This window comes from Armigeres subalbatus, unplaced genomic scaffold, assembly GCF_024139115.2.
Source record: "Armigeres subalbatus isolate Guangzhou_Male unplaced genomic scaffold, GZ_Asu_2 Contig1141, whole genome shotgun sequence".
Taxonomy (NCBI): Eukaryota; Metazoa; Arthropoda; class Insecta; order Diptera; family Culicidae; genus Armigeres; species Armigeres subalbatus.
In genome coordinates this window covers 86,061-204,416 of record NW_026941893.1, presented here as the reverse complement: position 1 = coordinate 204,416, position 118,356 = coordinate 86,061, and the positions used below count along the sequence as shown (strand labels likewise).

At 40.1% G+C, this 118,356-nt stretch overlaps 8 protein-coding genes, 1 long non-coding RNA gene and 1 pseudogene across 9 annotated transcripts; 3 read left to right on the top strand and 7 right to left on the bottom strand.

Annotated features, from left to right (window-relative positions):
• Window positions 1-14,710: 14,710 nt before the first annotated feature.
• On the bottom strand, window positions 14,711-15,799 carry LOC134202305 (pancreatic triacylglycerol lipase-like). The gene has a single exon (XM_062677334.1). The coding sequence runs from the start codon at window positions 15,797-15,799 to the stop codon at window positions 14,711-14,713; it is 1,089 nt and encodes a 362-aa protein (XP_062533318.1).
• A 9,201-nt stretch (window positions 15,800-25,000) lies between these two features.
• Window positions 25,001-26,172, top strand: LOC134202310 (pancreatic triacylglycerol lipase-like). Its single transcript, XM_062677339.1, has 2 exons — window positions 25,001-25,042; window positions 25,105-26,172. The coding sequence occupies exon 2, from the start codon at window positions 25,158-25,160 to the stop codon at window positions 26,058-26,060; it is 903 nt and encodes a 300-aa protein (XP_062533323.1). The 5' UTR covers window positions 25,001-25,042; window positions 25,105-25,157; the 3' UTR covers window positions 26,061-26,172.
• Window positions 26,173-47,192: 21,020 nt separating this feature from the next.
• On the top strand, window positions 47,193-48,290 carry LOC134202300 (uncharacterized). The gene is made up of 2 exons (XM_062677329.1): window positions 47,193-47,407; window positions 47,486-48,290. Exons 1-2 carry the CDS (start codon window positions 47,193-47,195, stop codon window positions 48,288-48,290), a joined length of 1,020 nt encoding a protein of 339 aa, XP_062533313.1.
• On the bottom strand, window positions 48,246-50,070 carry LOC134202299 (uncharacterized). The gene is made up of 2 exons (XM_062677327.1): window positions 49,551-50,070; window positions 48,246-49,481 (listed from the first exon to the last, which is right to left on the bottom strand). Exon 2 carries the CDS (start codon window positions 49,471-49,473, stop codon window positions 48,385-48,387), a length of 1,089 nt encoding a protein of 362 aa, XP_062533311.1. The 5' UTR covers window positions 49,474-49,481; window positions 49,551-50,070; the 3' UTR covers window positions 48,246-48,384.
• Window positions 50,071-53,483: 3,413 nt separating this feature from the next.
• LOC134202304 (pancreatic triacylglycerol lipase-like) lies at window positions 53,484-55,656 on the bottom strand. Its single transcript, XM_062677333.1, has 3 exons — window positions 55,587-55,656; window positions 54,692-54,844; window positions 53,484-54,624 (listed from the first exon to the last, which is right to left on the bottom strand). The coding sequence occupies exons 1-3, from the start codon at window positions 55,654-55,656 to the stop codon at window positions 53,663-53,665; spliced, it is 1,185 nt and encodes a 394-aa protein (XP_062533317.1). The 3' UTR covers window positions 53,484-53,662.
• A 13,502-nt stretch (window positions 55,657-69,158) lies between these two features.
• LOC134202298 (pancreatic triacylglycerol lipase-like) lies at window positions 69,159-70,315 on the top strand (annotated as a pseudogene).
• Window positions 70,316-81,217: 10,902 nt separating this feature from the next.
• Window positions 81,218-82,678, bottom strand: LOC134202303 (pancreatic triacylglycerol lipase-like). The gene is made up of 2 exons (XM_062677332.1): window positions 82,630-82,678; window positions 81,218-82,573 (listed from the first exon to the last, which is right to left on the bottom strand). The coding sequence occupies exons 1-2, from the start codon at window positions 82,676-82,678 to the stop codon at window positions 81,594-81,596; spliced, it is 1,029 nt and encodes a 342-aa protein (XP_062533316.1). The 3' UTR covers window positions 81,218-81,593.
• Window positions 82,679-82,839: 161 nt separating this feature from the next.
• Window positions 82,840-104,311, bottom strand: LOC134202302 (uncharacterized). Its single transcript, XM_062677331.1, has 4 exons — window positions 104,285-104,311; window positions 95,876-96,125; window positions 95,327-95,598; window positions 82,840-82,845 (listed from the first exon to the last, which is right to left on the bottom strand). Exons 1-4 carry the CDS (start codon window positions 104,309-104,311, stop codon window positions 82,840-82,842), a joined length of 555 nt encoding a protein of 184 aa, XP_062533315.1.
• Window positions 104,312-105,222: 911 nt separating this feature from the next.
• Window positions 105,223-108,818, bottom strand: LOC134202308 (uncharacterized). Its single transcript, XR_009977201.1, has 3 exons — window positions 108,647-108,818; window positions 108,432-108,566; window positions 105,223-107,633 (listed from the first exon to the last, which is right to left on the bottom strand). It is a non-coding gene; the product is annotated as an uncharacterized LOC134202308 (long non-coding RNA).
• A 1,549-nt stretch (window positions 108,819-110,367) lies between these two features.
• LOC134202301 (phospholipase A1 VesT1.02-like) lies at window positions 110,368-111,613 on the bottom strand. The gene is made up of 3 exons (XM_062677330.1): window positions 111,577-111,613; window positions 111,343-111,515; window positions 110,368-111,312 (listed from the first exon to the last, which is right to left on the bottom strand). Exons 1-3 carry the CDS (start codon window positions 111,611-111,613, stop codon window positions 110,368-110,370), a joined length of 1,155 nt encoding a protein of 384 aa, XP_062533314.1.
• Between the last annotated feature and the right edge of the window lie 6,743 nt (window positions 111,614-118,356).

The window sequence follows — 118,356 nt, the reverse complement described above, 5'->3', positions numbered from 1 at the left end:
CTTATGGTTCACAAGTTATGAGCTTTTTAATAAATACGTTAGGGCAGTCCCTTAAAATCGGTATTCTTCACATAACTTTTTATACATTCATTTCTCGCATAAACTTTGTTCCGAGCACTTTTAGGACTTTTGAAGACGCACATTTTTGTTAAAGAACCATGGATCTATCTCTTATAACAAAAAAGTTATTCGAGTTTTTGTATGAAAAACATGTTTTTTTTATATGCGTATATTTCCAAATGGAGCAAACCGATTTTCAATCTATTGGTTCTATTCGAAAGCTCGCACTTTTCTGCGTTTATGGTGGGAAAACTGAGAGAGCGTTTTTTGTTTAAAGCGTTTTATTTCATTTTGAAAAAAATATGTTTTTAATCAAAAAACGGCTATAACTTGATAAATAAACGAGATAGGTCTATGGGTCTCCAACAAAAAGATGTGCCTTTAGAAGTTCTAAATGTGGTCCATACAAAGTATCCCTCAAAAATCAATACATAAAAATATATTTATAAAAAACGGTTTTCGTAAGGAAATAAACGTTAGTTGGATCAAAGTAGGCTGGTCGACAGAGCGTATGATTTTTTTTTTGACGTTATTGTGCCTTGCAACAAAAATTACAACTTTCGTGATAATTTTCCAAAGCCCTCATAGATGTGAAAAATTTCTCCGAAGTTCAAGTAGCACGTGCTATCCAAGCATTCACCGCTAGGATGCACCACGTGGCGGCCAAATGTGAAGATTTGATTTTAACGTAATAGTAATAACAACATTTTAGTAGCTAACCACTGGTCATCTCCGCTTTCTCCCACTGGCGATATCGAAAAAAATCAAGAATAGGCTTGTAACAAAGGCTATACTTCAAAAGTGACGTACTTTTAACGCTACATATCCAACAGAAAACCAAGCTACTACCATTAATATGCATAGTATCCTGATTTTCTGATTGATGTTTAGCATGGCACACAAAAGACATGGCAGTTTTAATGCGTATGTAAACATTCAGTATGAATGAACCGATGAATCGAGAAAATGCGCTGTCTAGTTCAGCCTACTTTGATCCAAGTAACGTTTATTTCCTTACGAAAACCGTTTTTCATAAATATATTTTTATGTATTGATTTTTGAGGGATACTTTGTATGGACCACATTTAGAACTTCTAAAGGCACATCTTTTTGTTGGAGACCCATGGACCTATCTCGTTTATTTATCAAGTTATAGCCGTTTTTTGATTAAAAACATATTTTTTCAAAATGAAATAAAACGCTTTGAACAAAAAACGCTCTCTCAGTTTTCCCATTATAAACGCAGAAAAGTGCGAGCTTTCGAATAGAATCAATAGATTGAAAATCGGTTTGCTCCATTTGGAAATATACGCATATAAAAAAACATGTTTTTCATACAAAAACTCGAATAACTTTTTTGTTATAAGAGATAGATCCATGGTTCTTTAACAAAAATGTGCGTCTTCAAAAGTCCTAAAAGTGCTCGGAACAAAGTTTATGCGAGAAATGAATGTATAAAAAGTTATGTGAAGAATACCGATTTTAAGGGACCGCCCTAACGTATTTATTAAAAAGCTCATAACTTGTGAACCATAAGTGATAGAAAAATGGTTTCTTCGGCAAAGTTGCTCAAAATTAATTGCTCTACAAGTTTGTGGAACATTGCACAAGTCTTTACCAAAAAATTAAAAAGTTGATATTATGAACTTCTGAAATATAGGTACCACCCTAATCTCACTACATGGAAAAAAATCGTCAAAAAATATGAATTTTTTTCCCAAAGACACTATTTATCTAAAACCAATAGTTTTGGCGCAAACATTTTTGTCTTGCTAGATTCGACTCTGGGACCATTGTGCATTGAGTTGAACTTTTGAGTTGAACGCGCACTTTGCTATACATGTGAGTAAATATATCCGGTGGTATACGAATATAAATTCGGAAAACTTCTGGGGTGTAGCACCAGCAGAATTTAATGCTATCGCTTCTACTGTTGCTACTTTTCTGGAAACTAATTATCTAAAATTCTAAACTGATTTCTCTTCTAGATTTATAAGAATTTTCAGTTGGAATTGGAGTAAAAGAAACAGATGTGGTTCCAAAAAAATTTAATGTTTGTACCTGAACTTAATTTTTGAGAATTTTATGGAACAAGGTAATAGCACAGACAAACAGACATAACGCCAGGTATGGGAAAAATCGGTTCATTTAGCGCTAATCTTTCACTCACATCTACACACAATCGCAAATTAGGCAACTGTACACGAGCCCTTCCAAAATTTTCAAATTCGATTGTCTTCAGTTAGTAATGAATCATGCCAAAAAACAAACAGACAAAATTCATCACCGACTCTTTCCCACAGATAGTGGATATACTCCTGTATATACACGTTTGTGATGCATCGCCTGTGGTAAATGTGCACTTATTAACTGCATTGATTGTGTTCCTTTTCAGAATTCTCAATAAGATTCCGTTGGAATATCACAAATGGTGGTAATTGTTTGTGGAAAGGGAAAGAAAAGTGCAATGGGTACTGGCCAAGTTCCCCCTGGCGGTGCTAAAATGATAAGCAATAACACTGCCTAATTCCATTTAAATCTTTTAGTACCATTAGTGATTGGCACACGTTTTTTATTTTATGTGGGGCGCACGAATGGAACACATTTTTCAATGCGGGTGTCAGACGGCTGACCCATGTTCGACCAAGACAGGAAAATTTAGTTTAAATATTTCAATTTTGTTTTATTCAGTTCAATCAAAGGTAATTGCCTATTTCCGGGGATTAAACCACCCGACTTGGACGTTAATTTACAATGTTATGAAAACTCATATGTGAATATTAGAGTGGGGCGTCATGGTCATTTTTTCAAATCAATGGTTTTTTGAAGCCATTCTGGGTCCTGAACAACTGTGCAGAATTTGGGACCGATTGGTTGCTTCCCCGCTTTCCGCATCGCGTTTGAAGTTTGTATGGAAATTAGTATGGGAGAACGCATATTTTTGCATTTCTTCTACTAGAGGTTTCAGTTCATCGCAAACCAAGTGGCACATTACGTTAAAGTATAACCCAAAGGATGCCGAAAAACTTTGCTGAAGAAGGCACGTTGCTGGAACGTCCACGAAAAAAGTTATAACGCTTCGAAGATTGAGTGTTCAAACCATATGCAAAAAATCATTTATTCTGCCAGCACTGCCGAACTACATGGAGCAATAATTTAACTGTGTGTTATTTCAAAATTATTGATTTTATAGGACTTTGGAGCTAATGGGAGATATTAAGAATGATTTCACAAAGTAAAAATTCCGACTAGAAGGAAAATGGGGTTTGCCCTCTGACAATTACAGGGTGTCCGGTAGTGCTGGCAGAAACATTGATTTCTTGCATATGGTTTAAACAATTCTATGATGTCTCGACTGTTAAATATAAGTGATGGGATTCGGCTTTACAGTCTCAAAATTGTTCAAACAGTAATGTTTTAACTGCCCGACGTTTCGGCTGTGTTTGGCAGCCTTCTTCTGGGGGAAATTAGTTTTACTGTTTTTTACGTTGTTTTGTTAAACTAATTTCCCCCAGAAGAAGGCTGCCAAACACAGCCGAAACGTCGGGCAGTTAAAACATTACTGTTTGAACAATTTTGAGACTGTAAAGGTTTAAACAATCAATTTTCGAAACGTAATAACATTTTTTGTAGGCCTTCCAGCTGCGTACCTTCTTCGGCAAAGTCTTTCGGCATTTTCCAGGCTACATGCTAACGTATTGAGGATAAATTGAAGCCGCTAAGAGCAAAAATGTAAAAAAGTACGTTTTCCCATACTAATTTCCATGTAAAATTAAAACGCGATGCAGCATGCGAGGCTGCAACCAATCGAAGTTTGCGTTTTTCATTCAACTGCGCCCCACTCTAGTGAATATGTACGTTATGTGGAAGATATTGATTTGGAAAATGTATTGGAGGTAACCATTTTCCCTTCGATGGGACTCGAACCCATGACCCTACAGTACGCTAGACTGGTGCTTTAACCAACTAAGCTACGAAGGACCTCCGTCGGGCTTCGCAAATTAGAGGCTACTGAACGAGCTCGAGATTCCCATATTGGACGCATAGTCAAATCATTCGCAATACATTTCTCAAGCCAATACTTTCACATGTGTATAGTACACGTCCACATTAGAGGAGCGTGAGTATTTAGAATGTCTGGCGGCTATACACTTCTTCATCAGCAGAGTTGCGTGCTCTTGCCTACGCAATGCGGTCGGGTCTGAGCTTGACGACCGACTGGCAAATAGCTTACACAACCTCACTTGATCAGTACAGATTTCTAACGCATTTCAAAAATGTTTTAAAAATAGACCTGGGGCAAAACGCCCGAACGGTGGTCTAAAATGGCTCAATTGCATGTAAAATGATGGTGAACGCATGATTGTTTGTATTTTCTTAATGGATTGAACTACAATCTTACGAATGTGGTTGAAGAATAGCAAATCGGTAAATTTGAGTGAATATGAAGGGATTTTGCTAGATTTTTCCAATGGAGCTCAATGATGGATAACTAATTATGAATTGTAATGGTAATATTCGTTCATAAATGTACTACAACAGATTATATGAGTGATTTTATGAGGGAGGCCATGTTGTCCCAGGGGCGCATTTTGGACCGTTCTCCCCTATAGTGAATATGTAGTGCATAAAAAGTGATATACATACACGCGCATGTTTGTGCAAGCATAGGATGATGGATTGTAAGCAAGGGCAATGCAACTTGATTATGCGATAATCGCAATGTAAATGAACAAACATGTTCGGTTCAAGGATAACTTATGCAAATGATAAGCCATTTTATGATAAACTGCAAATTATTAATTATATTTTTATTATAAATTTCGCGCCAGAATCAAAAGGATTCAATCTTGATTCAGGAAGTGTGAATGCACTTCAAATATTCTTGTGATATGTATCAATCATGCGAGGCTTATTGTAGGAGCAAACATGGGACAAATATGCGTATGACGGCAGTACAGCTTCGGAACGCATACGTTCTCGAAACGGGCTATAGGAGTTACAACCCAAGTAATAATTCCCAAGCTTGTTGCATTGATTTCATACTTTTAGCGGATTTATGATAGCAATCGCAATAGCTAGTTGCTCAGTTTTATTGGCACTCTTATTACTATCAATAAACCTCTCATGTTACTATACTACCCTATTCCACGCGCCGACAAAATAATGTTGTGCAGTGCAATAAATTGAAATCAATTATAATATCAACAGCAATTATCCACTTAATCTATAGATTTTTCACCCTGATATATTTCCAATTCTAATAATTTACCAGAAGAAGTGTTCTACGCGATGAAAATATTATCTAATTATGGATTTCAGCGATAAATTTCTCCGACTTGAAAATGCTTCTTCTTTTCCAACATGAATTTCGATCAGAAAAATGTTGCTCTTATTTTACACCTTTATAAACACTTTGCAATGCGTATATCCTTATTACGACCAAAAATTGTGGCTTTTATTGAGCTTTGAAAATATGACTTATTGCGCTCTTCATCACAACCGCAGAGCATAAAAAAATAAACGGCATTTGTCGTTTGAAGCTTCTTCAGTAAATTTAGGTTTATTGATAGTAATAAGAGTGACAATAAAACTGAGCAACTATCCATGGCGATTGCTATCATAAATCCGCTATAAGAATTTAATCAATCCAACAAGCTTGGGAATTGTTACTTGGGTTAACCACACTAAGTCGAATCCAACAGTCGGAATCGCGAAAAGCATCATTTTCACATGAGTTTTTAAAGTGAAAATTTGAAGTTATCGTACCGTCGTCGGGGGAGACAATGGGTCAATTGGGGAGAGAAAGGGGTCACTGTTTCAACTACATATATTGCTTTTAGAATAGATTTAATGTATGTGAGGACAAGAAAACTTAATTATAAGAGACCTTTTTGAACGATTTTGTTATCCGATCTCAAGACTGTCGGTGAGGGTGCTGACCCATTGTCACCTTCAGACCCATTGTCACCCCTGACGACGGTATTCAAAAGAATATATTTTAAGTTACGTAAAATTTGTTCTAAGCCAGTGACATAAATAATCGAATGAATTATCTTAAAATATTCATACATGATGATCACTGCGTTCCTCAATGTACAAAACTGGTTTACGTAGTTTTCGTCGAGCGGATGTGTCTTGTACACAACCTCTGATTTTTTTTGCATTCGTATAACACGAGATTAACACGTTGAAACTTTTATACGTAAAAAAGTCGATTTTTTTTCGATAAATTTCCTAGACCGGGCCAGAAGTTGAAACAGCCTCCTTCAGCATAGTCTTGCTTGGCAGCCACGCATCTTCTCGCACGGCTAAGGCCTCCCAGAATATGTAGAAGTAGTTTTCGAAATTTCAATTGTCCCTTACAAATCCCCTTACAATATAATTAAGAGATTATTTCCTCTCTTTACTTTGTTACTTTGTTACCTTTGATTACCTTATAGCGAGAAAACGTATTCATTTAAATATGGTATTATATCCTCCCTTCGACTTCGAGTCGAGTCAAGTACAAGACACTGAAGACGACTACACAGTTGTGGTCGAAATACGTATCTGCAAAGATATCGAAAATAATTGGTGGAATTAAATGGAGAGTACTTAATTCGTCTTAGACGGTTGACAAATGTATTGATAACATTTATAACGCCTTCGTACGTTACTTCAAATTCATTATTACAAAGAATATTACTTCGCATGGCAGTTGCAGCTTGAAGAATTTTGGTATGAAGTAGGGATCCTATAATAAGAGATATGTAAATACTTTTCCAGACGATTTAGCAACGCTGTTACACCCGATTCTTTTTTTACACGGATTTTTTTTACACGGCCGTGTAAAAAAAATCCCGTACAAATTTTTTGAAAAGTTGCTCCATTTTGCATGATTCGTCGACAAATCATAAAACTTTTTTTACACGGATTTTCGAATTCTGAACTGAAAACTGTTTTTTACACGGAACGCATCCCCCGTGTAAAAAAAGAATCGGGTGTACTTTTGTTAGCAAACGCTTCCAGCACTTGCCGCAGCGCAAAATGTTGAGGCTTGTACACTGAAGTTTTTTTTTACGCGGTTTTTTTTTGCGCGGTTTTTTTTTACGCGGATATTTTTACGCGATACCGACGTAAAAAAAAACCGCGTTATTTAAAACAAAAGACGTAAAAAAAAAACCGCGCTATTTAAAAAAAACGACGTAAAAAAAAACCTATTGGGGGACTTAGAAAATTTTATATGTTGGTGCCTACTGGGGACTTAGAAGATTTTTTTATGCCGGTGCCTACTGGGGACTTAGAAAATTTTAAATTGGGACTTATAATGGACGGGGCTTCTTCCTATTTGTTTGCTAGGTGTTGTTTGTAGATCATAGTACGCTAGCATGGATCGTGATATGGTACATGGTTTTTGTGATATAAAACCAGGAATGTCTTCCAATCTATGCTCAAACTCTTTCAAGAATCTCCTGAAATAAGGCCTTGAGATCTATTAAATAAGGCCTTGAGATCTATAAAGATCTGTCCTCTTGTTTCAAATATGGTGCATGCTCTGTGTGGTTCATAGAATAGATTGTGTTCAAAGAATAAGTTATTGGTCATCCAAAAAAATTCCGGAGTAAGGCCTTTAGATCTATACGCGTAACCAAAGATCTATCAGCCTGTTTCAAATATGGTGCATGCTCTGTGTGGTTCATAGAATAGATTGTGTTCAAAGCCTAAGTTATTGGTCATCCAAAAAAATCCCGAAGCAAAGCCTTTAGATCTACACGCGTAACCAAAGATCTGTCCGCCTGTTTCAAATATGTTACATGCTCTGCGTGACTCATAGAATAGATTGTGTTCAAAGCATAAGTTATTGATCATCCAAAAAAATCCCAAAGCAAGGCCTTTAGATCTACACGCGTAATCAAAGATCTGTCCGCATGCTTCAAATATGGTACATGCTCTGCGTGACTCATAGAATAGATTGTGTTCAAAGCATAAGTTATTGGTCATCCAAAAAAATTCCGAAGTAAGGCCTATAGATCTATACGCGTAACCAAAGATCTATCCGCCAGTTTCAAATATGGTGCATGCTCTGTGTGGTTCATATAATAGATTGAGTTCAAAGCATAAGTTCTTGGTCATCCAGAAAACTTCCGAAGTAAGGCCTTGAGATCTACACGCGTAACCAAAGATCTATTAGCTTGCTTCAAATATGGTGCATGCTCTGTGTGGTTCATAGAATAGATTGTGTTCAAAGCATAAGTTATTGGTCATCCAAAAAAATTCCGGAGTAAGGCCTTTAGATCTATACGCGTAACCAAAGATCTATCAGCCTGTTTCAAATATGGTGCATGCTCTGTGTGGTTCATAGAATAGATTGTGTTCAAAGCCTAAGTTATTGGTCATCCAAAAAAATCCCGAAGCAAGGCCTTTAGATCTACACGCGTAACCAAAGATCTGTCCGCCTGTTTCAAATATGGTACATGCTCTGCGTGACTCATAGAATAGATTGTGTTCAAAGCATAAGTTATTGATCATCCAAAAAAATCCCAAAGCAAGGCCTTTAGATCTACACGCGTAACCAAAGATCTGTCCGCATGCTTCAAATATGGTACATGCTCTGTGTGACTCATAGAATAGATTGTTTTCAAAGCATAAGTTCTTGGTCATCCAAAAAAGTTCCAAAGTAAGCCCTTTACATCTACACGAGTAACCAAAGATCTATCGGCTTTTTTCAAATATGGTACATGCTCTGTGTGGTTCATATAATAGACTGTGTACCTCGCCTTCTTGTCCCCATAGTGATGGGCGATATACAAAGGTGCGATCTGGTGGTGACCGATTCATGAGAGAATGTGCAGGTTGAGGATCAAAGACCGGTTCTTCAGCTTAAGCATAATCACCGTTTCGCCTACACAATGGAATTCTGCCCATACCCTGAGGGAAGTTAAGGATGCCATCAGACAGCTAAAGACCAATAAAGCAGCTGGTAAGGATGGTGTCGCAGCTGAGCTCATCAAAATGGGTTCCAGAATCCAGAGATCCAAAGGTCTTACTTCGGAAAATTTTGGATGACCAAGAACTTATGCTTTGAACTCAATCTATTCTATGAGTCACGCAGAGCATGTACCATATTTGAAACAGACTGATAGATCTTTGGTTACGCGTATAGATCTAAATGCCCTACTTCGGAATTTTTTTGGATGACCCAGAACTTATGCTCTGAACACAATCTATTCTATGAGTCACACAGAGCATGTACCATATTTGAAACAGGCGGAAAAATCTTTGGTTACGAGTGTAGATCTAAAGGCCTTGCTTCGGGATTTATTTGGATGACCAAGAACTTAGGCTTTGAACACAATCTTTTCTATGAGTCACTCAGAGCATGTACCATATTTGAAACAGGCTGATAGATCTTTGGTTACGCGTATAGATCTAAAGGCCTTACTTCGGATTTTTTTTTGGATGACCCAGAACTTATGCTCTGAACACAATCTATTCTATGAGTCATGTAGAGCAAGTACCATATTTGAAACATGCGAATAGATCTTTGGTTACGCGTGTAGATCTAAAGGCCTTGCTTCGGGATTTATTTGGATGACCAAGAACTTAGGCTTTGAACACAATCTTTTCTATGAGTCACTCAGAGCATGCACCATATTTGAAACAGGCTGATAGATCTTTGGTTACGCGTATAGATCTAAAGGCCTTACTTCGGATTTTTTTTTTGGATGACCCAGAACTTATGCTCTGAACACAATCTATTCTATGAGTCACACAGAGCATGTACCATATTTGAAACAGGCGGACAAATGTTTGGTTACGAGTGTAGATCTAAAGGCCTTGCTTCGGGATTTATTTGGATGACCAAGAACTTAGGCTTTGAACACAATCTTTTCTATGAGTCACTCAGAGCATGTACCATATTTGAAACAGGCTGATAGATCTTTGGTTACGCGTATAGATCTAAAGGCCTTACTTCGGATTTTTTTTTGGATGACCCAGAACTTATGCTCTGAACACAATCTATTCTATGAGTCATGTAGAGCAAGTACCATATTTGAAACATGCCGATAGATCTTTGGTTACGCGTGTAGATCTAAAGGCCTTGCTTCGGGATTTATTTGGATGACCAAGAACTTAGGCTTTGAACACAATCTTTTCTATGAGTCACTCAGAGCATGCACCATATTTGAAACAGGCTGATAGATCTTTGGTTACGCGTATAGATCTAAAGGCCTTACTTCGGATTTTTTTTTTGATGACCCAGAACTTATGCTCTGAACACAATCTATTCTATGAGTCATGTAGAGCAAGTACCATATTTGAAACAGGCGAACAGATCTTTGGTTACGCGTATAGAGCTAAAGGCCTTGCTTCGGGATTTATTTGGATGACCAATAACTTAGGCTTTGAACACAATCTGTTCTATGAGTCACACAGAGCATGTACCATATTTGCAACCGGCGGACGGATCTTTGGTTACGCGTATAGATCCAAAGGCCTTACTTCGGAATTTTTTTGGATGACCATGAACTTATGCTTTGAACACAATCTATTCTATGAGTCACGTAGAGCATGTACCATATTTGAAACAGGCGGACAGATCTTTGGTTACGCGTGTAGATCTAAAGGCCTTGTTTCGGATTTTTTTTGGATGACCAAGAACTTAGGCTTTGAACCCAATCTTTTCTATGAGTCACTCAGCGCATGTACCATATTTGAAAAAGGCTGATGGATCTTTGGTTACGCGTATAGATCTAAAGGCCTTACTTCGGAATTTTTTTGGATGACCCAAACTTATGCTCTGAACACAATCTATTCTATGAGTCACACAGAGCATGCACCATATTTGAAACAGGCGGACAGATCTTTGGTTACGCGTGTAGATCTAAAGGCCTTGCTTTGGGATTTTTTGGATGACCAATAACTTAGGCTTTGAACACAATCTGTTCTATGAGTCACACAGAGCATGTACCATATTTGAAACAAGAGGACAGATCTTTATAGATCTCAAGGCCTTATTTCATAGATCTCAAGGCCTTATTTCAGGAGATTCTTGGATGAGCTTGAGCATAGATCGGAACACATTCTTGGTTTCATATCACAAAAACCATGTACCATATCACGTGTATTATGACCTACAAACAACACCTAGCATACAAATAGGAAGAAGCCCCGTCCATTACAAGTCCCAATTTAAAATTTTCTAAGTCCCCAGTAGGCACCGGCATAAAAAAATCTTCTAAGTCCCCAGTAGGCACCAACATATAAAATTTTCTAAGTCCCCCAATAGGTTTTTTTTTACGTCGTTTTTTTAAAATAGCGCGGTTTTTTTTTACGTCGTTTTTTTTAAATAACGCGGTTTTTTTTTACGCGGTTTTTTTTTACGCGGTACATGGAGCGACGTAAAAAAAAACCTTAGTGTATATGACTTTGCATTTGATAACAATTTGGAATATTTTTGTCTGTCCACTAAGGCCGTTACACATATTTATTTAACTTTTTGTCCTACTGGTCTCCGAAAGGTCAAGGGGGGATAATAAAAAATAAATATTCAAATGAACAAAATCAAAAAACTCCTCGGATTTGTTAAATAATGTTTTTGCAATTCCTGATCATAATACCTGGTTTACAGTTCGTCTTTGAGTGATAAAACGGCCTACTTTTAAATACCAATGAAATGGATGCTTTAATGAGCATTATGCACTCATTTGGGTGCTATAATGAAAAACCAACACCAGAACAGTCGTTACGTGACTACATTTTGCTAAATTAGCTTGGGTAAGTGCTCAAATAGTGTATTCTATGCGCCCCGTAATATATTTAATACAGGCCTGCCCAACCTTTTCAAGCCACGGGCCAATTTTCAGAATGGCCACTTGCTGGCGGGCCAAAAAATATTCAAAAAAATATACATATTTTCCACACATTTTCAAAATACTCAAAGCAAAATATGGCATCTAGTTTTACAGAATGACTTAAATTGTTTGAAAAAGACTAAACATTACGATTTAATTACGTTTGAATAATCTTTTTTCAATCGAATTTTGCAAGCAGATAATGAAAATCAAAAATTACTTTTTACTGCTTTCATTATTGATGAGAGTTGTCCACACAGATATGAATTTCTGAGAAGAGAAAATATCTTACGAAACATGAGTCTATCTGCAATTTAGATTTGAGCACGTTGCTGCATTGGAGGTCAATTATCTCCATTTGAAACATTCCAAATATATTACTCACATTAATAAACGGTGTTGAGGAACTATGCCCTCAAAAAATAGCGAATAGGTTTAAATATTTCTGTTGAAAGGCTTCGGCAACAACTTCTTTTCTACAGGACTACAGGATTGATTGTCAATTGTGGAAATTGTTTCAATTTTTTTTCAATAGTTTATACCTATGTTGGATAATGAAAGTTCGTCGTTGACGATTGAGATGTTTCGTGACGTCTAATACGCCAATCAACTAACCCATTCAGGATAATATAGCTGGTGCATTAACATTCTGCTTCCATTTTCGTCAACATAATTTGGAATTAGTGGTGGTTGAGTTTATTATCTGAATAACGAGCATTGCTTAACACGAATATTGATCGTTTTTGTACATAGACCTTTTTTTGTGATAAATGCAATGTGCAGAGAAATAACACAAATTAACTTTTGTAGCTGATTAACAATCGAGTAGGGTAAAAGACCCAATAGTGGAGGAACTAAGCACGTTCCAACACTAATTTCTCGATTACTTCTAATTTATATTTCATTTCCCTTACCTTGAGAGTGCATCGGAAAGCTCATTACTTAAATTTTATCCAGAGCGGGCCATAATTCCATCAAAATCCCTTTTTGTTACCTGAAAACAATCCTCCAATTATTGGTGCAGTGTTCCAAAAGTTGCGGTATTTTTTTATTCGTGTTCCTATAGTTGCGAATCCCATAGGTTTTATCTGGGATTCGCAACTATTGGTACACTACCGCAACTATTGGTGCAAGGGAGAGAAAAAAATAAAGTATTTTAAAGATACTTTACCAGTTAAAATGGAATTCCAACGTTGTTTTTGTCTCTATCGTGTTATGACAGGTCAACTTATTGACTGATAATGTGGGTTACTGCGTTTAATTTGTTGATTCCCTGCAAACCGCACTACCGCAACTATAGGAACACCCACGACTATCGGAACTTTTACCCTAGCAGATGAACAAAATTGCCTTGATTTTCAAGTGTCACAACGCCCATGTTCTTTCCCATCATTGCCGGAGCTCCATCAGTTGTTAGGCCTTAAGTTCTCAAATAGGAGTTCTTTCATACAGGTCCCAACAGTTTTCCTGAGGTCTATACCTGTGGTAGTCGTTTTCTTCATTTAGATCAAAGCTGCTAATTCCTCTGTAATTTGAAGATGATCATCAATTTCCCTTATTAAGAGAGCTACCTGTACCTTGTTTTTTACGTTCAGTGTTTTCATCGATTGTGACCAGGCAGATTCAGAAGCAGGTGGCTTTTTCACGTAACGTAGTTTTCAAATCTTCTGTGAAAACTCTAATTCTTCGCCGTGCTTTATGACAAACTAATATTACTGAAGGAGGCTTTTTTAGAGCACACCATATCAACAACAGTCGATATGCATTCCATAACGAGTTATCCGTTCAACTTCGTTTAATTCAATTTTTTTTAATTAATAATAACATACATTATTTATTAACCTTTCGGGACTCGCGCCATTGTAAAAAGTACAACACCTTCGAAAAAAGCTCGCTTGTCGTTCACAACAGGGGCGAGACCGAGTGAGCGATCAAGAACCATGCGAGTCCCGGAAAGTTAATAAATAATAAAAAGGAGCTTCTCGAGCCAGATAGAAAAACTTTCGGGCCGGTTATGAAGTATTCTTTCTAACACACCGCGGGCCACATAAGATGGAGCCAAGGGCCGCATCCGGCCCGCGGGCCGTACGTTGGGCAGCCCTGATTTAATAGTTTGGCGGTCATGACATCCAAAATTTCCAAAGGCAAGTACATCTATCGCTTCACGGCTCATTGAACTTTGCAATGTGGCACGGTAACATGGAATCTGATTCTTCTTCGCAGCAACATAATTTATTGGCAAGAATGATCATGTGAAGAAAATTAGACTACAATTTTGGAACAGATTTATCAAATTGGACTTTATTTCGTCATTGCAAAAAATAGCGTGTGCAACTCGTTGCAAAACTCGATTTTTTCGGCACTCGTAGTATATAAACGTACAACTCATGCTGAAAATCATCTTTTTGCAACTTGTTGCACAAACTACTATTTGAATATCCTCAAAATTGTCCGATTTTTTTTTTGTTGTCCCCTCAAAATATTTTTTGGGCAAAAAAAATCCGAGGACAAAATAGATATTCAATTTTTGTATCGGTCTAATACTGCCGCTAACCGCAAGTCGAGCACATCTGTATATGGAGGCCCATATACAGATGTGCTCGATTTGCGGTTAGCGGCAGAATAGTATTTAAATAAACATTATGGAAAGATATCGAGAGCGGGATGTTCGAGAGTGAAATTGTATGCAGTCTTGGAATAAGGAATACCATCGACTTAGGGTCAGACATCTAAACATAGAACACCGACATGGATAGTCGAATATTTTAATCATTTCATAAATTGCCAACATTTCTCAATATGGTAATGCATTTTCATCCCATCGCAAACGGCGACTGTGCGTTGGTTATCAGATGATAGAAGCCGGTTACTCCTTTCCCATAATTGGACGGCTCACCACCCATTAGCGCATTAGGCCCACTTTCCGTACACGTTCCGGCTGTTATTTCTTCGTGTGATGCGCAACGTTGCCCAACAAACCCCAACGGTGATCCGATAGATTCCGCATAGTATTGATGAGCTCGCGTGTGTGCACAGTTTCCAGTGATATCGATACCACAACCAGGCTGCGAACGTCCTCCGTTTGGATAGAAATTTGCATCTCCAAGCGGAAGATTAAATCCTAACACGCCCGCATTGGTGTAGATAGCTTCCACGTACCGACCGTCACTTTGGTGCATTATATCCGGCTGGCCAACCGAGAACAGCGGCCCTGCTGGGTCCATTCCAATGATGGTGTTGATACGTCCCTGTTGAAATTTTCCTGCATTTCCAGCGCAGTGGGCTCCCAAACTGCTTCCAGTTACGGAAATGTCGTCCACCGATGCTCCACCTGTTGCCACTATCATGTCAATGAAGCGCGACACCATTTCACCCACTGGACCAACGCGATTCCTCGCTTGAACGTAGTTGATAGTTTGGGCACCAGCTCCCCAATCAACGTTGATCACATTGAAATCTCCGAGTGCAAGAAGGTTTTCTCGAATCAGTCCGTGTAAGTTGGCCTCTTCTCCGCTGACCCAGCCGTGGATAGTAAAACGAGTTGGATGCGCCGGGTTAAAGTTGGAGCTGAGCAGAGAGTCTGGGTTGTCCCATTGGATGATTTGTGCCGATTCCGGATTAGAGCGGGTAAACAAACGGAAGATCACATCCGTTTCGGGGTCAAACAACGGCTCGAAGTGATCCGGGTTTTGCGGCACAGCATCATGGCTAATATCAATCATGTGCAGGTTTCCGGCATCATCCGGAGCCAAATTCCAGCGGGCTTGGGATGGACTACATCTGGAGATGGTAGCTTCGATTAGTGTAATTTTTTTTTGCTCGAAGAGTAGACACGGTCGAGCGAGCAACTTACCGTTGAGCAACAACAAAGAAATGAAAACAGCAAGTCTTAGCGTAGCCATAACTGAATTGGGAATGTATTTCTATTGAAACATGGGATAGGGGCCATTGGTGGTAACCTTATCTAAATGAGCTTTTGTATAAGATTTGTTGTTGTGACATATTCGAAACTAGCTAAATCATTCCACACGTGGGGATTTTTTTGCCTTTCTCGTACACTACGTACGAGTAAAAGCTATATATTCGCTCCAAAAAAACAAACTTTTTATAAGATGCCTGGAGATTCGTAGTGTTATATACCAATCGAATAAATTGATGTGATGTCTGTGTTTGTGTGCGCGCGTGAATGTGGGCGGGCGTGTATGTGCGCAAAAAGTCTCACTAATTTTTCAGGCAGATAACCTCAACCTATTTGCTCCCAACAAGTTGAATTCGACGGGGACTCCTGTCCCATTGTTTCCTATTGAAAATTAACTTGACCAGAATATGGGATCAGAAGACATTGCATAATCACTAGTTTTAAGCAGGCATTGCAAATCATCACTTCATTCGATCTTTTGAGCAAAGATACTAATATCGATCTTAGTTATCCATCCGCACAGTACATAGTGCAATCATAGATATAATTATCAAGATTTGGGTTGCCTCCATACGCATATTTGTCCCATGTTTGCTAGGATTCCTATGTAAATGGAACAGTTATGCGTATAACGGCAGTTGGGGTCAGAACAAATTAGTACACAATTGGTGGTTCCAATGTTCTACAAAACCGGTACCCATAAGAATTTTGAAATCGACTTGCCCCCCGTATGTAAAAACAACATCTTTTTTCCATCCAATGTCCCCTTGATTCATCTTTGGTACTAAAATAATCAAAACACAACTAAAATGTCAAAACGTTCGTTTCCTTTGTCGTTTCCCGGCTGTTCAAAAATATATAAATCTAGATGAATACAGGTGAGTTGAATTTATTTGTCTGGTACTGGTAGATGTAGAATTCGGATGGTTGTTTCCAAGTACCAAATAGTGTCATTTGTTTGTAGACTAGGATGTACATGCAGAGTCCGGATAGGCTATGCACCGTGGTCAATGAACGCCCATGCGCTTCATTCACCGTATCCTCGAAGGACTTTTTGGATTTGAAGCACCAACTGGAGATCGAGTGGCGAAAGATTCTGGTCGGAAGCGCAAGAGAAATCTGTTCCAAAAACCCAGAAGAGTTCTTTTCGAAACCAAAAAGAGTGTCGTTTCTAAGACGCTATCTTCACACATGCTTGACCGAGACGATGCTCTACGGTCGCAGCATGCTTACTTTTGTACTCCAACATGTGGCGATAAAATATGCGTCATATTTGAAGTGTCATTTTTCTTACAAGCCTACCTTGTTTTCTGTATACCGTGGCCTGTACCTATGTAGACATGGGAGGCGATATGCTTCAGTAAAGGTGTGGGCCAAAGTCCTCTAAGTCTGTAGTAGTCGGAAAAATAATGTAAACAATGCCACCCACGGGCGGGCGGACCGAAACGTCACGTCTGTTTAAAAAATTGTACTGAGTATGCCAGACGTGACGTCACATTCGGTCGCCTTCGGCCATTTTCGGCAACCCAGCTGAGAGTTTCTCTCTCAAAAGAGCGAATTTTCGTTGAACAAATACTACTTCAGGGTTTGGGCCACACCTGTAGCAAAGCACATCGCATGGGAGGGCTTAATAATTAAATTTAAAAGAATACTATAGTACAGTTTTGTAATGAAAGTTTTTGAAGTCAGTTTATTGAACCTGTGCAAACCTCCACTATCGTAGCGGGGCCGTCATGTCATGTCTGTTTAGAGTCCCAGTAGACACCAGGACTTGGGCTAGTGTGAGCGGCACACGGTCACTTTGGTGAGGCCTACATGCGGATACATGCAGCTCCTCTGTAAGTTCAACAGAGTGTGAAACCTCATCACATCTTAGGAAAGTTTCACAACTCACAGTGGTCAGGTAGGGGAGATGTCGACAAGCCCTTGTACATAGTTTCAACTTCTATTTCCCATCCCTTGAAATTTAGTGGCCAGTTGAGCCACTCAAGTTGTGAGATCTCGAAATTGTATTGAAAAAACAATATAGCATTGAGCATTCCCGGAAAATTCCCAAAGAAAACTTCTAATTACTTTTACTAAGATTTCTAATTTATCAAGTTATTAATTTGTTGCTTATTTGCCACCTCAAATTCTTCAAAATTCTCCCACTGATCCGGTTTCTTTTTCAGACGACTTATTTAAATAGAAATGTCATTATAAATAATACAAATTTAGCATTAGCTTCCTTTGATCTCTAGCCAGGAAAATATTTATTGGAGGCACTTTGAATTTTCCATAATTCCAATTTTTTCTTGCAATGCATAATAAGGTGTTCGGGTCAATATTACCCGAATCGCACTTTTGAACTGTAATAACTTTTTAACGCAACGACGTAAAGGCACAGAGAACAGACATGGATGCTCGAACAAAATTTCATTCAAAACGTGTGTAAAGATTTGAATCGCACCTCAGCGCCGCCAACGCAGGCTGCCCGACATAAAAACTCAATCTCACTAAGCGATGGCGTTAGTATACACTACATAAACAATGTAGTGCTGCCATCTAGGAGCGAGCCTAGTTGCAATCCGGAATAAACACTAGCGCTAAAAAGCAAAACACGGCAATTTTCAACTAATTCATCAGCACACTAGCACCGCGTCACGGAGGCATAACGACATACTTTAAAATTATCAGTACAAACTTTTACACAACTACGCGAATGAAGATGAACGTCTGTTCTCTGTGGTAAAGGTCTAAAACTTCTAGACTTTTCCTATTTCGAGTCAAAAACTATGTTGTTGAACACAAAAACTCATACTTAAGGGGTTCGGGTCATCATCACCCGAATTTGGCTCAACAATATCTCAGGCATATCTCTGCCAAACTCACAAGTTTGAACTCCAAATTCCAAATTCAAAGGTACTTTGAGAATGATGAATGGATCCCAGTTCGAAACCCTTTTGGAAATTAACGCAAAATTTTAAAAATAACCTCAAAAGCCAGAGGAAAAAAAATTTTAAAGAGGGAAATAAAATTTTATTAACAAATGGCGAAACAGCTCAAAAACTTGCTCAGCAGTTCGAGAGTGCTCATAATTTTAGTATAGATCTCACTAGTCCAATTGAGGATCAGGTTACACGGAGGTTACAATCGAAGACATTCTCAATACAGAGAATGTTTTTGACCCTTCGTTGGGAACTAATTTGGATGAAGTGAGATCTATAACTAGAAAATTAAAAAATATGAAAGCCCCGGGTGATGATGGTATTTTCTACATACTTAGCAAAAAACTTCCTGAGAGCTCTTTATCCTTTTTGGTTAATTTATTAAACAAATGTTTTCAATTGGCATACTTCCCAGATAAATGGAAAACGCCAAGGTTCTTCCAATTTTGAAGCCGGACAAAAATCCAGCTGAGGCTTCTAGTTTGAAAAGATTATTTTAAATAGAATGATGGTTCATATTAATGACAATTCTGATGAGCAAATATGTTTTTGCCATGTGCATTCAATCACTCATCAGTTATTACGAGTTACGAATTTAATTCGGTTCAACAAATCTGAAGGATTTTCGACTGGAGTTGCTCTTCTTGATATAGAGAAAGCATTTGACAGTGTTTGGCATGAAGGTTTGATTGTAAAATTGATGAATTTTAATTTTTCTCTGTACATTATTAAACTGATCCAAAATTATTTATCAGATCGCTCACTGCAGGCAAACTATCAGAATTCTAAATCTGATAGATTACCTGTAAGGGCTGGTTTTCCCCAAGGCAGCATACTGGGGCCCATATTGTATAACATTTTTACTTCTGACTTACCTGATTTACCACCAATTACCAAAATCTTTGTTTGCAGATGACATGGGCCTCTCAGCCAAAAGGCGAAGCCTTCGTGTCATTTACTTCTAAAACTCAGCTTATAATTTTCCCACATAAGCCGGAGAACTTCTTATTTGAAACCTTCTAGCAGATATATTGTCACTGTGAATGGGGTTGCAATTAATTGGTTTAGCGAAGCCAAATATTTAGGACTTCTGCTGGACCAAAAACTAATTTTTAAAAATCATATTGAAGGCTTCTATTGCAACGATTAGCTCCTTGTACCCTTAGTATAAATTAAGTTTTAAGGTTATTAAGGTTAAGTTTAGTTTAAGTTGGAAACATTGTAATTCCTACATGGTTCAATTCAACCAGAGGAAAATCCTATCTGCCAGAGGCTGTTGAAATGTATTAATAATAACAAAAAATGTAACATAGCAAATAAGGATGATAGTGTTAAGAAAACACGGAACACCTAGTCTAAGAGATGAATGCATGTATTTTACTACTTCATTACTACTCTTAATATTGTTTTATTAACTACTTCTAGAGTGGTCCATTTAGCCGGAAGGCTATCTTAGACCACGTTCAGACTGGTGATATAGCTACTTGACGCCATATGCATTATTTACAGTGAAAATTAGATTTGTGTACTTTGATGTCAAGCTACTCTATATCAAGTGATATAGCTCGTAGTCTGGATGGCACATTAAAGATGTTATGAAGAGGTTTTGATCTTAGTTTTATTAGCATCTGGTCATAGAAACCTCTTATAGAGCATAATAAATCTTAAAATATCACTTGTGTAGTAGAGAAATTTCCAAAGTTTTTTTATTTCAAGAAATACACGAGATATTTTCTAGGTATTTCTTGAGAAATTCATCAGAATTTTTTTTCCAGGAATTCCATAGGAAACTCATTCGGAAATTCACACAGAAGTTTCTCCAGGAAATCCCACAAGAATTTCTTTTTCTCAAAATCTTGCTATCAAAAGTACAAACTGAAGGGACGGACTCACTTTGTGTTTTAGTTTGTGACGAAGATTCAAAATCAATTACTGTTAAAACATTAAAGCCTCTTTGTTGGCTTTTCTCACAAGTTTTGGTTGGATCTGATACATTTTCCGCGTCGAATTTGGTTGGTTTGGTTTGTTCTTCTTCAAAGGTACTGGTCGAGATAGTTTCTGTAAGGTACGATTCATTCGTGTCTCCAGGATTCTCATCTGCCTCCTCAAAGTCACTGTATGAAATAGTATCTGTGGGCCCAATAGAGGTAATAAACTATAGAGGAACATTGTTGCTGTCGTCACTGGCGAAACATCTTTTGCTGGCGAGGATAATGTCAACGAAGGAAAAATCAGTACGTTTTGACAGATAGGTACCCAATATGTTTGGGGACGATAACAAAGGGAACCGCAGGGATAATCGTCCTCTATAGTTTATTGCCTCTATTGTGGGCCCACGTGTATTCGTTTCTTGATCGTTGGTCCGCTGTCATCCCGCATAATCATGGACCATAAAGGCATTATTAATTGCTTACAATAATTTATATCTACAATTTGATAACCTAACTACTATATACACAAAATATTTACAATACTAATTTGATAACCTAGTTGGAAAACGAATCCCGGATCGCCTGTTATTCGGACGTCAAGCAACGAGCACTGAGTCGATCTTTGCCCTCACCAAAGCGCTCTTGTAATGTTTTGACCCCGGTCAGACGGTGAACCTCAGAAGTTCGTGTCCTGGTAGGAGAGTTAAGGATCATCCTCGGGAACTTGTTTTAAACTCGTTGGAGTTTCAGATGATGAGTTTTAGCGCAGCTTTCCCAGACCGGCATGCAGTATTCGATCCAGGGGGAGGATGATTTGCTTGTAGACAGCAAGCTTATTCTTCAGAGACAATGACGACCGACGGTTGATCAAAGGGTACAGTAGCTTCAACAAAACGTTACACTTTGTCACCGTTGTCGTTACACTTGTTGCCGGAAAATAAGCTTGCTGTCGAGGGTCAAGCCAAGGTAGTCGGCCTCATCAACTCATTCCACAGTCGTGCCATTGAGGAAGATTTTACAGTCTCCAGGCGGAACATGTTTAGGGGATTTAGAGTGGGGGAAAATGATGACCTGGGTCTTCGCCGCGTTGATACAGATCTTCCAGCTGGTGAGATACTCTGTCAGGCCATCCAGGCCTCGTTGGAGTTTTGCCACTAGCGCTCTGATCACTCTACCGTTGTAGTCGATGGAGGTGTCATCTGCGAACAGAGACAGAATGCTGCCTTCTAGAGGTTCTGGCATGTCGGAGGTGAACAGATTGAAAAGCAGGGGCCCGAGGATACTGCCCTGGGGGACGCCTGCGACGATGTTGTGCGCATTAGAACCCCCTCCGCTGATTGAGATCCGGATTGTCCTTGCCGACAGGTAATCGTTTATGATTTTCATCAGATAAGATTGTAGCATTGATGATAAGATTGTAGCATTGTAGTTTGTGCACCAGGCAATCATGCTATACATTATCGAATGCCTTCTCAACATCGAGTAAGGCCATGGCGAATGTTTTAGAGACAGCTTTTTTTTCCGTCTGTGAAGTTTGGTAACTCGGGTTAGTTGGTGCACCGTTGCTCAACCGTGTTGAAAACCAAACTGTTCGTCGAGCAAGATGTTGTGGTGTTCAGCAGACTCAAGTAAACGGTGATGAATACTAAATTAATGATTTCGTGTGTGTTACTTCTACGTGAAGTTAAACGATTTACAATGATATGGAAATGCTAATATCATCTTCCAAACTTGGACGTACATGTTCATGATAGCATTAGAGGCGAAAGTATAGATCGACTTCTCGATTCGTAAAATCGACTTCTATAAAAACATTCTTCATTTCCATATCATTGTAAATCGTTTAACTTCACGTAGAAGTAACACACACGAAATCATTAATTTAGTGTACTACCCTTGGTGGGGGCATCCATCAATTCAGCTGTTATTGGTCGACGGTACAGCAGCAGTGCCTTTCTCTGCTTTGTTCTCTCCGAGGCAGCCAAGTTGGTTGCGACGAGACGGACGCAATGAGAAAACAGAACTGTGCAATAAAAATCCTATTCGACTAAATGCTGATGTCATATTAGAAATTCGGAGACAGTACTCGTCGATAGCAAATCCTTCCGCACGCGATGGCATATGAGCAAGTCAAATCACCTTCCTTTTGCCAGTGGAGATATATCAGCTTCCACACTGATATTCTTCCCTCCCCCTTCATACGGGAGCTTGGCAGAAGGAAGGTCGTGTGATATGTGCCATCACAAATATTGCCCTCCGCTCGCTTTCAAATCGACTTCTATAAAAACATTCTTCATGCCTGCCGTATCCTAACGGAACTATCAATTCTATACTTTCGCCTCTAATGCTATCATGAACATGTACGTCCAAGTTTGGAAGATGATATTAGCATTTCCATATCATGGTGATGAATAGTTTTTTTCGAATAGCTTGGATAACCCTGAGAGAAGGCTGATGGGACGATAATGGAGGAGGAAGGATCCTTCCCAGGCTTACGGATGGGGATGACTTTCGCTGACTTCCAGTACGATGGGAAGTAGCTGAGCCGGAGACACAGATCAGCCAAAGGTGCTAGAAGAATCGAGCACTCATATGTTTGAGTTCGAGATTCACGATGCTGTCGAAACCTGGGGCCTTCTTATTTATCGATGATTTTATATAGGACGTCAATTCGCCAGCTGAGATCTTCAACTCCTCCGAGAAGTCATTGGGAATAAAATGGATGTTGTTAGCATGCTCATTAACGGCTGCTTCGTGGGTACTGATGATGTTCTGTCCAAGATTGTGCGAGCTGACAAAGTGACGACCTATTTCGGCAACCTTTTCTACAAGAGTTATCAAGCGATCCTTAGAGCCATTACTGTCTAATGGGATCAAAGGTGAAATGAGTTGAGGCTTGGATTTCAGAATTTTAGTCAATCTCCAGAACGGCTTGGCATAGTCTGGGGGAGCGCGGATCTTATTGGAAAAATCACTTTTTCTGAGGTCACGTCAAAGCGTATTTTGCAACGCGTAGTCGTGGGTTAAAATCGGAACTAGCTGTTCCGATGTGTAGAGCGGTGAGTCACCCATCCAGGGGTAGGAAGTGGGGGCCATTCGCTGGTGGATGGAGCGTGTGGTGTTGGAGCTTGAATCGATACTGCAGCGGTCGCCAGCCGTTTGTGAGGTTACAAAGGTGGAAGTATTGGTATCGTTCGTCGGGGAGCCGGGATGGCCGGAAAGTTCGTCTCGTTGAGAGCAGGAACACGGTTCTTCTTCGTTGGAGACCTTCTTCCGGATTTCCCAAAACGTCGCCCGCTTTGGACAGTCCTTGGTTGTAGCCTAATGTTTGTCGCTGCAGTTACCACATTTGGTATCAGCCACCTCCCTCTTGCCGCACTTTTTGGCCGGATGGGGTCCGCCACACTTGTTGAGGCGCGGCTTCATGCGGCAGTTCCTGGTGCCTTGCCCGAAATTGAAGCGGTTGATGCACTGCGTGACGTCGCGGTGCACTGGCCGATATTGCTCCCAGTCAACGACGGTGTAAATTATAACGCCGACCAAGCTTCAGCTCCTTCTACGTGGTAGAGCCGTGCTCCAGGTGGACCAGGTAAAGCTGGTCGCGATATCTCCTCGTCTTGTTGTGACGAGCAATCTTGTACACGGTCACTGGCTTCAGGCCGCAGCTCTTGAGTTTCGCCTTAGATCTTCTTCCTTCATGTCGTGGAGCCCTCGCAGCAAAGCCTTGAGCGGCTTCGTGCCGGGGTGGTCATGAGTGTAGTACTGCATAAGCTGCTTGGAGGGGTAACCCGCGCCTCCAAGAGCTGTGCGCTTAGGCACTTTTCCCGCGGCCGAATCACTGTATATAGCGCGCAAATGTTGCAAATGGTCTTGTCTTTGCTTAGTTCACAATAATATTATAATACATAAAACGAAAACATGAACCTTTAATTCAAAATTTAAAAAAAAATATTCGATCGGGATCGAATGGTACATTTCATGAAAATAGATTTGCTAATAATTTCTGCAACATCATTTCAAGAGTAATGATTATGCATGGGACCTCCGGGGTACGGGTGAATGAATCAGGGCTTATTTTTGGTCAAGACGCAGGTAGTCTGTTTGACGTAGACACACCCCATTGCCGCCATCTGGTATACAGTTTTATTACAAGTTAATCCGTTATTTACAATTCTTATCAATGCTTTACTAATTCGTGTAGGTCTGATTAGGAGGTCGATAGTAAGTTGAAAATCACTTCTTTCCTGCGATAACAATACCAAAATTATATAAAAGGATAACAAACGTGCCAATTGCTGCTAGTCACACTAAATCTAAAGATGAAGGTCACATTTGCGCTTGCATTGGTTGTCTGCTACTTGGCAGTTGGTAAGAAAGCTAAAATATTTGCCTTGTACTCAGTATGTTAATTCATATTTAAACGTCTTCAGCTTACGGTCGGTCTGTCGAACCATGGGCACTGATTCCGGATGGCGCAGGTAACATGCACATGGTGAACATCGATCCCGTCAATATTCCTGAAGGAGAAAATGAAGTTGAACCACATTTCAACCCGGAAGCCGACGTGGTCTTCCGAATGTTCACTAGACGTAATCCAGTTCACGCACAGACTATCAGTTGGGATGACCCATCCTCAATTTCCAACTCCAACTTCAACCCGGATCATCCCACTCGGTTTTTGATCCATGGTTGGGTTGAAGGCCAAGATGCCACCCTGCATTGGGTTATCAAGGACCACTTCATGCGCGTCGGTGACTTCAACGTCATCAATGTGGACTGGGGTGCAGGTGCGCAAACTATCAACTACATTGCCGCCCGTAACCGTGTCGGAGGAGTTGGAATGATTGTGTCCCGAGTTATTGACGTGATTCGTGCTACTACTGGGCAGTCGCTGGATTTGATCAACGTCATTGGATTCAGTCTGGGAGGACATGCCGCTGGTAACGCTGGAAAGGGTCAGAATGGTCAGTTGAACTCGGTCATCGCTCTAGATCCTGCTGGTCCGTTGTTCTCAGCTGGACAGGCCGACATATTGGCTGCCAGTGACGCAGTGTACACAGAAGCCATCTACACCAATGCTGGCAACCTTGCTTTCGATGCTCCATTAGCCCAGGCAAACTTTTACCCGAATGGTGGACGTTCGCAGGCAGGATGCCTCACTTCGATTTGTGATCACAATCGAGTCAACGAGCTGTTTGCAGAGTCAGTTTCCACTGATAATCACTTCATTGCCATGCAATGTGCTAATTACCAGGAAATTTTGAACGGTGTGTGCACTGTCGGGTCGTACGCCAAGATGGGTGGTGAACCTTCGAATCGAGGACGTGGAGTTAGCGGAGTGTTCTATCTGCGCACGAACTCAGCATCGCCATTCGCTAGAGGCTAAAATGCAATATGAAATGCATGCAATACAGAGCAATGCAATATGAAATATTTTATAATATTTATGAGATTTTTATGTGATATTTACTAATTATAATATTAAATATGAACTGAAATCCATTGTTTTTGCACTATTGTTCGTCCCCTATGTCATGTTATGAGTGGAGTACTAAGATTTGAGTACATACTTAACTTAACCCTTATGTTAACCCTTAATTTAGTTACTTTTCGCACTTGGTAGAACTCATGGTACTCAACATGGTAGAACTTTTAGCAGTAAAGAGAAATGTATTGATTCACACTCGAGAGCGTTTACACACACGTGTAAATCAAGCCAGGACCGATAGAGAAAGTTTTGATGTTATGTTTTAAAACGGTTCAAGTATAGGCCCTCGAAACGTTTAGTAACGCAGAAGATTTAGGACACAGCCCAAATGTTTGCTTCATTGTAAACACCAAATACCATTTTCTGTGCTCTTTGCACTTGCGGATTTGTGTGACGAAGAGTGGGTATGGAGTACGCTCTTCCGTACAAAGAGGAAGTGTATTTTTGCACAATTCCCTCGGAAAACGGATCGAGAAAGAGGAGTTTGTGCACTTTCTCTTGAGCTTTCGTCCGAGCAAGCCAACCCTGGTCACAAGTATTAATCCACCTATGTCTACGTTTAATAATTCGAGCCTGGTGACCTTACAACTGGGCCTCGAATGCTGAGCTCTATCGATGATGCCATCAAAATCCGAATTCAACAGTAATTCGAGAGCGTAAATGGAGGTGACTCGGCCACACATGAACATGGTCGTACAATTTGTGGTTGCTACTCCATGATTGACTAGAACCTGCGAAATTTTACAGAGAAGAGAACCATGTTAAAGGAGCTTGTGATTGATGTTTCGAAAGTTCACGCTTTTTGGGTAAATAATGGCGCCGGCCATAAAATGAAGGGTGGCTTGTTAGTTCGACTCTCGTTGGTATTAGAGACCAACCCAATCAACACAAAATCATATATGATGCAACATAAAATTCTAATGTGGAGGCCATATACGTACATATTGTATGGGAAAGTATCTGTATGGCCTCCACTTTAGCATCATATGTGACATCATATACGATCTTGGGTTGACTGGGAAGAATACCTCTACATCTCCACGATTGTCTTGGAGATGGTGTAGTATGAGTTTTAATGAATATATCCATGGATTCACTTTGGTAAATCAATGCACGATGGGTCACACCGGGAAGTTAGAAGGAAAAACATATTTTCACTTATGACATGATATTTTAGCAACAAAGTGTCTTCATCAAAGTCAAAGCTTATTGTTGAGGCTTTATTTTGATGTTTGTTGCAATAGGGTGGTCCCACTACATTGTGAGATAATTTTTTTTAATTCTATAATTCTTATTTTAGCATTTTACGATGTTTATGAAAGTTATTCCTGATTCAAATTTGAGGCACTTTGCTGAAAAAAATCATCGTCTGAATTATTTGTTATGATAATTTAAAAAAATAGCTTGACTTTAAAAGTCAATGTTCTGATTGTAGCTTTTTAGATTTAGTTTCCATAAAAGCTATGTCTTCCACAAAATTTTAGAGCATAAAAAACGCATGTTTTGGTTACCGAACCGAGTGAATAAATTGGTGGGTTGTAGAGATATCACTGCGTAATGGTCCGATTCAGCATTTTAGCAGGAAAAACTCATTTCTCCGTTCTCAAATATTTAAGACACTCTTTGTCTTCAGAGTAGACCTGTGCACCACCGCGCCACGCCGCTGCCGGTAGTTTTACTTACGCCGCCGTGCTGACGATCATATTTTTTCCACATCGATAACTAATCGCAATAAAAAAAATCAATTAATTTGAGTCGAGTCGAGTAAAGTACGAGATACTGAAGATGGCCTTACAGTTGAGAACGAAAGTGGTTGATTAGTTTATGAGTTTGAATGAGACTTATCCAGTAGGATAATACATAAAATGTTTAACTGATCCTTGGAATTCGTCTAAGCTAAAGCCTCATTCAGTCGGGCACTTAACCTCTAGGTGACTCTCAAATTATGTTTGTTATGGTACATAAGCTTTTGTGAAGGCTTGAATACATGAATACATGCGTCCCCATTTTTATAGGATCTGGCATTGGTAAAGGCAAATCATTGATAATATTTGTTTTCATGTTTATGAAAATCAATCACGCCACTTGTTTAATTTTTTTTTGTTTTTTGATTTGTGCTACTAGGACAGTTGATTTATTTGGCAAGCCAATTTAGCAAAATAATTAAATCCCTTCTGTGAATGCTTTTTCAGTTTTTTGTCCAGTATAACTAATTTCTATTTTGAAATCAATTTTTGAATATGACGGACAAAACCGCTTGGTATATTTCCTCGTAAATTCCTCAAGATATTCCTCCAAAAAGTTTCTTTTAAAAAAACTTAGAAAATTCCTTGTTCCTTTCCTCCGCTCAAAGCGCAGAAGCCCAAGTCCTGGCGTTAGGTGGGACGCTAAACAGCTCTGACACGACTGGGAACCGGCTTCATAGTGCTGGGAAAGATGCGCCAACGCGTGATTGGGTGGCAGCCAATCAACGCAAGGATGTGCAAGCTGAGGATAAAATGCCGTTTCTTCAACTATAGCATCATCAACGTGCACTGCTCACACGAAGGGAGACCCGACGACGAGAAAGAAGCGTTCTATGCACAGCTAGAGCAGACGTACGATGGATGCCCACTGCGGGACGTCAAAATCGTCATCGGTGATATGAACGCTCAGGTAAGAAGTGAGGAAATGTATAGACCGGTCATCGGACCGGATAGTCTGCATATCGTATCGAACGACAACGGCCAACGATGCATAATCTTTGCAGCCTCTCGCGGAATGGTAGTCCGAAGCACTTTCTTTCCCCGCAAGAATATCCACAAGGCCACATGGAAATCACCTAATCAGGTAACGGAAAACCAAATCGACCACGTTCTAATCGACGGTGAATTTTTTGTCCGACATCACGAACGTACGCACTTACCGCAGTGCGAATATTAAATCCGACCACTACCTCGTTGCAGTATGTCTGCGCTCAAAACTCTCGACGGTGTACGATACGCGTCGGAGTCGTCCGCCGCGGCTTAACATTGGGCGGGTACAAGCTGGTAGACTAGCCAAACACTACGCGCAGCAGCTGGAAGTAGCACTTCCAACGGAAGAGCAGCTGGCCGCACCGTCTCTTGAAGATTTCTGGATAGATATTCGATCCGCCATAGGAAGCACCGCAACTGCTGCACTAGGCACGGAGGCTCCGGATCAGAGAAACGACTGGTATGACGGCGAATGTGAGCAGTTAGTTGAGGAGAAGAATGCAGCATGGGCGAGATTGCTGCAACACCGCACGAGGGCGAGCGAGCGCGGAACAGACAAAACTCAATATTTCGGAGGAAAAAGCGCCAGCAGGAAGATCGAGACCGTGAAGAGACGGAGGAACTATACCGTGCTAATAACGCTCGAAAGTTCTATGAGAAGTTGAACCGTTCACGCGAGGGCCACATGCCACAGCCCGATATGTGTAAGGACATAAACGAGAACCTTCTTACAAACGAGTGTGAGGTGATCCAAAGGTGGCGACAGCACTACGAAGAGCACCTGAATGGCGATATGGCAGACAACGGTGGCGGTATGGTAATGCACCTAGCAGCACGCGCGCAGGACATGCGACTTCCGGCTCCGAATCTCCAGGAAATCCAGGAGGAGATCGGCCGTCTGAAAAACAACAAAGTCCCTGGACTTGACCAACTACCAGGAGAGCTGTTTAAACACGGTGGTGAGGCACTGGCTAGAGCGCTGCACTGGGTGATTACCAAGGTTTGAGAGGATGAGGTTCTGCCGCAGGAGTGGATGGGAAGTGTCGTGTGTCCCATCTACAAAAAGGGCGATAAGCTGGATTGTAGCAACTACCGCGCAATAGCATTGCTAAACGCCGCCTACGAGGTACTCTCCCAAATTGTATGCCGCCGACTAACACCAATTGCAAAAGAGTTCGTGGGGCAGTACCAGGCGGGATTTATGGGTGAACGCTCTACCACAGACCAGGTGTTCGCCATACTTCAGGTATTGCAGAAATGCCACGAATACAACGTGCCCACACATCATCTATTTATCGATTTCAAAGCAACATATGATACAATCGATCGGGACCAGCTATGGCAGCTAATGCACGAAAACGGATTTCTGGACAAACTGATACGGTTGACCAAGGCGACGATAGATCGGGTGATGTGCGTAGTTCGAGTTGCAGGGACATTTTCGATTCCCTTCAAAACGCGTAGCAAGGTGATGGTCTTTCGTGTCTGCTATTCAACATCGCTTTGGAGGGAGTAAAACGAAGGGCAGGGAGTACGATTTGCGGACCCTCCGCAGACTGCGTGGTTGGCGAAGTGCAGCCATGGACCGAGCTGAATGGAAAAGACTTTTATGTGCAGCACAGGCCACTTTGGCCTTAGTCTGGTAATAAATAAAATCCAGAAATGTCTTAAGGAAATCCTCATGAAATCCCACAAGGAGTTTTTTCGAAAATTGTTTAGCTACTCTTCAAATTAAAAAAATTGCAATGCATTCGGAAATGTCTTTGAGAATTTCTTCGGAAATTTCTCCTTATGTAATTATTCCATGAATTCCTTAAATAAATTCTTCCTTCTTCTTGCATGAGGGATTTCTTTGACATATCCCCAAAGAATTTATTCAGAACTTCTTCCAGCAATTCCTTTGAAACTTTCTCCGAGAATTCTTCCAGAGCTTCCTGCAGGAATTCTTTCAAAAATGCCTTCATGAGTCCTTTCTGAAATTCTTTCAATAATACTATCGGAGTTTTTTGATGTTTGTTGTTTATTTTTTGTGTTATTCTTTCTTCTTAAATCAATTAGTAGCTCCATCGGAAGTTATTTCGTTCTCTATAATAAATTTTCAAAGGAGTTCCTGGAAGAAAATCCGAAAGAATTTCTGAAGAGATCTACGAAGGAATCTTGGAGGCTTTTCGAAGAAACTTACAACGAAACCCCTGAGAAACATCCGAAAGAATTTTTGGCGTATTTTTTATTTTAAAGACTGTACTTGAAAAACACATTTTAGAAAAACAATGCGTCAAGATGAAAAAAAAAAGTTAAGTGCGCCCAAGTATAGTTTTTTGAAAAGAATATATAGGTATTTGAAAGTAAGGAGAACTTTCCAGGTTCTCCAAAAAGTTTCGGAGTTTAAAATATTCCATCTATCGGATCAAACAAGTCTTGGATGCATTATGTATGCATCGAAAGATATCCTAGTAAGTCCAATGTGTTGATATTTTTACATTTTTTACTTTTTCAAGACACTTAAATCCTTTGAGGTTCTTCAAAACGCTCCTCTGGTGTTTAAATCATTAAATCTTCAATCTCAACCTAATTTTGTTTGGATGTTTTATTCTTGCGTCTATAAACCCACTCCATGTGATAAGGCAATACAATTTTGCTGAAGACAATCTGGACCTAGCACTGTTCATTAATTTAACACAGTCGATGTTTTAAAGCTGTGAAATTTGAGTTTTTTTTTCATTTCTGTTAAAGTGAAGTGTTTAAACGCCCAATTCGTCAAAAACAGAATGTTCATAGTAATCAGAAGGCGTACATTTTACTAACTCAGGAAAGGGGTATGTTGATGAACAAAATTATGACAATAGAGCGCTGAGCTAGTTGAATCAATTGAAAACGACCATTAAAGGTACCGATACCTCAGATCAGAACAAATATAACGTTTTAGGAAGTCTCTAGACTGAATAACCGATAAACACTATAGCGAGTTAATTTCGGTCAATAACAACCTCAACTGGAAATATCTTCTTTGTTTCCGTGAAAAGTTCTTATCAATTTAGGAACGTAACCTGGTGGAAAAATGGAAAATCATTAAAAACTGTTTGTCGGCGAGGAAATTCCGGGTATCATTTAGCGGAGCGAGTTCCGAAGCGCACGACATCAACACAGGCGTCCCCCACTCCCCCAGGGCAGTGATATCGGGTTCCTGCTATTCAAATTGTTAACCTCGGACAAGCCAGAACCTCCAAAAGACGGCGGTCTCTGTTTGCAGATGATACCTCTTTTGTCTAGAAAGGTAGAGTGATCATAGCGCTATTGGAAAAAGACCGGCGAGGCCTGGATGTCCTGTCCTGACAGAATGTCTCACCAGCTGGAAGATCTGTATCGAAGTTGTTAGAAAAAAGTACCCAAGTAACAATTCAGAGCCATAAATCAACAAGCTTGTTGAACAATTGTTGTATAGAAGCAATGGTAGTTGAACAATAAAGCATGTTTAAGAAGTTGTTTAATAAATGTTATACTGATTGAAATCACTGCATTAGTTCCCTGTTTTGTTGTTATTTGAATAAAGCATCGAATAAAAGTTTAACAAATGTTGCCCTAAAATTTCCCTGTCAGGGTGAAGTACAGTTGTATTATTCACTGTAAATATACTTTATTCCACCAAAATAAATCCGGTTTTGTGTAATCAAGTTGATATTGAATAACATGTTTATGTGATGCTTAATAACATTTGTTGGAATTTGTTATTCAACAGCGCAGTAATGTGTCTTATATTAGATTGTATGCCTTTGAATCAAACATGATGATTAACTGTGAAATAAGTTTATTGTATGATAACTAGGGTGGTCGGTATTGACCATTTTTGACAAATACCGGTATTCGGTATATGGTGGAGTCAATACCGGTAATACCGGTAGAATACCGGTTTTTGTGAAAATTTCGGGTATTAAAAGAAAAACTTTTAATTGGGACTTTTGGATGAAAAACAATATTTAAACCGGTGCCAGCGAAAGTGGTACATGTTACATTGAGTAAATTTTTCAGGAGACGCATTTGCCCAAAAACATCAAATAATAAATTCATATCTGTAATTTTTTGCAACTAAACTGTACCAACATGTTATGACTGATGTGCCTAAAGATAGTAGTTTATTGGAGCAAATTGCACATGTACCACTATTAATGGGAACAAAATGAAACAGAAACCGAAAAAACGTTGACAGTAAAAGTGGTACATGTACATTTTTGAAATCATTCTAAACGGCAGTAAACTATCTTGAAATTCAAAAAAGGATTAAAATCTGTTGTGAAAACAGTCATGTTGCCGAATTTTCTTTTAAATAAGCTGATTTTAGTGGGTGGAACTGCACATGTCCCACTATTTCTGGCAACGAAATGGCCATTGTGATATATACCAGAAAATAAAATGTGCATTCCAGATTTAGTTGCCAAAAATCACTTTATCGTTATTCCCTTCCTGTTGCAAACTGCTGAGAATGCCGTCTCTGGTTCAACCGAAGTTGGACGAATGGTTCCAAGATCGTTGAAAATTAGTGTCAAGTGCCTTCAGATTCATATTAGGAGAGTTCATTACGGATTGCACGCAATGATCCTGGTGTCAACGGATTTGCCACCAGTAACGCAAGTGTTTTGCTCTGCTACAGTCTCTTCAAAAATTGTTCTTTAACCGATAAACCAGAAAAAATATTCATAGAGGCATCTTCCTCGTACCTATCGTCAGGTATGGCCATTGCTCAGTTTCAATTATCGCATCAGGAATGATTAGATGCTGCAAGATCCCGTCCGCTTGCTCTGGATGAAATCGTTTCTGATCAAATGCTTCACTGCAGAATTATTCAAAAAAAGCAAAAATATCGGCGTATTCTGATCGTCTCTCTTGGATTCATTCATTAAAAGCATCGAATAAGTGGCGGAAGTTTCTGTGGCTTGATTTGATAATTATTGCTTCATGTAGAGTACAGAACTCACAGCAGAGTAGTTTCACAGCAGCTTGAACTGGTTCAAGGACTTGTATTTCACCAACCGCCAAACAATCATCACTAAAGTTGAATTTGGATTAAAGTTTCAACTCATAAATCCGTTTGAGCATAGATAACATGCTATTCCATGCGTGCTTTGGCATCAGCCACTAATTCAAATTCTTTTCCGAATTCAGAAAAGAACTACTACGCCACGTACCTTTTTCACAATTTCAAATATTGCTGGAAAATTCTCAAAGATGTCAAGAAGTCAACAATGTTCATTGAAGAAAAAAGTAATTTGCAATTTGGCAGATTCTAAGAGAATGAAGCAACACGTATGATTAATGACGATGATGATCGATTTTTGTTGTAGCATGAACGTCGTCAATGATGCTTACTTGGGCAAAAATATTTTTTTGCACGATAAGTATTTACTGCTTGTAACCGAATATTTGTCCCATCTATGTTGGATTTCTTATTTATATGGACAGATATGCGATTACAGGCAGCTTAGCTGATATATGTAGTTGAAAACTATTCGAGATTTGTTATACTGTCAGCAAAATTTGAAATACCGAAAATACCGGTATTTCCCGTCTCTAATACCGGTATTTTCGGTACCCCAAATTGGTCGGTAATATCGGTATTACCGGTTTCGGTACTACCGGTTAGACCACCCTAATGATAACTTACTTATTTATTTGTAGTGATGTTCTTTCAAATGTTGTTCAACACAACATAATTGCTGTTGATTCATCATTGTTGACAAAATCAATTATGCCGTATCTGGCTGTGCGGATGTCACTGTGCATTGAATTTTTGTGAAAATGGATAAATTTTTCAAAAAGTTCAAAAAGAGTGGTACATATTACCGAAAATTGAAGCAAAGTGATGGGCAATAGATGCGCGAACGGATTGACTATTGGAAGCAGGTTGTTTCAGAATTCATTATTCAACGATTCTTAAGCTGCAATCGGGGCAACTACTTTCGATGCTTATCTAAATTTGAATAAACGTTGCTGTGCATACGATTTTAAACAATATTGTTGTCATATACATTCTATTTAATAAACATGTTCAAATGTTGCATAAACAACTGTTTGTGCAATAAATTGTTCAATTTGGTATTAAATAATTTATAACTACATTTAACATGGTCGATTTATATGACCTTGCATAGAGCAGCGGAAGAGCAGGCGGATGTCAATCGAAGGATCCTGGGTTCGAGCCTCACATCTTTCGAGATTGTGATAACTGTGAATAACGATGAAAAAACAAGTCACAGTTCTATAAATTAATTAGTTGAAAAATCGATAGTTCATGAAAGCCATAAAATAATATCAAGATAAAAATTATCCGTAAGAATTAGTCCTCTTTTGACATTTTTATAAAAAAAATGCTTGTTGTGGAAACTTGTAATAAGCTTTATTTGAGATATTCCTTACAACAATTGAGATGTATTATAGCCACCAAAACCAACGTTATTTCTCAAACTAATGTTGAATAATAGTTTCCTCCAATCTTCTATATTACACAAACAACAGTATATCAAACAGCCTTATTTGTAAAACATTGAACAAACGCTTTATTAGTTCGGGTATTAAGCTTTGTAGTAACAAGCGTTGAATTAATGTTGTTGTAGCTCTTTTATTGTTTTTGCAGTTGAACAATCGAGGCAAGGTGATAGCTTAAACATTTATTTCAACATGCTTATAGAACTACTGTTGTTGAATAGATTCTCCATTTTTGGGCGAACAAGGTTGGTATAGTAGTATCAAATGCAATAAGTCAATCATAATTAAACATACAGCTTAATAGCGTAGCTGTAAGAAACATTTCTTCAAACAACAATTGTTTCTTGGGTAGGCGTTGTTTTGAAACAGGTCAGCGTTGAAAAGCAGGCCATGTTCCAGTTGGAAGGTCTTTAGAGTCAATAAAAAAGTTGTATGCTGTGCCAATATAAGGGTTTGTTCAAAAATTACGTAACGCTTTTGGGAGGAGGGGGGGGGGTCCAACTTGCGTTATACTTTGTTACACCAAAAGGTAGGGGAGAGGGTGGGTACTACCAAATTTGACGCATAACACGAATAAATAATTATTTTGAATGCTTTTTAATCACTGATTGAAGTATTATTGCTGACATGTCTTGATCAAGACGATGAATACGCATCAACCTATCTTCTTCACTATCATACTAGCCATAATTGTCTCATGTTAGTATTAGTAGTTTTTTAGTTTTTATCTCAAAGCAGGCTATTTTTGTGATTTTTTTAAATTCTTCAAACCAAGCCAAAATTCATAAACAATTCAATTTTAAAATGATATGTCTATCATTATCGCATTAGTCATTACCAAAATCAAGCACATAGTGGGACTGGTATGCGCAAAAACACCAAGCATTCTTAATATCCTTGATTTTTGATCATGTGCCGTTTCTAATCTAACAGTGTTAAAAAAATACTAAAACTCACATGCTTTAGAGAAGTAAAAAATATCTAAAAATATCACAGTTACGAGTTATACGTGGGAGGGAGGGGTATCAAAAAAGCTACTTTTTGTTACGAGGAGGAGGGAGGGGGTCAAAATCTCGGATTTTTGTGTTACGTAATTTGTGAACAGACCCTAAGTAGTCCAGCTGCAATACCAGAAAGGAGACACTTCAGAAAATTCAAAATAAAACTTTGAAAGTGATTCTGAAGTTGTCTCCTTGCGAAAGGAAATTGAAATGTACTTAATAATTAAATATATAAAGGATAGGTTTGAATCCCAATATGGTCTAGGAAATTCATTCATCATCTTCACATATGTCGCCCTAGTCGCATGGTAAACAAATATATAGGGGAACAGTTCGGCCCTTCATCCCATAGCTCCTATTTCCATCCCATCAAAAACAAAGCAATGAAAAGGTATTTGCTTGGTAGTTGGTAGGGTTTGGGTCACCGATAGAAAAGGTATTTGATTTGTTTCTTATTTTTGTGATTTTTTCACCAGTGAGCACGCGTGTTAGCAAAAAGAAAATTGGTGATGTATTTCTTTGTTTTGCTATGGGATGAATATATGTTCAGTGAGATGGAAAACGAGACAGTTCCCCTAAATGGTTACGTGGTTTATAGAACTCGTAGCTAAAACAGCAATATTCTGGCTAGGGGATATGATGCCAGTAAAGAAGTGAAGAAGACACTTAATCTAGTCACACAGTCTGGAGCCGATTGGATGTCAACAAGTTCCAGACGTTACAGATAAGCATTACGTTTCACTTGTCTCTAAGTCATATCTTATCTAGCGCGAGAATCGATTCGCATGCCGATCGTAGAATGAATCAGATTAGGAACCCGAGCAGGAGGAATTGGCTGAATAATACTTAATTCTGTTATTGATACCATACTCTGTTATGAACTAGCCCTAGATAAGAGGTAAAATACCAAAGGAATAATACCAAAAACTAATATGCACAATACTTAAGCCATAACAAACTCAGTTATTAAATTGATTTTCAATACCAAATGCATAACCAATTATTATTCGTTTGGTATTGAAATACCTAAGCATGGTATGCCTCAAGTATTCTGCATATAAGTTTTTGGTATTATTTTTTGGTATTTTACCTCTTATGCAAGGCTAAATCATACCAATTTCTGTTATCGAGGTCGTCGCTCCTGCTCGGGAAAGAATGCCACGAGGAATACTTATCTCCCTTTGAACAGCACTTGTGTCTGGGAAGAATTAATAAAAACACACGTTTCCAACTGTTTATCAAATTTACACTTGACTGTACTGAATGGTGGTAACATCAGCCAAAATTTGACGAAAACTTAGTCCACCATGCCATTATGCCTACGTTATTGCGCCATGTAATTAAAAACAACTCCAGTGAGGGGTCTCCAGCAGCCTTGTGAGCAAAGGCATAGGATTGCCGATCCGGAGATGGCGAGTTCGATTCTCGGTCCGATCTAGGATGTTTTTGGGTTGCAAACTTTCTCGACTCCGGGCATAGTGTATCCATTGTACACTTGTCACACAAGATACATACTCATGCAATGGCGGACATAAAAAGCTTTTAATTAATAACTGAGGAAATGCTGATAGAATACTAAGTTGAAAAGCAGGCCAAGTTCCAGTAGAGCCATCGAAGAAGAAGAAGAATTAAAAACAACGATAATTGCCCACAATTTCTTATTTAATCCATCAAAAGTGTCGAGCGGAATGGGTATCATTTTGGCTAATTTTTTTAAGGTGATTATACAATCAAGCTACGCAGTGAATTTCAAATTCCCCACACAGTTTTCTACTCCTATTTTCAAAAGTTCAAATCTAGCGTAATAATTTTCGTACAATGCTGAAATTAAAGTCGTTTATTTAGCTTAAGTAAGCAAACGATCTACGGATGTTTCATCCCCATGGGCGTTGTGGTTCTTTCAATTCGTGCTCTTGAGGTGAAAGAAAAAGCACGTGATTTCCAAGATGGCCGATTTGTGGCTTTGTTGTATAACCACCTTAATATGAGCACTATTGGTGGATGCTGTTTTCAACCCACATTGGACAAGCAGCTATTGATTTTGGCCATGCGAAAGATAAAGATAGGTTGATGTTTGGCTGGTTGCAATTTTACTTACGTTGAACAAAGGCAGAAACGAAAGCAGAAAATCAATATAAAACGTATATCGATAGGAATTTGATGTTGATATCCCTCTTGACACCAAAAGTGATATAGATAATGTTCTCGTATCTTTGACAAAATTAATTGTCGAAGCCAGAGGCATTGCCGTTCCTAAATGTGAAATAAAATTCGACTCCATTATTATTGACTTCGATCTTTAGCTACTAATACCAAAGAACTCACGATTCCGCGTTGAAAGTTATTTGGCGTGATTTGCAAAATGAAATTGAAAAAATGTTTCGCTATTCTGAGAAAAACCAACTTTGAGAATAATGTCTCAAAGTTGGAACCCAGTTCAAAACCTTTTTGGAAATTAACGAAAATTCTTAAAAGCTCAAAAACCAATTCCAGCGCTTAAAGAGGGAAATAAAATTTTATTAACAAAAGGCTCAAAAACTTGCTCAGCAGTTCGAGAGTGCCCATAATTTTAGTCTAGGTCTCACTAGTCCACTTGGAGATCAGGTTACACGGAGCTTCGATGACATTCTCAATCAAAAGAATGTTTTTGACTTCGTTGGGCACTTATTTGGATGAAATGAGATCTATTAATAGAAAATTTAAAAATATGAAAGCCCCGGGTGATGATGGTATTTTTTATACCTAAAAAACTTCCTGGTAGCTCTTTATTCTTTTTGGGTAATTTAATTACAAATGTTTTCAATTGGCGTACTTCCCAGATAAATGGAAAAACGCCAAAGTTGTTCCAATTTTGAAGCCGGATAAAAATCCAGCTGATGCAGTTTGTTTTCTTCAATAAGCAAACTGTTTGAAAAGATTATTTTAAATGAAATGATGGTTCAATGACAATTCTATTTTTGCAGCTGTTACAAGTTACGTATTTAATTCGACTCAACAAATCTGAAGGATATTCGAATGGAGTTGCTCACCTTGATAAAGAAAAATCATTTGACAGTGTTTGACATGAAGGTTTGATTGTAAAATTGATTAATTTTAATTTTACTCTGTACATTATTAAACTGATCCAACATTATTTATCAGATCGCTCACAGTAGGTAAACTATCAGAATTCAAAATCTGATAGATAACCTGTAAAATCTGGTGTTCCCCAGAGCAGCATACTGAGGCCTATATTGTATACCATTCCTTCCAATTGTTTGGTCTAGAGGAGCTAAATATTTAGGACATCTGCTAGACTTCTTCTTACAAATCAACTTTTAAAAAATCACATTAAAAGCATTCAAGCCAAATGTAACAAATATATTGAATGTCTATATATTCCCTTATAAACAGGAAAGCAAAATTTTGTCTTTAGAACAATTTTTTAATTTACTAACAAATTTTTAGGCAAGCCATGTTGTATCCTGTGCCAATATGGACTAGTTGCTGCAATACCAGAAAGAAGGCACTTCAGAGGATTCAAAATAAAGTTTTGAAAATGATTCTGAAGTTGTCTCCGTGGTATAGTACCAATGAACTTCATAGAATTTCTAATATTGAGACATTGCAACGAATTGTCAAATAAAATTATTTCCAATTTTAGACAAAAATCGTTGCAATAGAAGATTAGCTCCTTGTCCCCTTAGTATAAATTAGTTTAAGTTTAGCTTAAGTTCAATACATTGTAATTCCTACATGGTTCAATTCAACCAGAGGAAAAATCTTAACTGCCAGAGGGAATTGAATCGTATTAATAATAACTAAAAATGTCACATAGCAAATAAGGATGACAGTGTTAAGAAAATACGGAACACCTAGTTTAAGAGATGAATACATGTATTAGATAATTAGCAACTAAAAAAAATGGACCTGATTATCAGATCGGAACGAAGCATCTGCATCCTACACGAAGCGTGAATGATCAATGCAATGACGGATAGCGAAGATTTGCCACATTTGTTACAAGAAGAACAGAAATCATCTTCGGCGACGTATATTATGTCAAGGAATCAGATTCCGAATTGATTTTCATTTAGATTTGCAATATGGTCGGAGTTCAGCCAAGCCTGTACCAAGCGGCTTTTTGACTGACTTGTGGTATTTAATTCGCGAAAGGAAACGGAAATGATTGTTATTTTAACTCAAAACGGCTACGCAGTCTTTAAGGATTAAAACAAGATTTATATTTGTCCAACGTTTCGACACGGGGTTGGTGTCTTCATCAGGGGAAAAATATTATGTTTGTTCCTTGTCTAATGTTTAGTCTTACAATAACTGTCAGGTTTGTCAGGTTTATTGTAAGACTAAACATTAGACAAGGAACAAACATAATATTTTTCCCCTGATGAAGACACCAACCCCGTGTCGAAACGTTGGACAAATATAAATATTGTTTTAATCCTTAAAGACTGCGTAGCCGTTTAAAGTTAAAATAACAATAAACAGTCGATTCGAAAGGAAATAATTGTATATCAATTAATACGTACATTTATTGCGATTTGCAAATAAAATTAGCATAGCAGACAACCTGCAAGCAACTTGCAAAGGAACGAGCTGTCAAAATTCTTGCTAATGTATCTGTTTTAGGCGTGTTATTCATCGGATTCAGGTTAGTTTTAGTTTGATGTGCACATCGGATCAGTGGTGCTAAAATATTTTACTCACTTTTCAGTGGAAGTATGTCAAATCTTGGTACTTTATTTATTAGTTTTATCATACTTTCCTTCAAATGAATAACTTTTTATTGCAATATCTTAAATGTGAAGTAAATCCTCATTGTATTTTGCTTAAATAATATGACAAATCATTACAACTTCGATTATAACCATAATCTTTTTGAAAGATAAAATAGCCAGCAACACTGTATGCAAGATCTTTTGCATGTTTGCTGCAACTTCGTGCATTTGGCGAACTCAACGCAAACTGCAATATTAAAGATATCCACAGTTATGAGCAGGTTTTGCTCGGGATACCACTGTACGCTGTTGCAGTCGAGTGCGCGCTCGAATAAACACCCTCGTATCAGTGGTTTTTGCGACCGTAAATACGCTAAAAGTGTCCCGCCGGATAGTGTTCGACACTAATTGCTAATTAGAAATCCATTTCGGTTGATATCGGTGCATTATATTAGTGAAAAAGTGGTGAAAAGTGATCCCACCGCGTGGTTACAATAAGCCGCCATCGTATTGTTTACGCCCGGCTCGTGTGTTTGATTGCTCCGTTTTCTGCTGCTGTCGGTCGGGTGTCCCGAGCAGGAAATACTATCGAAGTAGAGAACGAAGAACGAAGAAAATAAGATCGTCCCTTTTCATCTTTCTTCCGTTTATCTGGGGTAGGTAACGGGTGACCGTTGCCAATCTTGGGAATACCGACGTAAGCAACATGGCGGCCGCTAGTAGCGGCGACTCGGGAGGATCAGCAAAACGTAGACTTCCGATATTTATGGACCCGACGAACAAGTTCGGTGAATTAACGTACCTGCAGCTGATCGGTAAAGGCGAAACCCCACTCCCAAAGAACCCGTTTATTATTTCGAAGTCCGTAGAGGCATGTGCTAGACCGATCGAGAACGCGAAAACTGAAGCGCAAGGAACCAAATACTCCCTGAGTGTCCGTGACCCGGCCCAAGTGCTAAAGTTACTTAAGCTGACAAAGCTCATCGACGGAACCGAGGTAGAAGTGGTATCGCATCCAAACTTGAACGTTAGCCGTTGTGTCATCTCGTGCTTCGAATTGATCGATATGGAGGAAAAGGACATCCCGGTGGAGCTGATAAATGACAAAGTTGTTCAGCGGATCTCCAAAAACCAGAACGGCCAGAAAGTTAATACTCCCGCCCTGATACTTACCTTTGCCAAAACTACGTACCCGGAGCACATCAAAGTTGGCCTTCTACGTGTTGCCACCCGCCCGTACTTTCCAAACCCGATGCTCTGCTACGGATGTTTCAGCTACGGTCATACTCGCCTACGATGCCCCTACGAACGACGCTGCTTCAACTGCTCCGACGAGTATCACGGAGAAGAATGTAACAAGGCACCATTTTGCCTGAGTTGCAAAGGTGACCACCGAACAACCAACCGCCAATGTCCCGTGTATAAAAAGGAAATCGAGGTGGTAAAAATTAAAGTGCGAGACAACATCACTTTTCCGGAAGCCCGAAAACGCGTCAACCAGCAGGCTAGTGGAAGCTACGCACAGGCAGCAGCACAACAGATTACCATCGAACAAAAGCTGAAGGAGCTAGAAACGGCCATGATTAAAAAGGACAAGGAGATCGCCAGACTGCTGGAAGAAAGCAAGCGGAAGGATGAAAAGATCGCCCAAATGATGGCATTCATCAAACAAACGAAGCAGCAAGCCAGTCAAGCCAAACAGAGCCACACTAGCGAAACAACCGTCAGCCAGGAAAAACCACGTGACCAGCAACGACCAGTCCCCACGACAACAGGCCCTTTCACCCGATCGAGAAACAATTCTCCAGCCACTCAAGAATCCAAGCGCGGGCGTCCTGCGAAGTATAATTACAACAAACCGGTCATTTCCCCAGATCTGAGTCCGCCGCCGAAAAAGACCGCCATCACCCACGACCCCACGGAAATGGATTTCTCCAGTGAGGAGTCGGAGATACCGGAGACCTGTCCTAGCCAAGGTATTCGATAACTCCACCCCCCAACATCGCATAAACTCCAATGATGACCAAGGCACGAACACGGACAACGAGACTAATCGGTTCGGAAGTAGGGAAAGTGTAGTACCTTTTCCGACGCAAGTACGGCAGGTTGAAGGAGTCATCCGGGACGTCTTACCCCAAGCCGTTGATGGCGAATTCACCTCCGTAGCCGATGGAAACACTGATTACACCACGATACCGGAAACTTGGGATAGACGGCAGGGAGAAGGGGTAGCCCTTCTTTGGCCGCCGCCCTACACTAACGACCATAGCGAGCACAAGAACTGAAGCCACAAATAGCATCACGACATCGACATTCCGGGATAGACGGCAGGGAGGTGGGGTAGCCCTCCTATGCCCTGGCCGCCGCCCTACACCAGCAAGTATAGAGCATCCAGCACCTACGTCCGACGAAAGCGGCATACCCAACAACGAAGCAGTAGACATAACTACACAAAGCCTTTCCCCAGTGCCGGCTGTTGCCGGCAGATCTGGAAGCAATCGTGTAGTAGTTTCGGCAACGGCTGGCACTGTGGGGCAAGACGTCCCACAGGTCAGTACTCGCTTTTTCCACCCGTGTGCATATACTCTCCCGAAAACCCTTTCAGGTCAACAACACATCGCAGCAGTTAGTTCACCCGGAAAAGGCCCGTCACGTCGAAGAAATATTACACAAAGCGCATCCCCAGTGCCGGCAGTTGTCGGTATTGGTAGAACTAGTGTAATGGTTTCGACAGCTGCTGGCACTGTGGAGCAAATCGTCCCACAGGCAAGTTCCAGCATCGCTCAGATTTCTGCCGAGGCTATTGCACCATCCTTTTCTCCCACAGTCAATCCGCCGACAAGAAGAACATCCACGTCGTCGTCCGTCACTTGTTCCGTCACAGACAGCCGCTCTGGCGGCGTTTTCGCCCTACAGTGGAACCTGCGTGGCCTCAGGGCCAACATCAGCGAATTGAAGCTCCTCATCGCCGATCTCGAGCCATGCGTCGTGGCACTGCAGGAGACGAAAGTTAACCAAACGGTCGTCCCACCAGATTTCGTCGGCAGGCACTACACGTTGCTTCTGGAATCGAACAGTGTACACTACTGGCAACACGGGGTTGGCCTTGCCATCCGAGAAGGCATACCGTTCGAGCGTGTGCAGATCGACACCACCCTGCACCTCATCGCTGCACGCATCCACGCGCCGATCCAAGTAACGGTAGTGTCTGTCTACATCCCGCCGAATTCTACGCATATTCAGGCCGCATTGGGTCAGTTATTTGAACAGCTGGAAGGTCCGGTGCTGTTTCTGGGAGACTTCAACGCGCACCATCTCACGTGGGGGTCTCACCAATCGAACGCGCTCGGCCGATTTATCGCCGAAAACACATTGACGCACCACCTAGTCATATTAAATGACGGTTCACACACCCGCATCGACCCGGCCACCCGGAATACCTCGGCTATCGATGTGACCATCTGCTCAGAGAATCTGGCCCGCAGGTTCATTTGGTGAACTATGTCAGACACGCACATCAGCGATCACTTCCCGATCACGGTATCCATTCCCGGGTGGTCGAACCAACGAACGATACGACGCAAATGGCTCTACGGTCAAGCGGATTGGTCGCAATACGAGCGACTTACGGCAGAAGCCATCCGATCAGATGCCGAATGGGATATTCAGAGCTTCACAGAGACTATTATAGCAGCAGCGACGAAGGCTATTCCACGTACCAGCGGGCGGATTGGACCGAAAGCTGTACCGTGGTGGTGCCCCGAAGCAAAAGCGGCGATCCGACAGCGGCGAAAGTGCCTTCGATCTCTCCGACGCCTACAGCAAGGTGATCCGAACCAACCCGATGCGTTAGCGAAATTCCGCAGCGGCACGAAAAGCGATCAGCAAGGCGAAGGAGCAGTCGTGCAGTCGTACACGATGATGTGTATAACATCGATATCACCCTGAACGAACTTCTGTGGGCCCTCGACAAAGGGCGAGGTACCTCAACAGGCCCAGATTCGATTGGGTACCCTCTGCTGCAACGACTTCCTATTTCCGTGAAAACGACACTCCTCGATCTGCTGAATAACATCTGGCGCGGTGGCGAGTTTCCCGCCAGCTGGCGGAATGCCATCGTCGTTCCCATCCGCAAGCCGAACTGCCACGATACCGTACCGAATGCTTTTCGGCCTATCTCGCTCACCAGCTGCATGGCGAAACTTCTTGAGCGAATCATTAACCGGCGACTGATCACCGAACTCGAGTCGAGTGGACGACTCGACAAGCGCCAGCATGCTTTCCGGGCAGGACGTGGCACCGACACATATTTCGCCGAGCTTGAAAGGTCGCTGCCTACCACCGACGAGCACTGTCTGATAGCGTCCCTGGACCTATCGAAGGCCTACGACACCACCTGGCGACACGGCATCCTGCGAACCTTAAAGTCTTGGCGGATACGTGGTCGGATGCTTAACCTACTGCAGAGCTTCCTCTCGGAGCGCACTTTCAAGGTATCTATAGGAGGACACATGTCCGGAGAATATCCGCTGGAGAACGGAGTACCACAGGGTTCCGTTCTTTCCGTAACGCTGTTCCTCGTTGCTATGCAGCCTATTTTTCGAGTTCTTCCGGTGGGCGTCGAAATCCTTGTGTACGCAGACGACATCTTCCTCGTGGTACGAGGGCCAAAAGGACAAGGATTATACCGAAAACTGCAAACTGCGGTCAAAGCTGTGGACAAGTGGGCGAAGAGCGTTGGTTTCTCCATATCGGCGACGAAATCGCAGACGTTTTACTGTAGCCCCAACGCGCGTCGAGAGCCAGAGAAGCAGATCACCATTGACCGAACTGCCATTCCGAAAAACAACCGTCTGCGAATCCTGGGCGTCACTCTTGACCGAACATTAACTTTCAAGCCGCACTGTACAGCGGTGAAGAAAGCATGCGACTCCCGGTTACGGATTCTCCAGATGATCGGAACAAAACTGCCGCGTGGCAATCGTTCAAAGTTACTGCAGGTCGGCTCGGCGCTAGTCACTTCAAAGCTGACGTACGGAGTGGGACTAGTGAGCCGAGGAGGGCCACCCGGATAAAAATTTACAGTAACTTGTATGACATAACCCATTGAAATACAATAGATTGTGTGGCAAACAATACAAACTATTGTATGCTTATTGTAAAATGTTCACGGTTGTAAAAGATCTTTATTGTACGTACATTAAAATAACAATATATTTAAATGTTTCCGATATATTCTATTATATTTTTATTGTTCGCTTATGTTTAGTATTTCTCATCCAAAAACTACACAAATTTTAAAAGTATTCGGTTTGGATGATCTGGAAATTCGTCTAATGTTATTGAATTAATATAATTTTGGAATATTTCATGGATTTATTATATTGATGAAATAACAATTGAAAACAATAAAATTACAATAGCTTTGTTTGTTAAATAAATAAAAATGTTATACCGATTCTCAAGTATATATTTCCATATTGAAGGTCTTGTTGCAGGTCTAGAAATGTTATGCAATACAAATTTGATTTCAAAAAAATGAAAGGGAACAAAAACTTTTGCCTATCATTTTACTCGGAGAATGGCTGGATTCATTTGAGCGTGTACAGTTTTGTTTATAATTAGTGAATAGATGAAAATAATGAAACTGTATGGTGCAGAAAATGTATTTTTCATTACAGTTTCTGCTGCTGGGCAAGCGGTAGATCACTATGGCTTCTGTACCGTGGTAAGTATCTGAAGTGTTGAAGCGCGTTAGAGCATTATTACTGGGCGCGAGTATTTTGATCACCCTCACTCACCCATTTTCGGTTATCATTTTGGTGGCTGCATTCCGTTTCGACGTTCGACGTTTGATAGTTCATCAAATAGTAGCGCTGTTATTGCAATTTTCTTCTGAAATTAGCATTACAGACAACATGCAAGCAAGATGCAAGCAAGATGCACGGAAGAATCCTGTCAAAAATTTAATCTGACAGGTGCTGTCAAACATCGCCTTTCTGTTGATATTATTTATATCATTAGTAATAAACAATCGGTGTTATTTCATATTAATGAAAGCTATTTTTGCAAGTAGTCCGGAAGTTATTGTTGGCAAAAAGGATGTTGGACAAACACTCCCAGATACTGGAAAATGTATCTCACCATCAAGCATCAGAAAACACGAAATACCATGCATTGTATGCCTACTATTATCTCAGCAAGTCAAGATCCGAGTTGGCAACATTATACTGCAAGCACCATTCTACTATCAGCAAATGGATTCGCGAATACGAGGGACAGCAGTCCTTCCGTAATGGACAATCTTCTCGCAGCAGGTTTCACAAGCTCAGCAAATGGATTCGCGAATACGAGGGACAGCAGTCCTTCCGTAATGGACAATCTTCTCGCAGCAGGTTTCACAAGCTCAGTGAGGAAGAAGTGGAGTGGATTCGTCAGTTATATATCGAGTATCCCTCTACTTATCTGGATGAAGCTAAAACGCTTTTTGAAGATACTTTCCGGAAGAAAATAAGCTTGTCAACTATTTGCCGCATACTCACCAGAATTGGATTTTCGAGAAAAGTACTTGAAAAGCGTGCCGTACAGATCAAAGACGAGGATATAGACTTCTTTTGTAGCGAACTTCAAAGCCTTCAATGGGACACGTTCAACATACTCTTCTTGGATGAAGTCAGCTTCGATAACCGCGATATGAACCGTGATAAGGGTTATGGACCGATCGGAAAAAGAGTTCTGAATCATGGTAACCACGTACGTCGGGCAAGGATTTCCCTGTTGTGTTTTCTAGGAATCGGAGGGTTACTCGAAGCATCCATGACAGATGGTACGTTCACAAGACTAAAGTTTTTTGAGGCTTGTCGTGAATTCGCTTTACGTGGTCCAGTACACCAATACCCCGGGAAAAATTCGATTTGGATACTTGACGGTGCGAGAATTCACACAGATGCTAACATTGTCCGATACTTTCGTTCGCTGGGTATTATGTTTGTATTCCTTCCGGGCTATTGCCCCCACTTCAACCCCATTGAAATTTTATTCGGATTAGTTAAACAACGTTTCAAAAAGGAATTTAACGAATTGAAACTCAAAGATTTAAAATTATTTGTACTGGAAATCCTCATGGAATATAGAAATTTTGATGCGAAGAATTTGTTTCGTAAGTGTGGATATTACCCAGGAGGCAAGTTTAAACCATAAACGTTTTGTATTTGATATTTTCAGATAAAATAAAAAACAGGAGAATTATGTTTCAATGTATTTATTTATTGATAAAAAATGGCGGCTGCAACCACTAATCATGGTCGATGTCAGCGCAGTCTTGAATGTCATCCGAGATTAATCTGGATTCTTCTCGCTCAGTAACTTTTAATGAGCGCTTGAAAGCAGATATAAGTGTTTTCCTTTCCGTTATGCTCATTTGTAGCTGACTCAGTTTCTGCCGTAATTCTGCAACACTTGATTCAACCTTATCGATCGCATATTCAATTTCTTTCAACTCGGTTGCAATGCTTTCATTCACAGTCTCCGCAACAGAAGCATCATCGAACGAATTGTTCAATACTCGTTGAGCACCCACTTCGCCGACTGTTATAAAAAGGTTCTTCAGGTGTTCTGGTGGTGGCCCAGCCAACAGATCATCCCGTAAATGTGCAGCTGATCCTTGGATGTAATTCGCCCACAGCGTAAAGCTAGCGTCCAGTGGTTTTACGAATTGATCCTTGTTGCGTTGCTTCAGCTCATTCGCCAAATGTAGCACATTTTGGTTGGAATCAGCTCCTGCGCGATCTTTCAAACCAGAAGTTCTTTTTCCCAAGCACAATACAGCTTTGGCTCTTTCGTAATCTTTTGAACTTACCATAGACAGCGAATACACAAGTACCGATATCTTTACGCTTGTGCCTTTAAATCCAGCAAGTAGTTCATCACTAACTTCGGAAAGCCTTGCAGTACTTCGCTTATGATGGAGGAGGAAAAATCTGTCCCTATCAGCCCAGTCGGGCTTGGTAGGACTCCACATCAGTAGCTCATCGATGCCTTCCTCCGCTCGTTGATACAATATTTCACGTCGTAAAGCCGATTTGTATTTCCGCCACACTTGTTCCTCAAAGGTGTTTTTGCATGACGCTTGAACATGCAGTATCTCCAAAGCCTTTTCTTTTTTTTGTCCTTTGAATTCTCGTTCATAAGCCTCGACAAGGAAGTCGATCCAAAAAGCACTTTCCGCCGAGTTTTCCACAACAGTCGCTTCTGGAGAATCGATGTGCAATGTTGAATTAAGTAGCGGCTGATTATCTTCTTCATTCTGTGATAGCTCAAGGAATTCCATATCCTCGTAGTCCGAATCAATGTCCGGACCCAGATCCGAGCCACAATGTGCCATTTTTATGCCTACAATTAAAATTGAACGTTTAATCCGCGAAAAATATCTCTTTTACGCTCAGACTGTTGAATGCTTACCTCCTTCGCTTGCCGTAAAGTTTGTTTTGAAAATTTCACTTTGAACAACGTCATGTTTGTTTTGCTTACAGGATTCGGTCAGTGGTGCCAGAATTTTAGAAAGTGAAATGTTTCATTAAAACAACCAACATTTGCAAAACAATTTTGAAAACAAAATAATATTTATTTTTCGTTAAATATTCTGTATGCACTCAAAAAAATCTGCACGTTGTTTCCACCTGAAAGCGCTGTCATTTTAGTTTTTTTACTCTTTTTTGTATCGGTCACTGTGTTCGGTTATTAATTTGGTTGCTGTATTCCGTACCGGTGACGTTTAATAGTTTATCAAATGGCATAGTTCATTATTATCTACTATCAAATTTGGTTACCTTTCAGTCGCACTACTGTTAACAGTGTAAAGTGTCAAGTATAATGATACTGCGCTGCCAAACGACCAAAGGCCCAGATATAATTGTGAGCGCAGCGGCGGGTTTGACAGTTAACCCATGTATTTCATGTGGAAATGCAGGCTTGTAGCACGGCCTTAATACTCATGCCCGTTAATTATGCTTTTAGAAGTTAGTTATAAATATTGATATATTTAATGATTTCATTCATTATCAAAGCCACATTTGTGAACTTGACAAAATAAACGAACAGCAACACTGCTTGCTAGATATTCGGTAAGTTCAGTGCAACTTCAAGCACACTACTTGTATTTGGATGTTTCAACGCAAAGCGCAATATTTGGTCAATTTGGTCACCTGTCAGCTGCGCTACTGTTTTAGCAGCGCGTTTAGTAGCGACCGATAAAGTGCCAAGTAATGATACTGCGCTGACAAACGGTTTATACTCACCACCGGTAATCGTAATCTTATTGCTCTACAAAAGTTCAATGTACATAATGAACGCAGTGGTTCATCCCGAACAAAAAATAAATGAAAATTTTATCATCATAATACCTGATGACATGCCTGGTAACATGTATCCTTGTTCCTTTACAGAAATGAAGCTTATGATAAATAAAATACTGCTGCTTGCTGGTCACTGATTCAAGATCGTTCAGTGGCTACCATTGGCCAATCTCACCAACGGAATATAATAAGAACTAATGCAGGTAATTTTTTCCTTTCTTCTCGACGTATTTTTTCTAATAAAACTGACATTCTTTTATAATTTACATTTTTCACAGGTTTATATCTATATGTATTGTCTATTCGGAACAAAGTTAGTACGCTTTTTAAACCGATGTTGGATTTTCCTCCAGTTGCCTGTATAACCCACTTAATTTTGGAAGTAGTGCGCTGGATTCGTCTAAAGATATGCTAATCAACCGAAGGAAAATAAAATAATTTGTAAAACAATTAATAGTATTGTATTTTTATTGTAATATTGAAGTAGAATGAATTCTAAATCCTGTTGTACTTCTATTGTAAAACAATAGAAACAGTAATTGAAAACATTTAAAACACAATGTTTTCTATTGTTTTGTCGCTCTAAATCATCCCATTGAAGAACCGTAAAATCAATTGTTTTGCTCCGAATTTTGTATGGAAAATTTTCGATATTTTTATTGTAAAGATACATAACAACCCCCCTTTTTAATTGTAAAAGTCCCATTTACCATTCATTTTATCGTGGAAAACCATTATTTCTCATGTGATTTTATTGTCAAAATTCCATTATATTCAATGGTAAAAATTATGTTTTAAATGGTGTTGTAACAACAAAATTTATGATATTTTAATGATATTTTTTATCCGGGCAGACACACTGCAGACACTCGCTCCTGTATACAACAAAATGGTTCGTTACGCTTCCGGAGCGTTCGTGACCAGCCCGATCATCTCGGTCATGGCCGAAGCTGGAACCCTTCCATTCGAACTACTAGCAGTTCAAATCATCGCTAGGATGGCCATCCGGATTTTATCTAAAAACAGCAACAACAGCACTCTACCGTTAATCCAACGAGCGTCGGACCGGGTACACGAACTTACGAGAACAGCGTTTCCCGCTATCGGCCAACTAGTGAGGCAGAGCGACCGTGTGTAGCACGCACGAGAACCGTCGATTGTGTGGGATGTGAAGAGAAGCGTGCGAGCTGGCGATCCGCCGAATAGAGTCCGACCAGTTGTTCAACAGCTGCTTTCGACCCGGTTCCATAGGTCGACAGTAGTCTACACCGACGGCTCGAAATGTGAAGATACTGTTGGAGCCGCATTTTACTCGACCGGCCTCGCAGAAACATTCAGCCTTCCAAAGGCATGCAGCATTTTTTCTGCGGAGGCGTTTGCCTTAAAGAAAGCGGTATCAATTCCCAACGTCGGTGGTGAGATCGTGGTTCTCACGGACTCGGCCAGTTGCCTGTTGGCACTAGAGTCCGGGAAATCAAAACACCCATGGATCCAGGAAGTCGAAGAGAGGGTCCGCAACGAACGTGTTCGAATCTGCTGGGTCCCTGGACATGCCAGCGTGATCGGGAATACCGAGGCTGATCGATTAGCGAACGAGGTGAGGAGACAACCGGCCATAGATATGCCCATTCCGGGTGAAGACGCGTTAAGAGCGGTAAAGCAGGCAATTCGACTCCGATGGGATCACCAGACACAAGGGACTCGAAACTGAGGGAAGTGAAGTACGACACAAAAAGATGGGTAGACCGAGGTAGTGCAGCTGACCAACGTGCGCTTACGCGACTTAGGATCGGCCACACTCGGCTTACCCATACATTTTTACTAAAAAAAGACCCGCCGCCCATTTGCGAATGCTGCGGTTCTGAAGTGAACGTACGACACATCATCCTGCATTGCCGAAAGTACGAGAAAGAGCGACAAAGAAACAATATCAGCACTACCAGCCTGACCGATGCCCTGGGAAACGATGAAGAAAGTTCGACGAAGTTGCTGGAATTCCTGCACCAAACTGGGCTGTTCAGGCAACTGTAAAGAGAAAGCAACGAAGACATCGACACTACACAAAGCCTTTCCCCAGTGCCGGCTGTTGTCGGTGTATCTGGAAAGAATCGTGTAGTAGTTTCGACAACGGCTGGCACTGTGGGGCACTGGCACCCCACAGGTCAGTACTTGAATTCTCCAACCGGAAGCAGATACTGTCTCGCTTAAAATTCCAGGTCACCACCAAACTTCAGCCATCCTTCGACCGGAAAACGGACGTCCCACCGGAGAAATATCACACAAAGCGCATCCCCAGTGCCGGCTGTTGTCGGTATTGGTATAACTAGTGTGATGGTTTCGACAACAGCCGGTACTGTGGGGCAAAGTACCTCACAGGCAAGTTTCATCTAAACATTCCTTATACGGATACTACCGCGATACACTATTTCCACAGCAAATCCTGGATGAAGAGCGTTCACATCGTCATCATCGCACCGGCTCGCTCCGACATTTCGAAGTGAACAAAATAACAAACATAAGTGGAAAGAGAGAGAGAAAGAGAGAAGAAAAAGAAAAAGAAGATCAAATGTGATCGTAATGCCATTGTAAACTATTGTATTTCAAAACCCCGCTGCCTGACACGAATGCACCTTTCTGGTGTAAAGTGTCATTAATAAATAAACAAACAAACAAACACAGTTATGAGGCTGAGGGATATCCGACACTATTTGTGATAAATTAGATCTGCTAAGGGAAGATCCATAAAGTACGTCACGCAAAAAATGGCGATTTTCAACCCCCCTCCCCCTTTGGTCACGTTTTCTGTAACAAACCCCTGAAATTTTTGTATGGATCGTCACGCTGCTCAGAATCCCCCCTCCCCCCTAGAGGCGTGACGTACTTTGTGGACGGCCCCTTAACCAAAAATTTGGGCAGAAAAATGGGTAATGTTTTGCTGGCGCCTGGTGTGATCTGGCAGAATAATATAACGATCGGCCATATAATTTTCGTATCGATCATTGTGAATAACAATTTTTTATCTTTCAATTCTCCAATGCCTGCCTACTCTTTTGTGATTGATTGTTACAAATTTGCGAACAAAGGCGGTACAATCAGCTTAAGCTAAGCTAATAATAGAATAATCCCTTGATATCTTGTGTGTTAAATTTTATTTACTCGTATAATCTAATCAGTCATTACACATACTTATCACGCCACATAGTTAATGGAGATAACTATTTATCCCATGGCAAACGGATTAGCGGAATTCGTGTTGAACCTAAATATCCCATTCACTCCTCGACCATGATTAGAGGGCTCGCCTCCCATTCGGGCATCGGCCCCACTTGGAGTGCAATTACCGGCCGTCACCTCGTTGTGGGACGCACATCGGGTGGCACGGAAGCCTACCGTTGACGAAACCGACTCCGCGAACAGTTCATGAGCTCGGGAGTGCGCACAGTTACCGGCAATATCGATACCACAACCGGGCTGGGAACGACCCCCGTTTGGATAGAAGTTTGAATCGCCAAGCGGTGAATCAAATCCTAGCGTTCCAGCGTTGGAGAATACGGCCTCCACGTACTGGGCGTCGCTCGGTTCCATAATATCAGACTGACCCAGCGAGAACAAAGGACCGGCCGGGTCAAGTCCGATGATCGTCTGAAGCTGACCTCCCTGTATCTTGCCAGCACTACCGGCGGCGTGAGCTCCCAAGCTGTGACCAATCAAACTGACGCTATTCCGTGACATACCCGCCGAAACCAATGTGTTAACCATCCGCGAAATGATGTCTCCAACCGAGGCCACGCGATTTCTAGCGGTGATGTAGTTGATTGTGTTCGCTCCTGCACCCCAGTCGACACTAATCACGTTGAAGTCACCAACGGCGAAGTAGTTCTGACGAATATTGGCATGCAGTCCGGAGGTTTCGCCTCCGTTCCATCCGTGGATGGTAAACCGAGTTGGATTGGCAGGATTGAAGTTAGAGTTGCTCACCGAGGCCGGGTTGTTCCATTGCAAAACTTGTGCATGAACTGGATTAGCTCGGGTGAACAACCGGAAAATAACGTCAGTTTCCGGAGTGAAGAATGGTTCCAGTTCTTCTCCGATTACGGTATACGGATCCGGATTAACTAAATGTAGATTGCCGGCGTCATCTTGGACCAGAGAAAGCCGTTGATTGATGGGGCTTCCCAGGGCTGTAAGTAAGTTTACGAGTTAGTATATCAAGATTTCGAAACAACGAATTATCAATCTAGAACACACCTCCCAGAGCCAACAGAACAACAATTCCCACTGTAGTCTTCATAATGGCTTCAACTGAATTGATTCGATTACTGGGGGGTTTGTTTTTATTATATACAATTGGGCCAGAAATCTTATCGGGATGCCAAACGATTTCTAGTGGCGTGGTCGATCGCCGCAATGGCCAGAATGGTTTTTACCCAAACCCACGTCATTGGCTGGCTAATCAATCAGCATCGTAATTTGCACCCTTATTTATTCAACCCAACAGCGGTCGCGTACGCTAGCTTCACTCATTGGAAAATCATCCTAGCGCGCGCATGTGACCGTTCGTGGGTTCGTTTGTACCCATATGCGCGGAAAATTAGCCATCAAGATCGTTGCGTGATTTAGCAGTGATATTTACTGTTTGCGCTTTCTTCTAGCAACAGAAGCAGCGATAAGTAGCTATAGATTACAAGTCAACGTTTTATCAATATTACACCTGCTTTATGAGTTTTTAAACACTTGATTAGCTCGTTAACGATTAGTGATCTATGCAAAGTTAGATGGATGGGCTGTGCGTGCATTAGAAATGTCTAAATGAACCAACCTTTATATAATGCATTAGTTTTTGGAAGTGGATAATGTGAGGATGGTTCGTGATATTCTAAACTATGGAAAAGACTTGAATTTGTTTAGTCTGTCCAAGCTATTTGAACCGATAAGAAAAATATGTAAAGTAATCGTGCTAGAAAAACATTCAAGAGTGAAGTTTGAAATTGTATTAGGTTTAGCATTGAGGTCCCGTGTTTGTAAAAAAAACCTAACTGTATTTTGTGTCAAGTGTACTATGTTCTTGTTTGTTCTTTCAATACTTGTCCTGGCTGGGATATATACTTGAATGCAAATTAAAGGCATTCATTGATATTTCATTTTCTGAGTAAATTTGCAGCCTTAAAGCACAGACAAACAGACGTAACACTAGAAAAAATACCATAGACCATGACTTCAACGATCAATTTGAATTTGATTGGTTGCGCGTTGGATTTTTTAGAAAATCGTTCAAGCTGTTACGTCTGTTTGTCTGTGCTTAAAGCTTCTACTTCCGAAAAATCTTTGATAACCAACTTCACGAAGGCAATTGGTTACAGTTTTTCTATTCACGTTCAGGTTTTTTTTATCATCCCACGGCACTTTCATTCATTCATTTAGTCTACATCTAAATAGATAACACTGAATCAACAATTTGACTCCACAATACACGGTTCGATGCCGCATCTCTCCATCCTCGAATACGCCCACGCTTGCCAAGTCGTTTTGCACCTGGTACCTTCCGGCTTTAGCTACCTTCTGGATAATGGGTTCGCCGTAGAGTTGGACGAGCTCGTGGTTCATTCTTAACCGCCACACACCGTCTTCCTGCACACCGTCAAAGATGGTCCTAAGCACCCGTCTTTCGAATACTCCGAGTGCTTGCAAGTCCTCCTCGAGCATTGTCCATGTTTCATGTCCGTAGAGGACAACCGGTCTTATTAGCGTCTTGTACATGACGCATTTGGTGCGGTGGCGAATCTAAAAAAAAAAGAAGCTAGACGGACATCTTTTTTGACCGTAGTTTCTTCTGGAGCCCGTAGTAGGCCCGACTTTCTACAGATGATGCGCCTTCGTATTTCACGACTAACATTGTTATCAGCCGTTAGCAAGGATCCAAGGTAGACGAATTCCTTGACCACCTCGAAGGTATCCCCGTCTATCGTAACACTGCTTCAATGTTTTCAATGAATAACAAAGAATAATGGTCATAGAATACTAAGTTGAAAAGCGAGCCAAGATCCAGCTAGAAAGTGGAGTTATTGAATATAAAGTTTTCGAAAACTTTTGCATTATATGATACCTTTGTATTTTCTGGGTAACATTTTTCTCCATTCGACCAGTACAAAAATGTCATTAGATTCAAATATTGTCCATGAAGTGAATATGTGTTGAACTTGATACCATGTTAAAAAAACACAATAATAAAGTATAAAAAAAAAATCCATGAAGTGAAAAACTACCCGCCTACCGGTTCCAATCGGTTCAAATACGGTCCAGGAAGTATGAAACTTTTGGGGTTTTTTAAAATGCGTGTTTTTCTATAAGAATATCGTCTGTGTCTTCTTCCGTTGTCGAGTTATATCAATTTATTTGAAAAAAAAACATGATTTTAGTAAAATTGGTTGAGATAAAAAAATAACATATCCCCAATTTTTTGACACAATAAAGAATATTTATTTCTCTTTCAGATGCCGTGTGAATATATTTTTTTGGTCTGCCCTAACCGGAGATATCAACTTATGAAAAAAATGCAATTTTGACAGAAAAACGATTATAACTTTTTATCGGAAAAGATATTGAGCATATTTACCCATCAAAAGTTGCATTTTTTTGAACTCTAAAAGTCACCTGAAGACGACTTTTTCGAAAAATCTGAAATAAAAAAAGTAGATAAAAAATACTGTTTTTTTGAGGTACACCCTAATCCAATTAGGTAAAATTGGTCTAAATCAACCAACCCAAGAGCTACAGAAAAAGTTTTTTTAGAAAAATTGATTGGAATAAGCTACGCTACAACTTTGTAGAACATAACATGTCAATATTCTGAGAAATAAAAAAAATATTTTCTATTTTTTTTTTATATGATTGGCCACCCTATTTTTTGGTAGAACCATAATGATGTCCTTACCAGCCCGGTCAAAATCGTTTACTCATTAATGGGTACTTTTTGTCTGCTATCTCTTTCTCTCTGCTGAAAAATTCACCCATTTTGGGAGAATAAGTGGATTTACTCATTTAAATGAGTAGATCCACTTATTCTCTCAAAATGGGTAAATTTTTCAGCAGAGGGAAAGAGATAGCAAAGAAAAAGTACCCATTAATGAGTAAACGTGTTTCTCAGTGAGGGTTCTTATACACTCAGAAATAAAATAAATCGCTAAAGGGTTTGAAACTAAGCTTTTAAGTCATTTTTGACTTTTATACATTGCATAGTATAAAAAGTATACTATCCAACATTATTGTTTATACTAAGCCGATATTACGCGGAAATATTATAGTTAGCATTTTGCCACTTGTGAAATTTTTGTTTGTTCCATTTACTTGACTAGTCCAGTCGTGTTGAAATGTTGTCCAGAACTTGCGATTTTTGCGAAAAAAGTGACGTGCATGCAAATAGGTTTGTGAACAATTTGTATTGGGAGCCAAGGCATCTGAGCTGACCAAGGACGGAAATCTTCGTTTTACTATCAGTTGCATCGATGCTCAGTAGGCAGCTTCGTCATAGATTCGTGTTTGTTTTGATCAGACGCTCGGCGATGCAGGCACGAACATCTCGCAGCATGCTGTCAAACTTCCTTACCAAATTTACCGCCCGATCTTCAATAGCCGATTGATAATCGAGCGCAAAAAATGAATATCTACCGGGGCTGAAATGAATATTTTGAATTGTGGTTAATTTGCGCCGATAAATGATGATTATTTTAGTTTATATACTAAACAAATGCATATATTTTAGGAATCTGACTTCAAAATGTTGAATCCATGCACCACAGTATGAAATGATATTCATATTTTGAGATTTCAAATTGAATATCAATGTGCCAAGCTGAAGATTCATTTTGACACCGCACAAAACAACGCTGACACCGAGAGTCGACGCTTGCTGCTGTTCGTGCGCATGCCGTCCTATACATTCGCACATTCAAATTCGGGAAGGACTAGCAACTTGATTGCGTGTTCAATGTCAGCTATTTGAGTGTAGTTGAACTGACTTTTTCTGTCCCTGGAGCTGACACTGCGGCCACTGGAATAAGGAGGAACTGCCATATCCGGCTTCATCCCAACAAGGCGAGAAATTGAGCGACGGCGTCAAAATTCAATTGAATACCTTTGGAAGCCCAAATCGGTTCCATTATTCTGGGGTCGATGCCGGCGGAGTTGTAAGTAGTTTTGAAAATTGAAAATTTGGTTAACGAAAACTTTTTACTGACTCACTAAAACCGATATATGCTTAGAATATCCCTGATAATTTGATCCATATGCACTACAACCGTATACTGAATAGAAAAATATTTTCAGACTGCCGCGCAGAACCGATTTGGAGCACAAAATCGAAATTTTTTTTTTTTTTTTTTTTTTTTTTTTAACTAATTTTATTTGCTAATTATCTAATACATGCATTTATCTCTTAGACTAGGTGTTCCGTGTTTTCTTAACACTATCATCCTTATTTGCTATGTTACGCTTTTAGATATTATTAATACATTTCAATTGCCTCTGGCAGTTACGATATTTCCTCTGGTTGAATTAAACCATGTAGGAATTACAATGTTTTCTACTTAAACTAAACTTAACCTAATTTATACTAAGGGTACAAGGAGCTAATCGTTGCAATAGAAGATTGCAACGATTTTTTTCTAAAATTGGAAATTATTTTGTTGGACATTTGTTGCAATGTCTCAATATTAGAAATTCTATGAAGTTCATTGGTACTATACCACGGAGGTAACTTCAGAATCATTTTCAAAATTTTATTTTGAATCCTCTGAAGTGCCTTCTTTCTGGTATTGCAGCAACTAGTCCATATTGGCACAGCATACAACATGGCTGGTCTAAAAATTTGTTTGTAAATCAAAAGTTTGTTCTTAAGACAAAGTTTTGATTTTCTGTTTATAAGTGGATATAGACACTTAATATATTTGTTACATTTGGCTTGAAGGCCTTCAATGTGATTTTTAAAAGTTAATTTTTGATCTAGCAGAAGTCCTAAATATTTAGCTTCGCTAGACCAATTAATTGGAACCCCATTCATAGTGACAATATGTCTGCTAGAAGGTTTCAAATAAGAAGCTCTCGGCTTATGTGGGAAAATTATAAGCTGAGTTTTGGAAGCATTCGGGAAATTTTCCATTTTGCAAGTAAGTGGAGAAAATATCCAAACTTTTTGCAATCTACTACAAATGACACGAAGGCTTCGCCCTTTGGCTGAGAGACCTGTGTCATCTGCAAACAAAGATTTTTGACACCCTGGTGGTAAATCAGGTAAGTCAGAAGTAAAATGTTATACAATATGGGCCCCAGTATGCTGCCTTGGGGACACCAGCCCTTACAGGTAATCTATCAGATTTAGAATTCTGATAGTTTACCTGCAGTGAGCGATCTGATAAATAATTTTGGATCAGTTTAATAATGTACAGAGGAAAATTAAAATTCATCAATTTTACAATCAAACCTTCATGCCAAACACTATCAAATGCTTTCTCTATATCAAGAAGAGCAACTCCAGTCGAATATCCTTCAGATTTGTTGAGCCGAATTAAGTTCGTAACTCTTAATAACTGATGAGTGGTTGAATGCCCATGGCGAAAACCAAATTGCTCATCAGCAAAAATAGAATTGTCATTAATATGAACCATCATTCTATTTAAAATAATCTTTTCAAACAGTTTGCTTATTGAAGAAAGCAAACTGATTGGGCGATAACTAGAAGCCTCAGCTGGATTTTTGTCCGGCTTCAAAATTGGAACAACTTTGGCGTTTTTCCATTTATCTGGGAAGTATGCCAATTGAAAACATTTGTTAAATAAATTAACCAAAAAGGATAAAGAGCTCTCAGGAAGTTTTTTGATAAGTATGTAGAAAATACCATCATCACCCGGGGCTTTCATATTTTTAAATTTTCTAGTAATAGATCTCACTTCATCCAAATTAGTTCCCAACGAAGGGTCGAAAACATTCTCTTGATTGAGAATGTCTTCGAAGCTCCGTGTAACCTGATCCTCAATTGGACTAGTGAGACCTAGACTAAAATTATGGGCACTCTCGAACTGCTGAGCAAGTTTTTGAGCCTTTTCGCCATTTGTTAATAAAATTTTATTTCCCTCTTTAAGCGCTGGAATTGGCTTTTGAGGTTTTTTTTAAGAATTTTCGTTAATTTCCAAAAGGGTTTCGAACTGGGATCCAACTTCGAGACATTATTCTCAAAGTTGGTATTTCTCAGAATAGCGAAACGTTTTTTAATTTCATTTTGCAAATCTCGCCAAATAACTTTCAACGCGGGATCGCGAGTTCTTTGGTATTGCCTTCTTCTCACATTTTTAAGACGGATCAGTAGCTGAAGATCGTCGTCAATAATAATGGAGTTGAATTTAACTTCACATTTCGGAATTGCAATGCCTCTGGCTTCGACAATTAAATTTGTCAAAGATACGAGAGCATTATCAATATCACTTTTGGTATCGAGAGGAATATCAACATCAAAATTCCTATCGATATACGTTTTATATAAATCCCAATCAGCTCTATGATAATTAAAAGTAGAGCTGATTGGATTATAAATGGCTTCTTGTGAGATTTCAAATGTCACAGGAAGGTGATCAGAGTCAAAGTCAGCATGAGTTACCAATTGGCCACACAGCTGACTTGAATCCGTTAAAACTAAATCAATTGTAGAAGGATTTCGACTGGAAGAAAAACAAGTTGGTCCATTGGGATATTGAATAGTATAATATCCCGCAGAACAATCTTCAAATAAAATTTTACCATTGGAATTGCTTTGAGCATTATTCCATGAACGGTGTTTGGCATTGAAGTCACCAATTACGAAGAATTTAGATTTGTTGCGAGTCAGAATTTGAAGATCAGCTTTCAACAAATTCTTTTGCTGCCCATTGCATTGAAAAGGCAAGTAAGCTGCAATGAAGGAAAATTTTCCAAAATTTGTTTCAACAGAAACTCCCAAGGTTTCAAAAACTTTGGTTTTGAATGAAGAAAATAATTTATGTTTGATACGTCTATTGATGACAATGGCGACCCCACCACAGGCGCTGTCAAGACGATCATTTCTGTAGATAAAATAATTTGGATCTCTTTTAATGGAGAGTCCTGGTTTTAAATAGGTTTCTGTTATAATGGCAATATGCACATTATGAACTGTTAGGAAGTTGAATAATTCATCTTCCTTACCCTTTAGAGAGCGGGCATTCCAATTTAGAACTTTCACACAATTATTTGGATCCATTGAAACGGAGTCCGATAACAATTTTTTGTGTACTTTATACCAACCTGAACAGCTTCTGGAATGGTATTTGCTTTTGAACATTGCATCAATCATGTGATGCAATTGTTCAGTTAAAAATCAAAATCGGAAGCAGTCATGCTACCTGAATCGGCAACATGACCATTATTTTCCGTTGGGACATGGGTATAAACCTCATTTTGAGAAGAGAAATTTTGTCTACCAGCAGCGATGTTTGCATACGTAGGTACATTCGAAAATTGGAATTTACTGGAAGTGCTTGCTACCCGTTGACGAGCAGCAAAATTTGTTTGTGAATTGTGGTGGGTATGAATTGCTCGACCGGTAACTGGTTTCGAAATTTGAGCGTTTGAAAAATTTCTACCCGTCGAATCTGGGATCCGATTGGAATTTCCGTCATCAATTTTGCACGGGAATTCAAAACTTTTTGCGTGAAGGGCATTCCCAGAAATTGGATTTATGATTACCCCACAATTTGCACACTTAAATTTATTGGAATCTTCTCTCACAGGACAAGCGTCCTTGGCGTGAGAGGTTCCACCACAAATCATGCATTTAGCATCCATGTGGCAATGTTTGGTTCCGTGACCCCACTTTTGGCACTTACGGCACTGAGTGGGATTTTGAAATTTCCCCAGGCCTGCGGAAATGTTCCCATGTAACACGGACATGGGACATAATACAGGCCTTTTCCAAACTTTTCATATTATTTAGTTCACTTTGTTAAAATGAACTAAATAAAATTCTTGAGAAATGCCCTTTGGGAAGTACCAGAGTGGGATTTCTTTTTCATCTTAATTACTTGGACTGGTGAAAATCCAAGTAATTCAGAAATTTCAATTTTAATCTCATCCAGTGATTTGTCATCACTGGGCAGACCTTTCAAGACGACTTTGAACAATCGCTCAGTTTTGTCGTCGTATGTGAAGAATTTATGGCGCTTCTCAGTTAAATACTGGAGAAGACGTTTGCGATCGTCAAAGGATCCCGGCTAAACGCGGCAGGCACCCTTCCAAGCAATCTGAAATAGAACCTTGATCCCCCGAAGGTTACTCAAGATTTCATTCCGAAAGCCAGAAAACTCGGCAACAGATACCACAATTGGCGGAATCCGTTGTTTCTTCGCATGAATCGAATCACCTGGGCTAGAGGTAGATTCGATTTCCTCAAATTCGTTATTAATCAAATCGAACTGATTGCTCAGTTCGATGGGAGAAGAAATAATGTCAACGTTAGATTTAGAAGGAATATCTGAATTCTCCAGCTTCCTTCTATTTTTTCCGCGCTTGGGCAGGACGGTCTTGAAACCTTGTTTCTTTGAAGGAAGTGGAGAATTCAGAGACTCCCCCTTCCTCTTGTTTTTATTAATACTCATTGCTGAGCGTGGAGACGTGACCTTCTTAGAGGTTTTTTCCCAGAACGGTGTCCCTGCAGGATTACCACCGCTTGTCGGAATTTTACTTCCGCAAACGGGTCCAACGTAAAACGAAGGCACGGGTCCTTGCAAAGATCGTAACGGGATCAGTGGGTAGAAATAGCGCTAAGAAGCACCGTTGAAATTAAAATAGCTTCGGGTAGTATTAAAAACTTCCTTCCGCAAAGAGAAAGAACCGCACAGCACGAAAGCACGATGCGGTCTGACAAAATCGAAATGAATATAACTTTCTGACCGCGTTCCATCCACGGTTCCAGCCGATGAACTCCGCCAGGATAATGGATTTTCTGAACTAACTCTCGCTCAACCGAAAACGGATCGTACAACAGAATCCGATTATTACCCCAGAGAAGCGTAAAATGTGGTAAAACTTTGCAGCGCTCGATGAACGACAAAGACACATGCGGCGGCAAGTTGACCGATTGTTAAAATACTTCATTCACCAACTGTTTCTGTTCCGGTATGTTACTGCCTTGTCTGTACTACTTCGTCAATCGCTGCAACCCGAAGTTCCATTGAAAGACAGCTCAGCACACGATCAGAAGACCAGTTGCACGTGCCTACTTCGAGCTAATCGAATAAAATATGGGCTCCGGATGGTTCCCCGAGCAATCACACCCCATTAATGTATCTTATTGCATGGTTTTCATAAAAATAATAAATTCAATTCGTAAAAACTATTCTTCATTTGAATTTTCATTTTTCCAATAAGAAAAAATCTAAAAACAAGAGAACATAACCTAGAAACCAGAAACAAATCGAAAGTAAACAAAGCAATAACAAACCTCATTTATACTAACGAAAGATTTTCTTAAATTTATACTATCCCAGTATTTTTGGTTCGAATACGAGTTTGGGGTCAACCAGGTGAATAGTCATTTAGAATGACTTTAAAACTATTTAGTATAAATATATTTCTGAGTGTATCAGGGTTCACTCACTTCGACAGTGGATGGGAGAGACTAGCGCGGGGGTGAAAAATTCATTTTCAGTGCAAAACATAAACAAACTCGGTGGCTGCCCCATATAAAAATCCAAGATGGCTGAATCATGTAATTGGCATACTGCTACACCTGTTTGTATTCACCTTGGTCCTTACTATTCCGAACAATTTTGTAGAACAACATTTTGTTCTAAAAAATATAGTTTTGGCGTAAAATTCATCTTTCCGCATAAATCTGTATCCTGGACCATAGTGCAATCGTTTAAAATACGAGCCAGGAAGCCACTACCATAGAATGCTATAACTTTTGAAACCATGAAGTTTGATACGTCGTATGATGGGGTTTATTTATTTATTTATTCATTTATTTATTTATTTATTTATTTATTTATTTATTTATTTATTTATTTATTTATTTATTTATTTATTTATTTATTTTTTTATTTATTTATTTATTTATTAATTTATTTATTTATTTATTTATTTATTTATTTATTTATTTATTTATTTATTTATTTATTTATTTATTTATTTTTTTATTTATTTATTTATTTATTAATTTATTTATTTATTTATTTATTTATTTATTTATTTATTTATTTATTTATTTATTTATTTATTTATTTATTTATTTATTTATTTATTTATTTATTTATTTATTTATTTATTTATTTATTTATTTATTTATTTATTTATTTATTTATTTATTTATTTATTTATTTATTTATTTATTTATTTATTTATTTATTTATTTATTTATTTATTTATTTATTTATTTATTTATTTATTTATTTATTTATTTATTTATTTATTTATTTATTTATTTATTTATTTATTTCACATGCAGCATAAGATTATACATCTTCTAACCCTACAAAGTTGCAATGGAGGGCGTCATAGTAACATTAATTTACATTGAAAACTTGTTATACACTTACAAAAAAAGGTATACTTTGCATTGATTTTTGAACAAACTAATTGAATCGATTTCCTTGAGGAAATTAGGTATGGAATTCCAGATGTTGACACCTCTTACGAAAAATGAGTTTGCGTATTGAGTAGTGAGATGCGCGGGAACTAAATAGTTTCTAATTTTACTGCTGCGAAGTTTAGAATGTAAATATGGTGGTTGTTTTGTTAAAACTGTTTTGTGTAACAAAATACAAATTCGTGCTCAGTAAAAACTAATAGAAGAGTATCCTAATAACGTGTGTTGTAGGTGCGAAACGTGATCTTGGAATTTAAGACGATATACGAAACGAACGCAAGAGTTTAGAGCTACTCTCAATCTCTGTTGAGTTCGAGAGGTAGTACTAAAGAGCAAAAAATCACACGAGATAAAATATGGTAAAATGAATGTCTTAAAAAGTTTAATTTTTAATTCTGTACTTAGCAAATTAGCTTTTAAATGAAGGGATCCCAGGCAGGGGCGTAGCCAGGATTTCGAGAAGGGGGGCTAACATTTTTGGTCTTCTAAATCGTAGTTTTATAAAAACACATGAATATTAACACATGAAACAAAATCCAAACCAAATCGAAACAATAATGATTTAAAAATGCGTGATTTATTGCTCACCAGATATTTTTAAATAAAGTGAGAAAAATAATAACGAACATAGTATTCAGAAAGAATATAAAATCGGCTGTAACAATTATTTTAAAAATCCTGCATTCTTTCATAAGTTTAAGAAAACTAGAACCATACATCTGAATTTCTAAACAAATCCTCTCTGAAATAATATTTATTATAAAATAGGCAGAAAAATCAATATGCAAGCTCTCTCCAGGAATTCCTTCGACAATTGCTCCTGGCATTCTATCCGAAATTCTATCAGGGATTCTTCAGGAATGCCTCCAGCAACTTCGTCGGCAGTGTCTACAGGAATTCCACAATAAATTTTTCCGAGAATTGATCCGAAAATTCCACCATTATTTACTCCAAGAAAATCTTCACGAACTTTCACGAGTTCTGCAGAATTCCCTGCAATAATTCAAATAATTTCGTGCGTTTTCCCATATTTTTTAGGAATAAGAATATTCCGTGGAAATTCCGCAGAATTGCCAGTAAACATTCTTGAGAATTTCACGAAAAATCTTCGAATTTCTTGTGTAAATTCCATAAAATTTTCCGTGAATTGTTTCGAATTTTCTTGGGAAAATTTCAAAGAATTTCTCCAGGAATTCCACCGGAAATTTATACACAAATTATACCGACAATGAAATCATCAATGGAATTTTCGGAGGAATTCCTGAGAATTATTCCGGTAGCTCGATCGGCAGTTCCTCTGAAAATTCTTCCGGGAATTTCGGCAGATTTGGAATTTATTTAGGCTTCTTCAGAAGTTTATATAGATTTTCCAGCAGAAGCTCCTCCGAGAATTTCTCTGCGAGCTCCTCAGGGAATTCTCCGAAAGGTCCTCTGATGATGATGATGGTCCAGCTACAAACCCCAACAAAGGTTTCATCTAGACGAGATTTGTCTATAAGATAAATTATCTTGTTTCCGAGAATGCTTCTTTGAAAATTCTCCCGGGAGTTTCTTCAGAAATTCTTCCAGAAAATTCCTTCGATAGTTCCTCCGGGAATTCCACCAGCAATTCATCCGGGAGTTTCTCCGTTAATTCTAAGTTCCACCAGAAGCTATTCTGGGAAATTATTCAGGCTTTTTCAGGAAACTATTTAGGCTTTCTGCAGAAATTAAGCTGGAAATTCCTCCCGAAGTTCTTCCGATAGTTTTTCTGGGAGCTCATCCGGGAGGTCCTCTAGGAATTCTTCTAGGAGTTCCTCCTGAAATTCCTCCGGGAGTTCTTACGGGAGATGTTACGTAAGCTCATCCGGCAGTTACCATATTTCTCGCACACAAGCTCTGCACATTGAGACACAATACGGATATCTTCTCAGCTACGAATGCAGATCTCAAGACTATACCTGGTAAACAAATATTCGTAAGGGCGTCTAATCAAGAGAAAAAATGTTCTTAAAACAATGCAAAGTATTGAAGCTAACTACAAACGACAACATATTGAAAAGAAAACAAAAATAAATCTTTTTTGACGCAAATAATAACTCAAAAGTGCCTAACAGTCTTCTGATAATTTACATAGAAATATGGAACGATTTAATGTAGCTCAAGTTCCAATTATCAATTGAAGTAGCCATCCAGTAGTATACATCTTCAGCAGCAGCCCCAGTCAGCAACAACAACAGCAACAGCGTCGTAGCAGCCACGAATCCGATGATAACTTTTCGTTTGCTTATTTTCCAAAATTGTCCTTTGAACCGGTTCATGGTAAAACCGTCTACCGGTTCCAAACGGTTCAAATACGGTCCAGGAAGTACAAAACTACCATAGATGGTGTTCTATTGAAATCATGAAGTTTGATGGGTCGCATGGTGGTATTCGCCTATTTCCGTAAAGTGACCCCGTAAAAGGTTCCGGCGGAACGTCCGGATTCCGAAATACAGGCCATATTTCGGAAAGATCAAATTCCTGATCAAATTTGGTATAGTTTGTGCGTCGTTTATCTTCAAAATATCTAAAATAATCATTTCCGAAGTATGCGTTCTGGCATATGGCCAAAAGGTAACACCCATTTTAAAGACACATAAGAGAGGTTAAAATTGCACTTTAGAGAGATAGATTCAGTTATTTCCATCAATTGACATTTATTTGCATTCAATTGAATGCATTGCAGAAGTTTTTGAAGAAAAAAAAAACGATTATGCCTTTTTTTCCAAGAAGAGGCCCTTGAAGAAAATGGAGAAAAAAACTCATCTTAATAACTTCGTAACGCAATGGCCGATCTGGCCAATTTTCAATAGCGTATTAGGAAGGATTCCGTGTCCCACTTTTTTTTACACACACATACAGACATCATCTCAATTCGTCGAGTTTGGTTTTGGAGTGATCCTGAGCCTTTACGTATACTTAGTATTTATACGAGAAAGGCAAAAAGTGAACCGATCTGAAGAATTGGCTTGATGTTGTTTTTACATGGGGCGAATGTTAGGCCAAACTTGAAAAACCGCAACTTTTAGATTTTATTTTAAGTTTTAAAAATAATTAGGAGCCCCATAAAATATGGGTTATTCAGGAAAGTTGTCCTTAAATAAATTCAAATGGTTGGCGGGAAAGGTCAATTCATTCAACTGGAATGCAAAAAAATGGCGTGTCAGATTACTGCTCCTTAAATTCATAATAAGCACCCATATCAAACACAATCGAAAACAATTCAGTGATTTTTTCTGCAGTGAGCATGCACGATAGTTATAAAAAACGACACTGCTTGAGTACTTTATTGGCTTATTGGCTTTCAACAGTTATCAACTACAAGGTTTCCATTCGCAGTTGCATTCGTAAATCATGATGGTGAAACGATTGTCATAAAAGTGACCAGAGAAGTCGAGAATATTTCTAGACCCGATAATTTCGTTGATTGAATTGGGAATCGAACCCAGCCACCTTCGGTATGGCCTTGCTTTGTGTTTGTGAATCTCACCGCTATGCTATAAAAGATTCCATGAACGGGAAAGTTCTTCAATACTGTGTACTTAAGTACTATCACATGAACTTGAAGTTTTGTTCAATCAAAGGTAATTGCCTATTTCCGGGGATTAAACCACCCGACTTGGACGTTAATTTACAATGTTATGAAAACTCATATGTGAATATGTACGTTATGTGGAAGATATTGATTTGAAAAATGTATTGGAGGTAACCACTTTCCCTTCGATGGGACTCGAACCCATGACCCTACAGTACGCTAGACTGGTGCTTTAACCAACTAAGCTACGAAGGACCTCCGTCGGCCTTCCGTCGACATTGTAAATTGAAGTTTTGGTCAAACACTTGATGTTCTATGTCTTCTTCTTATTGGCATTACATCCCCCACTGAGATATTGCCGAACCGCAGCTCTCAGGATACTCTCATGCCCAGGTAAGTCGAGAACGGGATCGAGAATCGAACCCAGTCATCTTCAGCATGGTCTGCTTTGTAGCCGCTCGGCTAAGGAAGGCCGTCATGGTCTAGGTATATAAACTAAATCATTCAGTAATCCACAGTATCGAATCAAACCGCGCTTTCTAATCCACGATGGGACTATTATACACTATTTCGCTGACATTAACGTTAGCGTTAGCAGGTGGTTTCAACATCATTGTGATAAAAGTGAGATTTCTCAATAACTAAAATTTTCATTTCAGCGAATACAATTAGTGTCGGTAATAACTTTGTTCGAGATGTTAACGGAGAGCCACACAAGATTAACCCAAATCGCTACAGCGTAATTGATGCGCACTTGGAGCCAAGATTTACTGCCGAAGCGGATATCTTCTTTCGGCTGTACACTAGAAAGAATCCTGAAAGGGATCAGCTTTTAAAACCAAACGAAACAAATTCGATTTTAAGCTCGAATTTCAATCCTGCACACCCAATAAGATTTCTAATTCACGGATGGAATCAGAATGGCGAGTCAGACACAATTATCAAAATAAGAGACAGTTATCTATCGGTTGGTGAATTCAATGTGATTACCGTCGATTGGGGCCTGGGAGCAAAAACAATTAACTACATCACTGCGCGCAACCTAGTCGGACCTGTAGGCAACGTGACATCGCGACTAATAAACACGTTGCTGCAGTCGACTGACATTCTTCGAAAGCAGATCTACGTTATTGGACATAGCTTAGGTGCTCACATCGCCGGCGTCGTCGGAAAACACCAACACGGTCAACTCAATACCATTGTTGGACTAGACCCAGCCGGTCCACTGTTCTCAGTTGGCAATTCAGATATTCTAATGAGAGTCGATGCTCAATACGTGGAAACCTTGTGCACCAATGCCGGTCTGTTGGGGTTCTACAAACCCTTGGGAGACGGGAGATTTCTACCCCAATGGGGGACACTCGCAACCTGGTTGCGGTGTAGATCTGATCGGTTGGTGTGCTCATGCTCGGTCGTGGATTTATTTTGCCGAATCGGTGACTAATAGTTTAGGCTTCCAAGCGACGAAGTGTGTCTCGTTTGAAGCCCTAATGGCAGGGAAATGTGATTCGGGTCGATCTGCAATCATCCGAATGGGTGGGGAACCGTCTAACCATGGGCAGCAGCTGGAAGGTATTTTTCTGGTTCAAACCAACTCTCAGGCACCGTTCGGGAAGGGGTGATGCTGCTTTTTTTATTTTCTATGATTTTTTTTATGATTCTGAAAAGGTTTTGAAATTAATAAAGAATGTTCAATATCATTCAACAATATTTTGAGATTTTGAATTATTTCCATGCTTTTTATATTACAGTAGCCGTTCGATAACTGCAAAATGTACTTTTCAGTTAACGAATGCCGTGCGATAACTGCAACGCATTATAGACCTCAAACTGTCGTCAATCGACGTCAGATGCAATAAAAGTGCATGTAAATGTGCATGTAAATGTGCAGCGCAATGCAGCTGTCATTGTGTTTGGCATCAGTTTGAAGTTTAGCGGTCCGATAACTGCAAAACTGTTGCAACTGTTGCATCAACAATTTGACGCCACAACACATGGTTCGAGGCCGCATCTCTCCATCCTCGAATGCGCCCCACGCTCGCCAAGTCGTTTTGCACCTGTTCTGCCCACCTCGTTGGCTGCGTTCCCCGCCGTCTCGTATCTGCCGGATCGGAAGCCAACACCATCTTTACAGGGTTGCTGTCCGGCATTCTTGCAACATGCCTTGCCCATCGTACCCTTCCGACTTTAGCTACCTTCTGGATACTGGGTTCGCCGAAGAGCTGGACGAGCTCGCGGTTCATTCTTCGCCGCCACACATCGTCTTCTTGTACACCACCAAATATGGTCCTAAGCACCCGTCTCTCGAATACTCCGAGTACTTGCAAGTCCTCCTCGAGCATTGTCTATGTTTCATGTCCGTAGAGGACAACTGGTCTTATAAGCATCTTGTACATGACACATTTTGTGCGGTGGCGAATCTTTTTCGACCGCAGTTTCTTCTGGAGCCCGTAGTAGGCCCGACTTCCACAGATGATGCGCCTTCGTATTTCACGACTAACATTGTTATCAGCCGTTAGCAAGGATCCAAGATAGACGAATTCCTTGACCACCTCGAAGGTATCCCCGTCTATCGTAACACTGCTTCCCATGCGGGCCCTGCCACGCTCGGTTCCGCCCACAAGCATGTACTTTGTCTTTGACGCATTCACCACCAGCCCAACTTTTGTTGCTTCACGTTTCAGGCGGGTATACAGCCCAAGTAACAATCTCAATGCTTCGAAGATTTATGCTAGTTTTATAGAGGTTTTATTACGGCATGTAGAAATGCTTAAAGTTTTATTTTGGTTTTATTCAGTTGTCATTTAATTAGATCCGCAAGAGTACTTGAGAACTACGTTTTGAATTCCAATATAAAACCACAGCTATTTAGGTTTTATAATGCTCCTGTGTTCCTCCTCAGAACTAAAAAATGGAACTGACATAAAGCCAGCAGTTAAGTTATATGTTGGTTTTGATCAAGACTTATAAAAGCTGCCAAGCTTCATAGAGTCCTGTATAAAACCCACGTATAACCTTTACTCCTGAAGAAGACCTGCATAGGAATACGAAGCTTGAAACTACCCAAGTAACAATTAAGGTTGTATCAGAGTTTTATAGCGTTCTTCAAAACCTAATCTCAAAACCTTACATGCAGTCCTCGCAGTTTCCACAACCTCCTGCAGATTTCTATAAAACCATGTTACAGCCAGTTGGCCCAGTTTTATTGCAATCATTAAAACCTAATATGCGTTCCAGTTCAGAACCAACGGTTTTATAATATACTTCAAGTCTCACATAAGACATGCAACACTATATAACCATGACACAACCACTTCATGACTATGATACAACGACAAATAAGCCGATAATGAAAGAGTTGTCAACTCCTAGGTTGATTATTTGTTTATTGTTTGTACTCGAAAAAATATGCTTTTCTTCCTGCAATACATGGATTACATGTCAACAACAATAATTAAAAAATTATTATCAGCCAGTTCAATAAAAGTTCATATCTGGTTTTGAGTGTTCTATGCATGTTTGAAGGCATGCCAGGGATGTTTCATGGTGAAACCATGATAAATAATCAGTATTGTAACAATGCGCTTCGTTAATTTGTTATTATTTAGAATTTTTCAAGTTTAATTAATTGCCTTAGTTAATTACTTAAAAAATAATTTCAATGAATAACCACTTTGGTTGATCAAATAATCAAAGCATTGTTCCTAAAACTTATTAGGATGTCTAATTTTACCGTTTCAAAGGTGAAATAGAAATTTGCATGATATTTCGATTATGAAATTCATTATTTTTTTCATATCGGCGACATTTTTTCGAATAAAACTTTGATTGCAAAAAAAATGCCTCTATATAACCAGCACTCCTGAACTGGCCCTATCTGGGCATTTCAAACACCTAGAGGTCACCTGTCATAAGACAGGGGGGGTATGAAAATATGTATTTAATCCATACATGCTTTGCCAATTTAACACGAGTAAAACACTTTTATGGTACAAAATATACCATTTAACAATATTGCCACTATATGCTTTTCAATTGAAATACTTATTTTTAAAATTACTTGCATTCGATGCCGAGGGCAGAAAAAGTTTGTTTATGATTTTTTATATCTGTCTACTTTGTCATGTTGTCATTATATATAAAACTACCAAGCTTTAGGTTTGACCAAGATAAAACTTGCTAGTCGTAACATGGTCTTGAAAAAGGCCAAGATAAAACCTCTAGGTGTTAAGAAAATTATTTTGAGCTTTTTAGTGGAATGTTTTCACCTGTCATAAGACGAGTTTATACAATCCCTTTGAATTCCACCAATTAATTGTATCTTGACAGATACGTATTTCGACCTCAACAGTAAGGCCGTCTTCAGTGTCTCGTACTTGACTCGACTTGAAGAAAATGATCGCAGCTTACACTATTTATACTATGCGTAGGTATAATAATTTATCTAGGTACTTATCTTACTACGGTGCTTATTTCTACTCGCTTGATGCGCTTAATGCTTAGGTATAAACTTGAAGAGCCAGGAGCTTCCATTTCCTTGATCTTTATTCAACAACCGCGTTTGTACCTGTCGGTAGATTTCCAAGCTCTCAGCAACATCAAGTTTCCACGGAGAAGAGACATTTCTTAAAATTTTAATGTTTGATGTCGTAATTGAATGATTTTCCTGATATACATGTTCAGCTACCTTAGACCTAAACTCATAATTTAATCCCTTATCAGTTTCCCTCTTAGCCTCTTAGCTCTTCAAGTTTATACCTAAGCATTAAGCGCATCAAGCGAGTAGAAATAAGCACCGTAGTAAGATAAGTACCTAGATAAATTATTATACCTACGCATAGTATAAATAGTGTAAGCTGCGATCATTTTCTTCAAGTCGAGTCAAGTACGAGACACTGAAGACGGCCTTACTGTTGAGGTCGAAATACGTATCTGTCAAGATACAATTAATTGGTGGAATTCAAAGGGATTGTATAAACTCGTCTTATGACAGGTGAAAACATTCCACTAAAAAGCTCAAAATAATTTTCTTAACACCTAGAGGTTTTATCTTGGCCTTTTTCAAGACCATGTTACGACTAGCAAGTTTTATCTTGGTCAAACCTAAAGCTTGGTAGTTTTATATATAATGACAACATGACAAAGTAGACAGATATAAAAAAAATCATAAACAAACTTTTTCTGCCCTCGGCATCGAATGCAAGTAATTTTAAAAATAAGTATTTCAATTGAAAAGCATATAGTGGCAATTGTTAAATGGTATATTTTGTACCATAAAAGTGTTTTACTCGTGTTAAATTGGCAAAGCATGTATGGATTAAATACATATTTTCATACCCCTCATGAGCAAATGCTGTTTGAACAATTTTTTCAACGACTTAAATATAAAAGGGAATTGCTCCTGGATTTCAACTCATGGCTCCGATGTTCATCCCATTGAAAGCAGAGCAATGGAAAGGTATTTAATTTGTGATTTTTTTCAGCAGTAGTTCGCATGTTGACAAAAAGAAGCGAAGAAATTGGTGCCGTATTTCTTTACTTCCCGATAAGATGAATGTATTTTCAGTGAGTGAGATGGAGATCGGAACAGTTCCCCTACATAATTCACGACATAGAAAAAACTGCTAATGTTTTTTTTATTCATTTCCGACTGAATGCGAAATGCAAAAACTTCCGTGGGTCAAACAATTTGTGCTGAAAATTTAGTTTCTATCCATAGTATAGTTCTGCCAGCTTTGCAAATGTTCGGCCGACAATGTCCATGTCCAATAAATTGACTGGATCTGTTGAAAATCGTAACCCGGCTGTTTTTTTTTACAAGGGAGAATGCATTTACACACTAACCCAGTACACGTGCATTGTAGTTGCCAAACTACCACACGGAAGTGTACTGGAGTGTCGGACTCGACCATACCGGTAATACCTACTAAACTCCCTTGGGCTCCACCATCGTTTCCCCCAGGAACTACCTCGCAGTACTACTTCTGGGGGGATGGCAGTACTAAGCGTACTCGCTCATTATCGCTCACACAGGCACTCGTCCCATGCGAGACTGACTTGGGCGCTCGCACACCATTCACTCCATTTGAGTCTTACTTGGATGCTCTCCCGGGCGCTCCGCTGCCATGCCTCGAGGTGTCAGTAGCGGTAACTGCCTGGGCCTACAGATATTACGCTACGACACTCCTGCCTCAGCACGAGCAGATCAATCACGCCACTGCCGAAGCAGACCACACGCTACCCTGCCGAAGCAGGGACACTCCCCATGCACCACATGTGCACAACTGTAGGTGTGTGGGTACAACCCACTGCTACCCTGCCGCCGAAGCAGCTTCTCCAAAGACCGTTCGCTCCATGTGACCCTTTTTCGGGTGCTCACTCTAACACTCCACTGCCATGCCTCGAGGTGTCGATAGGTCACTCGACTCCTACCTCAGCATGTGCAGTCCATACTCAGACTTCTGCTGCGCTTCGAGGTGACAATAGCGGCGACACGCTATGACACTCCTGCCTCAGCACAAACAGATCACTCACTCCCTGCCGACGCAGCTCACGCGCTACCCTACCGAAGTAGGGACACTCCCCAACTCACTCTAACACTCCACTGCCATGCCTCGAGGTGTCGATAGCGGTATGTATGGTCCGATCCACGATACTACGCTACGACACTCCTACCTCAGCATGTGCAGTCCATACTCAGACTTCTGCTGCGCTTCGAGGTGACAATAGCGGTGACGCGCTATGACACTCCTGCCTCAGCACAAACAGATCACTCACTCCCTGCCGACGCAGCTCACGCGCTACCCTACCGAAGTAGGGACACTCCCCATGTCAATTGGCACTCCCTGGGCTTGTGCTTTTGAAGCGGCACACAGTCGCTTTGATAGAGTCTGCTTACGGGCACTTGTGGTTTTTGGGAGGATTTAGCAGAGCCCACTGCTAAATCCCACCACGCCCTAGGCAGTTCTCCCTGACTCGCAGACAGCTGGGGAGGGGTCGTCAAGCCCTTGGACATGGTCCATGCTGTCCCTGCTGTCCCTGCTGCCCCCACCCCGGCTGTTACACCTGGCTCTCCGTATGACACCTTCTAGCACTATATTGAACAACAGGCACGAAAGTCCACCACCTTGTTTTAGTCCCCGGCGCGATTCGAACGAACTGGAGTGTTCGCCCGAAATCTTCACACAGTTTTGCACAACATCCACCGTTGCTTTCATCACTCTGGTAAGCTTCCCAGGGGAGCTGTTCTCGTCCTTAATTTTCCATAGCTCTACGCGGTTTATACTGCTGCGCGTTGGGACCTGGTATTCACGGCATTTTTGATGGATTTGCCGTGCAGTAAAGATCTGGTCCATTGTCGATCGGCCGTCAACGAAGCCGGCTTGATATCTTCCCACGAACTCATTCACTAATGGTGACAGACGACGGAAGATAATCTGGGATATCACTTTGTAGGCGGCGTTAAGGGTGGTGTGCGCTCGAAAGTTCTCACACTCCAGCACATTTGGTAATTTTTTGCCTTACTCGTACACTAAGTTTTTGTGACCCGAAAAGCTGGGTAGACACCTTTACGTGGTGTGTTACGGGGTAAGATCTACCACGGTTACATTGCCAGTTACAGGCAAATCCTGACCCAACGAATACCTTCCTCATTATCGCTTCCGGGCCTCTTGAAATTAGGCTTCCGGGCCTCTTGACAGGAGGCTTCCGGGCCTCTTGAAAGGAGGCTTCCAGGCCTCCTGAAAGGAGGCTTCCAGGCCTCTTGAAAGGAGGTTTCCGGGCCTCTTGAAAGGAGGCTTCCAGGCCTCTTGAAAATAGATTTCGAGCCTCTTGAAAGGAGGCTTCGGGCCTCTTGAAAGGAGGCTTCCAGGCCTATTGAAAAAAAGGCTTCCAGGCCTCTTGAAAGGAGACTTTCAGGCCTCTTGAAAGGAGGCTTCCAGGCCTCTTGAAAGGAGGCTTCCAGGCCTCTTGAAAGGAGGCTTCCAGGTCTCTTGAAAGGAGGCTTCCGGGCCTCTTGAAAGGAGGCTTCCGGGCCTCTTGAAAGGAGGCTTCGGGCCTCTTGAAAGGAGGCTTCCGAGCCTCTTGAAAGGAGGCTTCCGGGCCTCTTGAAAGGAGGCTTCCGGGCCTCTTGAAAGGAGGCTTCCGGGCCTCTTAAAAGGAGGCTTCCGAGCCTCTTGAAAGGAGGCTTACGGGCCTCTTGAAAGGAGGCTTCCGGGCCTCTTGAAAGGAGGCTTCCGGGCCTCTTGAAAGGAGGCTTCCGGGCCTCTTGCACTGTGGCCTTCGTGCCTCGTCAACGGAGGCTTCCGGGCCTCTTGAAAGGAGGCTTCCGGGCCTCTTGAAAGGAGGCTTCCGGGCCTCTTGAAAGGAGGCTTCAGGGCCTCTTGAAAGGAGGCTTCCGGGCCTCTTGAAAGGAGGCTTCCGGGCCTCTTGAAAGGAGGCTTCAGGGCCTCTTGAAAGGAGGCTTCCAGGGCCTCTTGAAAGGAGGCTTCCGGGCCTCTTGAAAGGAGGCTTCCGGGCCTCTTGAAAGGAGGCTGGGGCCTCTTGAAAGGAGGCTTCGGGCCTCTTGAAAGGAGGCTTCCGGGCCTCTTGAAAGGAGGCTTCCGGGCCTCTTGAAAGGAGGCTTCGGGCCTCTTGAAAGGAGGCTTGGGCCTCTTGAAAGGAGGCTTCCGGGCCTCTTGAAAGGAGGCTTCCGGGCCTCTTGAAAGGAGGCTTGGGCCTCTTGAAAGGAGGCTTCCGGGCCTCTTGAAAGGAGGCTTCCGGGCCTCTTGAAGGAGGCTTCCGAGGCCTCTTGAAAGGAGGCTTCCAGGCCTCTTGAAAGGAGGCTTCTGAGCCTCTTGAAAGGAGGCTTCTGAGCCTCTTGAAAGGAGGCTTCTGAGGCCTCATGAAAGGAGGCTTCCAGACCTCTTGAAAGGAGGCTTCTGAGGCCTCTTGAAAGGGAGGCTCTGAGCCTCTTGAAGGAGGCTTGAGGCCTCTTGAAAGAAGGCTTCGAGCCTCTTGAAGAGGCTTCTGAGGCCTCTTGAAAGGAGGCTTGAGCCTCTTGAAAGGAGGCTTCTGAGCCTCTTGAAAGGAGGCTTCCAGGCCTCTTGAAACGAGGCAGGAGCCTCTCGAAATAAGGCTTCCAAGCCTCTCGAAAGGAGGCTTCTGAGCCTCTTGAAAGATGTCTTCTGAGCCTCTTGAAAGGAGGCTTCCGAGCCTCTTGAAAGAAGGCTTCTGAGGCCTCTTGAAGGAGGCTTCTGAGCCTCTTGAAAGGAGGCTGAGCCTCTTGAGAGGAGGCCTGAGCCTCTTGAAAGGAGGCTTCCAGGCCTCTTGAAAGGAGGCTTCTGGGCCTCTTGAAAGGAGGCTGAGCCTCTTGAAAGGAGGCTGGGCCTCTTGAAAGGAGGCTTCTGAGCCTCTTGAAAGGAGGCCTGAGCCTCTTGAAGGAGGCTTCTGGGCCTCTTGAAAGGAGGCTTCTGAGCCTCTTGAAGGAGGCTTCCGAGCCTCTTGAAAGGAGGCTTCCGGGCCTCTTGAAAGGAGGCTTCTGAGCCTCTTGAAAGGGGAGGCTGAGGCCTCTTGAAAGGAGGCCTGGGCCTCTTGAAGGAGGCTCGAGCCTCTTGAAGGAGGCTTCTGAGCCTCTTGAAAGGAGGCTTCCTGAGCCTCTTGAAGGAGGCTTCTGAGGCCTCTTGAAGGAGGCTTGAGCCTCTTGAAAGGAGGCTGAGGCCTCTTGAAAGGAGGCTTCTGAGCCCTCTTGAAAGGAGGCTTCTGAGCCTCTTGAAAGGGAGGCTTCCAGGCCTCTTGAAAGGAGGCTGAGCCTCTTGAAAGGAGGCCTGGGCCTCTTGAAAGAAGGCTGAGCCTCTTGAAGAGGCTTCCGGGCCTCTTGAAGGAGGCAGGCCTCTTGAAAGGAGGCTTCTGAGGCCTCTTGAAAGGAGGCTGAGCCTCTTGAAAGGAGGCTCTGAGCCTCTTGAAAGGAGGCTTCTGAGCCTCTTGAAGGAGGCTTCCGAGCCTCTTGAAGGAGGCCTGAGCCCTCTTGAAAGGAGGCTTCCGGGCCTCTTGAAAGGAGGCTTCCTGGAGCTCTTGAAAGGAGGCTTCTGAGCCTCTTGAAAGGAGGGCTGAGCCTCTTGAAAGGAGGCTCTGAGGCCTCTTGAGAGGAGGCTTGAGGCCTCTTGAAGGAGGCTTGAGCCTCTTGAAAGGAGGCCTGGGCCTCTTGAAGGAGGCTTCTGAGCCTCTTGAAAGGAGGCTGGAGCCTCTTGAAGGAGGCTTCTGAGCCTCTTGAAAGGAGGCCCTGAGCCTCTTGAAAGGAGGCTTCTGGGCCTCTTGAAGGAGGCCTGAGCCTCTTGAAAGGAGGCTTGAGCCTCTTGAAGGAGGCTTCTGAGCCTCTTGAAAGGAGGCCTGAGCCTCTGAAAGGAGGCCTGAGCCTCTGAAAGGAGGCTTCTGAGCCTCTTGAAAGGAGGCCTGAGCCTCTTGAAGGAGGCTTCTGAGCCTCTTGAAGGAGGCTTGAGCCTCTTGAAGGAGGCCTGAGCCTCTTGAAGGAGGCTTCTGAGCCTCTTGAAAGGAGGCCTGAGGCCTCTTGAAAGGAGGCTGAGCCTCTTGAAAGGAGGCCTGAGCCTCTTGAAAGGAGGCTGAGCCTCTTGAAAGGAGGCCTGGGGCCTCTTGAAAGGAGGCTCTGAGCCTCTTGAAAGGAGGCTTCCGGGCCTCTGAAAGGAGGCTTCTGAGCCTCTTGAAAGAAGGCTTGAGCCTCTTGAAAGAGGCCTGAGCCTCTTGAAGGAGGCCTGAGCCTCTTGAAAGGAGGCTTCTGAGCCTCTTGAAGGAGGCTTCCTGGCCTCTTGAAAGGAGGCTTGAGCCTCTTGAAAGGAGGCTGAGCCTCTTGAAAGGAGGCTTCCGAGCCTCTTGAAGGAGGCTTCCTGGCCTCTTGAAAGGAGGCTTCCTGGCCTCTTGAAAGGAGGCTTCCTGGCCTCTTGAAAGGAGGCTTCCTGGCCTCTTGAAAGGAGGCTTCCGGGCCTCTTGAAAGGAGGCTTCCGGGCCTCTTGAAAGGAGGCTTCCGGGCCTCTTGAAAGGAGGCTTCCGGGCCTCTTGAAAGGAGGCTTCCGGGCCTCTTGAAAGGAGGCTTCCGGGCCTCTTGAAAGGAGGCTTCCGGGCCTCTTGAAAGGAGGCTTCCGGGCCTCTTGAAAGGAGGCTTCCCGGCCTCTTGAAAGGAGGCTTCCGGGCCTCTTGAAAGGAGGCTTCCGGGCCTCTTGAAAAGACTAGTGCTTTAACCAACTAAGGACTTCTTTCGGCCTTCACAACCTAGCGGCTACTGAATGAGCTCAAGATTTTCAAATTGGACGCATAGTCAAATCACTCGCAATCCATTTGTCAAGCCAACACTTTCACATGTGTATTTTACACGTTCACATTAGAGGAGCGTGAGTTTTTAGAATGTCTGGCGGCTAAACACATTCTTCATCAGCAACTGTACTGATCAAGTGAGGTTGTGTGAGCTATTTGCCAGTCGATCGTCAAGCTCAGACCCGACCGCACTGAACTGAAAATCTAATAATTTATACTATAACTGCTATATTTTAGTATACCTTTTCCATTGAAAATTGAGCGTACTTTTATAAAATCGAGTCGATACAAAAGTAAAAAAAAAATCCATCATTTTTGAAAAACCAACTTATTTTTAAAAATTATAATTTTTTTGTCCATCATTTCTCCATTATGTTTTTGAGAAAATCGGTTTTTAACTTTTATTTACAATGATTGAACTTTTTTTTCCACAGTCTATATTTTTTTCACATAGCCCCAATGATTACCTAAAACATTGTCGAAGACACCAAAATGATCGGATAAGCCGTTTTCAAGTTAAAATGTTTAAAAGTGTTCAAGATGTTTTAGTCAAAATGGCAAACTAATTATGCATATTATGTTTTTGATCACAAAGATTGTATATGCGAAATTACAGGAAAATAAAAAAAAAATACAAAAATCTCTAAAACAAATCATGATTTCACAGAGAATTTCTCAGTACAATATATTTAATTGTTACCGATACATTCTATCTTATTTTTATTGTTCGCTTATATTTTGTATTGCTCATTCAAAAACTAAAAACCCAACTAAAATCGCCGAGTAGTGATACTGCCTTTCTTGCATTAAGCCAAGACACCAACCTTATATGGTGCTTATATGATTCTATTTTATTCATAATTTTTAAACGCAACTCTCGATCGTTACAAAATTCAATTGTGATCAACTAGGCTTTTCCCTCTGTCGTTTGAAACTTGTTGTGAAAAAATCGGTTTAGGATTACTATACGAAAAGTTGTCTAATATTTTTCTCAGCTTTTGTACACACTCACATACACACATACATACACACGGACATACAGACATTTGCAAAGCTCGTCGAGTTGAGTAGATTGGTATATAAAATCATGGGTCTCCGAGACTTCTATAAAAAATCCGATTTTGGAGTGATATAGTAGGTTCGGTACCGATCACTTTGTTGTACGAGAAAGGAAACAACGTTACGAGGGGGTGGGTGGGTGTTGAAAATAATCAATTTTGTCGTTTTGTAAATTAGGAAGATGTGAAGAGGAAATTTTCGTTTTGCCGTTTCAGTATAGTTTATTTTGATAAGAGAGTATAAATGTCAGAGGTACTTTTAAAATTAAGTTCCCAGTCGACACATAATCGTCCATGATAAACCTCTTCTTAACATTCTACCGTTTTGACTCATATTCCAACCATGACTGGTATTCCGAAATGTCGCTATTAAACGACCTTCCGTCCCATTCGCTTGTAATCTTGATTCAAAAACAATAAAAAAATTCGGATGTTAAATCGTCACTGTTCGGGATATAATTCATGTCCGGAATTTGAGCCAAAACGGTATGTAGCATCATATTAGATCATGTGTTGACTGAGATAAGGACTAGAACACTATTAATATCAGAACATTGCAATGACCATCGTTGACATGATTAGAATCCCTCAGCCCATCGAGAATGGACTCGCGCCACGTGTGTTTAGGAAGTACACACCCTGCGTTCCGGTGTGGATGTTGGATGGCTCTCCGCCCATGGGACGGTTGGGACCGATTGCGCCACAGTTATTCTCCAGAATTTGCTGATGGGACTGGCACGGTACCGACGAGAAACCTGCCGACACGATAGATTCGGCCAAAAATTGGAAGGCACGGGAGTGAGCGCAAGCTCCAGCGATGTCGATTCCACAGCCCGGCTGAATTCGGCCTCCATTAGGATAGAACGAAGCGGTTCCCAACGGTAGATCGAAGCCCAGTAATCCCGCATTGGTGTGAATTGTCTCCACGTATTGCGCATCGCTAGCGTGAATGCGATCCGAACTGTCAGCCGAGAACAGTGGCAGAGCTGGATCCAACCCGAAGATGGTATTCAAACGGCCAAACTGGAAGAAACCTGCATTACCAGCAGCGTGAGCTCCCAGACTATGACCTGCTATGCTAACACTGTGGAATTGGATTCCTGCGCTGGTCCGCAGGAAATTTATGAAGGATGATACAACGGATCCGACCGACATGACACGAGCTCGAGCAAACGGATAGTTTATGGTGATGGCTCCAACTCCCCAGTCAACGGTGATCACGTTAAAATCTCCCCGGCTCAGCCAAGAGGCCGTCAAAAGCTGGTTGACTTCGGAGAAGCCATCATTGTTCCAACCGTGGATGATGAACCGAGTCGGATTGGCCGCATTGAAGTTGGAGTTCGACAGCGACGCAGCATTGTTCAGCTCGATAACCTGCGGCATAGTTGGGTTACTTCTGGTGTACAATCGGAAGATTGTGTCGGAAGCAGCGGTGAAACGTTTTTCTGGTTCTTGTTCCACATCGGGAAGATTGTAAGGGTTAGTGTTGACCAGATGCAAGCGACCGTTGGCATCCGGGACCAGGCTCCACTTGTCAGCAGCTGGTTCGTCCAAAGGTACGGCAGCAACTGTAAGCTCACGTTGTTAAGTCAAAGCTTTGAGTGAATTAGGATGAACAACTTACCAAGTGCCACCAACAGCCCAAAAAGAACCGCGTCTATGATTTTCCTCATGTTGTAGCGTCTGTAACTATTGAAGTGGGTACTCGAAAAATCTATTTTAGGTCTTTATATACTCAGTTTGGTACGGATTTGTCTTATCTTTTGCTTGATTCCCTCAAGCCAAGAGTGCTTTGCTCAAATGCGGAAACTTATATCAGATAGTAAAAAACGTATCACACCTAAAGCGGCATGGTAGGGATAATTTTTAGTTACGTATAGGAAATAAAGAGCCACCCAGGTGTTTAAATGTGCGTCATATTGACACATAAATATCGAGTTGTTATTTTGACGAGCCTCCGTGTTATCAGATGAATTGATTACCTGATAATACTATAGCTTCATGCAAAAAAGCGGCCAAAATTGAGAGAATATAATTCTTCGTAATTCTTAAAACAAGCCAAATAAAAGTTTATGAATGAAATAATGCTTATTTTATCTTTCTCATATAATAAGACAGAAGCTCACACCAAACTATTTTTAGGAGCAACCCACAACAACCAATTAATTCAGTTTGATAATAAAAAACTATGCTGGAAATGTTTATTTTATTATAGGAATTTTGTTACATTTGACATGAACATGTTTCGAATACTTAAAAATAGATTATTAATAGTATTGCAACTTTTTACCAAAAATTAGATTTACCAAAAATTAGACCATCTCCAAGCGAATATCATTCTACAGTAGAATAATTGCAACCAGGTGGCTTGATAGAATGACGTAGTTACAAGATATCTATCGATAATAAATCTTACGAGACATTTATTGACTCTGCAGCGCAAAATTTTACCAGGTAAACATTGTTGATCCAATCCTTGGAGAATATATTTAGAAAGTGGCACAGAGAGCAAAAGTAGGTCCCCGCTATCATTAGGTACTATCTCCCAAACAAACAGATTGAACAGTGAATCAAAAATTAAAATAAAGTTGTCTCTCGTGGAAAGAGTGTGAAAAAGCTTGTGTCCCTCTGTCAGTTCTGTCTTCTGTCCTTCTGTCCCTTTGGCGTTGAATAAAAAAAACTACATGATGATGATAATAGTGGTCCAAAATGTACAAAAAAGGTTGGTTTTGGTACATAAGATTTGTTGGGGCCTGGGGCCTCGGTCACACCAAAAGAAAGTTCTGACAAACAATAATACAATAAAGCCTTTATTTTCCAGATTGATCCAATAGATGGGAAGAAGATCTCCCCTTTATTCAGGAAATGTTAACAATAGGAAGTTGGCAATCCCACTCTTCCTATCCAAATCGCTTCAATCGGGTGTCCTGATGGTTATATATTTTTATAACCATATATAATTTATTGTATATGTGTGTGTATGAAAAATACAATATTTGATAGGCGAGATCCTTCCTTCACACCAGTGTGATTCGATTTTCGGGTTTGAATAAATGTCTTGAAAAGCGCAGAAATCAGAAGGTGTTTGATAAAATAAAATGTTTAAATCCTTGATTTGTTTTCCATCTCCGTTGATTCGTCCAAGTTGTTATGGACGTCTAAGATGGAACACGATTGGTCACTATCAGTATCAGATTCTTTTTTTTTTCGTCGGGGTATCTTGATGGCATTCGATTTCCTGATGATGATATTTGAATGTTTTTCCAAATTTTCTCCATTCCAGCTTTCAATGCACCCACATCAACTGGAACCCCTGCCCCTTCCATGGTCTCTTTTTGAATTGGCTGTACTTCCATTCATATTGTATGATTCCCGAAAAATGTAATAACAATCAATCATCTTGATCGCATCGCACAAAAAGTTTCAATTGATTTTTGTAATCGTATTTAGATAGAACCAAAAGAGTTTAATCAAACGAAAATCGTACGCACAATTGAGTGACCGGTCTGGCTTATCTATGGTTCATATTTCGATGGTTGAATTTGTCCAATATCAGATAGATATATGAAATTCGGTAAAGGGGAAAATTAAGTGAAACGACCATGTGTCATTAAATTTATTCCTATTGCGATATTGATTCAATTGGTTCAAAGCGTTTTCTCAATTTTGCCAAACTTGCACAATAAATATGCAGTCGTCAATGGGTCAAATGGGGGTGCAATTGGGTAATAAATTCATGGGTTCGAACTTATTTGGAAAAACTTCGTTTGTGTGTGAAAATGCCCCTTTTTATGATAGAAGTTTATTTAAATAATGTTTAACACGGTGTGTTTGTCCGAAGAGGCTTATTTTCAAAAAATCAGTATCTCTAAAACACTCACTACACGAAAGTACAGGTTTCCCTCTTTCACGTAGGTGCATTTTTAAAATGTTCTATCGGGGGTCATTTTTCCATACATTTTGGGGGGGCTTAAATCGGCCATCATTTGAGATTTCTATAGAGTTTGCACCAAAAACAACATTTTAGTTTACTCATTATATGAAAGAGGGGAGCATATACTTTCACGTGGTGGGTGTCTCAGAGATACTGATTTTTGAAAAATAATATTTCCCCTTAGACACACCGTGTTAAACATAGATTTCATACGACTCAGTTTATAAATCTGAAACCCATGATACATTCCAAAACCTAAACAGTTTGTCCAAAATTTAAAAAAGCTTTAACAAGAAGTTCGAGCAATTGAACTACCAGCCTGTGAGTAAAACTCAAAAAAAAATCAAAATCTTTAAAAATTTACCATTTTTTTCGATGGAATTATGGAATTAAACATTATTCTGTAGTACTGTCGAAATATTATTAAAAAAACAAACTTGATTTCACTTGTCATAAGACCAGCTATTCCATTTAATTTCTTCACTTTGTAAACTTTGACCAGTGTCTTCTTCTTGATTCGACTTGAGAGTCTAAAAACGTCGTTACTGTTGAGGTCGAAATACGTATACTTATGAAGATTGCAAAGTAATGGAATTAAATCAGGCCTGCCCAACCTTTTCAAGCCACGGGCCAATTTTTAGAATTCACACTTGCTGGCGGGTCAGAACATATTCGATACATAACTTTTTGAATATTTTCAAAATTATCAGTGTTTTTTTATTCACTAAGAAACGAAAAACGGTTTTAATGCTTTCAAACAACCGTTTGTGTTTATTTTTTTTCGTCGTTGCATTAGGGATCCATTTGAAACATTTCAGGTAAATTATTCACATCGGTAAACGGTGTTGAAAAATGGAAATTTCGTTACTTTACCAGCCAGCTCTTTACCTTTGCCAGTTAGTTGCTCCCTGTATATTACCGTCCCAAGCATAGTTGTCCCATGTCGTTTTTAGTTGATGGCCTTCTTGCTCCCTGGTGGCCAACAAAAGAATTCATCAACGGATTTAAGATCTAGAAAGGATTGCTGGCAAGCCTAGCCATGAAGTCTGATAGAGAAATAACTTATCTGAAAAAATGCGACACCGCCAGCATAGAGGGAATGGCATCGTAAAAAAAGACATGGGACAACTATGCTTGGCACGGCAGTATAGGGATCAAGGCTGCCAATTTCTCTATCATTCGAAGATGACCATCAATTCCTCTTATGAAGACAGCCACCTTTGCCACGTTTTCACGTCAGTATTTTCATCGTTTGTTTGTGAGAACGTTTACTCTTCAACGTGTTCCGGGCAAACTAGTGCTACTGAAGTTGGCTATTTCCTTAGGACACACGATGTACCTAAACAACAATCGAAATGCTTTCCTTAACAAGCTCTTCGTCCTGGAAAGGTTTCACCCGTTTTGCCAAAATATTACCAACAGCAAAATTGGCCCGTACTGCATTTTCTGACTTCGTATTCACTGTATCATTTTTTGAATCAATTAATGGAGATTTGAATTGACTGAGCACTCTACCTTTGAAGCTCTACCAACTTTTGTTCTCTACCTGAGCCAAATATCATATTTCATAGAATGCTTGGATTCATATGTTATTCGATGAATAAAGCAAAACATTCTGAGCAAGTTAAGAAAACCGGCCTTCCTTTTTTTTCAACGTAAACGTAAACTACTCGTGCTACTGTTCTACATCAATCTTTTGTGTCTTGAGATCGCTTTTTCGTTTCGAGATTTGATTTAAAACTTACATATTTAATAATGAATAATAAAAAATAGTTTCCCGAGCCAGCTAGAAAAGCTGACGGGCAGAATCTGAGTTAATTTTTCTTACACGCCGCGGGCCACAAAAAATGGAGCCGAGGGCCGCATCCGGCCCGCGGGCCGTACGTTGGGCAGCCCTGAATTAAATGGTTCATGACAAGTGAAGACATTTCACAAAATAAGCATACAATTTTCGTTTTCATCGGATTCGTTGAATAATATTTTGGCAATTCATAATTTTTCAAATTGGAATTTTCGTCCAATTTAGAGGGTACATCTTTTTTGGACACCAGGGACTATGTCCAAGGGCTTGACGATCCCTCCCCAGGCCATCTGCGAGTTGTGGCGCCTGCCTAGGATGTGGTGGGGATTGACAGTGGGCCCTGTTAAACCTCTATAAAAAGTTGCATGAATCCGCAAGTAGGCTCCGCCAATGCGACCGTGTGCCGCTCAAAGTGCACAAGCCCAAGTCCTGGTGTTAGGTGGGACGCTAAACAGCCCTAACACGACGGCCCTCCGATGAGACAGGAGGTTTGCGCAGGCCCAATAAGCCGCCTTTAAAAACAACTATTACGAACGACATAGAAGATAATACGACTCGATACAACCGGCAACGACCTAGGCGACGAATAAAGGATCACGATTGGAAGCTTGGAACATGGAACTGCAAGTCGCTAGGCTTCGAAGGTTGCGACAGGATAATCTACGATGAATTACATCCTCGCAACTTCGATGTCGTAGCGCTGCAGGAAATCTGCTGGACAGGATAGAAAGTGTGGGAAAGCGGGCATCGAGCGGCTACCTTCTACCAAAGCTGTGGCACCACCAACGAGTCGAGTCAAGTACGAAACACTGAAGACGGCCTTACTGTTAAGGTCGACATACGTATCTGTCAAGATACAATTAAGTGGTGGAATTCAATGGGATTGTATAAACTCGTCTTATGACAAGTGAAAACATTCCACTAAAAAGCTCAAAATAATTTTCTTATCACCACCAACGAGTTGGGAACCGGCTTCATAGTGCTGGGAAAGATGCGCCAACGCGTGATTGGGTGGCAGCCAATCAACGCAAGGATGTGCAAGCTGAGGATAAAAGGCCGTTTCTTCAAGTATAGCATCATCAACGTGCACTGCCCACACGAAGGGAGATCCGACGATGAGAAAGAAGCGTTCTATGCGCAGCTGGAGCAGACATACGATAGATGCCCACTGCGCACACTGGTTCAGGAGCGTGCCCCAAAACGTGCGTTTTTTAGTTTTCGACCTGAAAAGTACATTTTAGAGTCATGATGTCTTCAGAAGAGTTGAAGGATATTTCTTGGCGTTTCATTTGATAAGAAAATATCAATGATTTATCCACCTTGAAGGGCGGAATGGAATAAAAAAATTACGCAGATGTACAAAAGCAGTGGTTGTTCTCTGCAATGTTATAAAGAATGTGAATTGGAACATCTTTTCTGAAGACACAATATTGGACAAACGGTTTTGTAAGGAATTAGAGCACGTTTTGTATGAATGACGCCCAAAAATCATATTTGGAGCATAACTTTTTAGAAAATGATTTTAGCACTTTGGTTTATTCTAGAAAGTTGTGCATAATGACAAAAAACATGTTTGTCTAGAAGACTACTTTAATCTATCTTGAAACCTGTCAAAGTTATTAAGGAATCTTTAGAAAAAATAGTCAATTTTCACATCAAAACACCATGAAAAGCGGCAAGAAGCGGCAAGCCAAACAGCCACCATCTGAAAGATTCGGTTTTAAGCTACCGAATGCACAATGTTTTGTTTTGTTCCATCGTGTTCCACTATTGTTTTGAATCAAATTAAAATAGTCCTTAATGTACGTTTTTCAGTACAACTGTTACGTAAACAATGAATTATTGGCAGTGGCTGATTTTCTACCCGCCGTTGCCACATCCAGGCGCTATCGTATATGCGCAAATAGCCAGCATGAGTTAACCACCAGAAATGTATATGGCGAAAGGCATCTAAGGCGTGATTTATCAAAAGTAGGAACTTTTCACGAAAAACTATTTGGTACCAGTTGTGTAGGAAGGTGTTCGCTACTACGCCTACCAAATATTTTTTGATGTGAAAATTGACTATTTTTTCTAAAGATTCCTTAATAACTTTGACAGGTTTCAAGATAGATCAAAGTAGTCTTCTAGACAAACATGTTTTTTGTCATTATGCACAACTTTCTAGAATAAACCATAGTGCTAAAATCATTTTCTAAAAAGTTATGCTCCAAATATGATTTTTGGGGGTCATTCATACAAAACGTGCTCTAATTCCTTACAAAACCGTATGTCCAATATTGTGTCTTCAGAAAAGATGTTCCAATTCACATTCTTTATAACATTGCAGAGATCAACCACTGCTTTTGTACATCTGCGTAAATTTTTTATTCCATACCGCCCTTCAAGGTGGATAGATCATTGATATTTTCTTATCAAAAGAAACCCCAAGAAATATCCTTAAACTCTTCTGAAGACATCATGACTCTAAAATGTACTTTTCAGGTCGAAAACTAAAAAACGCACGTTTTGGGGGCTCCTGAACCAGTGTGCTGCGGGACGTCAAAATCGTCATCGGTGACATGAACGCTCAGGTAGGAAGGTAGGAAATGTATAGACCGGTCATCGGACCGGATAGTCTGCATACCGTATCGAACGACAACGGCCAACGATGCATAAACTTTGCAGCCTCCCGCGAAATGGTAGTCCGAAGCACTTTCTTCCCCCGCAAGATTATCCACAAGGCCACATGGAAATCACCATCATCAAGTAACGGAAATGCAAATCGACCACGTTCTAATCGACGGTAAATTCTTCTCTGACATCACAAACGTACGCACTTACCGCAGTGCGAATATTGAATCCGACCACTACCTCGTTGCAGTATGTCTGCGCTCAAAACTCTCGACGGTGATCAACACGCGTCGGAGTCGTCCGCCGCGGCTAAACATTGGGCGGCTACAAGACGGTAGACTAGCCCAAGACTACGCGCAGCAGCTGGAAGTGGCACTCCCAACGGAAGAGCAGCTAGGCGCAGCATCTCTTGAAGATGGCTGGAGAGATATTTATTTTATTATTATTATTTATTCGAACTAAGGCCGAAGTGGCCTGTGCGGTATATAAGAGTCTTCTCCATTCGGCTCGGTCCATGGCTACACGTCGCCAACCACGCAGTCTACGGAGGGTCCGCAAGTCATCTTCCACCTGATCGATCCACCTTGCCCGCTGCGCACCTCGCCTTCTTGTGCCCGTAGGATCGTTGTCGAGAACCATTTTCACCGGGTTACTGTCCGACATTCTGGCTACGTGCCCGGCCCACCGCAGTCGTCCGATTTTCGCGGTGTGAACGATGGATGGTTCTCCCAACAGCTGATGCAACTCGTGGTTCATTCGCCTCCTCCACGTACCGTCCGCCATTTGCACCCCACCATAGATGGTACGCAGCACTTTCCTTTCGAAAACTCCAAGTGCACGTTGGTCCTCCACGAGCATCGTTCAGGTCTCGTGTCCGTAGAGGACTACCGGTCTAATGAGCGTTTTGTAGATTGTCAGTTTGGTACGGCGGCGAACTCTATTCGATCGGAGCGTCTTGCGGAGTCCAAATTACGTACAATTTCCAGCCACTATGCGTCTCCGAATTTCTCTGCTGGTATCATTTTCGGCAGTCACCAGTGAGCCCAAGTACACGAATTCTTCTACCACCTCGATTTCGTCACCACCGATGCAAACTCGCGGTGGGTGGCTCACATTGTCTTCTCTAGAACCTCTTCCTATCATGTACTTTGTCTTTGACGTGTTAATGACTAGTCCGACCCGCTTTGCTCCCCTCTTCAGTCTGATGCAGGCTTCCTCCATCTTCTCAAAGTTACGTGCCATTATATCTATGTCATCGGCGAAGCCAAATAGCTGGACGGACTTATTGAAAATTGTACCACTCGTGTTAATCCCTGCTCTTCCCCTTCCAAAGCGATGTTGAATAGCAGACACGAAAGACCATCACCTTGCCGTAACCCTCTGCGGGTTTCGAAGGGACACGAGAATGCCCCTGAAACTCGAACTACGCACATCACCCGATCCATCGTCGCTTTGATCAACCGTGTCAGTTTACCCGGAAATCCGTGTTCGTGCATTAGCTGCCATAGCTGGTCCCGATCGATTGTATTAAAGCCTGTCCACGTTAAATTTCGGACACTGAGACAATGTCCAATTGATTTTTGGCCATTTTATCTCTTTCTACAAGAATGAAAACCCGCTGAAAGAATAACGTAAAGCAGAGAGATTCAACTGTCATGTAAATTGATCTCCTTAGTGGTTTGTAAAAAATTTAAAAAATCGCAATGGATGATGGGTGTCCGAAATTTAACGTGGACAGGCTTTATATGCGGCTTTGAAGTCGATGAATAGATGATGTGTGTGCACGTTGTATTCGCGGCATTTCTGCAGTACTTGGTGAATGGCGAACACCTAATTCGTGGTGGCACGTTCGCCCATAAAACCCGCCTGGTAATGCCCCACGAACTCCCTTGCAATTGGTGCTAGTCGACGGCATAAAATTTGGGAGAGTACCTTGTAGGCGACGTTCAGCAATGAGATTGCGCGGTAGTTGCTACAATCCAGCTTATCGCCCTTTTTGTAGATGGGACACACAACACCTTCCATCCACTCTTGCGGCGCAAAACTTCCTTCTCCCAAATCTTGGTAATGACCCAGTGCAGCGCTCTAGCCAGTGCCTCACCACGGTGTTTAAATAGCTCTCCTGGTAGTTGGTCAACCCTAGGGGCTTTGTTGTTCTTCAGCCGGCCAATATCCTCCTGGATTTCCTGAAGATCCGGAGCCGGTAAAAATTATGTCCTGCGCGCGTTCTCCCAGGTCCATCACCATACCGCCATCTTCGTCTGCCACATCGCCATTCAGGTGTTCTTCGTAGTGCTGCCGCCACCTTTGGATCACCTCACGCTCGTTTGTAAGAAGGTTCCCGTTTATGTCCTTACACATATCAGGCTGTGGCACGTGGCCCTTACGTGAACGGTTTAACTTCTCATAGAACTTTCGTGTGTTATTAGCGCGGTACAGTTGCTCCATCTCTTCATGGTCTCGATCTTCCTGCTGGCGCTTTTTCCTCCGAAAAATTGAGTTTTGTCTGTTCCGCGCCCGTTTATATCGTGCCTCGTTCGCCATCGTGCGGTGTTGCAGCAATCTCGCCCATGCTGCATTCTTCTCTTCTACTAACTGCTCACATTCGCCGTCATACCAGTCGTTTCTCTGATCCGGGGGCACCGTGCCAAGTGCAGCGGTTGCGGTGCCACCAATGGCGGATCGAATATCTCCTCAGCCATCTTCAAGAGACGCTGCGCCTAGCTGCTCTTCACTTGGGTGTGCCACTTCCAGCTGCTGCGCGTATTCTTGGGCTAGTCTACCGTCTTGTAGCCGCCCAATGTTTAGCCGCGGCGTCCGACTTCGACGCGTGTTGTACACCGTCGAGAGTTTTGAGCGCAGGCATACTGCAACGAGGTAGTGGTCGGATTCAATATTCGCACTGCGGGAAGTGCGGACGTTCGTGATGTCGGAGAAGAATTTACCGTCGATTAGAACATGCACATAGCAATCTGAACACGAGCCTGAACTCCGATACACCCAGGCGCAATGTACAATGTTCAAACATCGGGTTTAAGCTTGGGTTCAAACATGTGCGCTCGCACACGAGAATAGGGCACTGCACGGAAACATCTCTTTCTCTTTCGTTCTTCATAAATTTTGACATTTACTGGCCTTGTGGTTTTCAAATTTCTTTGCAGCGAGGAAGAGACAAAGCAGTCCGTGCAGTGCCCTATGCTACGCTTAGGTAAATGAACGGGTTGCTAGGTAAACTATTGTTAATTCTTCACGTTTCCCAGCCTTGTTATTCATATCTCGAATAAGAGAATTTAACCAAACTTCAATGAAGGTATGATTGTAAAATTGAAACATGTTGTGCACATTTTTTGCTGTTGCATAACGAAGCGTCTATAGAGGCAAGGTCTTGATTCAGGCCTTTCATTCACGACGTCTTACGTTCGAATCTGCTCTGAACGGAGCTTTTTGTTCCATTTTCGAGCAATTCTTCTTAGCATTTCGGGATTCTGCAACCACCAAAAAACTGATTAGTTCATATTTCTAAAATTTTGGGATAAGATTTTTCTGACAAGTTTATAAGGGGACAATTTATTCTTCTAACGTCGCGGTGGTACTTGATAAACATACCGAGAATCTAGAGCGAAGTTCTGAATTGCATAGAGATTTGTTTATTCCAGGGAGATAGGGGTTTTGACCTTTTTGAAGAACCTTGATCAACGGGGCTTTAATTCCAGTTTCGCAATTTTTTAGATTGTAATAATGTAATAATTTTGTCTTTTATGAGAGCCATGTAGTTTATAGTACTTTTATGTTTAAGCTCATTTCTGACCTGGAGCTCCATCGTTTGTGAATTTTCTTTGTATTGTATAATGCCATCGGCGTATTATTTATACATACAGCGATTCCACGGGAAAAGAATAGAGTTGAAAAAAAAAGTTGTCCAATTTTGCTCAAAATCGCTTGGTATGTTCTTCATCGAAAATATTTAGACCCGTATTTTTTTATTTTTTATTAGGGTGACCATGTTCGATATAGGGTTACCAGAAAAATCGCTATTTTTCGAAAAGTTTTATTTTTAAAAAATCATAACTTTTGAACCACTGGATCGATTTGCAATATTTTTTATGGATAGAAAGCTTATTACTTCTAGTTCTTACTAAAATTTTTGGTTTGGTGTATTGGTGTACTCAAATTTGCTAAAATGGTCAAAATATTAGTTTTTTAAGATTTTTTAAATGTTGGACCACAACGACTATATATTTTTATAATTTTTTATGAAAATTCAAATATTTTTACATAACATATCAAAAAAATAGAAATGTTCATCGAGCCGTTTTTGAGTTACATTTTTTTGAAAATTTCAAGTTTTCTGCCCATACACACATGGAATGAACGTTCAGCGATTCCACGGAAAAAGAATAGAGTTGAAAAAAAAAGTTGTCCAATTTTGCACAAAATCGCTTGGTATATGTTCTTCATCGAAAATAATTAGACCCGTATTTTTTTATTTTTTTTTATTAGGGTGACCATGTTCGATGTTCAATGTTCAATTAAAACTCAGCATTTAATTTGATTATTTTTATTTTTCATAATTCATCAAAAAAAATATTACATAGCAAAATTCTTACAATTTAACACACTTTTCTTCATCTGAAAACGAAAACCGTTTCACGATAATGTAATTTTCATTTTGTGGCTTAAAGTAATGAAACGATTGTGTCCCAGAGATTTGTTTTACACGAGTATAACGGTTCTTTATTTTCTTTTCCATTGCATTGTAATCTTTTTCCGAGAAAAACTCGTAATATATTTTGGAATCTACTTTAGAAACAGCTCAAGAGTAAAGTTCGTATGCAGTTGTAATATGATGGCCTTGTAAACTTGCTTTTGAAGCGTTTCGCTTTAGAACATCTCCTAAAGCGTCACAAGGCCCTTTTTCATGGCAAGTGGCAAAAAAGTTCCACTCTGCTTTAAGACCGAAGTCTTTTTACATGTGGCACAAATTAAAAGCAGTCATCTTATTTTTGTATTGACTGCCTGATCCATCAGAAAAAAAAATGGATATTTTTCAGGTAAGGTAGCTTTTTTTTAAATGAAATTCACACAATTTGTTATAAACAGCCGAACGGCAACATGGTTATGTTTAGTAAATTCTGCGATTGCTATGAAGCTTGTAAACTTTAAATTTTGTGCTTCATCCTTATAATATATAGCAAAAGGATGGATTGTGCATTGAGCGTTTGCCCAATGAAAACCTTGTATAGCGTCCTGAATAACAAAAGAGTAATTTTCAAAGAAGTCAGCAATTATAATGCAATCAGTTGCTTCCAAATTAATTTTAAGTTGTTTTAAGTAGTTTTCTTGTTGCTCTGCATTAAAATTATGTGGAGATAATTCGTTTAATTTTTCTAAAAATGTTTCCACATACTCTTCTGCATCCATTCGCATTGAATTTAAATGACAACGATCTGTTTGCTTCCATTGTTTAAATTCTAAGGAATCGACATTTTCAAGAAAATTCATCAGGTCATTCTCCAGTGTCTGCGTACCCGGGCAATGATCACAGGTTTTCAACCAACATTTCTCTGTAGGATTTTCACAAAGTATTTTAAAAAACAAGTCATGATACGTTTTTAAATGGTTATGAATAAGTTTCTTGTCCTTAAGGGTTTTAAACATTAATTTAACATTCTGATGATAAATGCATACGTAGACAGTATGCGTTCCACTTGAACCAGCTAGAATACAATTTTTTGGGCGGCTGCTGGAAAACATTGAAAATCCAATCTTAAAAGTAAAATATTGCTCTTTGAAAATTGAATAAATTTCACGAAGGTTACATAAAAGAAACCTGCGCTGTACATGCACTTTTTCTCCTGCCATATTTTCAACAACGAAATCCCTTTTCCCAGGACATGCTCTGCTTATCTCGTCACTATTATAAAAGTCCCTAACTACAGTTAGAGTATCATCGCTCAAAGACAACATATTTACTCTGGTCTCCGGTGTGCTCATAAAACCTTTTTCAATCTGTAATTGCTTTGCATGTTGAGCAGTTCGTTGCGAAACACCGAATTCTTGCATCATTTTGTATGCAGTCCAGGATTTGGGAAGGGAAGTTAGAATCCTATATCGATCGTTTCTGTCAGATATTTCATCAAATTTTGCCTTCATTTGTTGAAGAATTTCCTGACCGTCTCCGGGTTTCTGGGCACCAGCGCTACCAATTGATTCAGCACTCGTTGATTCCAAAGAAAACAAAGATTCTGAAAACAAGATGGAAAAATAACTATTAGTTAGGAGCATGTTTCTTCATATAATGTAATACATATTGTATTCGATTATTCTATTTTGTTGCATGATAGGCAACTGCTCTACAAATTGAGCTACTAGGTTTGTACTAGATACTAGATACTACTAGATTAGTTAAGATTATACGGAACTGATGTTTTTTTTCAATTTTCTGAATAATCGAGTACAACTAGTATAACGTAGCAAATCATGATGTCTGAATGAACAAAAAGAAGAGATTATTCTACTTACCAACACTAGGAACAGCGTCAATTTCCGATGATCCAGCGGCATTGGGATCGATTATTTCGAAACCACCATTATTGATGTTTGCTGGTGCGGCGAAATTGTTCACTCTAGATGGTCCCGCCACGGCGAAATTATTGGTGCCTGATGGTCCGGCAACGGCGAGATCATCAAGTTTCGATGGTTCAGAAACGGTGAGTTCTTGATTTTCACATTCTATATCAACTGCACTTGGAGCTGCCGGCTCGTTTCCTTTCTTGATAATGCGATAAAGTCGGCAATAGCAGGTATTACAAATGTAGGAACAGCTTTTATCCAATTTTATTCTCCTTTCCGCTGCATAATCATACAGTTTAGGAGTAAGTTTCCTGTAACAATTACTACAAACATGGCAATTTGAGCATTCGTGCTTCATTATATTGAACGTTTCTTCAGTAAGGCAACTGGACAATTTCACTGATTTTCTTGACTGACATATACTTTATCTTATAAACCACTTTAAATAGTCCCTTTGGGTATCATTTAGGTAGAGTGAACAAGGAAAAGGAGACAGATGAATCATAATCAAAAAAGAAAATACAATGCACTATGGTCCAGGATTCAGATTTACGCGGAAAGATGCATTTTACGCCAAAACTATATTTTTTAGAAAAAACTGTTGTTCTACAAAATTGTTCGAAATAGTAAGGCCATCATTATGGTTCTACCAAAAAATAGGGTGGCCCATCATATAAAAAAAATTAGAAAATATTTTTTTTATTTCTCAGAATATTGACATGTTATGTTCTAAAATGTTGTAGCGTAGATTATTCCAATCAATTTTGCTACAAAAAATTTTTCTGTAGCTCTTAAGTTGGCTGATTTAGATCAATTTTACCTAATTGGATTAGGGTGTACCTCAAAAAAACTGTATTTTTGATCTACTTTTTTTGTTTTACATTTCTCGAAAAAGTCGTCTTCAAGTGACTTTTAGAGCTCAAAAAAATGCAACTTTTGATGGGTAAATATGCTCAATATCTTTTTCCGATCAAAAGTTATAATCGTTTTTCTGTCAAAATTACATTTTTTTCATAAGTTGATATCTCCGGTTAGGGCAGACCAAAAAAATTATTTTTACACAGCATTTGAATGAGAATTTAATATTCTTTATTATGTCGAAAAATTGGGGATATGTTATTTCTTTATCTCAAGTTTTACTAAAATCATGTTTTTTCAAATAAATTAATATAACTCGACAACGGAAGAAGATACAGACAATATTCTTATAGCAAAACACGCGCTTTGAAAAGCCCCAAAAGTCTTCAGAAGATGACATTCGTGAGAAATGGAAAATAAAAAATCTACAGCTTAAACACTTTTTATAAATTTTATCATTATCATAGTATTGCAAGATTTACGAGAAAAGATGCATTTTCGGTCTGAAGCATACTTTTAAGAAACAAAATTTGTTCTACAAAGTTGTTCTGGATACTTGGGCCCTTATTATAGAGTTACTGAAAAATAGGGTGGGCCATTTTATAAAAATGTGAAATTTTTTTTTTTTATTTTGCGGAAAATTGACATAAAATGTTCTAAAAAGTTGTAGCGCAGCTTTTTACCATCAACTTTGCTATATAAACTTTTTATGTAGCTCTCAAGCTCACTTGTTTAGAGTAATTTTACTTACCAGGATTAGGGTGTCCCTCAAAAAAGAATATTTATGATCTGCTCATCTCATTTTTTATTTTTCACGGATGTCTTCTTCTGAAAACTTTTGAGGCTTTTCAAAACGCGTGTTTTGCTATAAGAATATCGTCTGTATCTTCTTCCGTTGTCGAGTTATATCAATTTATTTAAAAAAACATGATTTTAGTAAAATTGGTGAAACTTGAGATAAAAAAATAACATATCCTAAATTTTTTGACATAATAAAGAATATCAATTTCTCTTTCAGATGCCGTGTGAATATATTTTTTTGGTCTGCCCTAACCGGAGATATCAACTTATGAAAAAAATATAATTTTGACAGAAAAACGATTATAACTTTTGATCGGAAAAAGATATTGAGCGTATTTACTCATCAAAAGTTGCATTTTTTTAGCTCTAAAAGTCACCTGAAGACGACTTTTTCGAGAAATGTAAAACAAAAAAAGTAGATCAAAAATGCAGTTTTTTTGAGCTACACTCTAATCCAATTAGGTAAAATTGATCTAAATCAGCCAACTTAAGAGCTACAGAAAAAGTTTTTTAGCAAAATTAATTGGAATAAGCTGCGCTACAACTTTGTAGAACATAACATGTCATTATTCTGAGAAATAAAAAAAATATTTTCTATTTTTTTATATGATGGGCCACCCTATTTTTTGGTAGAACCATAATGATGGCCTTACTATTTCGAACAATTTTGTAGAACAACAGTTTTTTCTAAAAAATATAGTTTTGGCGTAAAATGCATCTTTCCGCGTAAATCTGAATCCTGGACCATAGTGCAATGAATTACCTGCATCAAAAATATTGAAAACATATAAACAAAGCAGGTAATCTATTGTATGGATCGCTGAAAACCAACCTTTTTGAAAAACGACATATTGCTTTGCCGATTTTGGAGAATGAAGTCATCAATAACAACACCAGACTATTCCGATTGAATTATTTTCAACTATTGCGATTCGTAAATTCTTCTAATAAACGAGACCAAATAAACACTCTTGAATAACATTTTCATACTTTTGATTTAATTTGAGCTATTTGAAATAGTGGAGAATAACGTTCATTCCATGTGTGTATGGGCAGAAAACTTGAAATTTTCAAAAAAATGTAACTCAAAAACGGCTCGATGAACATTTCTAATTTTTTGATATGTTATGTAAAAGTTTTTGAATTTTCCTAAAAAAATATAAAAATATATAGTCGTTGTGGTCCAACATTTAAAAAATCTTAAAAAACTAATATTTTGACCATTTTAGCAAATTTGAGTACACCAATACATCAAACCAAAAATTTTAGTAAGAACTAGAAGTAATAAGCTTTCTACCCATAAAAAAATATTGCAAATCGATCCAGTGGTTCAAAAGTTATGATTTTTTAAAAATAAAAATTTTCGAAAAATAGCGATTTTTCTGGTAACCCTATATCGAACATGGTCACCCTAATAAAAAAATAAAAAAATACGGGTCTAACTATTTTTGATGAAGAACATACCAAGCGATTTTGAGCAAAATTGGACAACTTTTTTTTCAACTCTATTCTTTTCCCGTGGAATCGCTGCATAGCAATATAGAATACATTATGAACAAACCCCCTACTATCATTTAAAATTTCTATCAATTTGAATATTTGGTTAAAAGCCAGGTCTTCACCCTCCCCCACTAGAAGTGTGTCTTTGAACTTTTTGGAATCAACATCTATATTTTATTCACGATATGCAAATCCCATCGTATCTAACAAAGCAAATTGTATGCTTGCATATGTAACGGATATAAAATAATTAGGGGTCCACATTTTAGACAGACAAACAGAGACTTATGTATTTTAACTCATTTAGAACATAAACGCATAGATACTTTAAATAATCATTACATTGGAGACTGCCGGTTGTCTTATCGGGAAAATGCAAAATATTCAGCTGTTATGAACATTAAGAATAATATCTGAAGATTTTATGCAAAATGTTTAATAAAAAAATGGTTGCGATATTGAAATATCGGACCAAGCGCAAACTGTGGGTAGGTGGTTAAGTATCTTATTCAGCTATTCCACCACCCGACAAGGGCTGAAAAGTGCATTTATAAAACTGAAACCATTCATGTGCCATTTTACAAAAAAATCCAAAGAAAAGGATTCAAACAGCACCTCTACTCAAGAACACGGCATACAAAAAACAAGGCAGGCTCATCACGTATGTAAACATTCATGTAAACATGTGACGTCACTGCTATCTTTGCACAAGCTGGACCGAGACGATGCTGTACGGTCGCAGCATGCTTACTTTTGCACATGTGGCGATTAAATATGCGTCACATTCAAAATGTCATTTTTCTAACGAGCCTACCTTGTTTTCTGTATACCGTGCTCAAGAAGAGAAACCATTTGACCAACATGAACAGATGAACAGAATACTGTGTGTAAACTGATGTTTAAACTTCTATGTTCAAACCCGTGTGTTTGAACTTGGGCGCACACTCGTGTTCAAACTGGGTGTGATTTTGGTTCGGTTTATGATGAACTCGGTTTGGATCTAGTATGCAGGGATGCCAACTCGTTTTTCGACAAATCTGTAGCATTTTTTGGGAAAATCTGGATTTGTCTGGAACGGTTATTTTTTCACAAAAATACGGAAACCCACTTCAATCAATATACATTACATGAATTACATGTGTGACAAGCAGAATGGATACACAATGCCCAGGGAGTTGATTATGTTTTACACTCGAAAATATCCTAGACCTAACCGAGAGCCAAACTACCATCTCCAGTTTGGCGATTTTCGCTCAGCGAACTGGACTAGTGAAATTCATAACTGGTGCCTTATGAATCAACGACTGATTATTCCACCAAGAGTGGTTCTTATACGCTGTTACCTTCCCGTGTATTCAAGCGTCGATGGGCGTGTGGTCTACCAACCGGCCTCCCGACATCGACGTCCATGGTTCGAGTCCAGTCTGCCGCACTTTACTTTTTTTTAAATGAAAATCATCGTTCATAAGGCAATATATTGAAATTCATACCGATTCCTTGTGGCAAATTTTCATAAGCCTTTGATTGAAAATCATACGTCCATTTTCCTCAGTGACACCTCTGTTCTCAAGGCTGTATCTGGAGATCTCGTTGGGCACATTATTGAAAACAAAAATAAATTGTTTAGATATATTCGTTACCATCCGTAACTACAAGTTAGGAAATAATACTGAATAATCTTCAGATTAATTCAAATACATGTGTTTTGCACTTTTTTGCCTCCTGGAAATACGATAGTTAGAGACAATATAGCTTTGGAGATCTTGTACAATGATGCTGTTGGTTCAAGAAATGGAAAAAAATAATCTCAGGAATAGTTTATCACATTTAACACTACACCTTGGAATGAAATCCGGTGATAGCCAATTATACTATCATTAAAACGTGCAATTTTGTTCAATTTTATGTAAATGGTTCATAAATTATTGTGCCGCTACAGGAATGAGGAGCTTACATTTAGTTCCAATCTATGAAGTAAGATTAAGCCAAGTAAACGAAATCCTGGTTTAGGTCTTCCATTTGACATTCCAGTGCACATCAAAAGAAGATCTTGTTAGATAACAACGCATTCTCATCCACAACGTTCATTACTCGGCCGTCTTCCAACCGAATTACTTTAATTGAGGCTGAATAATGACAACTGAAATGGCGGATAGTAGTTGTAAAACTTGTTTAAGCTAATAAAAGCTGGAGAGAAACAGTAGAAAATTTTGAACACAGACTAAATTGAACACGTTGCAAACTTCAGGACGATGTATATCGTTTCTGTGGCATACATGATGAGGACTCGGAGCATCTTTTGTGCCATTGTGCGGCCATTTTTAAAAAGAGATTACAGTTCTTCAACAGGGGGCCGATAGAACCCTCTGAAGTTTGAAGAACAAATTCCAATACGGTAGTAAAGTTTATCAGAACCATAACACTGAATTAGGACAACGCTGTACGTCAAGGCAATGCGATTGCTCTACATAGCAATAGATCTAACAAATGGTCGCAGTGATTTAAAAAAAATAAAACCAATGCCATACACTTATCTAAACTCTTGGCCTTGTGATCATGAGGGGTGCTTATGGGTGCTTGTGAAATTGAACTGAAATTGGCATTGAGCGTTAGTACTAAAATATATTTTCCATGACATCTCCATTTTTTTAAATTTTTCTGGATAAATCTGGACAAATGTTAGAAAATCTGGACCAGCCAACAGTCCATCTGTATGTCTGGACCATGCGATAAAATCTGGAAGAATCCAGATAAATCTGGAAGGTTGGCATCCTTGCTAGTATGCATGTTTGAGTGCGAACTTGTATACGGGAAAAATGCACTTGTTCAAACGCGGTTCATGTGTTCGTGAAGACTGATAATAATTCCAGTATCAATCCAATCTCGTTCCATTTCCTATTCAAACTCAAACCAATTTCTATAGGGATTGATATTGAATCCCCATACCATGCCAATTCAATCGTAATCCAATCACAATACATTTCACTCGCTATCCAATCCAATCCAATCGCAATCTAATTGCATTCCAATCCCAATCGTTATCCAACATCAGTTACAGTCCAGTCCAATATCAATTGAATCCCAATTATCTCCTATTCCAATCCCAAACCAATCCCAAGCCCAATCCGATCCAGTCCAATCTGAACCCAATACCAAAGCAATCCCCATTAAATCTATAACCGATCCTACTCCAATTCCTATCAAAACAACTCCGATCTCGATTCAATTCAATCCTAATCCAATTCTTATCCAATCCCAATACAATCCCAATCTAATACATTTCCGATCTTCATCTCAATCTAAGGCCGATTCAATCCCAACCCGATCTCAATTCGACTTGAATCCAATTCCAATTCAATCCAATCTCAATTCAATCCCAATGACGTCACCAGATAGCAACTGTTCCTTCCCTGATAGATGATGCTCAAATGGCAGTGATATTTTTCAAGTTCGATCTTTAGTCAGTTCCTCCTCTCATTCGGGAAGCTATTCTAAAGTGAAGCTTGAAGAAAATAACAAAGCTTTCGGATGTGAGCTGAATAATTGGACCGTCTTGCTTTGGTGTAAAAAAAGACTGATTTATTTCTACAATAATTTTGGTATATATACAGTGTTCTTACAACTAATGTTTTACCTACGTTTCCTATTCTGACTCAAATGTTCTACCCGAAAATTATCTGCCTGCACTATGTTGCTGACCGTCGCGACGATTTGCTTTTATTGCACTATTTCGTGCCCTGCCTTTCCTAAGCGTATCGCATAGGCGCGCCCGTCGAAGATAAGTGAATATTTTCCAATGTTGTTCTATCGTCTGCGCTTTGGGAGTTTTATTGCCCTTTTCCTTTCGTCAGAACAAAGTATGCAAATACTGAAGCATTGGTGCATGCGTTACAATCTTCTCGCACTTTATCGCTATGCACTATGCTATGTGTTCAAAGAAGATTATTTTGCCAGGCTAAACATTCGTCTAAACAAATGATGCTATCTACTATGTGTTAGGTCTAATATGGGTGAAATGACGAGTGTTTGCGATCTCTAAAGTAATCAATTATTTCTGTTCGCAACAGCAACTATTGGATACCTTTGTGGCCCGAGGTAAACAACTCTACAGGGTAGTAAGAGAAGGATTTGGGGCTCGCGATGGAGTTTATATTTAGGAGGCGAATGAACCACGAGTTGCATGAGCTTTTGGGAGAACCATCCATCGCTCACATCGAGAAAATGGGCCGGGCACGTAGCCGAAATGTCGAATAGTAATCCGGTGGAAATGGTTCTCGACAACGATCCGACGGGAACAAGAAGGCGAGGTGCGCAGCGAACAAGGTGGAGGATGATTTGCGGACACTCCGTAGACTGCGGTTGGCGACGGGCAGCCATAAATTGAGCGAAATGGAGAAGACTTTTATGTACTGCACAGGCCACTATAACTTTGTAATACAATCGATTGTGTTTCTCTATTAACGAAAACTGTAAAAAGAAGGATAAATGATTTATTTTACGTATTTTTACTGAAGTATGCTAAAAAGAAAGGGGAGGGGGGGGGGGTTGAGCGAAGTGTGATGATCCATACAAAATTTTCAGATGTTTCATACAAAGAGTGTGACATAGGGGGGGGGGGGGTTGAAAATGACCATTTTTTGCGTTACGTAATTAATGGATCTTCCCTTACATCGGATTAAGTTCAGTGGATTTTATTGGACTATCAGCCGATTCAGGGTGCTATCAGCTACTGGAAACGCCATATAAACATATATCTCTTGGTGTGGAATTAGATAGGTATAGATAGACGATAGACGACGTCGAACTAATAATTTTATTATCTATCAATTCCTTTTTGATTAGGAATATGATCTGTTTGCTTATCTTAAAAGCAATAACGTCATGAATGGGCTTTCCCAGTGAAATGATGACTTTGAATAAACGATTTAAAATTGCAATCAGCCATTGTTTATGTTCTAGGTTTTAAAGCACAATTAAAGCTCGCCAGGTGGCTATCAAGCTGATTATAAATCAAATCATTTATTTGAACGTAATTTGCGTGTTCAATGAGTGATACTTTCAATATTCTCAGTTTGTTGCCGTACAATCACACTTTCGAAACCTAATTCACTGATATAAATTGTAAACTAATTACAAAAATTACGCATTGCCACTGAAAACTTGTGTCGCATATGCGTACTCCCTGGATCGTCACCGTACCTCCACCGTTGTGTGCCACATCACCATTGAGGTACTTTTTGTAGTGCTGTCGTCATCTCTGGATCACCTCACACTGTCAGACTGTGGTGCTTTAAGTAGCGCATGGTAGGGCCTTTTTACAGATACATGATGCATTTTATAGAAATTCAACAGGCTCGCTCCTCGAGTCGTAGTCGCCAAGGAAGGGGTCGTCAATACCTTGGATATAGTCACTGCTGCTCATTATTTTCTTCTTCCTTTAATTATGTGCATTTTTTATTTTTAGGTTCTTCACTAGCATACGCTTTAGTGGACAAGCTTTGATACCAGACAACATCCTTGATATGATGTACCTAATGGGAGTAGACATCTTCAACGCAGTGAACACAATGGTTTGCCACTCTGGCTGAATGGTGAAGCTTAAACAATCGCAACAGTGGACACTTAGCCCTTCTCGGTAGGAGTCTTAACATGTTCAAACGACAATTAAGACATCATTGAAAGCTATTGTGAGGCGGATGTTTTTGACTGACATGGTTGATCAAGGCGACGATGAATCGGGTGATGTGTGTCGTTTGAGTTTCAGGGGCATTCTCGAGTCCCTTCGAAACGCGCAGAGGGAAACGGCAAGGTGATGATCTTTCGTGTTTGCTATTTAACATCGCTTTGAAGGGAGTAATACGAGGGGCAGGAATGGGCACGAGTGGTACACTGCCGTAAAAAACCTTCTGGATTTCATTAATTTGCCTTATGAAAATTAGCCACAAGGAAACACTTTGAAAATCATAAGGTTACCTTATGATGCTGGATGAACTTTGGATGAACCAGACCTATAGTTGATGTTTATGTTTGTCTTAAAGTAATTGTATGAATTTCATTAGACAACCTTATGAAATTTTATAAGTTTGCCTAATGAAATTCTGAAGTGAAATTAGATTTTAGTTATTAGATTTTTTTTTGTGAATACAAAAAGAATAACGCTTTACTATTTTTTTTTAAACCAGGAGATACAATTTATTAATTAATCATCTTTTCAAATTACTATAAATACAAAATGTACCAAATTACACTGCGTTAAGATAAAATAAGTCATACTTGTCAAGGTTTAGTTATGCATATAAATTGAGCAAATCACTTGACTTAATAGAGGCAATACACTATAGAGGAAGATTGTCGCAGTCATCACTTGCAAAACATCTTTTGCTGGTGTGGTTAGGGCGCTCGAAGGTTAAGGCGTCAACGAAGGAAAAATCAGGTCGTTCAGATACCCAACATGCTGGTTACTAGAACAAAGGGAACTGACAATCTTCCTCTATAGTTTATTACCTCTATTCTTGACTTAAACATCTGAACATCTAAACTAAAAAAAAGTCATACAGTCTTGTCTTGTTGCCAAATAACTGACTCAGTTGGTCAATTTCAGACTCGAAACTTATTATAACGAAACTATAACACAATCATTCACAAAGCTAAAACTATATACTATCTGCTAGGCTTTATCGAGCACTTTTGCTTCATCTTTCAGGATCCCTACACAATTCACCTCTCCAATAAATTACTATTTCCAGTCCAGTGAGATGCAGAGCGTGTTGGTGACTTTTAAATGCATGTGACTCACTCATTCACATGTATCAAGCTTTCAAGATAATACCCATGAATCGTGGTACAAATACCACCAGTCTGTCTCTAGTATAAGTAAAAACTACATCAACTAAGCTTGTAAAAATACTAGAACATTTTTATCATTTGAATGAATGAGCGAGTGAACGAGCTATATACTTCAACACATTAATAAATTGATTTATATGTTTTTTTCTCAATGTTTTCCTAATGAAATTTCAATGAGTTTTTAATAACAATCAAAATTGCTATCAAGAATAAAAGCAAACACGTTTTCTAACAGTCGTTATTCTCTGTCCTATATCTCTAAGTGAATAGCTTCAATTTGGTTTTTTATGTATTATATATTATAAAATCATTTTATTGAACACCCCAAACATGATTTTACTATGTTGCCATAGTAAGCTAACTGCCAAACATCATCAAAATTATGTTAAAAGAAATATGTTGTAGCTCCGAAAAAATAATCAACAGGTTTTCAAAATTAAACTATTACATACCAAATTTTCAAAACTACTTATCTGATTTTGTAAACAAAGAGTCATACGTCCTAAATACATAGTTGCGGGTTTCTGCTACATGTTGATGGTGCGTTGGTTTGCATGAAAGTGCTATCAGATTCGACGCAGATAAGTCCGAGGATAAGTCGTTTTGAAAATTTGGTATCATTTACTAATGGCAGCTTCGCGGTACTTCTTCATCAACTAAATCGTCATGTTTGAGGTATAAGTAGCTATAGCATATGGCTGGTTTTAAAAAGTGCGTTCTAACCGAGAATTCGAGCTCTAAGCATGTCAATGTCTAAGGATGTCATGATGTTGGCGATGAGGACTAAAATAGAAAAGAAAAAAAGGATTAGTATTTCTTCATAATTACTGCCTTTTAATGCACATCCCGGGCAAAGTCGGACATAATAATGAGGTCAAATAGAAAATATATTTTGGTAAAGACATCAAATTGAAATCATAATTTCTTTTTAAATTTTGGTCTCCGTGATTGATTACTTATTTTGATTTCTGTTTGCAGTTTATTTTCAAATTATATGAACTCATATTTCGTTATCAAAAACCAATATCAAAATCAGTTTTCAATTTGCAGTTTAGAAATAGTTTTCAATTTGATCTCGCAGTAAGATTTTGTTATTTTAATCGTTAAAACAACCAAAATAATAATCAACCTGAGTAATCAAAATCAAGTTATCGATTTTCAAGCTTTGCTCGGGATGCCACCTTAAATTAAAAAATCTAAACACGATAAGTTTTGTCCCACAATTTATGATTGTATGCCTCGGTAAAATTTCCGCTTAAGCTTAATCTTTTAGCCTTAGGTTGTTTAATATTCGCATAGAAGCGGGCAATGCTGTGTTTTCCTTGTTGGGTATTTCAATCATTGCGACCATTTATTTAGATCTATTGTGATAATGCTGAATATAAAGTATGTGAACAATCACAAAAAATCCTTTAAGCGTGCTTGAACTAATACCATGCTCGCACTACGACCTGAATAACATGTTATTCAAATTATCGACAAAAGAAAGCTCATCAAGATAGCCGAATAACATGTTACAATGCCCTAATGCGAACATAGTATAACCGAAATGTCTAACAAACAGGTCAGTCTGTACCAAATACGTTTCACCTTTAAAGCAATTAAACAATTGAAATTATACTTATCTTTTTAGATGTCCCCTTCTACCTTCTTGTTCATGGATGTATTCCAGAGTGTGGTTGATCATTCTTCCATTAGATTGCTTGAAATAAATAGAGACAGTAAGACAAACATAGATTAAATATGTTGTTCAAAAAGAAAATTAAAAATAATTCATAATAAGACAAGAGTCCAAATTCAATCCAGCAAAACGGCGACGCAAACGGAAAATTTGACTGAAAATATATGGACTACCTGTAATATGTATCATATTGTAACTACACTTGATGGTAACATTACTGATTCGTATTTTGAGCTCCATAGTGAGGTCGTCTTAGTGTTTCGTATACTTGTCAGCTTTACAAGACACTGAAGACGACCTTACTGTTGAGGTCGAATAACATATCTGTAAATCTACAAGCCTTGTCTTAGAGCTGGTTTACAGTTCGGAAAACGTGTCACGGGATTTGGTCCCCCAAGCATTTTTAAAGGGCAGTGTTTGGGGTCTGTTCACAAATTACGTAACGCAAAAATCAGAAAACGTGTCACGGGATTCGGTCCCACAAGCATTTTTAAAGGGCAGTGAATTTGAGCACGGAAAACGAAATTCCTGCCCCTTTGTAAATGCATAGGGGACCAAATCCTGGGACACGTAACTATAAATCAGCCTTTATGACAAGTGATGCAGTTCGGGACATATAGAACTTTTTCCGTGGTATGGTAATAGGTACAACCTGAACTATGGCTTTCTAGACTATGAAGACTACATCAGACTGCAAACATATCATTTAACGAATAATGAATATGACGTTTCATATAAAAAAAAAACTTTGGACTAAATAAATCATAAAGCTCACAGCTCGTAAATATTGAGAAAATTTGTTTATGATTCATATCTTACCATTAACTATATTCATCAATTTTTCAATGATTGCCCGTGTGCCGGATTACTTCCGTCAACCAATTTTGAAATTGTTCTAGCCTGTTGATTGATGTCGGGCTCTCGGATAGCAGTTTTCGGCTGTTGATTATTTCCCTGCAGGAAGAAATCAAAATCACTAGAATACTTACACAACAAAATAACTCCCACATTCATCATCTTTGTCCAGCACTTACCTCCAAGTTTCTATTATCCAAGATCGTTATCGGCTCGTTGATTGAATATAGTTTGGGATAATTCCACTCCTGCCTGACGGTCTTCCGTTCGCCAACTTCGTGCTCGTATATGTTTGGCCGCTCCATGGAAACGGTGACGGTGCCCAGAACATTGCCATCCTCGACGTTGATGGTAAAGGCAGGGCTTCCGCACGTTACGCACTTTTTTCTGTTAAAATGTCACTCAAAATAAACTCAGAAATGAACGCATGTTCTTTCATAAGTACACCGTATGAAAATATTACACAAGTATGGGTTATAAATTTCATAAGGTAAAGTTTTGAATTTTGTAAAGTTTGTTATGTTTTTAATAAGGGTCTTATGAAACAGAAATGGAATGAACTTTCGATGTTTCATAAGGCAGAGTTTATGAAAATCAATTTTTTTTTTACGGCAGTGTACGATTTTCAAGTGCGTCCAGTTATTTAGTTTCGCCGACGACATTGTTATTCTACTGCCGTAATCTGGAAAAGTGACGTAACAGTCATTTTACATCATGCATGTTTTCCATTTTTCTGTTAAAGAGCTTGATGAGTAGTACTCGTTAACACCATTTTTAGAAAATGGCGTATACGTCACTTTTTCAGATTACGGCAGTATAGCACGTAACTTTAATAGGATAGATGAAACCTACATCAGACTGAAAAGCGAAGCTAAACGGATAGTCATCAAAACGTCGAAGACGAAGTACATGACAGGAAGAGGCTTAAGCTTGTATTGGTGGTGACGAAATCGAGGTGGTTGAAAAATTCTTGTACTTGGGCTCACTGGTGACCTCCGACAACGATACCAGCAGAGAAATTCGGAGACGCATCATGGCAGGATATCGTACGTACTTTGGACTCCGCAAAACGCTCCGATCGAATAGAGTTAGCCGCCGTACAAAACTGACTATCTACAAAACCCTTATGGTTCTCTACGGACACGAGACCTGGACGATGCTCGTGGAGGACCAACGCGCACTGGGAGTTTTCGAAAGGAAAGTGCTGCGTACCATCTATGGTGGGGTGCAGATGGCGGACGGTACGTGGAAAAGGCGAATGAACAACGAGTTGCATAAGTTGCTGGGAGAACCATCCATCGTTCACACCGCGAAAATCGGAAGACTGCGATGGGCCGGGCAAGTAAACAGTGAAAATGTTTCTAGACAACGATCCGACGGACACAAGAAGGCGAGGTGCACAGCTAGCAAGGTGGGTCGATCAGGTGGAGGACGATTTGGTGGTTGGCGACGTGCAGCAATGGAACGAGCTGAATGGAGAAGACTTTTATGTGCAGCACAGGCCACCCCGGCCGTAGTCTGGTAATAAATAAATAAATTTGATCTCATGAGAAATTATTGAAAGTATCGGCTTTTCTTTCACAACAGAAGGTATGACGAGCTCTTCACTCAGTAGTCACCCAAATCTTTATAACAATTGTTTTTATGAATTTTATCTTAAGCTGGTTCTTACCTCACCATAATAGAGGAAGAAGTTAGCGTATAGGTCGCCTTCACTCTCTTCGAATTTGTAACTTCAGTACGATTTGGAAAGAATTCACGCTTCAAATTTAAATAATGATTGTGATATGGGATAGCTAATCACTTAAAGCAAATTTTGTTGAGTATTCTCGGAAAAGCAATAAGCGAAAGATTCGAAACTTCAGTTTAATCAGTAAATAGGATTATAGAATCAGTCCAGTTAACCCCGGGCGAATGGACTATTACCGTTGGTCGTCAAATGATACACTCCACTAGCGATTCCAATGTTCGAAGGTTCTCCTCCCATGTTCCTGTTGGCTCCGCTGGACACGCAGTTGTTATTCAAGATCTGATCATAGTTCGCACAACGAACCGAGTTGAACCGACCGGTACGAACCGATTCGGCAAAGAACTCCCATGCTCGGCTATGGGCACAAGTACCGGCCACATCAACTCCGCATCCGGGCTGTGAACGTCCACCGTTCGGATAGAAGTCGGCCTGACCAATGGGCAGGTCAAACCCAAGCAAACCGGCGTTGGTGTGAATGACCTCTACGTAGTTGGCGTCAGTTGGCGCCACTCGCTCATTAGGTGCGTTGATTGAAAACAGAGGCAGGGCTGGATCCAGAGCGACCACAGTATGCAGACGTCCACGGCTGACTCGTTTACCTGCGATACCGGCAGTGTGTCCACCCAGGCTATGACCAACGATGTAGATGTTGTTGAACGACATTCCACCGCTCTGGTTCAGGAAGTCTACGAAGCGAGCAACGGTGGCTGCGACAGCATTGATATGATTGCGGGAAGTCAGATAATTGGGATTCTGTGCACCTGCTCCCCAATCCACGGTAATTACATTGAAGTCTCCGCGGTCCAGGTAGGCATTACGGATCTGGGTGTTAACCGGTGATCCTCCATTGTTGTTCCATCCATGTATAATCATCCGAGTCTGTCGGCCGCCATTCCAGAAGCCTCCCAATGAGCCGGCATTGCCCGACTGAATCACGTGGCCATTGTCGCGGTTGGAGCGGGTGAACAGCCGGAAGATGGTTTGGGTATCAGCGTTGAAGTGCAGCTCAGGCTCTTCCTGGCCAGCCAGATTGTAAGGATCGGTGTTCACCAAGTGAAGATGACCATTAGCGTCGGGAACAAGAGACCAGGTGTTCTCTTGTGTTGGGATGTGTTCTTCACCGACTTCCTCATTGGGGATGTGCTCCAAGCCGTCCTCCTCATACGGAATGTGTTCTTCGCCGACTTCCTCATTAGGGATGTGCTCTTCACCAATTTCCTCATTCGGAATGTGCTCCAAACCGTCTTCCTCGAAAGGAATACTCTCCTGTCCTATCTCCTCGATAGGAAGGGCCACCGCTAGAATAATTAGACGATACGTAAAAATTGTTCCAAAGTAAAAGATGGTCGTTAGTCCTACCCAAGCCTACAATCAAGAATAAAGCGAATACTCTCATATTACTGCTTATGACTTTAAATGTTAAGCGTTCTGCCCGATTTTTCGACTATACTTGCCCTTTATATAGTCTTATCGTAGTAGATTACGACTTTGTCTGGATTGATGTATCATATACATGATTTAGAATCCGTGTACTGCTAAACAATCTAATCTTTCAGCAATCATACGATAAATGAATCGGGTGCATGTTTTTGGATGTGGTTATTTATAGGTAGCTGTCGATTTCCTTCAATTATCTTCAACAAGTCCATAAAAGTAATTAATACCAATCGAGCTATTGTTGCACTGTATCAAATTTTTGCATTTCTGGTGTAGGCTTATCTTTGTCCTATAGGGGTCAAAAATCACATATCATAATGTCCGGCTAGATGATTCGAGAACATGTCTAACTGGTGATTAAAGCTAGTGAATGAATTCATACATAATTGTGCATAATTGTTTTTGCTATATATCAGCTATATTTCAATGATTTTTTAAGACTCTCTTTTCTTCTTCTCATTGGCATTATACCCCACTGGGACATTGTCGCCTCGCAGCGCAGTGATCATGTAGCACTTCCACAGTTTTTTACTGCGAGGTTACTAAGCCAAATTATCAGTGCTGCATTCGTATATCATGAGGCTAACACGATGATACTTTTATGACCAGGGAAGTCGAGAAGATTTCCAATACGATATTTTTTTTCGACCGAACCGGGCATCGAGCCCAGCCACCTTCAGCATGGTCTTGCGTTCCCGAGCAGGAGCGACGACCTCAATAACAGAAGTTGGTATGAACTTGACTTGCAGAAGTAGTATATATTAACGTCCATGATCCATGGCCGTACAGGGCGACTGGACAAATCAATGATGTGTTCAAAGCAAGTTTTATCCGTGTCTGTAGAAGGTCCTACTCGCAGCCGCAACACGTCTTTCCACCTCGCGGCTAACGTCATTATCACATGTAACGCGCGTTCCAGGAATCAGGATATATGAATTCGTCGACAACCACACATCGTACTTAGTTTTTGAAGAGATGATCAGCCTTATTCTTTCAGTATCCTGTAGGGTGGCTCAAATTAGTATGGGAAAAACTTTGTTCAATTTTTTTGATGGGCCGCCCTCTTATCCGGTTCTATTTGATGCCCTGATGCTCTGGACAAAATTTCAGCCAAATCGGTCAACATTTGGGCAGTGCTAAACTCGTTGGAAGTTTATATGGAAAAATGTATGCAGAAACATCCAAAAACAGTAAATTGCAGCTGGACTACACAACTTACCACGAAGAACTATGATACTCATTCAGATCTTGGAGAATTTAATACAGAATGTTATGCAGAAAACTGCGAGAAGATTCGAGTTTGCCCGGCTAAGTTATTAGCATTTCTCTGCAGTGAGGTTTGAGCAAATTTCGTTTCTTTTACCTTTGAAAAGAAATAAATTCACCCCTACAACACTCCAGTAAAATGCTAATATCTTTTCGTAATAAACTCTAATCTTCTCGCGGTTTTCAGCATAACATTCTGTATTTTATTTTGCAAGAACTGAATGAGTATCATGGTTCTTGATCGTAAATTGTGCCGTCCCACTGCAAATTACTGTTTTTGGATGTTTCTGCATACATTTTTCCATATAAACTTCCAACGAGTTTAGCACTGCCCAAACGTTGACCGATTTGGCTGAAATTTTGTCCAGAGCATCAGGGCATCAAATAGAACCGGATAAGAGGGCGGCCCATCAAAAAATTTGAAAAAGTGTTTTTTGAGCCACCCTAGTATCCTGTTTAAAATGCACTAAGCCCTCTTTCACTTATCTGTGATCTACACCAATTGATGTCGATGTCATCCGCAAAACTAAGAAGCATGTAAGTTTTTTGATGATGGCTCCGTTTCTTTGCACACCAGATCTTTGAATTGCATCCTCTAAAGCAGATTAAAGAGCGCATCGCCCTGTTTCAATCCATCTAACGTCAAAATTGCCGATTTTTTATTCACCTGCACTGTCGAAACTAGCCATGCAGCATCAATCGTAGTAACCTATGAGTCAGCAGACAAAATTTGGCAGTTCTATCAGTCGAACTCCAACCGTGATGGCAAAAACAGTGGAGCAACTCTGTTCAGAAGTGTGCGCGTTCGAAAAACAGCACCCCGCCACGTCGAAAACGAACATCGTGTGGCACTTTGTGGACGCCGGATACGCCCGCTCCGGTATCTACAACACATTGGCAATATTAGACAACAATCAGAGCATCAGAAGAAAGTCCGGTCTTTGCGCACGCAATACTGTAGAGAACATCAAGGACGAAACTCTTTTATGTCATTCGTTAGAAATCGGAAGCAAATGAATGGAATTTCAACAGCTGAAACGTCACTCGATTCATCAAATTTGTTCTCGTTCATCTTTCGGAGCGTGTTAAGTGAAAACCGATCACCTTCGTCTGAAGCGTACTTGGACAGTTTACCGCGTTATGACCTCAACGTTACGCTATTCAGTTTTTCGACAGATGATGTGCTGAGTAAGTCTCAACGGATGGACAACTCTAAAAGCATCGGACCTGATCGACTTCCACCGTTTTATATTCAAAACTGTGCTGTCTCGCTGAGCGGTCCCATTCCCATGCTCTACAATCATTCCATGTCGCAAGTTACGTTCCCGAGTATATGGAATAGCGAAAAAATGGTAACTTTTCTTAGAAACCTCGCGGTTAATAACTTAGCAAGTGCTGAATGAACACTAAGCAGCGAGGCGGCAATGTCCCAGTCGGGGATGTAATGCCAATAAGAAGAATAAGACATCAACCGCCAAGGCGTACGCAATCCATACATATGCCTAGAGAAGTCGAGAAAATTTCCTATGGGAAATCGAACCCAGCCACGTTTAGTCCTTCCGTTACCAACCCCCCTTTTGAAAACGAAAATAAAAATCTATTTGGCTGTAACTTTTTTGTCTTTTGACATTTTTTTTCGCAACTTTCACCAAAAGAAGCGGAAATTATTCAAGTTTCAGGTGCTCTATGAATTTTTAGGACTGGCCACTTGATACCGGAGTTATTCCGGATTTAAAATGGGTGTTAGCTTTTGGCCATATGAAGAGAAACGACGCATAAACTATACCAAATTTGATCAGGAATTTGATCGGTCCGAAATATGGCCTGTATACCGGAATCCAGACGCCCCGCCGGAACCTGTTACGGGGTCGCTTACGGAACAAAGTGCTCGACGCTGTTCCTAACCAAGCAAAAGTCACATTCCGACTGGAAAGGCTAACCAACGGTGCCGCCAACGCTTCTAAAGATCCGGTCAGCCTCGTCGAGGAGAGGGATCGCGTACTCTCCTGATGTCACCGCAGCATAGGAAGCTGCCTTGCAGCAGATGGCCATGAGGACTCTATGCCGGAAAGGGAAGATTTCGGTTTCGACACAAGCTGCTTCAGCTGTCGTGGAAGGAAAGAGACTGGAAGCCAGTCGGACGTAGCTGTTGAATACTGGGAAAAGCACGCTGATGAGGTCCCTTCGCGCAGAACAGGTCAGCTCTAACTCATATAGCGGTGTTTTGCGGCCAGGGTTTTCATCAGGCTGATTCGCGGCTTGCAGGCCACCTTCACCGCCCGGAAGTGTGGTAAAAAGGTAATAAGCCGCCAGTCGATATCGACGTCAAGAACGCGAACGATTTTCCGGTTAGGTTAATAGGCGGGCCGCCGACTTGATGGTGACCATGGCAAACGTGGCCCCGGATGCACTTACCCGCATTCATAGTAAAACCAATGAACCAATGAACTCCGTTCATCCGCCAGGTCTCAGAGGCACATGAAACTTGGAGGGATTCCGACCCGTCGTGTGATTTTAGGGGGTAGGGATCATGTGGCTTTTCCTCCACTCGTCGGGAAGAGTGCGGTTCTCCCAAATGTCATTGACGAGTTTGAGAAGACGGGTTTTAGCGTCTGGAGAAAGCCGTTTCAGCATTGGATACCGCAACTGAAATCATGAAAATGTATATGCCGCACATTTTCACAAAATTGACACTCAAACCAGTACTCGATAAATCCGTTTACCGTTTCCGTTTATCGGTTGAAATACGGTTCAGGAAGTACAAAACTACCAAGGAATGCCATAACTATTTAAAATCATGAAGTTTGATATGTCACATGATGGGATTTGTTTATTTCCCAAAATTGACCTTTGAACCGATTCATGGTAAAACCGTTTCCCGGTTCCAATCGGTTCAAATACTTTTCAGTAGGCACAAAACTACCATAGAATGCCATTACTTCTGAAATCATGAATTTTGATATGCCGCATGATGGGGTTTGCTTATTTCCCAAAATTGATCCTTGAACCGGTACTCGGTAAATCAGTTAACCGGTTCCAATTGGTTCAAATACGGTCCAGGAAGTACAGAACTACCATAGAATACCATAACTTTTTAAATCATGAAGTTTGATGGGTCGCATGATGGTATTCGCTTATTTCCGTAAAGTGACCCCGTAACAGGTTCCGGCGGAACGTCCGGATTCCGGAATACAGGCTATATTTCGGACCGATCAAATTTGGTAGAAATTATGCGTCGTTTCTCTTCAAAATAGATAAAATAATCATTTCCGAAGTATGCGTTCTGGCATATGGCCAAAAGCTAACACCCATTTTAAATTCGGAATAACTCCGGTATCAAGTAGCCAGTCCTAAAAATTCATTGAGCACTTGAAACTTGAATAATTTCCGCTTCTTTTAGTGAAAGTTTCGAAAAAAAATGTCAAAAGACAAAAAAGTTACAGCCTTAAAGATTTTTATTTTCGTTTTCAAAAGTGGGGTTGGTAACGGAAGGGTTAGTATGGACTTGCATCGATACCGCGCGCAAGGCTAAAAAAAGTCCCTTCTTCACATTGCTGAATTCACCAAAATAATATAATTCTTAAATTTTTGTTTTTGCTTGTTGTCGTGACCCGTACGAGGTTTCTAAGCTCGACCTTTCGTCGCAATAATACTCACCAAACTGAACTCTATTGTCGATTCGTTCTGACACGAACGAAAACCGAAAACATTTATCGAATTACCCCCTTTTCAACAATTAAGAAAAATATGCGAACGACTCAATATAATCCTGATCTAACTTAAACTGTATTCAAGACCAATCCTAATCTAATCTGAATACATTCAAAATACAATTCAAATCCAATCCAAATTCAATCCAATTTCAAATCTAATCCGAATTCAATCCAGATTAAAATTAGATTTGTTCGCCTTAAATTCAGTTTGAATCCAATCCAAATTCAATCCGAGTTCAATCCAAATCCAATCCAATCCAAATCCTATAAAAATCAATCTAAATCCAATCCAAATTCAATCTTAAACCAATCCAAAACTAATCTAAATTTAATGCAACTCCAATCTTAATCCAATTCAAAACCAACCGATCAAATTCAAATCCAATTCCGAACCAATCCAAATCCATATCCAATCCAAATCCGATCTAAATTCAATCAATTTTCTTCAGAAAGGGAATTGGATGTACTAGTTCATAACAGGTACAGCAAAACATAACAAGGACGCTCTTATTCGTACTAACTACTCAGGAAATAGAAGCACAGATAACAGACGTTCATCTTCATTCGCGTGGTTGTGTAAAAGTTTGTACTGGTCATTTTGAAGTATGTCGTTATGCCTCCGTTGCGCGGTGCTAGTGTGCTGATGAATATGGTTAAAATGTGCCGTGTTTTGCTTTTTAGCGCTAGTGTCCAATCCGAATGGCTCCTAGGCTCGCTCCTGGGTGGCAGCACTACATTGTTTATGTAATGTATGCCAACCAAGGCTTGGATGAATGAAGCAATGAAGATGAGGACCGATGCTTCAGCACCAGATATACTCCCGAGGAAGGAAGCTTCATGAGAGAACAGTTTCAAAGTGCTTAATGAAGAATGCTTCTGTGGAGAATGAGATGGGTACAAAAAGAAATTTAAAATACTTGCCCAGAAATGATTATTGTCATTGATATAATTCATAGCAGTTTTATAATTTGCGGAAATGTTATGCTCTGTTTTGGCGTGTTTTTAGTAAACGTGTAGAGGGCTAACTTAAATTCAGTGACGGACGGCTTAGCCCGATCAATTTTCGGAGAAGGATCGTAACAAAACGAAATACCAAAAAAAGTCAGTTTGCTGAGTATTGTTAAGACGGACGGTCGAGTCTGGCACGCTCGTCCGGGTCACGACAATGACGCAGCCGGTAGACGCGAAAATTTTGTTTCAAGTTAAATTTTTAGTTTTTACTTTCTGCTCCCTTGTTTTAGTGTCGGTTTTTATCTGGTAAGTTAATAAACGCTACTTGTCAGTGTAAATAAGTAAAGAGAATGCTCCCTGACGGAAGGGCAGTGGAGCTGAAGATGAAGTTGAAATGAAAAGACCAGCGAAGGCAACTTGAATAGACGAAAAGTAAGCGGCTCCCCGACGGAAGGGCGGTGGAGGAATAAAGTTTCCGGTAGACTCTCTGACGGAAGGGCAGAAGAGTAGGCCGGAATGGAAAATCAAATGTCAGAGCGATGGAAAATACAAATGGCGAAAAGTAAAAGAAAAATGAATTTGGATTTGGAATAAATTCGGATTGGATTTGGATTGAATTTGGATTGGATTTGCTTCGGATTTGGATTCAATTTGGATTGGATTTGGATTAGGATTGAGTTTGGATTGAATTTGGATTGGATTTGAAATGAATTTGGATTTGGATTGAATTTGGAGTGGGACTGAATTCGGATTGGATTTGGATTGGATTTAG

Excerpts from the sequence above, each read along its gene's own strand:
- LOC134202305 (XM_062677334.1), bottom strand. The coding sequence starts at position 15,799 with ATGGCTACGCTAAGACTTGCTGTTTTCATTTCTTTGTTGTTGCTCAAC.
- LOC134202310 (XM_062677339.1), top strand. The coding sequence starts at position 25,158 with ATGCACATGGTGAACATCGATCCCGTCAATATTCCTGAAGGAGAAAAT.
- LOC134202300 (XM_062677329.1), top strand. The coding sequence starts at position 47,193 with ATGTTGGACAAACACTCCCAGATACTGGAAAATGTATCTCACCATCAA. Across the intron at positions 47,408-47,485 it reads GGACAATCTTCTCGCAGCAG|GTTTCACAAGCTCAGTGAGG; the intron begins GTTTCACAAGCT and ends TTCTCGCAGCAG.
- LOC134202299 (XM_062677327.1), bottom strand. The coding sequence starts at position 49,473 with ATGGCACATTGTGGCTCGGATCTGGGTCCGGACATTGATTCGGACTAC.
- LOC134202304 (XM_062677333.1), bottom strand. The coding sequence starts at position 55,656 with ATGGTCTATGGTATTTTTTCTAGTGTTACGTCTGTTTGTCTGTGCTTT. Across the intron at positions 54,845-55,586 it reads GGCTGCAAATTTACTCAGAA|GATCGACCACGCCACTAGAA; the intron begins AATGAAATATCA and ends GGCCATTGCGGC. Across the intron at positions 54,625-54,691 it reads TGTTCTGTTGGCTCTGGGAG|CCCTGGGAAGCCCCATCAAT; the intron begins GTGTGTTCTAGA and ends ACTTACTTACAG.
- LOC134202303 (XM_062677332.1), bottom strand. The coding sequence starts at position 82,678 with ATGAGGAAAATCATAGACGCGGTTCTTTTTGGGCTGTTGGTGGCACTT. Across the intron at positions 82,574-82,629 it reads TGGGCTGTTGGTGGCACTTG|TTGCTGCCGTACCTTTGGAC; the intron begins GTAAGTTGTTCA and ends GTGAGCTTACAG.
- LOC134202302 (XM_062677331.1), bottom strand. The coding sequence starts at position 104,311 with ATGGTGATGTGGCACACAACGGTGGAG. Across the intron at positions 96,126-104,284 it reads TGTGGCACACAACGGTGGAG|AAAGGAAACGAGCCGGCAGC; the intron begins GTACGGTGACGA and ends CGCATTATCAAG. Across the intron at positions 95,599-95,875 it reads TGACGCTGTTCCTAGTGTTG|AATCTTTGTTTTCTTTGGAA; the intron begins GTAAGTAGAATA and ends TCTTGTTTTCAG.
- LOC134202301 (XM_062677330.1), bottom strand. The coding sequence starts at position 111,613 with ATGAGAGTATTCGCTTTATTCTTGATTGTAGGCTTGG. Across the intron at positions 111,516-111,576 it reads ATTCTTGATTGTAGGCTTGG|CGGTGGCCCTTCCTATCGAG; the intron begins GTAGGACTAACG and ends TAATTATTCTAG. Across the intron at positions 111,313-111,342 it reads AGCACATCCCCAATGAGGAA|AACACCTGGTCTCTTGTTCC; the intron begins GTCGGTGAAGAA and ends CCAACACAAGAG.